Here is a 131,202-nt window from a genome sequence, read left to right on the forward strand (position 1 = left end):
ATTTTTCCAATTCTTCTAGGTCATCCAGTTTGTTGATATATAGTTATTCATATGATCCTTTGTTTTTCTGTGATGTCAGTTGTCATGTCTCCTTTTATTTTTATTTATTTATTTTTAAATATTTATTTATTTGGCTGCTCGGGTCTTAGTTGCGGCATGCGGGATCTTTAGTTGCAGCATGTAGGATCTAGTTCCCCGACCAGGGATCGAACCCAGGTCCCCTGCATTGGGAGCATGGAGCCCTAACCACTGGACCACCAGGGAAGTCCCTAATGTCTCCTTTTACATTGATAATTTTGTTGATTTGCAAAGCAGAATTCCTGATATTTTTCTCTAAATTTATTCCTCATCAAGTCTTGTTACCAAGTTCAAGCTCATACTGCTCATTGCACGACAGGCCAATAAATTAAGAGATGAGCTGTTGGGGCAAGGAATAGCGACTTTATTTGGAAAGCCAGCAGACCAAGAAGATGGTAGACTAATATCCCAAAGAACCATCTTCCCCGAGTTAGAATTCAGGCTTCTTTCACACTAAAAGGGGAGGGAGTAAAGTCCTGGTTCCAGCCAAACTCCGGAGGGGATGTATTAATTTCTTCCTTCATGCAGCCATTCCTGGTAGGACTGGCCAGAGTGTTTCCTGTGAGCTAAACAAAGGTATTTTAGCTTAATGCTCATTATCTGGGAGGCAGGGTTCCTAGAGATGGGCTATTAAGTATAATTTAAGTTCATAGGCAACATCCCTTTAGCGATTAACTTGTAATAGAATACAAAGTTTCTTTCCTGTTATAGTCTCCCACATCTACCCAAATATGCAAGCAGAAATCAGAGTCGTTCTTGTTTTCTCCCTCTTCCTTACCCCAACATCCAAAGCATCAGCCAGCTTTCTTGACTCTTCCTCCGTAATGTGTCTCAAATTGATCCATTTTCTCCATCCTCATTGCTACCACGTTAGTCTATAAGCGACTGTCATCTCTTGCCTTGACTCTTGCAAAAATGTCCAAACTGGTCTCCCTACTTTTTCTCTTGGCTCTCTAAAATCTGTCCTCCACACAGGTGATCTTTTAAAAACCAAAGGTTATTCTCTCTTCTGATAAAAATACTTTGCATTGCTCTTAAAACAAAATCCAAACTTCTTACCATGGTCTACAGCAGACACCATGGTTTTTCTACTGGGCAACTGTTATTTCTCTGGGTGCATATACTTCTTCTGGGTACCAAGTCTCCTGCCAGGACATTGGAGCCCTAGAGGTGCCAAAGCACATATCTCTCTTATTTTTGTGTATGTTTCATCTGGTTGGTTGAGTGCAAGGGAGGGAACTCTATGCCCTAACAGCAAACATCTTTTGAGTTGTGTCCTGTTGTCTAGTTTTGCTTACATCCTCCTCCTTTCTATAGGATTTGGACACAAGTTCACAGAGGAGGGGAGTTTGGGAGACCAGGGGCATGAGGAGGGCAAGAGGTGACTTTTAATAACAGCACTGGGACGCACTAGGAACCATCCGTCTTTCTGATAGCAAAGACCTTGCTCTTTGAGCCAGCTTGCTTTCCCCAAATCGTCCTCCCAAGAGGCTTCTCAGCCTCTCAAGCAAATAGAGCCACCCAAGCCTATGTCTAGATAGATTTAGATATATTTGAACAATTTAGCTTTACACTGTTCGCCACCACAATCACCTGCTTTTCAAAAACTCTGTAATCACTCCAGGCCCTGCCTTTCCCCCCTAAAATATCTGCATACATGCTCGAGGGACCAAAAGAAATACACTGTTCTTTCTGTATGGGGCTTCTTAGTAAATGCACCTAAAAAAATCCTGAAGTTCTATTCTTATTTGAGATGCTTTGTTAAGAGTGAAAACACCTGCTCTCTGGCCTGTGTGATAGCAGCAATTCTCTGAGATTCGGAAGTGAGTTGCTTGCTGGTTAGCTGAGAACCTGAAATTCACATCAATTCATTCAGCCTTATGAAAGAATCTAACAGGAGGTAAAATCAATTAATGCAGATAATTCAAACATTCTACCAGCCCACACGTAATGTTTTGCTAGCTCATTTCTCCCCAGCGCTGCCAGGATCACACCCTATGCAACACAGATAATAAACAAAATCAAATCGTCGCTCTCATATTTGTGGCTTGTTCCTGGATTTGGTCTCATGGTTGTTTATGAGGGAGTTCTAAACTGTGGAAGGAGTATTTTTCACCCTATTTCCAGTAACTGTTCTATTTTTCTCAATCCTAGATAGGATTACTCACAGCATAGACGCTGCTTGGAACTGGTAAATTTCTCCCACGGCCTTTTTAATCTTCATTTTTCTCCTGTGAACAGTAGGAGAACACACATAGCTTTCCCGCAGTGGGGTTGCCCTTGGAGAAGACCTTGCAGGCTCTCCACCCTGGAGCCATGACATACGCAGCTACTTAGATGTTTGCAGGTCGCCAGCCCAGGTGAACAGCTCTCAAGTGGGAGATCAGCATTGTGATCAGTGAGTGCATGGACTTTGGTCATAAAGACCTGGGTTTAACTCTTGGCTTTGGTGTTATGGTTGACATTGGATAAGACACTTAGCCCCCCTAGGTCTCAGTGTTCTCATCATGACAATGGGGCTTTTAATGGCACCTACCTCTTAACGTTGCTGTGAAGAGTAAATGAGCTAATCCATGTTCAAAGTGCTTATTATACAGAGACTGGGACATATAAGTTCTCTGTAAGTGTTGGCTATCATTAGTCACAGGAGCTGTTCCCCCAAGTATACCCGTTCCAGCCTGGAAGCTGTCCGTGCGCAGCCAAGGGCCATCTGATCCACTGTCTATCAGAAAGGTGTTCTTGCGGGGATGGACACCAGCCAGTACGCCCGGTCAGTTTCCATGGTCACCTCTGGGTGCAAAAGGCAGCTGCCTCTGGGCAGAAACTTGTACCTGTCTATGAGCTCTCTGCCTGTCTGGCCAGAAGTGGAGACACCAAGAAAGGGAGAGGGGCCTCTGTACTTTCGGAGTCCCATTGGGGGTTAACTTAGCTTGTCCCCACTCTTTGTCTTGCTCTGAGGATGCCAGGGCTTTAAGGACACTGTGAGAGAGCAGGTCCAGGCAGCCCAGCAATGTCAAAAACTGGACAGAAATAAGACCCGGCTGTCCCAGTCAGTCAAGGAACAACAGTGACAAGAATAAAACATTTTTAAGGATTAAAATCATAGCTGCCATCTCTTGAAGACTTGCTGTGTTAGGACTTGTGTTCAGAACTTTCCAAGCACCGTGCCCTCTTTCCAACAACACTGTAAGGCCGGTACCATGCTTATTTCCATGTCATAAATGAGACCAAGGCACAGAAACATGCTTGTGGTCTCACAGTTAGTAAGTGTCAGAGCCAAAATTTGAACACAGGTTTGTTTGAAGGGGAAAATGCACAGAACATTCTAAATCCTTGGTTTACCTACCCCCCAGCACAGGCAGAGTCGGGTGAACCTCCCTAATGGACAGTGCACCGGGAGCTTCAAGCATCTGGACAAATTTCGCCTTCAAAATGCCCCATGGGCTCTCTCGGCTTCTTTTCATCAGCTCCTGAGCTGCCAGCTCTCTGCCGAGGCAGCGCTTTCACTGGATTATTACAAATGAAAGACCTGATTGTCTGTCCTGCTCTTTTTTTTCCTTCCCCTATTTACTATAATCAGGAAGTCATGTTTTTCATTTAGGGTAAGGCAATTACTTTTCTGCTGACTGAAGACTAGCAGAAAGCAAACTGAGCCTCCTTTCTACATTAATTTTATGGGGACAGGATTGAGAGATGGCCTGACTTTCCAGGGTCTCACCCCCTCTCTTCTAGGTCTATTCCTTATCTGATGAAGGCATCAACCACAACAGCCACCACCGAAATGGCATTGACAGTGTAAATGACTGTGGTCCTTTTCCCCTCACCTGGGAAATGATGAATAAAAGTTGCCATCTGCTGCCCTGAGCTCTGCTGGGGTGTGATCTAACTTTATACTTAGGTCTAGTTAACGGTCTGCCTCGCCTGAAGGAGAAGTGTAATAAATATGAAAATCAATTTGTATTTTTTCACTTGCCTGGGACTCATTTTTATTTGCTCTGCCTGCAGAGGCAAGCAACTCTTTGCAAAGGGAAATGAACAAGACACACCGCCTCTCTTTAGTGATCAGAAGTCCAGGTTAACTGTGATATGATTAAGCAAACAGCAAACAAAAATGGTCTGAAAGTGCTTTCTTTTCTTTCAGAGAAAGAATCTCAATTATCTAGCCTACTCTGTGCTACGTGAACATTTCTGAGAACCTTCAAGAGCCCCAAGAAACAAGTTGCCTCCATTTTCCAGGCCACGGTCAGAGGTGAGGAGAACTTTCTGTTCCACATCTTTGAGCTTTGCCTCAGAAACGCAAGCCCCGGAAGTGCAGAGGATGATATTATTAATTCAGCCAGTACAATGTTAGAAGACATAGATCATGATGACTCTAAAGGCTCTTAAGAATATGTAATGCTATGTGGATATTTTATCAAGACCTTCTCTGGGTTTTCAGAATTCTCTTTGGAAGTAGTACTGTGTGAGTATGCCTTTCTGGATCTATTCTCACCTCTAATTCAGTACCCCTCTTTTCCAACTATCACAATCTACAATTTGAAGTTGTTCTGACAATTAAAAAACTCACCCGTCCACCTCATCATCACCAGATTTTCCTCTCCAGGCCATTTCCAGTAGACTGTGGCTCATATTCCTTTGTGAGAGAACAAATTGGTTATTCCTTACATCTTACTAATGAGCAGTGCTACACAGGAAGGAAGCATAATGAAATCAGAAACTCGGAAATACCCGCAACTGCTTTGTCCCGGGTTTTTATTTGGGGTATGATAAAGTGCCACGGGACATTGATTCAGGCACTGAGACAGATTTTGAAGTTACTGAAAGAACTTGCTGAATTTCTTTAGAATTAACCCAACGGAGCAGACCTCTCTTCTCATGAGAATTATTTGGTTTAAAGATTAGTGGAGGGAGAATTTAGTGTTTCATTTCACATTTAAATTTCATTTCCTATATAAATGTTTTGTGGTATCATATTTAATTACTTTTATTTTCCAAAATTCCCTTTTTCACATTTTCTAACCTCCTCAACCAAGTCAAAAACCCATTTCTCCTTTTGCCATTTTAATAATGATATTTCAGTTTCCCTTTCTTGTTTCCACCGTGGTTGTCACGTTTACCCCATCTGTCTGCATCACCTGAAGTCCAGGTGCATCGTACATTTCCCCCGGGGCATGGAGTCATTCTTCAAAGGCGAGAGATGCATGAATGGGCCCACGTCGACTGGCACTGGCTGACTTTTTTTACCCAGATGCAGAGAATGGCATCAGATTTTGTCGTTTGGGGCGCTAACCTCAAGCTCTTCCTTCACGACAAAAATTACAGTTTGTAGAATAATGAGGACCTGTCAGCTAGCCAAGACTGGGGACTGGGAAGGGTGCTCAGTGGAAGCTGCTTTAATATCCTCCAGAGGGAGGGTAGGGGCTACAGTTCTGGTTTGCTCTGCTGAATCTGGAGCAGTGGAGTCCTTGCTGAGGGCTGGCATTCTGGCCTAAAGAGACTTACCTGGGGTCTGCCCTGGAGGCCAGAACTATTGCTGCTATTGCTCTTCCTCTGTATTACTTTTTTTCACTTGGAAAATTGAAACTTATAAGGCAGTGAATCTATCTTTACTCATTTTCAGATGACTGATCCTGATGGCAGGTTTGGGGTCCTGTGGAGCTTCTGTTCTGAACCCTGACCGCCTCACCCAAGGTCTCCTTTCCCTGGCTCACCAAAGTTTGGGCAGAGCCAAGACCAGTGCTCCAGTTTCCATAGAAATGAGTCAGTGGTGGTGCCCACCACAAGGGGTGTTAAAGTCTCAGATATGTTATTTTGAGAATCCCATCACGTAACAAATACTACTCAGCAATAGTTTTTTTTTTTTTAAGGTGTGTAAGTTTTATTTTGTACTGTCTCCTCCTTAAAAAAAAAAAAAAAAAAAAAAAAGCCTGTACGCCATACAATGTTTTTTGCCACATATTCAGGTATTTTTAAAATTTTAATATATTGACCATTATCTATCTGGCATATCGTGGCTAATACTTATTTTTAAAAAAACTTTCTGTATCACCTGGCATTAGTGAGTATTTCATAAAAGTATGTAGTCCAATATTATTTGTTTGTTAATCCAATCTGAAAAGCCTTCTCTTTAAATGAAGGACTTAAATACATTATTAATTATTATTATATATTTTTCCCATCTTCCTACTATAATCTAAGTCTACATTTATATTTTTAATATTAGCTTGTATCCCTGTTTTATTTTTTTTTAACATCTTTATTGGAGTATAATTGCTTTACAATGGTGTGCTAGTTTCTGCTTTATAACAAAGTGAATCAGTTATACATATACATATATCCCCATATCTCTTCTCTCTTGCGTCTCCCTCCCTCCCACCCTCCCTATCCCACCCTTCTAACTGGTCACAAAGCACCGAGCTGATCTCCCTGTGCTATGCGACAGCTTCCCACTAGCTATCTATTTTACATTTGGTAGTGTATATATGTCCACACCACTCTCTCACTTCGTCCCAGCTTCCCCTTCCCCGTCCCTGTGTCCTCAAGTCCATTCTCTAGTAGGTCTGCATCTTTATTCCTGTCCTGCCCCTAGGTTCTTCATGACAATTATTTTAGATTCCATATATATGTGTTAGCATACGGTATTTGTTTTTCTCTTTCTGACTTACTTCACTCTGTATGACAGACTCTAGGTCCATCTACCTCACTACAAATAACTCAATTTCGTTTCTTTTTATGGCTGAGTAATATTCCATTGTATATATGTGCCACATCTTCTTTATCCATTCATCTGTCAATGGACACTTAGGTTGCTTCCAAGTCCTGGCTATTGTAAATAGAGCTGCAATGAACATTATGGTACATGACTCTTTTTGAATTATGGTTTTTTCAAGGTATATGCCCAGTAGTGGGATTGCTGGGTCGTATGGTAGTTCTATTTTTAGTTTTTTAAGGAACCTCCATACTGTTCTCCATAGTGGCTGTATCAATTTACATTCTCACCAACAGTGTATGAGGGTTCCCTTTTCTCCACACCCTCTCCAGCATTTATTGTTTGTAGATTTTTTGATGATGGCCATTCTGACAGATGTGAGATACTGCATTCAGCCATAGTTTTGAAAGGCATAATCGACTTCATTGCTCTGGATGACTTTGGCTAAGGCTTTCCAAAGTTGCAACCATCCCCACTTTAAAATAATTCATTCTTTTGTTTGTTTTTCAGCTTGATGGAAAAAGATGCCTAATCCATGCCAGTCGAGTTCTAGATTCTGAACAGATGGTTTAACACAATTTATTACACTTTATATATTACATTTAATTTATTACACTTATTCTGAAAGTTTGGGGAGAAAATTCAGTACCAGCTAGAGAGTCGTAATTAAAGGAGCACAGAGCCAAGCAGAGGCTCCAAGCCCCTATTGAAACTTCAGCTCTACCAGAGACAGCACCTTCTTCTGTGACTCTGGGTGATTCCACAAACCTCTCTGAGCTATGATTTCCTAGTTGGTAAAATCGAAGGACTGGATCAGCTGATCTCTAGGTTTTTCTGGGTTCAAAATTTCTCTGAATTTATGGCACTACATAATAGCCAGAAGAGATTCCATGAAAAAAATAGACTGTTCCTCTGCGATAATGATTTGGTAGGGATGGTGGTAAGAAATTTTGTTTTCAGGAAGGTTGATAGTAGTAACATCATAAAGGGAAGGAAGGAAAAGAAAAAAAGGCTACCATTTACCAAACTTTTGCTGTGTGCTAAGCGAATTCACAGACATTATCTCATGTGAAAACACATAATTTCGGAGATTTCCTCTGTAAGGGAGAGAGATGCCATTGTTTCTCCTTTCCCCCAAAGTGCAGTGATAGGTAACAATGATGAGTGCTTTCTATGTGCCAGGCACTCTTCCAAGCCTTTACACCTACTCACACAATTCATTATCCCCATTTACAGATGAGAAAACTGAGGCATAGGTGATAGTAACTTGTCCAAGGCTATCCAGTTGGTTAAGTGGCAGCGTCAAGCTCCACACTCAGACAGTTGGGCTCTAGAATCTATATTCTTAACTACATCCCCATACTGCCTCTTGTCATTCATTCATTAAGCAAATATTTGATGAGCATTGACTACATGAAGGCATTGAATTAATCTTTCTTAAGGATTCCAAGCTAAATGAGACAATATCCTTGTCCTTGAGAAGCTTAAAATATACATGGTAGATGTTCAGAAATGTGTGTGCAATCAGTGACCACACTTAATCCGAGAACTTTACAACTATCTCCTGTTTTCTGGAAGTGTTTGCAATTCCATTCACATCAGTGGACAGTACCTGGCAAGAGGGAGCCCTGCTCCAGGCCCCTGTTCTAGAGGCCCTACTCTGGTTTTCTCTAGGGGCCAGGAATCCAGGGGCCATGGGCTGCATCCACCTGGAGTCTGGGCCTCAGCTCCTTCTAACCTCCCTTCTGGGTATCCGGGACCTTGCAATTCCCTGCCCCAAAGGCCCTGACCCTACTTCCAGAGCCTGCATTGGAAGCAAGCCCCTTGAGGGCACATTGCATCCCCCAGCCACAGACTCGTGGCCAAAGGCAGCGATTTGTAGGAGGAGAGCGTAGATGGAACGTGGACTTGTGGGTTTACAGCGACGTGTGTCCACAAGGACTCTTGCAGAGCAGGACTGACTTGGGGGCAGGGAGAGGAGTCACAGACTGGGTCAGCTTGGCCTGCTCTGCCATGTTCAGCGCAGAACTTCAAAGACTCCGAAAATTCTACTTTAGAACCTGGCCTTTCAGGTCGTTATGAAGATAACTTGTCGAGATAAGAGGATAGAACATATTTTTCCTAAGTGTGCTAACTTGGTTGATAAACCTTTAAAAAGTAGGTATGTGGTATGAGGGTTTCCATTTATACTTTTACTCGGGCCCCTTAGCCTGTCCACAGGTTTTGAATGGGCAGTTGTCTGATCTCAGCACTTTTTAGGGGTCCTTCTGCATGGGGTTTCAAAGTCTTGCTGCTGCTGTCTCTACCGTCAACCCCCTCTTCTCCCAACCGGCTACCTAAGGGCCCTACAGTAGAAGCTTCTTGGCCGCCGTGGAGCCTCACCTCGTCCTCCTCCCCCATCAGCTCCCTCCCACACAGTGGGTTCCACGTGCCACTATTTCAGCCACTTCCTGGTCCCTCTGTCCTTGCACATTACCTCTTCCCAGGCTTGGCTGAACCCTCACTCATCTGGAACTTGCCCCCGGGTAGCTGAACTCTGCTGAGGAATCTCCACAATCAGCAGCCTCAACTGGGCTGAGGACTGCCCCCCAAAACTTACAGCTCAGTCTTCCAGTCTCTGTAATAATGATGAAATCCTTCTCTATTTTTCTCAGTCTCTGAAATCCTCCTCCACCCACTCTCAGTGGCTAACCTTGCTTCTTACTTCACAGAGAAGATAAACCCCATCCCTTTGGAGAACGCTCAACATCCTAGTTCCAAATTTGAAATCCTCCCAGCCCTCCTCCTGCACTCCTGTTACAATAGTGCAGATAGGGGTGCCCTCCTCCCACGGGGGCAATCCCATCGCACTTCTGTGGCTCTCCCCCTCCTACCCCCAGGTTTCAGTATCCTCACCTCCTCCTCTAGCCCTAAACACGCTCTAGTTTCTTCAATTAAAAAAAGAATTCTAATGTGGACTTTCCCTCCAGCTGCTACATTGCTGTCTCGTCCCTCGCCTCTCCTTTACTCTTGAACCCACTTCAATTTGGCCTCCACTGCCAACATTCCACTGAACTTGACCTCCCTGATGTTAGATCCCACGGTCCGCTTCTCGGTCTCTGTGTGATGCAATCTGCCTTTTGTAGATGCACAGTCAGAACTCTCCCCTCTCTCAAGATCGTCGACGTGCCACGCTCCTCTATGATTTCCCCTCTATGGCCTTTGCTGGCTCTTTCCCTCCACTCACCCTCCAAATATTGAACATCCTCCGTGCTCACTACCAGATTTCTCTTCCCATGCTACCTCCCTAGGATCTCACTGACTCCTATGGTCCCAGCCTGGACCTCTCTTCTGGACTCCAGCTTTGTATTTATCTAACTGCCAACTTGACATCTTCCTACACATGTCACCTGGGCAGCTCAAAGTCAACGAGATCACAATTTCACTGCACCTGCTCCCTAATCTGACTCTGATGATCCCCATTCCTGCCTCTTTTCACACTCACCACTCCAGCTTAGCCTCCTCCCAGAGCCTCAGGAAGCTGGGTTGGCAGAGTACCTTCCTGAGGTGTTAATCCACATGGGCACTGAAACATTGCTGGAATCGATTAGAAACATGATGCCGGTTTACGCAGTTTTCCATTCCTGTCTCCGGTCACTGGCAAAATGTCAATTGGCCCTATTCCCAATTGGTACATATGTTAGATACCTTATTTAGAAGCTGAATATGTGACAAGAAAAAATGATTGTTATTTATGATCCTCCACTGCCTGGTAATGGAGGATCTTTCAAAGCTGAGTGTGGACAATATCTTCGTCTTTCAAGTCTTTGATACGCCTGAAGAAAGTGTTAAGTTGTGGTTGAAATATCAAACGAGGAGTCAGATGCTGGGACAGAGGTAAGTTGCTTCTCATAAGAAAGGGAGCAAGACGGGGGACAGGAGAGATTGAGCTGCAAGGGGTTGGGGGCGGGAGGCAGGGGCTGGGGAGGTTGAACACTAGAAAACAAGAACAGGGAAGGCCAAGCTATCTGGGGAGAGAGACATTTCTTCAGGTATATTTCATATGCTGATGCCTCCTAAATTAATTTTCTAGCTGAGACCTCTCTCCTGAGTTCTAGACTTAGAGCCATGTGATAAGGAGAACTAGCGCTTATAAAGCCACTTGTACTATTCTGGCAACTGAGCTAAGTGCTTTATCTATGTGAACTCATGTCTCAGAGGCATTGCAAATTCAACCAAAACAGTATTCCTCATCTACCTGCCATTTCCAGACCTCTCCATGCAGATAACAATACTAGTTTGCCTCTAGGATTCCTCTTCTCAGTAACTGGCAATCCTATCCACCCAACTCCTCGCATCCTCCCACATCATCATCTCTCTCTGCGAGCCTCCTGATGCTCTCCCAGGACCCAGTCTGGCCTCTCTGCCACCTACCTCCACCTACCTCCAGAGTGACAGTTCACTAAAGCAGATCTGATGCTGGCAGTGCGTGGCTTCAAGCTTACCAGTGTTTCCCATTGCTTTTAGGATGAAGTCTGAATCCCTTTCTATAGTCCTTTCCATGCCTGGGCTGGCCCAGACTACTCCTGCAACTCCTCTCATGCTCATCTCGTTTCCTTTGCTCACAATGCTCTGGCAGCTGAAACAAGGTTGAGAAGACCTGCTGGGGCGTCTTAAAAGGAGAAGCAAAGCCTGCAGAGGAATGGCCAGCCTGGGCCCTGGGGTTTGGCAGGCTCTGGGCTCAGCGTGCGGAGGAGGAGCCCCTGATCTTGGCTCAGTGAGTCTTTGCTCACTTCTGCATTATGGATCCTGATTAGTACCTGCCGGAGGGACGTCTAACAGCTCTGTGCTAAACTAGATCTTCTTTAGTCCACATTACTCATTCCTACTATGTGCCAGGAATGCCCTGGACTTAGCCTACCTACTAGATGCTACATATTGAGTGCTATAGACCCTGTAACCTAGTCTACATTCTATCCATTATATAGGATATAATGAATACTATACCTATATTCTGTATACTTTATAAGATATAATAACAGTACACATTACAGTATATATACAATTGGTAATAAACAAAATGTATTAGATGGGTATTATATCTACTAGCAGTGTTTTGCCATAATAGGTATTTAGTAAATATATGTTGAATGAGGGAACATACCTCAACATAATAAAGGCCATATATGACAAACCCACAGCTAGTATCATACTCAGTGGTGAAAAGTTGAAAGCGTTTCCTCTAAGATCAGGAACAAGACAAGGATGCCCATTCTCACCACTTTTATTCAACACAGCAGTGGAAGTCCTAGCCACAGCAATCAGATAAGAAAAAGAAATAAAAGGAATCCAAATTGGAAAGGAAGAAGTAAAATTGTCACTGTTTGCAGATGGTATGATAATATATATAGAAAATCCTAAAGACCCCACCAAAAAACTATTAGAACTAATAAATGAATTCAGTAAAGTTGCAGGATACAAAATTAATATACAGAAATCTGTTGTACTTCTATTCACTAAAAATGAACTTTCAGAAAGAGAAATAAGGAAAATAATCCCATTTACAATTGTATCAAAAAGAACAAAATACTTAGGAATGATTCTAATCAAAGAGGTAAAAGACTTGGAAAACTAGACATTGATGAAAGAAATTGAAGATGACACAAATAAATGGAAAGACATACTGCACTCATGGTTTGGAAGAATTAATGTTGTTAAAATGACCGTACTCTGCAAGGCAATCTACAGATTCAATGCAATCCCTATCAAAATACCAATGGCATTTTTCACAGAGCTAGAACAAATAATTCTAAAATTTGTATGGAAACACAAAAGACCCCAATAGCCAAAACAATCTTGAGAAAGAACAAAGCTGGAAGTATCATGCTCCCTGATTTCAAACTATACTACAAAGCTATAGTAATCAAAACCATATGGTACTGACACAAAGCAGACCCATAGATCAGTGGAACAGACTAGAGAGCCCAGAAATAAACCCATGCTTATATGGTCAATTAATCTATGACAAAGAAGCCAGGAACAGAAAATGGGGAAAAGACAGTTTGTTCAATAAATAGTGTTGGGAAAACTGGACAGCTGGATGCAAAAGAATGAAACTGGACTACTTTCTCAAACCATATACAAAACTAAACTCGAAATGAATTAAAGAATTAAATGTAAGACCTGAAACCATAAAACTCCTAGAAGAAAACATAGACAGTATGCTCTTTGACATTGGTCTTAGCAATATTTTTTTGGATCTGTCTCCTCAGCAAGGGAAAAAAAAGCAAAAATAAACAAATGGGACTACATAAAATTAAAAAGCTTTTGCACAGCAAAGGAAACTACCAACAAAATAAAAAGGCAATCTACTGAACAGGAGAAGATATTTGCAAACAATTCCAATATCCAAGATATGCAGAGGACTCATACAACTTAACATCAAAAAAATTTTAAAAATTTAAAAATGGGCAGAAGATCTGAATAGACATTTTTCCAAAGAAGACGAACAGATGGCCAACAGGTATATGAAAAGATGCGCAACATCACTAATCATCAGGGAAATGCAAATCAAACCCACAATGATACCACCTCATATCTGCCAGAATAGCTATCATCAGAAAGACAACAAATAACAAGTGTTGGTGAGGATGTGGAGAAAAGGGAACCCTCAGGAACTGTTGGTGGGAATGTAAGTTGGTATAGCCACTATGGAAAACAGTATGGAGTTTCCTCAAATTAAAAGTAGAACTACTATATAATCCAGCAATTTTACTTCTGGGTATTTACCAGAAGAAAACAAAACTACTCATTTGAAAAGATATATGCACCCCAGTGTTTGCTGCAGCATTATTTACAATACCCAAGATATGGAAGCAACGTAAGTGTCCATCAACAGATAAATGGATAAAGAAGATGTGGTATATAGACAATGGAATATTACTCAGCCATTAAAAAAGAAATGAAACCTTGCCATTTGCAACAACCTGGATGGATCTAGAGAGTATTGTGGTAAGTGAAATAAGTCAGACAGAGAAAGACAAATACTGTATGATATCACTCACATGTGGAATCTAAAAACCAAACCAAACAAACAAAACAAGCTGAAAACAGACTCATAGGTACAGAGAACAAAAGAATGGTTGCCAGAGGGGAGGAAGGTGGGAAGGTGGGTGAGATAGGTGAAGGGGATTAAGAGGTACAAACTTTCAGTTATATAATAAATAAGCCACAAGGATGTAATATACAGAATAAGGAATATGGTCAATAATATTGTAATAACTTTACGGGGACAGATGTTACTAGAATTATCATGGTGATCATTTCATAATGGATACTAATGTCAAATACTATGTAGTACACCTGAAACTAACACAGTATTGTACATCAAATATATTTCAATTAAAAGTGTATATATAATCTTGAATGAATGAAAACAATACTTACTCAACACTATGGCATTCTGACAGAGCCTCGTCATTGAGGATTTATTCTTTCAACCCTTCTTTCTTAGCTGTCTCTTTAAGGCAGTTTCCTTCTTTTACCACGTGTCCTGGCTCCTTTGGGACAGGCAAATTCTTTGGCTTACCCAAGTCTGAGCTCTAAGTGTGCGCACATGGAGCACGCAGAGCTGAGTGTGCACCTGGAATATCAAGGCCCTCAGTGAATTTGGAGGGAAGCCTGCCACACCACCCAGCCCCATCCAGAGAGTGTTCCGGCTGCCCTGCGATTCCTGAGAACAAAGTTCGAAGTCACAGAACTGGAAAGGGTGTTAGTGACAGAGAGTCCAGCCCAGCTCTCTCAGAAATTATAGGCCCTACTCTCTGCTCCTCAGACCAACTAGGACAGGCAGGGGGTCTGACTGCTCCTTAATTCTTCGTAGCAATAGTTTCTCCCCTGTTTCTGGGCTGTCACCAGCTCCACTGGTTTTGAACAAGTGGCCAGAAAGCTTGGGGTACCTTCCAAAGCCCCCAGGATGGATGAATGGAACGAAGGTGGAAGGAAGAAAGGAAGGAAGGGAGGGAGGGAGGTTGGGAGAGACGGATAAGTAAAGGGGTAACCCTAGCCGGCGAGGCTGAACCCCTCGCGGAATCCACCCACTCCCATACCGTCCTCCTCCTATTCTCAGGCCGCCGCTCTTGCGTCCCACGTCCGGCTGGGGCGCACCGAGGGAGGATGCGGGGAAGCGTTTGACTTGGCACGGGGTTGGGGGTAGGGCAGCAAGGGCGAGGGGAGGTGGGGGAGGAGAGGTGGGGAAGGGGAGGGCCTTGGAGGAGGAGGAGAGGAGGGGCGCGCTGGGAGCCGGCGCGGCGGAGGGGGCGGCTGGCGCCGCGGGAGCTGGGCGCCTGGCTGCGGCGCGGGCGGGCAGGCGGGTCGAGGGACGCGATGCCGCCGCCGCCGCCGCCGCCGCCGCCGCCGCCTCCTCGCCGGCCCGGGCTGCGCCGCCGGGGCTGAGCCGCCCTAGAACCGTGAACCGAGCGGCCGCTGGGCGCGCCAGCAGCGCAGGAGGATGGGCTGCGGCGGGAGCCGGGCGGATGCCATCGAGCCCCGCTACTACGAGAGCTGGACTCGCGAGACGGAGTCCACATGGCTCACCTACACCGACTCGGACGCGTCGCCCAGCAACGCCACCCCGGACAGCGGCCCCGAGGCGGGCGGCCTGCACGCAGGTGAGTGCGCCTGGCTCCCGCAGACCCCCAGCGCTGGGAGGCTGGGCACGGGAGGGGGAAGCGGGAGGGACGCGGGGCGCCGGGGCAGCCCAGTCCCCCAGAGAATTCTGTGTGGAATGGTGTTGGTGGTGTTGGGGCCGGGGGAGGAGCGGGGAGGCGGGAAACAGCACCTGTCTGCTGACAGACCGACCGACCCAGGCCCAGGGAGCAGGGCCAACCAGAGACCCCTACAAAAGGCTGAGCTAATCCGCTGGGCCTCGCGGAAACGCCGCACCTCTTGGCCTCCGCCCGTGCCTGCTCATTGGCCGGGGCCGGGTCGGGTGGGAGGACAGCCCGCGCGGCTTGCACACCTGTCCCGCCGCCCACCCAGGCTTCTCGCCCGCTTGGACTCGCCTCCTCTGGATTTTGGCCCGTTTCCTCCTCTGGCCGCCTGGGCACTCTCTCCCTTGATTTATAGACTGGTCCAGATTACCTGGGTGGTTTCTTCCTCGTGGCTTCCGCCTTTTCTCCCGTGTCTCGGGTTTTGAAAACCAGAATCCTAGTTCAGGGCAAAATAAACAACGGCCGCCCCATCACTAGTTCTGCACTTCAGCTTACTTTTCAGGCAGTTGTTTCATAGCAAGGACTTCCTCTCTACCTCTCTTCCTCACCTCCCACGGTGCCTCGATGCTTTATACGAGGCAGGGCATGAAAGCGGATTACGACTATAAATTAAATACTCTTACCATTCTGGCAGAAATCTGATAGAAGGATATGCAAAGAACTTTCTGGACCTGTCGCAAATCACATTTTGTTTTTTCTTTTAAAGCAGACAGTAATAATTGTAACGTAGAGATGAAAACAGACTGTTGCCACAGACTGACCTTTAATCATAAACTTGTTAGTGACGTTAAACGGAAAAAACCTCACTGCTTATTACATGGATGTTGTCAGAAGCCAGATCAATATTTGTATAAGGATGTTTTAACTATTTCCCTTTATGTGGCTGGCATTTTTTAATATTGAAATCTAAGATAGAAAATGAGGTTAATTTGAAGAATAGCATATATTATGAGGAGGAGGAGAGAAATGTCAACTACTCCTAACACATCAGTAGCCCTAAATTCCTGCCTCCTAAATAAGAGCTGTCACTTTAATCCTGAGACTCTGTCTCCATCTTTTAGGACCAAGCTGGGTCCTTTTTCACATGAACTTTGTGATTTTTTTTTTTTAAGCGAGAACCGTCAGTGAAAATTGTGCAAGGCGTAATACTTCATTTGTCTCTAATTTTTCTGACTCACAGTAGCAATCATAATGGTTATTTCGTATTGCTGACGCTTTCAGTGGGCTTTCAGATGGTGTTGGCTGAATTCAGTGTCAGAATGAGGATAAGACACACGCCTTCAAAATAGACCTGGTAAATGTTAGATGTAACAACATTTCCTGAGGAGGTAAGGTACCTCTCAGGAGACACTCAAAAAGACCAGAGCTGCACTCCAAGGAAATAAGGTTAAAAACATCTAACGTGGAAAAGAACAAAGTACAGCTTCAGGGAATGGTTGCCTTGGTGACTGGAACTATATAGTGTGTGTGTGTGCATGTGTATGAGTGTGAGAGAGTTATTATGGGATGACTAAATATGTACATATTTATTTGTTTCCAATGTTTATTCATTTATTACTCTGCCATCCTGAGTCATGTCCCATCGTGCATCATGAGATCTGGTTCCCGCAACAGGTGGGGTCCGGGACAAGCATGCTCATTCGTGGTACCCTACCAAACATGGGACAGCCCTGACAGGCAAGTGGTGCTGAAGACCTGAATCATTCACAGGAAGGGCTCGGCTCCAGTCTCAGAACAGCGCCCTGAAATTGGCAAGACACTTAGATGGGCAGGATCATTTCAATTCCCTAGAAATTTCCATCAGCCTCAGAGGAGAGGAACATTTCTGAAGATCAAGATGGACTCAAGCTGTCCCTGGAAATCCACTGGCATTCTCTTTAGAGCCTTTAGAAAAAATGCCTTCTTGATTCTTGTGGATTTTCCAGACTAGCAACTTGTCATCTTTGGTCAGAGTGGGTCACTGGAGAAAGCGACAGTTCCCCTGGGTTTCAGCCACCCTGCGAGATTAGCCAGCATCCTTTATTTTTTTCTTCCCTCCTGCTCCCCCAGCCTCACCCACCTGCTGCCAGTGCACCACATGTGAATTCAGTTCCAGTCTTCTGGGGGACACCCACTGGCCCGCAGTGACTGTGTGGTGATGAGAAGCCAGAATGCCACTTTTTCCTGTTTCCATCAACTCTTTTCTGATGGGGGGACAAAAGGAAAAGCTGGATTTAGGGGAATTCAGGTTGTAAAATCATCACTAAGGCCTTCATGACTAGAACTCTAGAGCTGCAGAGGCTCTCTGAAGGTCATCTGTTGAAGGCAGATGGGATTCAGTTAAGTTGCCCCAGTCTGCACTGCACAGCCTCCCAGTCCTTTCACAGTTCTTACCCCCAGCTCCCTCAGTCCTCAAGAGTCCTTTCTTTCTGGGCCCCTGGTCACTCTCCTTTAGTAGCAAATTGAAGCCCCTTTTCTTCTAGCCCTCCCAACCTCAGGAGCTCTGAGGGCAGGGAGTGGACTAATGCATCTTTCTATCTTGTGCTTAGCCAGTTACACTGTGGAGCCCCCAGCTGGGATTTTCTTGAACGAGTAGGCTCTCCGTTTAACCCTCCCCTCCCCTGTCAGCTCTTCCTAGATTCCCCCCCTTTGCTCTGCCTTGCATCCCTTGCTGCTGATGTTTTCCCACTTGAATGAGTTTAACCTAGATTCCTCCAAGTGTCTTTCTGAGCCCACAGCTTTTCTTTAACAAGTGCCCCCAGCTTTGCCCTACCCCATTGAAACCCCTGGCCCAGCTCAAAGATGCCATTTCTTCTGTAGCGCCACCACCCCTCAACCTCAACTCCACACCCATATCTACCAAAAAGCCCTATTTAAGCACATCTGCTTGTAAACCTCATTTCTATTTCTCTTAGTCCAGTCCAGATTGAGGTCACATCACATGACAGGTGTTCAGTATTTGTTGAATGAATTCTGCATTTCACCGCAGGAAGGAGGCATGTTTTTCTGCCAGTTCCACAAAGGAGAGAGTTTCTTTCCTTCTTCTCCTTACTTACAGGATCCTTACATGATCCTGAGCCTTTGATCTCTGTGTTTGGGGATCACCTCCACTTGCCAGCAGAATTCGATTTTTAGATTTAGCTATTATGTAGGCTGGAATTGAAGACCTAACTGAAGCCACAGTATCTGATATCCATTGCTTCTCTGTGTCATCGAAGCCTGTCTCTCTGTCACAGGAGGAAATTAAATTGGTCTGGTGTGATTTAGTTCTCATAAAATCAGTTTACTGGATTGATTTTTACCTCTGTGGTCTGATGGAGGTCTCCTATGGAGAAAGGGCGTCTCTGAGGTTGCTCTGCCCCAGCCTAGCTCAGCCATTCCATACATGAATAACTTCCTAGCTTCACCTCAATTTAATCACGAGTCCCTTAAATTACATCCTTAAAGATCCCCTTTTCTTTCTTTTTTTTTTAAACCTAGTATAGGACATAGACTATTTTAGATAGTCTCTAGATTTTTTCTTTTTGGCTTCATTGGGTTGGGTCTTCGTTGATGCGCGCGGGCTTTCTCTAGTTGCAAGCGGGGGCTACTCTTCGTTGTGGTGCATGGGCTTCTCCTTGCGGTGGCTTCTCTTGTTGTGGAGCACGGGCTCTAGGTGCGTGGGCTTCAGTAGTTGTGGCACGTGGGCTCAGTAGTTGTGGCGTACAGGCTTAGTTGCTCCACGGCATGTGGGATCTTCCCGGACCAGGGATCAAACCTGTGTCCCCTGCATTGGCAGGTCCCTCCCCTTTTCTACTGTTAGTATTTTTCTAATGTCTCTAGAGAATAAAACATTTCAAATTTCTCTAAAATGCTTCTACTTTATAGTTTTAAATTGCTATAATAAGTGCTTTAGTGAATGCAAGATGGAAGATTGCAGAATTAGACTCACAGCAAAATGATTTATCTAAATCAATTGAAATATGTCAGGTGAAATGAAGGGCACTTAATATTACCATGAGCTAACATTTATTGATATCTTACCAAGGGCCAGGCGCTATACTTAGTGGCACTTTATGTAAATCATCTCTCTTAATCCTCACGAGGGGGGAAGAGGTAGAACTATTACCATCCTCCTTTTGCAAGTGAGGGAATGAGGCTTAGAGTGTGCAGTAACTTTTCCCGATCCAAGACTTGAATCCAGCTTTTTCTGAATCCAAAGCCTGCACTCCTAAATCCTGCCCTCCTGATGAATGGGGGGATCAACTATAGAATTCTTGATTTGACAGTGGATGGAACTCAAAGTCTAGTGTGGTCTCTTGGCAGTCTAGTCTGGTCTCAGCACAGTTTTCTTCCGCAGCATCTCTGAGGAAGGGATATCTCTTCCCTAGGGATGGAGGTCTACCCATACCTTTGTGGAGCAGTTTCCCTTGCAAGAAACTCTTCCTGCTGCCTTGTGATTTCCACCTGGTCTCACATAGATCGTTCCTTCAACATTTGAAGATTGCTGTTGTATTTTCTCTCACTGTTGGTCCTCCAGGCCAAACACATGCAATTCCTTCAGTCATTTCTCAGACTTCTGTGGGACTGACCGTATTCCTACAAATGCACCGTTTGGTTTGTCAAAGTCCCTCTTGATACAAGGGACCTATGCTGCTGACGTCAGCTGAAGAGCCCAAGGAAATATGAGGTCTGTTATGATGTGGACACTGACCCTTTCCCGATGCAGGTAAAACCAGGTTAGGATTTGTTTGTTTTCCTGCTGTTGTTGTTGCCATATTACCTTGATGACTCACATGAAGCTTGCAATTAGTTAAAACCCTTAGATCTTTCTTTCTAGTCACATTCAAGTTCTATGACATCAGTGACATTGTCTGGATTTCACTCTACATACCCAGCACCTGGAACAGTGTCTAGAATATAGGTGACACTCAATAAATGTTTGTGGAATGAGTGAATTTTTTTCCCTAATGAATCCTACATTTGTACTATTGATTTCCATATCCCAAATTTGGGATTTTTACATTTCTTCTTGTTAAAACTAATCTTGTTGGTTTCAGTTTCATGTTTAAACTTACTGACCTTGACTCATTTGGGTAGTGCCATGAAGACAGTAGTCTAGGTCTTTGTTGCCCTATGTTGGAAGTCTAAAGATAAAGGACATTTATTTGCTCGTTTGTTTATTCAGTATACCGCTGGCACAAAGATGAGTGAGGTATGTTCCTCGACCTGAAGAACTTAATAGTACAGGGGACACAGGTGGACATACTTCAGGTCAGCATGGTGCACACTGGAACAGCATTAAGGAAGGGTGCTGGGGGAGTGCAGAGGACTGAGTAGTTCATTTTGCCTGGGGAGGGGCCGGTGTGTACAGACCCCTGCAGGAGGCTTCCCTGCAGAAGGAAGCAGGACTGCTCCTGCAGACTTGCACAGCCGGTTACCCTGAGTCCCTCCTTGAGTGAGGGCACCTGTGCAGAACCCACCAGGGGCTTCCTGGTGGATAAGCCTCCCTGCTTCCCCCAGCTCTCTCTATATACCTGTTACCACTTGGTTATATTTTCAAACAATTTTTTAAATTGAAGTATAGTTAATTTATTAATTTACAATGTTGTATTAGTTTTAAGTGTACAGCAAAGTGATTATATGTATATATATATAATTTTTCAGATTCTTTTCCATTATAGGTTATGACAAGATATTCAAACAATTACTGACTAAGGTCTTCCCCCGTGGGAATGACTTGCTCTGTTAGTTAGGTAAGGTGTCTTTCCACTGGCCATTGTAGTCCTGTGCCTAACGCTGGGCCTGGCTATAGTAGGACCTCAAGCGATCTCTCTTCAATGAATACATCTCCTAAAACTTCTCTGTGTCCATTTCGTTCTTCCTGCAGTGCCCAGAGATAATGTTTTCTTTCCTCAAAAGTCCCATCTGCTCGTCCTTTTCAGGTTCTTGTCTACCTGATGGGTTGTATAGTTAGAAAACATCCCCACCTCTCTACACCCCCTTTGCCAAACACAAGCCCCTTTATTATAAGGGTGGTTTTGCAAAAATCACTTCAAGAAACAGGTGGCAGCAAACCCGGGCAGTTCATCAACATCTAGGAAGTCTCACCTCTCATGGCCCTGGTCTCTTGAGCAGTCGCCCGTCCTGCCCCAGGCTCTCCAGGTGCTTTGTCCAGCCCAGTGAGAGCAGCGGTCACACTGCACTGCCGGGCTTGTTCCCGTCTGTGTCTCGGGGTAGCCTGTGAGCTCTGCCAGGTTGCGGACTGCATGATTGGCATTTGCATGCCTGACATCTACCACATGTGTGTTGAATGACTGTAAAAGTACCTAGGTGGATGAATGATCCAGCTAGGCAAGTGAGTTTTGTCTGTCTGTCTTGTACCCTCTTTCCTGAGTCCTATCTTAGATGATTTTGTCTTGGACATTAGTCCAGTGAACCGTGTCTTCATTGGACACTAGATAAAGCTATTCTGGCTCTGATCAGAAATGAATTTAAGGCTCCAGGCTTGGGCCCCAATGCGAGGAAGAGAGTCCCCTCTCAATCAGCAGGGAGTCTTTTCGTGCACTCAGCAATCCCCCAACCCCTGGAGGTCCTGCCTTCACCCTGGGATCTGTGCACCTGTGACCCTCAGCCCCTTCCCGCAGATAAGACCATTCTGTCCTTGAGTGAAGCTGGGAGTCTGAGCCTGTTGTTCCTTACCCATGGTGTCTGGGCTTTCATCCCAGGAGCCCTTCTGTGTCAGGCCCATGGCCTCTAGCCCCTCTCAGAAGACTATTTGACCCTGCCAGGACTCTTACAGAGGCTCTCTGGCTGGTCCCAATGCCACCTTTGCTTCCATCTGTAGAGGAGACTTGGTGGGTGAACCCTGAGCCACATTGTGGTCCAGCCCCTTCCAGCTCAGCCACCAGCAGAGTTCACGTCCTCACGTGCTCCCCTCCCACTCTGCCCCCCGCCCAACTGCCTCCTTCTCTCCGGAGATAAAGCTCTTTCGCATTGTTGCTGTGGGCTGAACTGTGTCCCACCAAGTGTATATGTCGAAGTCCTAACCTCCAGAATGTGATATTTTTTGGTTTTTGTTTTTATTTTATTTTTATTGAATTCAATTTACAATGTTGTATTAGTTTCTGGTATATAGCAAAGTGATTCAGTTATACATATATATGCATATTATTTTTCATATTCTTTTCCATTGTGGTTTATTACAGGATATTGAATATAGTTCCCTGTGCTATACAGTAGGACCTTGTTGTTTATTTTATATATAGTAGTTTGTATCTGCTAATTTCAAACTCCTAATTTATCCTTCTCCCACCCTCTTTCCCCTTTGGTAACCATAAGTTTCTTTTCTATGTCTATGAGTCTGTTTCAGTTTTGTAAATAAGTTCATTTGTGTCACATTTTAGATTCCACATATAAGTGATATCATATGGTATTCTCCTTTCTCCTTCTAACTTACTTCACTTGGTATGATAATCTCTAGGTTCATCCATGTTGCTGCAAGTGGCATTATTTCATTCTTTTTTACGGCTGAGTAGTATTCCACTGTATATATGTGCCACATTTTCTCTCTTTATTCATCTGTTGATGGACATTTAGGTTGTTTCCATGTCTTGGCTATTGTAAATAGTGCTGCTATGAACATGGGGGTGCATGTATCTTTTCAAATTAGAGTTTTCTTTGAATATATGCCCAGGAGTGAGATTGCTGGATCATATGGCGACTCTATTTTTAGTTTTTTAAGGAACCTCCATACTGTTCTCCATAGTGGCTGCACCAATTTACATTCCCACCAACAGTGCAAGAGGGTTCCCTTTTCTCCATAACCCCTCCAGCGTTTGTTATTTGTAGACTTTTTAATGATGGCCGTTCTGACGGGTGTGTGGTGGTACCTTGCTGTGGTTTTGATTTGCATTTCTCTAATAATTAGCGATGATGAGCACCTTTTCACGTGTCTATTGGCCATCTGTATGTCTTCGTTGGAGAAATGTCTATTTAGGTCTTTTGCCCATTTTTTTTATTGGGTTGTTTGCTTTTTTGTCATTGAGTTGTATGAGCTCTTTGTATATTTTGGAAATTACGCCCTTGTCGGTCTCATTGTTTGCAAATATTTTTTCCCAGTCCATAGGTTGTTTTTTCATTTTGTTTATGCAAAACGTTTCATTTTATATAAGCAAAAGCTTATAAGTTTGATAAGGACCGTTTGTTTATTTTTGTTTTTATTTCTATTGCCTTGGGAGACTGACCTGAGAAAGCACTGGTATGATTTATGTCAGAGAACATTTTGCCTATGTTCTTTTCTAGAATGTGACGTTTTTTGGAGATAGGGTACTTACAGAGGTAATCAAGTTAAAATGAGGTCATTACAGTGGGCTCTAATCTAGTGTGACTGGTGTCCATATGAAAAGGGAAATGTGAACACACAGACAGAAACTCAGGGACAATGCCATGTGAAGGTGAACGCAGAGGTTGAACAGCCAAGGAAGGCCAAAGATGGCCAGCCAAGCAGCAGAAGCTACAGGAGAGGCATGAAACAGATTCTCCCTCACAGCCCTCAGAAGGAACCAACCCCACCAGCACCTTGATCTCAGACTTCTAGCCTCTGGAACTGTGAGACGATACATTTCTGTTAAGCCAACTGGTTTGTGGTACTTTGTTACAGCAGCTACAGAAGACTAATAAACATTTATTTATGAGCACAGACACTGAACATTTGGAAATAATAAGAAGATTTCTGTGGTCACTACCTCACACTTCCTTCAGAGATTGGGTCTCTTTCCTTGTCATTTATATTCAAATAGCATTTATTGAGCATCTACTATAGGTGAGAATTTTTCTCTTGGGATGTTACCTTACATAACTCTCTAAAATAACCTCAGAAATCATTGCTATCACCATCTACCAGATGAGGAAACGAGGTTCAGTGAGATTAAGAGATTGAGCGGTTTAAACACAACACTGTAAATCAACGACGAAAAAATTTAAAAAATAACAGTACTAATAATAAAAGAGATTGAGCGGGGGTCACCCATCCAGGAAGTGGAAGCACCCAGCTCAGAATCCAGTTCTCTAGTTTCTAAATGCAGGGCAGTACTAACGACTAAGCACAAATTTAGGGCCCTCCTCCACCCCATCTGGTTTGGCTTTTTTGAAAATATGAGCCACTTGGAGTGTGAGCCTCCTGCCAGCGTTCTCAAGGATGAGGACAGGAGTCTTTGAAGAGACACGTGCAGCTCTGTGACACTAATGCCACCCCCTGCCTGTGCTGAGTGTCCCCAAGCAGGGCTGCCGGGGCTGCTCAGAAAATCACCTGCATCCCACTCACCTGATGGGCTCGTTAAAGGTGGAATAGTCTTTGGGCAGAATAAGATTATTTTCTGGTTTCAATGAAATGGGTGCTCCTCAAGAAAATCTAGAAAGTGCAGAGAAGCACACAGAAGGAAATAACGCCTCTGTAACGTTTAGGTTTTGTCCTTAAGGTCCTGCATCTAGGTGTATATGGTGCACATTGTATCTTCTGTAGGGTTTATGTTTAAAGTTTGAGGGGGCATGGGAAAAATATCCCTCAAATTGCTTGGAAGCTCAAAGGCCAAGAAAAATAACTTTTTTGTTTCTTTGTGTTGAGGAAAATATTTAGAGGTCGTGGCAGCCAAAGTCTAGTTTGAATGGGGGAAGAGCAGGGGCCAAAGACCGTGGATCAGCGAAGGGATTTTTCTCCCTGTTTTCCTTCAGTACTAAGCAAACGTAGTTGAATTCAGGTAAGTTATATACCAGGCTAATGCGTAGTGTGAGTCCACTGTGTGTAACCCCTCCACCTCCCCCTTTCACCTCCCTTCCATCCCCCACAATTGGCTCGGGATGCTGTTTTATATTCTGCCTAGCTGTTTGCTGGGGTTTAGAGTTGCTTTATGGGTGTAGAAACATGGTGTGTGTGTGTGTGTGTGTGTGTGTGTACGTGTACCAGCTCTCTGTCTGAGTCACAAATGCCCGTGAGGTCGTGCAGGTTGGCTGCCCAGCGTTGGGGTTGCTACAACCCCATACACTGCAGCTCTGGGTCTCTGTGTCAGACAGAATAGATATGGAGTGTCTGCCTACATCTTGCCATGTGGCTTCTGTGTAATGAAGCAAAGCCAGAAGCCTGAGTAGATTTTCCTTAACCTAGCTCTATCTGCTTTACGAATAGTGCCAATTTTTCCCAGATTCCAGGATTAGGTTGTCCATTAGTCCTTACTTTGGGTAATGTTGTGAGTCTTGGTCTTTTTCTGTCTTCATAGGCATTTTAATGGGCATTTGGGCAAGAATGAGTCAGAGGCTCCTAACTAGATGCCCTTCAGCCTGGAAGTCCAACCCAGAGCTGCTAGACCTTTTCCTCCAAGCCACTGCACCCACAGCTGTCAAACAGCCACACCTACGGGAGGGACCACTCAGCCAGATCTGATCTCTCTGTTTACAATCTCCTTCTCATGTGACCATGTCCTAACTTTTCTCTTCATCATCATCATCATCATCATCATCAACTTCCTTGTTATTTTGCTTGGAGATAGTATAGTTCAGTGGTTAAGGAATTAGACTTTAACAACAGACATTTACCAGCTGTGTGACCTTGAGCAAGTTTCTTAGCTTCTCTGGGTTTCAGTTTCCACACTGTAAGATGGGAGTCATTGCAGAATTCATGTACTCACAAATATGAAGGGCATAGTGTTTCTTTCTTCTTTTTACACAAAAGGATTTATTAAAGAAACAGTAAGACCCTACTACATCATGACACTGTCACACTGGGCTTTTAACACAAGACTTGCTCTACAATACTGGTGAGGGCGGGGCATAAAACACAAATTGATTCTGAAGCATAGCAATTAAGAAATACAGCAATGAAAGCAAATTTCTTTCCATGAGAACTCAGAATTAAACTCCAGAGGGACCCAACATCATACTTCCAGTTCGGGGACTTGGTACAAAAAATTTAGTTTGAACTGCTATCAGCAGGTGGCAGGGGCCACCTTTAAGTGAATCTTCAATTTGGAAAATACTGCTTCACCACCTGTTGGGGCTAAGTTGCAAATGGAACAACTTAGTATGGTTTGCAGCTGTTTTGATGACCACCTCACCTGGATACTTTCCCATAACCACTGTGCTGGTCCCCACCTCTTGCGCGAGCTCTTCCTGCAAATCCTCCTCTGGATCCCCACTGTTGCTGTCGCTGATGATGTTCCTTCGACATAGCTACTTATATCTCACATTTACTAAGACCAGCATTGCGGTATTTCTTTTCCATTATCTTCTTCACTGGTTCCTCTTCCTTAAAGGTAATAAAGCAGAATAAGGGCATAGAGTTTCAGTGCTGCCCATCCTGGCACCCAGGATCCCCCGCCTCTTCAATCTCGCCCTGGACTCATCTCGCCAGTCTCAAACCCGGGGTCACCCCTCCTCTGTTTCTGAGTTGCTTGGCATTGCTGTTGAAAGTCATGAGTGTTGGCCATTGCATTCAGTAGTGATTCATGCCTAGAACCTCAGTGTCCTTACCAGTTCTTGGCAGTTCTGTTAGTTCCTTATTAATGTGCTGTTTTAGTCCCCATGTAATACTCCCAATGATATTATTCTGTTCTTGCCCTCTGAATGCTAAAAAAATGGAAGACTTTCTGTGAATTCTCCCCTCTCTTCCTCCAATCACCTATTGTATATCCTTCTTGCCACCTCAGCATTTTTAAACATCGTTAGCCATCCTCTCTCCTCAGATCTGCCTGTTTGGATTCTAGGCCCACCGATGAGGTTGTTCCTTGTTGTAACAATAGATGAGGCCATCACAGGTGGTTCCATATTTTTTCTGCACTTACAAAAGGTCTGGAGATTGGTAGCCACGCTGCTCAAGGCCGCTATCAAGGACCCAGGCTCTTTGAGCTTATTGTTTTGCCATCCTTGTTGTGTGGTTTTCATCCTCATAGTTGCAAGTTGCTGTGGCATCTTATTTTAGATAGGAAGAAGGGGGAAAGGTAGAAAGAAGCATTCCACCTAAGTTTTCTTTTTAATCTGTAAAACAATAGCTTTCCCAGAATCCAGTAAACTTTGCTTGCATGTCACACTGGCCAGAACCGTGTTACATGGCTATCACAGGCCTCAAGAGCCTAGGAAATCAAGACTTTTAGCTGCGCTCATGACCCCCTAAAAGTAATGGGTCCTTTTGCAAAGAAAAAACGGGGAGAACAGATATTGGGTAGGCTGCAGGCAGGTGCATGTACCTTTCATCCGAAGACCATGTCAGAGGAGAGAAGAGTAGCAGGAGTCAGGGGAAAGGAGAAAAGGAAGTAGAGAGGTGAGAGGGGTAGGTCTGCCAGAAACCAAGACAACATAATTACTAGTATTAAGATTTTGCTGTAATAATAATATATAATAATAATAATTGTGTGTTTTTAGCTTTCCCATGTGTCAAGCGAATTCATAAAGGTGAATATTTGCTGAAAAAGTTACATGTGCCAATATTGAACTAATCTCAGAAATACTGCAGTAATAGCCCAAACTGAAATCTTTTAAAATGGTCTTTCGACATCAGACTCTGTGCTGTGTACACGCGACGCGTGGTGGACATTTCCTTGTTTTCCGCTTCATTTTCTTGCAAAGTTAATGCCAGCCAGAAACTGATGTGCCAGCTGATCCTCTGTGGTACCTATTTCCAATTAGTGGGAACATTTGTGCAGGTTCACTGTGCAGGGTCGCTCTGATGCCCGGGCTGGGGGCTTCTGCTGGAGAAGCAGCAGACAGCCAATTGTCTAATTTAAAGAGTTACAGTATTTCCTGTGAAAGTTTTAAAAAAATCACCCTGCTATTGTCTCTAGGTCTGGTGGACTTTAGGGCACAGGGAAACCAAAAGGATTTGTAGAAAATAGCAGGGCTGTTTGGGAAACTGGTCGCCATAACAACAGGGCACAGCACAGCAGCAGTTACAAGGGAGGTGGCGATGGCCAGCGCCCTTCACAGGAGGGACGATTCAGGTTTAAACACCTCCATAAACAACAGTTGTGTTTGACAACGAGGCGTCCATAAATTATTACGTCCAAGAGTCACTTTTCAAGGACTGTCTTCATAGCAGTCAGGTTCAGATTTGCTTGCTGGGGAGATAAGTGATGTGTGTGCCAACGCTAAGGAACATAGCCACTGCTTCGTGAGCGTGGCTTCTGTTAACTGAGTGCCCAACACGTGCCAGGACTTGCGTATTCAGTATCTAATTCTGTTACCCCCATTTTACAGATTGGGGGAAGTCAGGGAGGTGAGGTACCTTGCCCATGGGCTGCACATCAGGTTCTCTTGGGGAACCTAAAATAAAGCCTGCACCCCAAACCTGGGGCTTCAAATATGGTAGAGGGGTGGGGCCGGAACTCCTGCATCTTTAACAGCTTCTTTAGGTCAACACTGAGAGGCATTCCCTCTGTCTGTGGTGGAGCCAAGATTCTGCATTTCTAAAAAGCTCTCAAGTGATGCTTGGACCTCTTTTAGAGAAGGGAGGTCCTAGATCAGAGCCTGGCAAACCTTTTCTGTAAAGGCCTGGATGGTAAATATTTCAGGCTACGTGGGCCACTGACCTCTGTTGCAACTACTCAACTTTGCTGTTTTTAGCACCAAAGCAGCCATAGGAAGAGATACATAAATGAGTGGCTGTTTGTTGTTTTGATATTGAGCTGCATGAGTTGCTTGTATGTTTTGGAGATTAATCCTTTGTCAGTTGCTTCATTTGCAAATACTTTCTCCCATTCTGAGGGTTGCCTTTTCATCTTGTTTATGGTTTCCTTTGCTGTGCAAAAGCTTTTAAGTTTCATTGGGTCCTATTTGTTTATTTTTGTTTTGATTTCCATTTCTCTAGGAGGTGGGTCAAAAGGATCTTGCTGTGATTTATGTCATAGAGTGTTCTGCTTATGTTTTCCTCTAAGAGTTTGATGGTGTCTGGCCTTACGTTTAGGTCTTTAATCCATTTTGAGTTTATTTTTGTGTATGGTGTTAGGGAGTGTTCTAATTTCATTCTTTTACATGTAGCTGTCCAGTTTTCCCAGCACCACTTATTGAATAGGCTGTCTTTTCTCCACCGTATGTTCTTGCCTCCTTTATCAAAGATAAGGTGACCATATGTGCGTGGGTTTATCCCTGGGCTTTCTATCCTGTTCCATTGATCTATATTTCTGTTTTTGTGCCAATACCATACTGTCTTGATTACTGTAGCTTTGTAGTATAGTCTGAAGTCAGGGAGCCTGATTCCTCCAGCTCCGTTTTTTGTTCTCAAGATTGCTTTGGCTCTTCAGGGTCTTTTATGTTACCATACAAATTGTGAAATTTTTTGTTCTAGTTCTGTGAAAAATGCCAGTGGTAGTTTGATAGGGATTGCATTGAATCTGTAGATTGCTTTGGGTAGTAGAGTCATTTTCACAATGTTGATTCTTCCAATCCAAGAACATGGTATATCTCTCCATCTATTTGTATCATCTTTAATTTCTTTCATCAGTGTCTTATAATTTTCTGCATACAGGTCTTTTGTCTCCTTAGGTAGGTTTATTCCTAGGTATTTTATTCTTTTTGTTGCAGTGGTAAATGGGAGTGTTTTCTTAATTTCACTTTCAGAATTTTCATCATTAGTGTATACGAATACAAGAGATTTCTGTGCATTAATTTTGTATTCTGCTACTTTACCAAATTCATTGATTAGCTCTAGTAGTTTTCTGGTAGCATTTTTAGGATTCTCTATGTATAGTATCATGTCATCTGCAAACAGTGACAGCTTTACTTCTTCTTTTCCAATTTGGATTCCTTTTATTTCTATTCTTCTCTGACTGCTGTGGCTAAAACTTCCAAAACTATGTTGAATAAGAGTGGTGAGAGTGGGCAACCTTGTCTTGTTCCTGATCTTAGTGGAAATGGTTTCAGTATTTCACCATTGAGGACAATGTTGGCTGTGGGTTTGTCATATATGGCCTTTATATGTTGAGGAAAGTTCCCTCTATGCCTACTTTCTGCAGGGTTTTTGTCATAAATCGGTGTTGAATTTTGTCAAAAGCTTTCTCCGCATCTATTGAGGTGATCATATGGTTTTTCTCCTTCAATTTGTTAATATGGTGTATCACGTTGATTGATTTGCATATATTGAAGAATCCTTGCATTCCTGGGATAAACCCTACTTGATCATAGTGTATAATGCTTTTAATGTGCTGTTGGATTCTGTTTGCTAGTATTTTGTTGAGGATTTTTGCATCTATGTTCATCAGTGATATTGGCCTGTAGTTTTCTCTCTTTGTGACATCGTTGTCTGGTTTTGGTATCAGAGTGATGGTGGTCTCGTAGAATGAGTTTGGGAGTGTTCCTCCCTCTGCTATATTTTGGAAGAGTTTGAGAAGGCTAGGTGTTAGCTCTTCTCTAAATGTTTCATAGAATTTGCCTGTGAAGCCATCTGGTCCTGGGCTTTTGTTTGTTGGAAGATTTTTTTTTTTTTTTGCAGTATGCGGGCCTCTCACTGTTGTGGTCTCTCCCATTGCGGAGCAGAGGCTCTGGATGCGCAGGTTCAGCGGCCATGGCTCACGGGCCTAGCCACCCTGCGGCACGTGGGATCTTCCCGGACCGGGGCACAAACCCATGTCCCCTGCATTGGCAGGTGGACTCTCAACCACTGTGCCACCAGGGAAGCCCTGTTGGAAGATTTTAAATCATCGTTTCAATTTCTGTGCTTGTAATTGGTCTGTTTATATTTCTATTTCTTCCTGGTTCAGTCTTGGAAGGTTGTGCTTTTCTAAGAATCTGTCCATTTCTTCCAGGTTGCCCATTTTATTGGCATATAGTTGCTTGTAATAATCCCTCATGATTCTTTGTATTTCTGCAGTGTCACTTGTTACTTCTCCTTTTTCATTTCTAATTCTGTTGATTTGAGTCTTCTCCCTTTTTTTCTTGATGAGTCTGGCTAGTGGTTTATCAGTTTTTTACCTTCTCAAAGAACCAGCTTTTAGTTTTATTGATCTTTGCTATTGTCTTCTTCATTTCTTTTTCAGTTATTTCTGATCTGATCTTTATGATTTCTTTCCTTCTGCTAACTTTGGTGTATTTTTTTTTGTTCTTCCTTCTCTAATTGCTTTAGGTGTAAAGTTAGGTTGTTTATTTGAGATGTTTCTTGAGGTAGGATTGTATTGCTATAAACTTCCCTCTTAGAACTGCTTTTGCTGTGTCCCATAGGTTTTGGGCCATTGTGTTTTCATTGTCATTTGTCTCTAGGTATATTTTGATTTCCTCTTTGATTTCTTCAGTGATCTCTTGGTTATTTAATAGTGTATTGTTTAGCCTCCATGTGTTTGTATTTTTTAGAGATTTTTTCCTGTAATTGATATCTAGTCTCATAGCATTGTGGTCGGAAAAGATACCTGATATGATTTAAAGTTTCTTAAATTTACCAGGGCTTGATTTGTGACCCAAGATATGATCTGTCCTGGAGAATGTTCCATGAGCACTTGAGAAGAAAGTGTATTCTGTTGTGTTTGGATGGGATGGCCTATAAATATCAATTAGTCCATCTTGTTTAATGTATCATTTAAAGCTTGTGTTTCCTTATTCATTTTCATTCTGGTTGATCTGTCCACTGGTGAAAGTGTGGTGTTAAAGTCCCCTACTATGAATGTGTTACTGTCGATTTCCCCTTTCATGGCTGTTAGCGTTTGCCTTATGTTTTGAGGTGCTCCTATGTTGGGTGCATAAATATTTACAAGTGTTACATCTTCTTCTTGGATTGATCCCTTGAACATTATGTAGTGTCCTTCTTTGTCTCTTGTAACAGTCTTTATTTTAAAGCCTATTTTGTCTGATATGAGTATTGCTTCTCCAGCTTTCTTTTGGTTTCCATTTGCATGGAATATCTTTTTCCATCCCCTCACTTTCAGTCTGTATGTGTCCCTAGGTCTGAAGTGGGTCTCTTGTAGACAGCAAATATATGGGTCTTCTTTTTGTATCCATTCAGCCAGTCTATGTCTTTTGGTGGGAGCATTTAATCCATTTACATTTAAGGTAATTATCTGTATATATCTTCCTATTACCATTTTCTTAATTGTTTTGGATTTGTTTTTGTAGGTCCTTTCCTTCTCTTGTGTTTCCTGCCTAGAGAAATTCCTTTAGCATTTGTTGTAAAGCTGGTTTGGTGGTGCTGAATTCTCTTAACTTTTGCTTGTCTGTAAAGGTTTTAATTTCTCTATTGAATCTGAATGAGATCCTTACTGGGTAAAGTAATCTTGGTTGTAGGTTCTTCCCTTTCATCACTTTAAATATGTCGCGCCACTCCCTTCTGGCTTATAGAGTTTCTGGTGAAAGATCAGCTGTTAACCCTTTGGGGATTCCCTTGTATGTTATTGTTGCTTTTCCCTTGCTGCTTTTGATATTTTTTCTTTGTTTTTAATTTTTGATAGTTTGATTAATATGTGTCTTAATGTGTTTCTCCTTGGATTTATCCTGTATGGGACTCTCTGCGCTTCCTGGACTTGATTGACTATTTCCTTTCCCGTGTTAGGGAAGTTTTCAACTATAATCTCTTCAAATATTTTCTCAGACCCTTTCTTTTTCTCTTCTTCTTCTAGGACCCCTATAATTCGAATGTTGGTGCATTTAATGTTGTCCCAGAGGTCTCTGAGACTGTCCTCAATTCTTTTCATTCTTTTTTCTTTATTCTGCTCTGCATTAGTTATTTCCACTGTTTTACCTTCCAGGTCAGTTACCCATTCTTCTGCCTCAGTTATTCTGCTATTGATTCCCCCTAGAGAATTTTTAATTTCATTTATCGTGTTGTTCATCATTGTTTGTTTGCGCTTTAGTTCTTCTAGGTCCTTGTTAAACGTTTCTTGTATTTTTCTCCATTCTGTTTCCAAGATTTTGGATCATCTTTGCTATCATTACTCTGAATTCTTTCAGGTGAACTGCCTGTTTCCTCTTCATTTGTTTGGTCTGGTGGGTTTTTACCTTGCTCCTTCATCTGCTGCATATCTGTCTGTCTTCCCAGTTTTCTTAACTTACTGTGTTTGGGGTCTCCTTTTCACAGGCTGCAGGTTTGTAGTTCCCTTTGTTTTTGGTGTCTGCTTGTGTAGGCTTCCTGGTGGAGGGGACTGGTGCCTGTGTTCTGGTGGGTGGGGCTGGATCTTGTCCTTCTAGTGGACAGGGCTGTGGCCGGTGGTGTGTTTTGGGGTGTCTGTGAACTTATTATGATTTTAGGCAGCCTCTCTGCTAACAGGTGGGGTTGTGTTCATGTCTTGCTAGTTGTTTGGCATGGAGCTTCCAGCACTGAAGCTTGGTGGCTGTTGGGTGAAGCTGGGTCTTAGTGTTGAGATGGAGATCTCTGGAAGAGCTCTCGCTGATTGATGTTGCCTGGGGCCGGGAGGTCTCTGGTGGTCCAGTGTCCTGAACTCAACTCTCCCACCTCAGAGGCTCAGGCCTGACACCAACCAGAGCACCAAGACCCTGTCAGTCACATGGCTCAGAAGAAAAGGGAGAAAAAAAATTTATAAAATAAAATAATTAAAATTAAAAAATTATTAAAATAAAAAATGTAAAAGAAAAAGAGAGCAACTAAACCAATAAACAAATCCACCAATGATAACAAGCACTAAAAACTATACTAAGATAAACATAAAAATCAGAAACAAGTCAGTCGCAGACAACAAACCCCAAGTTTACAGTTGCTCCCAAAGTCCACCACCTCGATTTTGGGATGATTCGTTGTCTATTCAGATATTCCACAGATGCAGGGTACATCAAGTTGATTGTGGGCATTTAATCCACTGTTCCTAATGCTGCACAGAGAGATTTCCCTTTCTCTTCTCTGTTCGCACAGCTCCTGGGGTTCCGTTTTGGTTTTGGCCCCGCCTCTGCGTGTAGGTTGCCCTCAGGCTTCTGTTCTCGCCCAGACAGACAGGGTGAAAGTAGCGGCTGACTGGGGGGCTGTGGCTCATTTAGGCTGGGGGGAGGGAGGGGTATGGAATGTGGGGGGAGCCTGCGGTGGCAGAGGCCAGTGTGATGGTGCAACAACCTTAGGTGTGCCGTGTGTTCTGTTGGGGGAGTTGTCCCTGGATCATGGGACCCTGGCAGTGGCGGGCTTCACAGGCTCCCAGGATGGGGGCAGGGGGGGCAGTGTGTGGATAAGTGACCTGTGTTTGCACACAGGATTCTTGGTGGCTGCAGCAGCAGTGTTAGCGTTTCATGCCCGTCTCTGGTGTCCGAGCTGATAGCCATGGCTCGCGCCCATCTCTGGAGCTCGTTTAGGCGGTGCTCTGCCTTCTGTGGGCAGACAGGGAAGGAATCCCCTCTCCTCGAGCACCCCGAAGTAATGGTCTCTTGCCTCTTAGGCAGGTCCAGAGCTTTTCCTGTACTCCCTCCTGGCTAGCTGTGGCGCCCTAGTCCCCTTCAGGCTGTGTTCACGCAGCCAACCCCACTCCTCTCCCTGGGATCTGACCTCTGAAACCTGAGCCTCAGCTCCCAGCCCCCAGCTGCCCTGGCAGGTGAGCAGACAAGCCTCTCAGACTGGTGAGTGCTGGTTGGCACCGATCCTCTGTGCGGGAATCTCTCCACTTTGCCCTCTGCACCCCTGTTGTTGTGCTCTCCTCTGTGGCTCCAAAGCTTCCCCCTTCCCCCCCTGCCAATCTCCGCCAGTAAAGGGGCTTCCTAGTGTGTGGAAACTTTTCCTCCTTTACAGCTCCCTCTCAGAGGTGCAGGTCCCGTCCCTATTCTTTTGTCTCTGTTTTTTCTTTTTCTTTTGCCCTACCCAGGTACGTGGGGATTTTCTTTCCTTTTGGGTAGTCTGAGATCTTCTGCCAGTGTTCAGTAGGTGTTCTGTAGGAGTTGTTCCACATGTAGATGTATTTTTGATGTATTTGTGGGGAGGAAGGTGATCGCCACGTCTTACTCCTCTGCCATCTTGAAGGTCTCCCCTCTATTTGATGAGTTTCAATTAATTGCACTTATTATTATTTGTGTGTGCCTAAACTGTTCCATTTTTGACTAATGGGAGCCCCTTGGTTTGATTCCTTTTTACACAACTCCAGTAGTCTTTGATAGTCCTTGCTTTCTGGTATGATGTTTTTTCTAGACTTATATTGTATTTTTCCTGTGCTAGACTTGGAATTAACCATTTCTCTAAGGAGTCCTGGTTCCTTTAATTGAAATATGATATTTAGAGACTACAGCCTGGGCACCTGGGGTGCTCATTGCTATTGGGTTGGTTGTTGTTTATAGACCTTTTCAGAGGACAGAGCTAGGAGTTATTTTCTTTTTTAAAGAGATGATATATTTGTATTGATATTATCAATTCAAAATGTTCAATTGTAGGGCTTTTCTTATTTAATTATTATTTTTTGCGGTACGTGGGCCTCTCACTGCTGTGGCCCCTCCTGCCGCGGAGCACAGGCCCCGGACGTGCAGGCTCAGCAGCCATGGCTCACGGGCCCAGCTGCTCTGCAGCATGTGGGATCTTCCCGGACCGGGGCACGAACCCGTGTCCCCTGCATCGGCAGGTGGATTCTCAACCACTGCACCACCAGGGAAGCCCTTTTCTTATTTTTTTTATTTTTGTATTTGTCCTTTTTTTTTAGGTGCTGAAAATCTTGGTTCCTAACAACATTAGAAGTACTTATTTACTTTTTATATATCTAACATATGTTACTGAAAATATTTTTAGATTTTTATGGGATTTTGTCCTTAAGGTGTAGTACAATAGAAATATACAGTTAGATTGCTATGTTTTACAGTAACTTGAAATAATTTCTTGCTGTATCGTTAAGCTATCAACTTGCCATAGAGATAGGTTATTTGTTTCATTTTGTGGCCAAATTGTTGCTTTTTAAAACTTCAGTTTAATTTTGTTTTATATTTAGGTAAAAAATTTACATGGGTCCAATGACAAATCTACAAAACAAGCTACATTGAAGAAGTCTAACTTTTATTTCTGCCCCATCTACTCTGTTCCCTTTGTCCTCCTCTAGTTTTGGTTATCTTTTCATATATTTATACAATATATACATACACACACACAACACACATACACATACATTCACATGCTCCCTTTTAAAGATAAAAAATAGCATACTCTACCCTCTGTTTTTTCTGTATGTTGGCCTTTTCACTTAGTATATTCCAGAGATCACTTCAGAGCAGTATATAGATAAATTTCTCATTTCTTTTCATAACTACATATTGCTCAATTGTGTGGATATGTCATAGTTCATCGGGGTTGTTTCTAGACTTTTGTCCATGTGTTTTCTCACTTTTGCCAGTGTATCTTTAGGTAGATTCTTAAAGTGGGATGACTAGGCCAAAGGCTGAATGCAGACAGGTACTGCCAAATTCCCCTCCACAGCACTTGTACTATGTTGCATTCCCATCAGCAGTGTCTGAGAGTGCCTGTTGTCCCATAGCCTTGCCAACGGAGTATATTGTCCAATTTAGGGGGTTTTTGTCACTTTAATGGGTAATAAATTGTCACTTAGTTTTAATGTGCATCACTGTGAGTGAGGTCACTGTCTTTTCATATGATTATGGGCAAATTGCCTTTTTCCTAGGTGTATACAGTCTGTTTACATCTCTAGGCCTCTTCTTTTGACCATATTCAGTAGTTGGGAATCTTCATCCTTTGAGGATGACTGAGATATTTTGAAGAGCAAAACGTCCCTAAAGTTATTTGGTGAATGAAATTTTTGGGTTTTTGCTCTCAGGTGGAGCAGCTGGGGCTGGCTGGGCATCTTTCCTTATGAGTACAGTCCCAGGGCTTCTCCATATGGTCTTTCTGCATGAGCTAGTTTAGGCTTCCTCACAGCATGGTGACCTCGGAGCAGTCAGACTGTTTACATAACTACTCCGAGCTCCAGCACATGTCCCAGCTGAAAAGGCAGAAGCTGTATTACCTCTCGTGACCTAGCCTTGGAAGTCACATGGTGTCATTTCTCCTGCCTTCAGTTGCTTACAAGTGAGTCACAAACCTGCCCAGACTCAAAGGGAGGGAATTAGACACCATCCCTTGATGAAAGAACAGCAGGGTTCTAGAAGAGCATGGCAGTGTTAAGAACTGTTAAGGGTCTGAGATTTTACCTGACAAGTTGGCCTGTGACAGTGTCTTGGAAGCTGGTAAGACATGAGACTCCTGGGTCAGAAACAAAGGACTTGATCACTATGGCGCAGCAAGCCTCGTGCGAGTTAGTGTTTTCATCAGTTCCCTTTTTCCCCAAGTCTCACAGGGGTGACGCAGATGGGTCCAGGTTCCTGCACCCACAGTAGATGGCGTTACAGGAGATTTCTGTGCCTACGAATCCACTGAAGCTCTTCTCCCAAAGAGCGATATTGTGAATGCAGAGTCAGCGCTCATTGCCCTTGGCCTCTCTGCAGCTTTCAGCACTGTCTTGATCTGGCTAATCTCCTCTGCCCACACGCTCCTCCCCACTTTGGAAATCAACCTTCTCCCTGAGTTTTCCACCCCCGCCACTGGTGAGTTTCCCTTCTACCTCTGATTGCATCTTCTCTGCCTCATTCTCCCTTTCGGGCTCCTCTTTCCTGGTTTCCCCTCACCCCCCTCCCATGGGTATGTGGCTCTTCATGCCCTGTCCTGGCTCCCTTTCCTCATTCAGCATGCTCACTGCTGGGGAATCATCACATTTCCAACTGCTCGAGTGCCTTAGCTCAGGGCCTCCTTAATGCTCACCTTTGAACAGCCTCCCATCGACCTTCCTGCATGTGGGGCATCCTGATGGTGAGGCAGGCATCCCCCTCCTCTCTCGTTGCCCCATACTTGTCTCTCCCTTAACCACAGGCTCAGCTGAAGTTTTTAGATTTCTCAGCCAGTGAACAACCTTCTTTTCTCCCTTCCTTCCTTCCTTTCCACGAATATTCTTCAGCACCCACTGTGGGCGGTAGGAGGCACTGTTTTAGATGTTGTAGCAGTGAACGAGGCAGACAAGGCTCTGCTTTTGGAGCTTACATTCAGGTTGGGTGTAATGGTGATGGGCAGAGAAGTAAATCACCAAAGTAATTTCAGATATTTGTAAGCACCATGAAAAAAACCAAGGTAATGAAATAGATGGAGCTTGGGATAGGGTGAAGGCTAACAGATTGTGTGGTCGGGGTAGGCCTCTTTGAGGAAGTGGTATGTGAGTTAAACTGTGAGTGAAAAGCAGGGCTGGCCTTGTGAACATTAGGGGCCAGCGTGCTCCTGGACAGCCGCCAGCAAGTGCAAAGGCCCTGAGGCTGGAATGAGCTTGATGTGAGGGAGGCACAGAATGAGGCCACAGTGATTGGAGGGAACTGAGAGAGGGGGATAGTAGGAGAGGATATGTGTAGGGATGGAATATGTAGTAGCACCTTGTGGGTGACGGGCAGGAGTGTGGACTTCGTTCCCGGGGCAGTGGGAAGCAGGGCTGGGATTACCCCCATGGAGCGTCTGAGCCTCTTGTTTACTTCTGACCTTTCCTTTCTTCAGTCATTCCTCACACTCCTGCCAGGATCTTTCTGAAGCATGGATGTGATCCTGTCACTCAGACCCCCAAATGTTTCATGAGCCCTGTTTCCCACTGGACAAATGATGAAAGTTTTCAGCATGGCCTTCTAGGCCCTTGGGCCTCTGGCTTGAACCTTCTAACCCTACCAGCTCCGCACTCTTGACCCTCCCTGCTTCCTAGGCCTGCCCTTTCCTTTCTTCTTTATGTCTTTAGTCTTGCTTGCTCAAATGGAACATTTTACCTTCACATTTGCTCATCGCACAAATCTAACTCCAAAGCCACACTCTCTGCAAAACCTCCTAACCGCCCTAGGTTCTCCCCAGGTAGAACCAATCTCTGTTTCCCTACTTCCCTATTTTTCTTCTAATCATTATTTCCACTGCTCTCTGGTCAGCCTTGGGTGCATGTGCACAGGTCCATCCTTCTGCAGGAATGAGGGCTTCCTGGGGACAGAAATTTTGTCCTGCTCATTGTCTGAGGTATAGGAGCTCCATTAATGTTTTCTGAGATTGACAAGATAGGCAAACACCAGTTTGTTATTCTCTCTTGCATTTGAAGAAGATGTTGGGCTGTTGCTTGGCTGTAACACAGTGGGGTTTCGGGCACGGCTCTACGGGCATTTAGCTGTGTGGTTGCACGGTCACATAACTGTGTGCTGCAGTGACCTCATGACTGCTTTGCTACATGACCACATAACTGCATGATCACATGGCTGTGCAGTTGTTTAGCTGCATGAGTATATGGAAGCATAGCTAGCCGGCCACAATTTGGACAGCTGCATGGCTGGCCAGCCACTTTGCCATATGGCTGTGTGGCTGCATGGCCATGTGGTTCCATTGCTTTGACAGAAGAACTTCCCTTTGCTTTTCTATGAATTGCATCAAGATTTCTACCAACATTCTGAGGTTGGTTGGGTTTTCCATAGGGAAGCCATTGGCATTTGGGGTGGGGCTGCTGCATGCAGTCATAACCATTAAGCATCCCTTGACCCTGCCACCAAATTGCAGTCTGGTTCTCATCATCAAGACAACCCAAAACGTCCCCATGCCTTTCCACACTCCCCATCTCCGCACCTGTTAAGACCGCTAGATCATGAGGACAGGGGAGTAAGGTGAAGGAAAAGTTACAAAGAAATTGTACTCATCAGAAAAAGCTTAGAGCTGAAAGGGATCCACGTAATCAAAGCACAAGTCCTGAAGTCTTTATGAGATAATCAAGACCTGCGAGCTTAAGGGCCTTGCCTGAAGTCCCACAGCTTGTCAGCCACAGGACCCAAACTAGAAAGCATTTTTAAAATCTGTGATCTGTAAAATAGGGATTTACTTTTTTTTGTTTTGGCCGTGCTGTGTGGCTTGCGGGATCTAGTTCCCCAACCAGGGATCGAACCTGGGCTCCCATCAGTGGACGCACAGAGTCCTAACCGCTGGTCTGCCAGGGAAGTCCCTACTTGTTTTTATATAACAAATACTTGTGTATTTTACTTACTTTGGGCCAGATACTGTTCTAACCACATAACAAAACTCACTGAATATTTGTAGCAACTCTATGAGGTCAGATTACACCCACTTTGCAGACGAGGCCACACAGCACTTACTTTCTTTATGCCACTTTAAAAAAATAATACAACGCACCCCCAGAATGTCGTGGGGAGGATCGAGTGGTGTAATATATGTCAAAGACTCAGCCCTCAGTAGTGCTCAGTAAACGCCAGCCATCGTTCATGACGGCTGTGACTTTGTCCCCCTGTGCTCCTCCCCATGCCCTTCCCTCCTCTAGGTTATACAATTTCAACTTCAGAGGTGCTAGATCTAACTGTTGTCCGAGTAGGGCCGCCATTGTTTTTTCCCTGAAACGACACACATTGTGGGTACAGGACACAGATATATCTTGGGAGAGGAGGTCATCTTTTCACAAGTGCCTTTAGGGACCCAGAATTTAAACTTCTGCCACTCCGTGTCATGCTTGGTTCTTAGAATCCACTTGCTTCTGTAATTACAGAAGCACTTGTTTCCACCAGTCTCTGCTCCTGAAACGCTCAGGGCTACCCCGTGGTTGTTTTTGTTCAGAGAGTGAGAGAACAAGAGGCGAGGGAGGCAGATAAAAAAGGAGGTAGAAACTACATATTCATCACTGAAGAGAGAGCCCTGCTTTCCCAGACTGCTTTTTTCAGACCTCAGGAATACTTTCTTTGTTGCCAGGGACCTCCTTGAATCAGGGCTTGAAATGAAGATGTTGTCGCAGGGGAACACCTGAAAACAGATTCCATGTTTTGGAATATGGGCAGGACACTGGCAAGCAGGTTCTCCCATAGCCAGCAGGTTGGGGAGAGGGAGCTAGTGATTTATTGTTATCCAGAAAGATCCAATTTTAGTTTTTAAATCTCCAGAGTGGTTTATTCAGATAAATATATTTGAATGTGTCTCTGGTTTGTTGAATTTGTTCAAACCCAATGAACACATTAACCATTAATGAGGTGCTTGGGCATCTTTGAAAGCCTGGTAATAATCCTCTTAAGAGAAAATCATATCTATTTAATCTCTTTCTCTGTGTGTAATGCTGAATACAGCATCTAAAGTGGATTTATACTCCACAATGCCCAAAGTGACTTAGCTTACTCCAGTCACAGATACATTAGGATGCTTACCTCCAAATGGACTCTGAAAATACATGTCTTACAGGTTAATTCGAATGGTTGGTTCATAAGACAAATTGAGAATCTAGTTCTGGATGAAATGTAATCCTTTTGCCCTTATGAATCCCTTGACTCCACAGTTATGCCTCAAATGATGTCATGAATATTTATTTATTTTGTTACCTAAGTTTTAATTTTCTTTGGTGCAGGTTTTGCTATTGGGATGATATAGAAATAGACATTACTGAAGGGCTTGAGACTAAGGCGAACCAAATATTGACATCCTCCTAGTCATCGAAGTGTCCCTACTTTTTACCCTAAAAAATGAATGAATTAATTTATTCAGCAGTTATTTAGGCAGCCCTGACAAAGTGCAAGACATGGTCCTAAGCACTCAGGATAGATCTATGAAGAGCCCTTGTGGAGTTTACAGTCAGAGCAACTCTGTCCAATAGAACTTCCTGTGATGATGGAAGGTTCTATGTCTGCATTGTCCAATACATTAGCGACAGCTATGGGTCTTTTGGAATGGGGCTAGTGCAGCTGAATTTTTTATATTCTTTAATGTCAATTTAAATTTACATAGCTCATTGTAGCTAGTGGCTGTTGTATTGGAAAACACAGGTAGAAGAAGAGGTAGATTAACTGATTCACACAGCTAATGAATTACAATCATTGTAAGTGCTACAGGAGAAGCCAGGTACTATGGGAAAATAAAACTCAGAAATGTAACCTAATCTAAGGGTCGGCTAAGACTCCTATGAGATATCGATGTTTGTGTTAAAAACTGAAGAGGGGGCTTCCCTGGTGGGGCAGTGGTTGAGAGTCTGCCTGCTAGTGCAGGGGACACGGGTTCGAGCCCTGGTCTGGGAGAATGCCACATGCCGTGGAGCAACTGGGCCCGTGGGCCACAACTACTGAGCCTGCGCGTCTGGAGCCTGTGCTCTGCAACAAGAGAGGCCTCGATAGTGAGGGGCCCGCGCACCGCGATGAAGAGTGGCCCCCGCTTGCCACAACTGGAGAAAGCCCTCGCACAGAAACGAAGACCCAACACAGCAAAAATAAATTAATTAATTAATAAACTCCTACCCCCAACATCTTCTTTAAAAACAAAAACACATACGCCCTTTAAAAAAAAACAAAAACAAAAACTGAAGAGGGCTTGGGATTCACCAGGTTTGGGTTGACATGGGAACATTTTTAGCGAAAGGAACAGCACGTGCAAAGGCCTGGGGCAGGCCTCCAGCCAGTGCAGCGCAGTTGGAGCATCTTCAGAGCAGTGAGTGAGAGGAGTAGGCAGGGCTGGATCACACAGAACCCTGTCCGCCGTAATAAGGATCTGAGATGTCACCCGAACAGCAGTGAGAAGCCTTGGAATTGTTATGACCAGGAGAGTAACTTGATCCAATTACGTTTTAAAATTTAAAAAATATTTTTCAGTTATCCATGCGCATACTTTAGAGTCAATCATTTCTGTAAGGCTTGTTATGAAAATCAACAACCCCCTATTACAACTTCCTAGTTTTTCAATTCCCAAGGGAACATTATTTTCACCTCTTTCAACTGATTCTCTTGGTATTTACTTGTCTCTAAATAATATGCAGATCTTGTCTTGATGTTTCAGTTTAAGGCCTGATCTGTTAATTATCCACATGGAAGGTGAGGATTTCTCTCTTTCACCCCCACCTGCACCACTCCCAATATAGTTGTACATAGTTTGGTTAGATCAGTGTTCACTGTTTCTACTGGTACATTTTGTTAACACTGTTTACAGCTGAACCATGTAATATACTGTGATTACTTTTCCTTTCACAGAATTTTTTTTTTTTTGCTGCACTAAGAATTTTTTTTTTTTTTAATTTGAACTCATCACTAATTCACATTAAACTGTCCTCCAGTTGTGCAAATCTCCTTTCAACATGTTCAAGCACATTAAGAATTCTTTCAGTGTTTTTCTTTTTGAAGAAATTGCCCTTGGAGCTTTCTGACCTGCTGCAGTCCTGGGCTAGCTGCTCTCCAGGCGAGTGGCACAGCTCTTGGTTCAGAATCTGCCTTCACCATTAATCTGAGGATCCCCTTGGCCTCTCTTTTGTGTTGAATTCCTGGATCCTGTGTCTTCTTTCTTGGTTGGTTCTTTTATTTTGGCCCAAAACATCTTCAAGTACCTTCCTATGTGAGAGGTAACTTTTTGTTTTTTAATTAATTGATTTATTTTTATTGAAGTATAGTTGATTTACAGGGAGGTAATGTTTTTTGAGACCTTGCATTTCAAACATCTCTTTATGCCTTCTCTATTTAATTGATAGCTTGGCTGGATATAAAAGTCTAGGATGGAAATCACATTCCTTAGGTTCCGAAGTTGCTGTTGAGAAATCTGATGTCATTCTGATTTGTGATCATTTGTATGAAATTTGGCGTCCTCCCCCATCCCTACGCTCCCCACCCTGCCCACATCCCCCTGCATACTCTTTCCTCCCTCCTGCAAGACTTTAAAAAAAATCTGGAACCTAAGAGCTTTCAATTATGGAAACATTTTCTCAAGTTATTTTTTCTCGTAGACTGGTCCTCTATTTTTCTTATCTTTTCATTCCTAGTTTACATCTCTTTGGGGTTTTTCTGTTTTGTTTTATTTTTCCATTGGGTTTTTAAAATTTCTTATACAATTTTTAAAGGATACAGTCATTTATAGTCATTACAAAATATTGACTAAATTACCCATGTTGCACAATACATCCTTGCAGCCTATCTTACATCCAATAGTTTGTACCTCCCATTCCCCCAACCTGATATTCCACCCCCAGTGGTAACCACTAGTTTGTTCTCTATATCTGTGAGTCTGTTTCTTTTTTGTTATATTTACTAGCTAGTTGTAATTTTTAGATTCCACATATAAGTGATATCATACAATATTTGTCTTTCTCTGTCTGACTTATTTCACTCAGCATGATGCCCTCCAAGTCTATTCCTGTTGCTGCAAATGGCAAAATTTCATTATTTTTTATGGCTGAGTAGCATTCCATTGTATATATATATATACCACAGCTTCTTTATCCATTCATCCGTCGATGGACACTTAGGTTGCTTCCATGTCTTAGCTATTGTAAATAGTGCTGCTATGAAAGTTGGGGTGTATGTATCTTTTTGAATTAGTGTTTTTGTTTTTTTCAGATATATACCCAGGAGTGGAATTGCTGGGTCATATGGTAGTTCTATTTTTAGTTTTTTGAGAAACCTCCATACAGTTTTCCACAGTGGCCGCACCAACTGACATTCCCACCAACAGTGTACGGTGGTTTCCTTTTCCCCAGATCGTTGCCAACATTTGTCATTTGTGTTATTTTTGATAATAGGCATTCTGACAGGTGTAGAAGAGATATCTCATTGTGGTTTTAATTTATATTTCCCTGATGATTAATGATGCTGAGAATCTTTTCATATGCCTGTTTGCCATCACATTTCCTCTTTGGAAAAATGTCCATTCAGGTCTTCTGCCCATTTTTAACCGGCTGTTTTTTATATTGAGCTGTATGAGCTGTTTGTATATTTTGGAAAGTAATCCCTCTCAGTCATATCATATGCAAAAATTTTCTCCCCTTTAGTAGGCTGTCTTTTCTTTTTGTCAGTGGTTTCCTTTGCTGTGCAAAAGCGTTTAAGTTTAATTAGGTCCCGTTTGTTTACTTTTGCTTTTATTTCCTTTACTTTAGGAGACGGACCCCAAAAAATATTGCTGCGATTTATGTCAAAGAATGTTCTGCCTATGTTTTTCTCTAGGAGTTTTATAGTATCCGGTCTTACATTTAGGTCTTTAATCCATTTTGAGTCTATTTTGTTTATGGTGTTAGAGGACAAAAACAGATGCATAGATCAATGGAACCAGGATAGGAAGCCCAGAAATAAACCCACGCACTTATGGTCAATTAATTTATGACAAAGGAGGTAAGAATATACAGTGGAGAAAAGACAGTCTCTTCAATAAGTGGTGCTGGGAAAACTGGACAGCTACATGTAAAAGAATGAAATTATTATAGAACATTCCCTAACACCATATACAAAAACAGTCTCAAAATGGATTAAAGACCTAAATATAAGACCAGAAACCATAAAACTCCTAGAGAAAAACATAGGCAGAACACTGACATAAATCATAGCAATATTTTTCTGGATCTGTCTCCTAAAGCAAAGGAAATAAAAGCAAAATAAACAAATGGGACCTAGTTAACCTTAAAAGCTTTTGCAAAGCAAAGGAAATCATCGACAGAATGAAAAGACAACCTATTGAATGGGAGAAAATATTTGCAAATGATATGACCCATAAGGGGTTAATATCCAAAATATATAAACAGTTTACACAATTCAACATCAAAAAACCAAAATCCTCAACTGAAAAATTAGAAGATTCTCTTTGGTTTTTTCTCTACTTTTTGGGAGACTTCCTCAACGTTATTTTCCTACTTTTCTGTGGAATTTTCATTTTTCCTACCTTACTTTTAATTTCTAAAACCTCTCGGTTTTCTGAATGTTCCTGTTTTGTCGCATCCATTCTCATTTTTTACATGCAGTAGCTTTTTGGTGATGATTTTAATTAGGTTGTTTCCCCTACAGTCTTCGTTTCTTCCTGTTTATTTTTCCCTTGCTTGTTTCTCTGCCTGTTGTTCATTTGGAAGTTTTCAGCCCTTGGCTGTTTGCTCATATATAAGGAGAGACCACTAAGATTTTGGAAGCTCCATGCACGAAGTTGGGGCCTGAAGTCTGTCCTTTTCACTGTGGAGTATCTGGCTGGGTCATTCCACTGAGGAACTCTTGATGTTTGTATTTTTAGGCCTTTTTGAAAGGAGGGGATGATCAGATTCCACTGGGCAGATTCTCCCATTTTCCTGCATGGAGGGTATCTGCCTGTTTGAGTTGGGGAAGAAGTCTGGTGTCTCATGTGCCCTATTTTCAGTTTAATGGCCCTGACCACCATTGTTCTAAGTGATCCTCAGTCCAGAAATTTTCACCAGAAAATAACACTACAACCTCCTTCAGGGTGGAGGAGGGTCAGTCATTCAGATCTACTATGTTGGGGAGAGCACCTGGGATTCTAACTGCTTCTTAACCTGATTTCCCACAAATTCCTTCTCTCCCACTTCCAAAAGTCTCCATTGTCTCTAATTCCTGTCTCTAATTGAAGGATATGAACCATGTTCATGCTTCTCAGCTTTCCCATCTTCTGCTTAGGATTCATCTTTCTTAGATGGCTAAGCCAGTAACCACATGCTCATGTCCTTTCCAGCTTCCAAAATTTTGTATTATGTCGTTCTCTCCTCTTCTCTTCGGCCTTGTGGGTTTATTCCATTAAAAAAATCCCTTACATTTGTTTTAATGGGACTTGGGAGTAGAATAGAGCTAACTGCAATTGCAATTATAAAATTTTCCATTTAAAAATTGGAGTTCAATGAGCCTGCTTAAAAAAAAAAAGAAAACCTTGGTTACAATAGAGAAAAGGGATTTGATGGTTCTGGCGGTTTTGTATCGGATGAGGTAGTGGATAGAATTGTGTCTCCCGGAAAGATATGTTCAAGTCCTAACCGCTGCCCGCCCCCCTCCCCGCCCAGTGACCCTAACCTCTGAATTTGATCTTATGTGGTAATAGAGTCTTTGCAGGTGTCGTCAAGTTAAGAGGATGTTATACTGGATTAAGGTAAACCCTAATCCAATGACTAATGTCTTTATAAGAAGGATATTTGGACACAGACACAAAGAGAACACCATGTGAAGACAGAGGCAGAGGTTGGAGTGGTGCATTTATCAACCAAGGAACACCAAGGATTGCCAGCAGCCACCAGAAGCCGGAGAAGGGCATAGAACAGACTCTCTCTCAGCGCCTCCAGAAAGAACCAACTCTGCCAACATCTTCATTTCAGACTTCCAGCCTCCAGAACTGTGAGAAAATAAATTTCTGTTATTTTAAGCCACCCAGTTTGTGGTACTTTGTTAACGGCAGCCCCCAGAAACTAACACAGATGAATACTGTTATGTAACTTAGTGTTCTTAGAAATGAAATGTGCTTTGAGAAACGGAAGGTGATTTTCCCTGAAACAGGAATTTGTTCTCTACACCATTTGTTATCTGGAAGTTTCATTTAGTACATGTCTTAACTTTTCTTGAACGCTGTAAAATTGTCATTATGTAGCGCCCCAGTTTGGGCTCTGCCTCAACTTTGCTGCAGCTGCTTTATCTTGGAATTGTCACTCCAGGATTCGTTTAAGTGTGAACGACTAGGCTTTCCTTTAAATCCATTTTTGCTGTCCTTACTCTCTCTTTGGACTTCTGCTCTGCTTCTGCCCCTGTTCTAACCCCTGCCCCTGTCCTTGTCTGCTTCTGCATCTGCATGGGACAGTGTATAGCTCCAGCAGACTTTTCTAGACTGCCTTTAAAATAATTGTCTGGGGACTTCCCTGGGGGCGCTGTGGTTAAGAATCCGCCAGCCAATGCAGGGGACACAGGTTCGAGCCCTGGTCTGGGAAGATCCCACATGCCGCGGAGCAACTAAGCCCATGTGGCACAACCACTGAGCCTGTGCTCTAGAGCCCACGAGCCACAACTGTTGAGCCTGTGTGCCACAACTACTGAAGCCCGCACACCTAGAGCCCATGCTCTGCAACAAGAGAAGCCACCACAATGAGAAGCCCGTGCACCGCAACGAAGAGTAGCCCCTGCTCACCACAACTAGAGAAAGCCTGCGTGCAGCAACGAAGACCCAATGCGGCCAAAAATAATAAAAATGAATAAATAAAATTAATTAATTAATTTTTTAAAAATTGAGAAAAATTGCCCCCCCAATTGACAAAAAGCTATTATGAATTCAGTAATGCTTTTAAATGAATTTCCTTTTTTGAGTTCACCTACATTTGGAAAACAGTAGTTAACATGTGAGACATAGCATTTTTTCAGGCTATAGGCAATGCTTAATATGTACTTGAATTTGCAGACTTTACCATAACCCACCTGGGCAGTGGTTCCCAAATATGGCGTATGGACCAGTATCAGTCCTGACCAAGTTATCATTGGCTTGCAGCAAAACGAGAAACAGAGCCAGTTTAGTGAGATCTTCACAGTGTCACTGAAGTGTTAGCCCTACAAGGGTAGGGGCCATGTCTTCTTCATATGGTCACTGCTGTATCCTTAGCCCCTAGTACAGTGTCTGCCACAGAGTAAATGTTCACTGTTTATTGAGCGAATGAGAAAATTAGTCAATTGAAAAGACAGTTCTTTATCCTGATATTTCTTAGTGTGATGGTATATAGTAGTTTGATTTTTTCAAGCTTTATTTAGCAAAATAAAACCCTGTTTTGTTTCCTGTATCAATTAGGCTTAGGTTTAATTGTGAAGAAGAAACCTGAAAAGTAGTGATTTAAAACAAGATGAATGTTTATTTCCCTCCAGGGCCTGTATGGCAGCTCTTAAGTCCTCAGGAACCCAGGCTTCCTCTAGCTCACTGCTCTGCCGTGAGCTTACTGCCTTGCCATGCTCAGGTGGCCTTTAAACTTACGGTCCAGGCATAACATTCACATTCCAGATATCAGGATAGGGGAAGAGAAAGGAGAAGGAACTGCCTCCTTCCTTTAAGGAAACTTCCTGGTAGTATCCTATATCACTTATATCTTATTGGCCAGAACTTAGTCACATGACCACATCTAGCTGCAAGGGAAGCTGGGAAAAGTCTTTTAGCTGAGTGGCAACATGCCAAGCTAAAAACCAAGATTCTGTTACTACGGCAAAAGCAAAGGATTAACATTAGATGGCAGCTAGCGGTCTGGCCATGATTCCCCCAGTTTTTTCAGATCATTTTAAAAATATGGGAACCGCTGCTGAAGGAGGCTTCCCCACTTCCATCTCCATGCATGCAATTATACAGGACAGAGCCAGTCAGAATGTGGCAGACTGTTTTACCCTCTTCAGTTACTCATTTTTCTCATCGTGCAGCACACTGGGGGTCTCATCCCTGTGACCCAGCATTGGGAACCTCTGCCCTGTGTTGTCTCAGCTCCAAAGGAGTTGAGATGGGAGGGACTGGTGAGGATGGTTCAATCTCTGCTTGTGATTGGTTTCCTTCCAGTCTTTTCCAACTGTGGACTTTCAATTCCTAGGCTATGAATTGGCTGGGGTTTTATCTTGCTTAAGTCATGATCCAGGAAGTTTTTCATTATGCCTCAGTGTAAATCAGTATTTCAAAGGAAGAATTGTGGATCAAAAACTTTTGTGTTTGAGGGTGGAGGCTCTGGGACCCTGTCCTCCCTTTCTACTGACTACTGACCCTTTGCTAGGCTTGAATGAGTTTGAGCTGATGAGTACTGGTTTCTTTTCCCCATGTGTTTCCAAGCCTTGTGTGGGAAGAAAGTTTAGACAAAATATTCTTTTACTCATTTTACAAAGGTTTTCCTTTGGGTTTCTGTTGTTCAGATGGATAGTCCTCAAACTCTAGAAATAAGATGGTGGGGATATTTGGATCTGAGAATTTCAGTTTCTTTTGATAGCCACCTATCCCATGCAAAATTCCCCACCTCCTCAACAACCTGTGTTCCTCTGGAACTTGAGTTTCTGGTTTTTACTCTGCGTACAGCTGCCTAATATCCCCACAAAGTGAGTAGGGCAAAGGTGACACTTGGAGTCATGGAGTCCAGAGTTCTAATCCTGACTTTGTCTCTTACTAGATTAAGACTCTGGGAAAGGTACTTGAACTTTCTGAGCCCTGGTTTTCTTATCTGTTGTCCTGGGATAATAAGAGCACTTACCTAGTAGGGTAGTTGTGGGTATTAAATGAGAGAACATACCGTAACTGAAATTTATTGGGAATTTATTATGTGCCACACAATATTCCAAGTGCTTTGTATGTATTAACTTGTTGAATTCTCCATGAACTTTTTGAAATAGGAGCTATTATTGTTCCCATTTTTCAGAAGAAGAAACTGAATCACAGAGAAGAGAAGTAGCTTTCTTATGGTCATTCTGTGTTTCTGGCACATAGAGTGATGGTTTTCATTAGTATACTCAATGGTGGAGAAATTAGGAACCATCTGGTCTACCACTGTCATCAGAGCTCAGCCTGGAGCTGCTACTTAGTAGGGTAATTTTGCAATGGCAAAGGAATATGTCAAAGTGTATTTCTCAAAATGTTAAAACCTTAGTTCTCATACAAATAGTGAGCAGGTGTCACTCTTTAACTCATTAATAAGGGTCACAGCAGGATGATAAAGCCAGGTCAAAAGAGAATATGCAGGTGTGGTTATTAAAAGGGCAACAGGGATCCTTGTGGTGATGAAACTGTTCTGTATCTTGACTGTGGTGATGGCTACATGAACCTACATATGTGTGAAACTGGATGGGACTAAATACAGATGCACAAATGAATACAAGCACAGCTGGGGAGATCTGAGTAAGATGGATGGATTGTACCCATGTCAGCACCCTGGATGGGATCTTGTGTATAGTTCTGTGTGAAACTGGTAAAGGACACACAGAGCTCTCTGCATTATTTCTTACAACTGTATGTGAATTTACACAAATAAAAAGTTTAATTTTAAAAAAAAATATAGCTCAGAAAAAAATATGAGACACTTTTTTTTTTTGTCTTCTTTATGGTACGTGGGCCTCCCACTGTTGTGGCCTCTCCCGTTGTGGAGCACAGGCTCCAGACACGCAGGCTCAGCGGCCATGGCTCACGGGCCCAGCCGCTCTGCGGCACGTGGGATCCTCCCCAGACCGGGGCACAAACCCATGTCCCCTGCATTGGCAGGCGGATTCTCAACCACTGCGCCACCAGGGAAGCCCACTTTTTTTCTTTTTAATAGGCGGTGGAAAGAAGGACGCTGAAGTAAAGTTACTAAATTAAATATAAAACTCGTTATATCCTATAGGGCAAAAAAGAAAAGAAAAACATAGTCTTTGGGGTTATCCTCTCTAGCAAGTGAAAAGACACACATTATCAGTTCCCAGGATTATAAAATATTTGGGTCATGACCAAATGTGCGAACAAAGTTGCATACTCTAGAACAGGGTTTCTCAACCTCAACAATATTGACATTTTGGGCCTGGAAAATTCTTTCTCGTGGGAGGCTGTCCGGTGCATTGTAGGATGTTTAGCAGCATCCCTGACCTCTACCCACTAGATGCCAGTAGCTGCCCCCCAGTTGAGAACCAAAACGTCTCCAGATGTCTTTAGCGGGTAACGTCATCTTGGCTAAGAACCACGGTATTAGACTCCCAGGGTCCATGGAGCCTGAAGACCTTTAGGTGAGCTTGTTAGGAAGTGTTCCTAGCAGAGATGACATTTATCATCTCTTCCAGCTTTTGGGTAATTGTTCTTCACAAATAAAACTACCAATTACAGGGTCACTGTGCTGGACAGAAGCACAATGAGCTCTACCAAGAGTCACAGACTTTTAGCAGAACAGGCACCTCAGACATTCCCTAGATCTGGTCCAACCTCCTCATTTTCCAGCTGTGAGTGGAGATGGCTTCTCTAAAGGCAGACAGCTAGTTCCTGGCAGAGTGCATTCAGTTAAGCTCTCTCTTGTTCCAGAATGGATTTGAGCCAGTCACTGTGGAGTCATTACAACTCTGTGAGCATCAGTTATGGGCTGATGTGCTGGAAATGGTACTGAGGTGGGTGGGGGTAGTCGAGGGTCCTGGTGGCCTTAGGGTCTCAGGGCTTAGGGATGTGTAATGAGGACTAGAATTCACAGTTCCTGATCAAGGAGGGGTGGCTGTACCCACTGCTGGAGCCCTGAGTTGTTGCTCCCGGCCAGAGAGAACGCGAGGCCCAGGCCAGGTCCTGGGATTCCTGGCAGCCCAGGAGAGAATGATAAGAGAGGGGGATGTGGAATTGGGGAGCTGTGAAGAACAAGGGAGAGAAAGGAGCAGATTTATAGCTAAGAGATAAGGCAAAGGTAGGACAGAGTGGGCTAGTGGGAGGAACACAGTTCCAAGATGGAGAACGGAGGACAGTGGAGCCCAAGGCAGAGGAAGCAACTGCACCGTGTTCAGAACCCAGAAGTGCCAGTGGCTCGTTGTTACTAGTCGTCATCGGTCCTTAGGGAGCTGATTGCATGGGAACCTGAATCCGGGTCTTCCAGGCTGCCTGCACCAGGGCTCATGCGCTTGGCCACGGGGAAGATACGGCCTCTGGAACGGGGGTTTGAATGCTAACCTCCAAAAAATCTTGGCAGAATCCAGGCCTGGCTGGCACAGGGTCTGCTTCCAAGATATTTTAGATGCAGGGCGTCAACCTCACCACAGTAGCAGTTCAAGGAAGAGGCTACCAACGTCAGCATCCTTCAAGATCTTCTGTCCTTCCTCGTGACTCACTACAGGGTCCAGAGAGAAGTAAACTAGAAAATAGGGACCAGTGGGAGAGCCACCCTGCCCCAGGTGTCAGGAGGTCCCTGCAGTAGGTGGACCATTTAGGCTTCAGTACAGCTGCCACAGAATCACTAGCAGTGGTCAGTACTTTTCCAACACAGAGCTTGGGGTGAGTATTGCACCTACCAAGCCCCATCACCCCTGCTGCATACTGCCCCACTAACCTAGGTGTATAATTACTCAAGTTGGTCCCAGGCATAGAAGTCATGGTTGTGTCGTTGGAATACCCAAGTTTGCAGAGCACTGTTAGGTACTAACCGAATTCCAATGTGTGGTCCCTGAAAGCAGGAGGGGAAAACTTCCATAATGCCAGGTATATTAGTTTCCTGTTGCTGTTGTAACAAATTACCACAAATGTAGTGGCTTAACCAACACAATTTATTACCTTCCAGTCTGTAGGCTAGAAGCCTGATGCGGTCTCACTGGGCTAAGGTGTCAGCAGGGCTGCTTTCCTTTCTGGATGCTCTAGGGGAGAATTCATTTCCTTGCTCTGTCTGGCTTCTAGAGGCTGCTCACACTTCTTGGTTTATGGCGTCTTCCTCCACAAAGCCAACGAGTGAAATTGCATCTCTCCATGCCTTCCTTTTGTAGCCAGGTCACCCTTTGAGTCTTATTCTTCTGCCTCCCTCTTCTACTTTTAAGGACTCTTGTGATTACACTGGATAATCCAGGATAATCTATTTTAAAGTCAGCTTAAAATAGCAACCTTAATTGGAATTAGCAACCTTAATTACATCTGCAACCTTAATTCCCCTTTGCCATGTAACCTAATACAGGCACAGGTTCTGGGGGTTAGGAGCAGACATTTGTGCTGTGTGTGGAGGGGCATTATTTCTGCCTCCACACCATGTCCCCAGTCAGAGTTGTGCTCGAAACCTTGAGGTCTGCCATTCATTGAGTGTCTTTTGTGTGTCAGACAGTAAAGTAGGTGCTTTATAAAGTATCTCATTTAACCTGTCAACATTCAAGCCCTAATTTACAAGTGAGAAAATGCTGGCTCCCAGAGGTTTAGTCACACAGCTGGTGACTGTGGGATTCAGTCTGTATGTCCTCCAGTCCATGCTGCCTTCTGCTACCCTTTGCTCCTCCCAAACAGGCCCAGAGGCTTCAAAATGTAAGTATATGTGGGATTGATGGACAGAAACACAGCAAGAAGTCACCTCTGAACTTGAAGCCAAGGAGAATCAACTTAACGTAGATGAGAGGGGCAACCAGGAGCGGTGACTCATCCAAAGAGAATTGGTGACTGTTCGACTGCAGATAACAGAAGGCCATGGTGGGGGCAGGCTCGGGAGACCTATCTGGACTAGAGCACAGAGGGCTGTCATTTACTTTGTTGATTTATAACTTGCCTGACGTAGGGCTACCTTTGGAGTCTGATCAGAGCAGGATCTGTGTCATAAGAATGTCTCAGTTTTTTATCCAGCCCTCTGTAAAGGGAGGGCACAAGTGTCATGACAGAGAGTAGAGCAATCTTCCTGTCCTGGGCTTCACCACTCCAAAGGCTGGCTGGAATAGCCTCAAAAGCTTTTCATTCTTTGTGCTCCGTTCTGTACTCACCAAGCAACTTTCTGCCTGATTTGGTCTTTTATAGCTAATTGGCTGTCCTGCAAAACCGTGATTTTAATCCTCAGCCAGGCCCTGATTACTGCAAGTCGACCATTTGACTCAATCTAGATTGGCCTCGTCTCTCATTCCTTTCATTGACCCTCCAAACCTTCACCGCCCTGCAGACCCCCGTTCCCATCACTGGCCCCTTCCTCTCAGGGGAGCATAGTGCCTCCTACTTCTGCTGAGAAATGGACCAAGGAAATTCTTCAAATTTTCTTCTCCCAACTTTTCTATTATTTTCCCTGTTTTCAGCTTCTGGATTGCTGTTGTTTTTCTCCTTTCTGATGTTTTCCCCCCTTCTAGTTTGGAATTTTCTCAATCTCTTTTCTATTCTAGTGGTTATCCTAAAGTTGTAACATGTACACTTAATTTATCAAAATCTGAAGTTTATAAATACCTTTCCTTGTTCCTGTGTGAGCTTAATTCCTTCCTAGGGGAAAAAAAAAAAAAAGACACTGGTGCTTGAGAGTAACACGTGGGGCTCTGTCCTGGGCCTCAAAGTTAAATGATGAAACTTGTGACCAAAGACACCTCAGTGAGTGATCTGGGGAGTCTGTAAACTGGAGTCTGTTGATACCGTGTATCTTTCCTCCCCCAAGCAGGGCCATTCGAGAAAGGATTCAGTCACCTGTCACCAGCTCTGATTTCTGCTAGTCCTGTCTCTTTGATACTAAGTGTGTTAGTTTTCTAGGGCTGCTGCAACCACGTACCACAGATGGGATGGCTTAAAACAACAGGAGTGTATTCTCTCCCTATTCTGGGGGCTAGAAGTCCAAGATCACGGTGTCGGCAGGGTGGTTCCTTCTATGGGCTGTGAGGGGGAACCTGTTCCATGCCTCTCTCAGCCCCTGGTAGTTTGCTGGCAATCTTTAGGGTTCCTTGGCTTGTAGAAGCTTCACTTCTACCTTTATATGGTTTCTCCCTATGTGTGTTTGTGTCCAAATTTCTCCTTTTTATAAGGACATCAGTTATCATGGATTAGGACAATTACCTCATCTTAACTAACTAAGTTAACTAATTACATCTACAACAACCTCCAAATAAGGTCACATTCTGAGGTCCTGGGGATTAGGACTTGAATATATGAATTTTGGGGGGGAACACAATTCAACTCATTGTACTGATAGAGTAAGTATACTAATAAATGTAATAAGTTTAACTATAATAAGTATACTAATCCTTTCTAATGCATTTGTGAAAAAATCCATATCCGAAGGGTACTTTTGAACATAGGGGTTTAACCTCCATGGTACTAATGAAGCATACTTCATTTTTTTCCAGCTTTATTGAGAGATAAGTGACATATAACATAAACTTTACATATAGCATGTAAGTTTAAGGTGTACAACATGATGATTTGATATATGAATATTGCAAAGTGATTACCACAATAAGGTAAGTTAACACATCCATCACCTCATATAGTTACCTTTTTTTTTTGTGGTGAGAACGTTTATTGTCTGCTCTCTTAGCAACTCTCAAGTATATAATCCAGTATTGTTAACTATAGTCATTAAGATGTGTCAATACATTAAATCCCCAGAACTTACTCATCTTAAAATTGGAAGTTTGACCACATTCACTTCCCACGCCTACCCATGACAACTACCCATCTACTCTCTGTTTCTATGAGTTCAGTTTTTTTAAGATTCCACATGTAAATGAGATCATACAGTATTTGTCTTTCTCTGTCTGACTTATTCCCTTTAGCATAATGCCCTCAAGACTCATACGTGTTGTCACAAATGGTAGGAATATTTTCTTTCTATGGCTGGATAATACTCCATTATGGATGTATATGTACGTACTATATTTTCTTTATCCGTTCATCCACCAATGGACATTTAGGCTGTTTCCATATCTTGGCTATTGTGAATAATGCTTCAATGAACAGGGGGTGCAGATATCTCTTCAAGATAGTGATATAATTTCCTTCAAATATACCCATAAGTGGAATTGTTAGATAATATGGAAGTTCTAGTTTTAATTTTTTTGAGGAACCTCCATACTGTTTTCCATAATGGCTGTACCAATTTATATTCCCACCAACAGTGCACATGTGTTCCCTTTTTCTCCATCCTTGTCAACACTTATTTCTCTCTCTTTCTTAAATAATGGCCGTTCTAACAGGTATGAGGTGATATCTCATTGTGGTTTTGATTTGCATTTCCCTGATAATTAGTGACGTTGAGCACCTTTTCATTTACCTGTTGGCCACTTGTATATCTTTTTTGGAAAAATGTCTATTTAGATCTTCTGCCCATTTTCAAATTGGGTTGTTTGTTTTTTCTATTGAGTTATGTGAATTCCTTACATATTTTAGATATTAACCCCTTGTCAGATACATGATTTGCAAATATCTTCTCTCATTCTGTAGGTTGCCTTTTCACTTTGCTGATGGTTTCCTTCACTGTGCAGAAGAATTTTAGCTTGATGTAGTCTCACTTCTTTATTTTTGCTTTGACCACTTGTGCTTTTGCTGTCAAATGCAAAAAATCCTCACTAAGATGCGTGTCAGGGAGCTTTCCTTCTGTATTTTCTTCTAGGAGTTTTACAATTTTAGGTCTTACACTGAAGGCTTTAATCCATTTCGAATTTTTGTGAATGGTATAAGACAGGGGTCCAGTTTCATTATTTTGCATGTGGATATCCAGTTTTCCCAGCATCATTTACTTAAGAGACTATCTTTTCCCCCAATAAAGCATTATACTTTAGTTTATGCCAGGGCTTCTCGACCCAGCTGGCCTGCATTATTGCCTCATACATGGTCTGGGAAAGCAGAAACCAGTGTGCCTTTTACCAAGAGCCAGGTGTGCATCCTTCCAGTGCCCGGACTCTGTTCTTGAAGGTCAGCTGCGTTTCCATGGAGCACATCTTAACTTCCAAGCAATAGCTTGGTATTGCAATTCCAAAGGTACCATATGTGCTTACCTAGAGGTCTATTTTATTAGGTGCACCTGCCTTAAATTTGTGTGTGTTTGTTTCTCCTTCCCAAATACACCTGTGGGAAACAATGTCTTTCTTGGAAATGGTTGAATGGTGGAGCATCTCAGTCGCTGAATTTTGCGGGGCACTAGAACTGGAATGGAAACCCATCCCTCACCTCTGAAGGGAGGAGAGGAGATTGGAGCAGTTTACCGCTCCCTGCTTGCATTGTTCAGTTAGCTAGGAAACACCTTTCTGCAATTCTAAGAACTCTGCAGGTTGTGAGATCAGCTTAACAGCTTTTAAGAGGGGAAAACACTGAGAGGATAAAATATGGCATCAATTTAAAAATATACTCTAATATCAGAAACAAAAATGTGCTGTTTGGAATTCAAGATGTACACTATTTCCTTTTGGTTTTAATTGAAGTATAGTTGATGTACAATATTATATGTTCCAGGTATACAACATAGTGATTCACAACTTTTAAAGGTTACACTCCATTTATAGTTATTATAAAATATTGGCTATATTCCCTGTATTGAACAATATGTCTTTGTAGCTTATTTTATATATAACAGTACCTCTTAATCCCCTATATTTATTACCTCTCCCCACTTTCTTCTCCCCACTGGTAACCGCTAGTTTGTTTTCTTTTTTGTTATATTTACTAGCTTGTTGTATTCTTTAGATTCCACATATAAGTGATATCATATGGTATTTGTCTTTCTCTCTCCTCTGATTTATTTCACTTAGCGTGATGCCCTCCAAGTCCATTCATGTTGCTGCAAATGGCAAGATTTCATTCTTTTTTGTGGCTGAGTAGTATTGCATTGTATATATATACCACATCTTTATCCATTCATCTGTTGATGGACACTTAGGTTGCTTTCATATCTTGGCAGTTGTAAATGCAGCTATGAACATTGGGGTGCATGTATTTTTTCAAATTAGTGTTTTTGTTTTTTTCAGATATACACCCAGGAGTGGAATTGCTGGGTCATATTGTAGTTCTATTTTTAATTTTTTTTGGTGGTTTAAAAAAATTATTTATTTTATTTTTGGCTGCATTGGGTCGTTGTTGCTGCACGTGGGCTTTTCTCTAGTTGCCGCGAGCGGGGGCTGCTCTTCGTTGTGGTGCGCAGGCTTCTCATTGCGGTGGCTTCTCTTGTTGCAGAGCATGGGCTCTAGGCGTGCGGGCTCAGTAGTTGTGACTCACGGGGTTCGTTCCTCCGTGGCATGTGGGATATTCCCAGACCAGGGCTTGAACTCGTGTCCCCTGCATTGGCAGGCGGATTCTTAACCACTGCGCCACCAGGGAAGTCCTATTTTTAGTTTTTTGAGAAACCTCCATACTGTTTTCTACAGTGGCTACACCAATTTACATTCCCACTAGCAGTGTACGATGGTTTCCTTTTCTCCACCTCCTTGCCAGCATTTGTTATTTGTGTTCTTTTTGGTGATAGCCATTCTGACAAGTGTGAAGTGATACCTCTTTGTGGTTTGGATTTGCATTTCCCTGTCGATTAGTGATGTTGACCATCTTTTCATATGCCTGTTGACCATCTGCATTTCCTCTTTGGAAAAATGTCTGTTCAGGTCTTCTGTCCATTTTTCAGTTGAGGACTTTAGTTTTTTGATGTTGAATTGTATAAGCTGTTTATATATTTTGGATATTAACCCCTTATGGGTCATATCATTTGCAAATATTTTCTCCCATTCAATAGGTTGTCTTTTCATTCTGTCGATGATTTCCTTTGCTTTGCAAAAGCTTTTAAGGTTAATAAGGTCCCATTTGTTTATTTTGCTTTTATTTCCTTTGCTTTAGGAGACAGATCCAGAAAAATATTGCTATGATTTATGTCAGTGTTCTGCCTATGTTTTTCTCTAGGAGTTTTATGGTTTCTGGTCTTATATTTAGGTCTTTAATCCATTTTGAGACTGTTTTTGTATATGGTGTTAGGGAATGTTCTATAATAATTTCATTCTTTTACATGTAGCTGTCCAGTTTTCCCAGCACCACTTATTGAAGAGACTGTCTTTTCTCCATTGTATATTCTTGCCTCCTTTGTCAGAGATTGATTGACCATAAGTGTGTGGGTTTATTTCTGGGCCCTCTATCCTGTTCCATTGATCTGTGTGACTGTTTTTGTGCCAGTACCATACTTCTTAAAAAAATTTTTATTGGAGTATAGTTGATTTACAATGTTGTGTTAATTTCTGCTGTACAGCAAAGTGATTCAGTTATATATATATATATATATATATATATATTCTTTTTCATAGTCTTTTCCATTATTTTTTGTCACAGGATATTGAATATAGTTCCCTGTGCTATACAGTAGGACCTTGTTGTTTATCCATCCTATACATATTAGTTTGCATCTATCTGCTAGTCCCAAACTCCCAGTTCTTCCCTTCCCCACCACCCCTCCCCCTTGGCAAGCACAAGTTTGTCCTCTATGTCTTTGAGTCTGTTTCTGTTTCATAGATATGTTCATTTGTGTTGTATTTTAGATTCCACATATAGGTGATATCATATGGTATTTGCCTTTCTCTTTCTGACTTACTTCACTAAGTATGATAATCTCTATGTCCATCCATATTACTGCAAATGGCATTATCTCATTTTTTATGGCTAATGTTCCATTGTGTGTGTGTGTGTGTGTGTGTGTGTGTGTGTGTGTGTGTGTATATATATATATATATATATATATATATATGCATGCCCCTTCTTCTTTTTTTTTTTTCTGGCTGCACTATGTGGCTTGTGGGATCTTAGGTCCCTAACCAGGGATCGAACCCGTGCCCCCTGCAGTGGAAGCGTGGAGCCCTAACCACTGGACCTCCAGGGGATTACCATACTGCATCTTTCTTAGCCATTCATCTGTCAGTGAACATTTAGGTTGTTTCCATGTCTTGGCTATTGTAAATAGTGCTGCTATGAACATAGGGGTGAATGTATCTTTTCAAATTATAGTTTTGTCTGGGTATATGCCCAGGACCAGGATTGCTGGATCATCTGGCAACTCTATTTTTAATTTTTTGAGGAACCTCCATACTGTTTTCCATCATAGATGCACTAATTTACATTCCCACCAAAGTGTAAGAGGCTTCCCTTTTCTCCATACCCTCTCCAACATTTGTTATTTGTAGACTTTTTAATGATGGCCATTCTGACCCACGTGAGGTGGTACCTCATTGTAGTTTTGATTTGCATTTCTCTAATAATTACCAATGATGAGCATATTTTCATGAATTGGCCATCTTTATGTCTTCTTTGGAGAAATGTCTATTTAGGTCTTCTTCCCATTTTTCTTTTCTTTTTTTTCCCCATTATTTATTTATTTATTTTTGGCTGCATTGGGTCTTTGTTGCTGCCCGTGGGCTTTCTCTAGTTGCAGTGAGTGGGGGCTACTCTTTGTTGCGGTGCGCAGGCTTCTCATTGTGGTGGCTTCTCTTGTTGTGGAGCACAGCCTCTAGGCGCATGGGCTCAGTAGTTGTGGCTCGCGGGCTCTAGAGTGCAGGCTCAGTAGTTGTGGCACCTGGGCTTAGTTGCTCCGGGGCATGTGGGATCTTCCCGGACCAAGGGTCAAACCCGTGTCCCCTGCATTGGCAGGCGGATTCTTAACCACTGCACCAAGAGGGAAGCCCCTCTGCCCATTTTTCGATTGGGTTATTTGGGTTCTTTTGTTATTGAGTTGTATGAATTGTTTGTATGTTTTGGAAATTAAGCCCTTGTTGGTCGCATTGTTTGCAAATATTTTCTCCCAGTCCATAGGTTGTCTTTTCCTTTTGTTTTTGGTTTCCTTTGCTGTGCAAAAGCTTATAAGTTTGATTAGGTCCCATTTGGTTTTTTTTTGCTTTTATTTCTACTGCTTTGGGAGACTGACCTAAGAAAACATTGGTATGATTTATGTCAAAGAATGTTTTTTTTAATTTTTTTTAACATCTTTATTGGGGTATAATTGCTTTACAATGGTGTGTTAGTTTCTGCTTTATAACAAAGTGAATCAGTTATACATATACATATGTTCCCATATGTCTTCCCTCTTGCGTCTCCCTCCCTCCCACCCTATCCCACCCCTCCAGCCTGACACAAATCACTGAGCCAATATCCCTGTGCCATGCGGCTGCTTCCCACTAGCTATCTACCTTACTACGTTTGTTAGTGTGTATATGTCCATGACTCTCTCTCGCCCTGTCACAGCTCACCCTTCCCCCTCCCCATATCCTCAAGTCCATTCTCCAGTAGGTCTGCGTCTTTATTCCTGTCTTACCCCTAGGCTCTTCATGACATTTTTTTTTCTTAAATTCCATATATATGTGTTAGCATATGGTATTTGTCTTTTTCTTTCTGACTTACTTCACTCTGTATGACAGACTCTAGGTCTATCCACCTCATTACAAATAGCTCAATTTCGTTTCTTTTTATGGCTGAGTAGTATTCCATTGTATATATGTGCCACATCTTCTTTATCCATTCATCCGATGATGGGCACTTAGGTTGTTTTCATCTCTGGGCTATTGTAAATAGAGCTGCAATGAACATTTTGGTACATGACTCTTTTTGAATTATGGTTTACTCAGGGTATATGCCCAGGAGTGGGATTGCTGGGTCATATGGTAGTTCTATTTGTAGTTTTTTAAGGAACCTCCATACTGTTCTCCATAGTGGCTGAACCAATTCACATTCCCACCAGCAGTGCAAGAGTGTTCCCTTTTCTCCACACCCTCTCCAGCATTCATTGTTTCTAGATTTTTTGATGATGGCCATTCTGACTGGTGTGAGATGATATCTCATTGTAGTTTTGATTTGCATTTCTCTAATGATTAATGATGTTGAGCATTCTTTCTTTGTAGTTTTGATTTGCATTTCTCTAATGATTAATGATGTTGAGCATTCTTTCATGTGTTTGTTGGCAGTCTGTATATCTTCTTTGGAGAAATGTCTGTTTAGGTCTTCTGCCCATTTTTGGATTGGGTTGTTTGTTTTTTTGTTATTGAGCTGCATGAGCTGCTTGTAAATTTTGGAGATTAATCCTTTGTCAGTTGCTACATTTGCAAATATTTTCTCCCATTCTGAGGGTTGCATTTTGGTCTTGTTTATGGTTTCCTTTGCTGTGCAAAAGCTTTGAAGTTTCATTAGGTCCCATTTGTTTATTTTTGTTTTTATTTCCATTACTCTAGGAGGTGGGTCAGAAAGGATCTTGCTGTGATTTATGTCATAGAGTGTTCTGCCTATGTTTTCCTCTAAGAGTTTGATAGTTTCTGGCCTTACATTTACGTCTTTAATCCATTTTGAGTTTATTTTTGTGTATGGTGTTAGGGAGTGATCTAATCTCACACTTTTACATGTACCTGTCCAGTTTTCCCAGCACCACTTATCGAAGAGGCTGTCCTTTCTCCGCTGTACATTCCTGCCACCTTTATCAAAGATAAGGTGTCCATATGTGCGTGGGTTTATCTCTGGGCTTTCTATCCTGTTTCATTGAGCTATCTTTCTGTTTTTGTGCCAATACCATACTGTCTTGATTACTGTAGCTTTGTAGTATAGTCTGAAGTCAGGGAGCCTGATTCCTCCAGCTCCTTTTTTCGTTCTCAAGATTGCTTTGGCTATTCGGGGTCTTTTGTGTTTCCATACAAATTGCGAAATTTTTTGTTCTAGTTCTGTGAAAAATGCCAGTGGTAGTTTGATAGCGATTGCATTGAATCTATAGATTGCTTTGGGTAGTAGAGTCATTTTCACAATGTTGATTCTTCCAATCCAAGAACATGGTATATCTCTCCATCTATTTGTATCATCTTTAATTTCTTTCATCAGTGTCTTATAATTTTCTGCATACAGGTCTTTTGTCTCCTTAGGTATGTTTATTCCTAGATATTTTATTCTTTTTGTTGCAATGGTAAATGGGAGTGTTTTCTTGATTTCACTTTGAGATTTTTCATCATTAGTATATAGGAATGCCAGAGATTTCTGTGCATTAATTTTGTATCCTGCTACTTTACCAAATTCATTGATTAGCTCTAGTAGTTTTCTGGTAACATCTTTAGGATTCTCTATGTATAGTATCATGTCATCTGCAAACAGTGACAGCTTTACTTCTTCTTTTCCAATTTGGATTCCTTTTATTTCCTTTTCTTCTCCGACTGCTGTGGCTAAAACTTCCAAAACTATGTTGAATAAGAGTGGTGAGAGTGGGCAACCTTGTCTTGTTCCTGATCTTAGTGGAAATGCTTTCAGTTTTTCACCATTGAGGATGATGTTTGCTGTGGGCTTGTCATATATAGCCTTTATTTTGTTGAGGAAAGTTCCCTCTATGCCTACTTTCTGGAGGGTTTTTATCATAAATGGGTGTTGAATTTTGTCAAAAGCTTTCTCTGCATCTATTGAGATGATCATATGGTTTTTCTCCTTCAATTTGTTAATATGGTGTATCACATTGATAGATTTGCGTATATTGAAGAATCCTTGCATTCCTGGAATAAACCCCACTTGATCATGGTGTATGATCCTTTTAATGTGCTGTTGGATTCTGTTTGCTAGTATTTTGTTGAGGATTTTTGCAACTATGTTCATCAGTGATATTGGCCTGTAGTTTTCTTTCTTTGTGACATCCTTGTCTGGTTTTGGTATCAAGGTGATGGTGACCTCGTAGAAGGAATTTGGGAGTGTTCCTCCCTCTGCTATATTTTGGAAGAGTTTGAGAAGGCTAGGTGTTAGCTCTTCTCTAAATGTTTGATAGAATTCGCCTGTGAAGCCATCTGGTCCTGGGCTTTTGTTTGTTGGAAGATTTTTAATCACAGTTTCAATTTCAGTGCTTGTGATTGGTCTGTTCATATTTTGTATTTCTTCCTGATTCAGTCTTGGCAGGTTGTGCATTTCTAAGAATTTGTCCATTTCTTCCAGATTGTCCATTTTATTGGCATAGAGTTGCTTGTAGTAATCTCTCATGATCTTTTTTATTTCTGCAGTGTCAGTTGTTACTTCTCCTTTTTCATTTCTAATTCTATTGATTTGAGTCTTCTCCCTTTTTTTCTTGATGAGTCTGGCTAGTGGTTTATCTATTTTGTTTATCTTCTCAAAGAACCAGCTTTTAGTTTTATTGATCTTTGCTATTGTTTCCTTCATTTCTTTTTCATTTATTTCTGATCTGATTTTTATGATTTCTTTCCTTCTGCTAGCTTTGGGGTTTTTTTGTTCTTCTGTCTCTAATTGCTTGAGGTGCAAGGTTAGGTTGTTTATTCAAGATGTTTCCTGCTTCTTAAGGTGGGCTTGTATTGCTATAAACTTCCCCCTTAGAACTGCTTTTGCTGCATCCCATAGGTTTTGGGTCGTTGTGTCTCCATTGTCATTTGTTTTTAGGTATTTTTTTATTTCCTCTTTGATTTCTTCAGTGATCACTTCAATATTAAGTAGTGTATTGTTTAGCCTCCATGTGTTTGTATTTTTTACAGATCTTTTCCTGTAATTGATATCTAGTCTCATGGCGTTGTGGTCAGAAAAGATACTTGATACAATTTCAATTTTCTTAAATTTACCAAGGCTTGATTTGTGACCCAAGATATGATCTATCCTGGAGAATGTTCCATGAGCACTGGAGAAAAATGTGTATTCTGTTGTTTTTGGATGGAGTGTCCTATAAATATCAATTAAGTCCATCTTGTTTAATGTATCATTTAAAGCTTGTGTTTCCTTATTGATTTTCATTTTGGATGATCTGTCCATGGGTGAAAGTGGGGTGTTAAAGTCCCCTACTATGAATGTGTTACTGTCGATTTCCCCTTTTATGGCTGTTAGTATTTGCCTTATGTATTGAGGTGCTCCTATGTTGGGTGCATAAATATTTACAATTGTTATATCTTCTTCTTGGATCGATCCCTTGATCATTATGTAGTGTCCTTCTTTGTCTCTTTTAAAAGTCCTTATTTTAAAGTCTATTTTGTCTGATATGAGAATTACTACTCCAGCTTTCTTTTGGTTTCCATTTGCATGGAATATCTTTTTCCATCCCCTTACTTTCAGTCTGTATGTGTCCCTAGGTCTGAAGTGGGTCTCTTGTAGACAGCATATATAAGGGTCTTGTTTTTGTATCCATTCAGCCAATCTGTGTCTTTTGGTGGGAGCATTTAGTCCATTTACATTTAAGGTAATTATCGATATGTATGTTCCTATTCCCATTTTCTAAATTGTTTTGGGTTCGTTATTATAGGTCTTTTCCTTCTCTTGTGTTTCTTGTCTAGAGAAGTTCCTTTAGCATTTGTTGTAAAGCTGGTTTGGTGGTGCTGAACTCTCTCAGTTTTGCTTGTCTGTAAAGGTTTTAATTTCTCCATCAAATCTGAATGAGATCCTTGCTGGGTAGAGTAGTCTTGGTTGCAGGTTTTTCTCCTTCATCACTTTCAGTATGTCCTGCCTCTCCCTTCTGGCTTGTAGGGTTTCTGCTGAGAGATCAGCTGTTAACCTTATGGGGATTCCCTTGTGTGTTATTTGTTGTTTTTCCCTTGCTGCTTTTAATATGCTTTCTTTGTATTTAATTTTTGACAGTTTGATTAATATGTGTCTTGGCGTATTTCTCCTTGTATTTATCCTGTATGGGACTCTCTGTGCTTCCTGGACTTGATTAACTATTTCCTTTCCCATATTAGGGAAGTTTTCAACTATAATCTCTTCAAATATTTTCTCAGTCCCTTTCTTTTTCTCTTCTTCTGGAACCCCTATAATTCGAATGTTGGTGTGTTTAATGTTGTCCCAGAGGTCTCTGAGAGTGTCCTCAGTTCTTTCCATTGTTTTTCCATTGTTTTTAAACATTCACAGTGAGCTGTAGAAAATGGTTTGTGAAGCTTAATCCTGTCCATTCTGGCTGTGTCCTTTTGAAATTGTTACTGAAAACCTTTTCATCTAGACTGTGGTTACAGTTGATTATCCTAATTAATTTACTATTGTTTTCCTTTTCTGCCCCTTTCTTTCTAAATGTTCAGTTGCACTTGTCAGGTGTGCATTTCGGCAAAAGGCATCTTTCTGAAGTGGCATAATTGCCAGTCACGGCCTTCTGAGAGTGGTTTCCAATTTGGTGACTCCAGCTGGGAAGATAATCACCTTAAAAATGCATTCAGAGGGCTAAGGGAGCCTCCAGAAGGGGGCAGAGCCCCAAAGGCAAGGCTCTCCTTGTTGGACTCCCTGCCTCCAGGCTCAAGCCCTTCAGGTGGATCCTCCACACTGTTCTCAGGCTGCCATTGCCCACAGGACACTGTCCAAACTCCTTGACAAGGTACCTATGACCACCCATGATTTGGCCTCTGCCTCCCTTTGGCCTATTTTTGTACTTTGCCACCAACAGTACCTCTTGGACATCTTTCTTGCCTACATCCTGAATATCTCCACCAAAGGGCAAGGACTGAATCTCTCCCTCCTTCACTGCTGCGTCCCAGCCCTAGAGCAGAGCCTGGCACGTTGGAAAAGTGCACTAAATATTCATGAACCGCTGGTCCATGGCCTGTTTTCTCTGGCTCTGTGCATTTCTCTTCAGCACAACAAAGGCCCATAGCTGGCCACGCACCAAATGATCTGTCCTTCTAAAGAAGGTGAGGCCCAGTGAGGGCTTGTGGATACTGTGTTTTATCTTTTATCCCTGTCACATGTGTCACATATCAGCCCTCTGATAACATATAGTAAAGAGACCCTAATGTACCAGCCAGCTCTGTAATCTGGGGCTCCTGCATTAGCTCAACCTTCTGACCTCTTGATGGGCTCCCTGGGGCCCTGTAGTCTCTGGGTCCTACACCCTTTAGGAGTTGCTGTGCCCTGACTGGTTCTGGGACAAAGTTGTAGAATTACCACAGTTGATCTTTGATAATACTCTTTTTCCCCATCTCTTTTCTCCATTTTCTTTCACCCACCTAGTACCCCCGCATCCCTTTATTCTTAAGAAAAGATCTGATATCAGCTCTTGTTGTGCCTGGGGGTGGGAAGTTGAGAAATCAACCCTGATTGTGTGCCAGGCCCAGAGCCAGGCTCGCCTACCCTTTTTCCCTTTGATCACCAATCTCTGATGCAGATATCATAATTCTCATCCTTTACCCAAGGAAATTGAGGCTTAGTGATGCTAAGTAGTGGGACAATGACAGAGACAGAAGATGGGAACAAGATGTCTTTGGAGTCACACCGATCTGAGTATTGAGTCTTGGTTCCGCCATTGGCAGGCTGTTTGTCTTTGAGCAAGTTTCGTGGCTTCTCCGAGGCAGTGTCCTAGTCTGTAAAGTGGAAATAGTTATAGCAGAGAGTTTGATACTTGGTAGGCCAAAAAAGGAAAAAGAGGTGAATGTTATTATTAAGTCACTTTGGAAAGGTCACACAGCTTGTAAGGGGCAGAGCTGGGATTTGAACCCAGGCCTGCCTGGCTCCAGTGCTGCCCCACTGTAGCACGCGTGTCCTGGACGTACAGCCAGCAGGCCACCAGTGACGCTTGCTGAATGACTATGAACTTAAGTCATTCAGCTCACAGGCACTTAGGGCCCCAAGAAGTTCAGTCTCAAAATGGAGGCAGATTCAGAGATATGGAAGGAAGGGAAAAAAAGCAGTTCAAGTCCTGCTCTATCTTACAAGAAAAGTATCCCAAAAGAAGGAGTTTTTAAAATTTTTTTCAGCTTTGCCGAGGTTTAATTGACAAATAACTCTGTAAGATATTAAAAGTGTACAACATGACTTGATACATGCGTACATTGTGAAAGAATTTTCCCCCATCGAATTAATTAACACATACCCATCACTTAAGTTCTACTCTCAGCAAATTTCAATTATACAATATGGTATTATCACCCACTATAATACTATCACCCACCCATATAATATTATATGGTGATTATAACAGTCACCATGTTATACATTAGATCCTCAGACCTTATTCATCTTATAGCTGAAAGTTTGTACCCTTTTACCAACCTCTCCCTATTTCCCCCATCTTCAGCCCCTGGTAACCACTTTTCTACTCTCTATTTCCATGAGTTTAACTTTTTGTTATTATTGTTAAGATTCCACATGTAAGTGATACCATGCAGTATTTGTCTTTCTCTGTCTGGCTTATTTCACTAAGCAAAATGCCCTCCAGGTTCATCCATGTTGTCACAAATGGCAGGATTTTGGAAGGAGTTTACTTTTGATGCACAACAAAACCTCTTTTTTTTTGGGGGGGGGTATGCGGGCCTCTTACTGTTGTGGCCTCTCCCGTTGTGGAGCACAGGCTCCGGACGCGCAGGCTCAGCGGCCATGGCTCACGGGCCCAGCCACTCCGCCGCCTGCGGGATCTTCTTGGACCGGGGCATGAACCCGTGTCCCCTGCATCGGTAGGCAGACTCTCAACCACTACGCCACCAGGGATGCCCAACAAAACCTCTTTGAAATCCTCTGACTCAGACATTTTTTACAAACCAGGCAGTGGCTCCCTTCTCCGTAAATCTCTCTCCTTCCTCTTTCTGTCCCTGACATGGCTTTTCTGTTTCTTGCTCCTTCTCCACCTAGACCCTAATAAGTACAACTTAATGTCTCCTTGTTCTTTGATGTCCTTTCTACCTGTTGATTACCTGGATTCTTCAACTCAGAAGCAAGCCGTGAGATCATTCTAGCATGCAAGAGTCCTCTCTGCTTTTAAACGATTGGGAGAGGTAGAGAGAGGTGAATTTAAGTTACCATGCTCTCTCTCCTGGAACTAAAATTTAAACCTTAGCACTAATCATAGTATAAAGGATACTGTCCCCTGGGTAAGGAATTTCAAGCATTGGTGGAAAAGAGGGAGCACTTTGGAGGCTGGGGGGTTCTTCTGTACAAAGCTGGTCCTGTAGACCTTCCTGCCTGGACTCAAAAGGCCCAGGGGTCAGGCCCTTGGCACCTTTCCCAGGCCCCACCATCAAAACTCCCCTTCCCAGCAGTGAGGCAGCCATCTGTAGAGAGGGGAAAGGAAGGGCCCGTGTGACTCACCTCTCGCCTGTACCGTCACCAGCCCTCAGGCAGCATTGCCCAGTCTGGTCACCAGCCCTTCCTGTAGGTGGGTGCAGGGTGACCTTACTGGGCTGACGTTGTGGGAGAACTGCTTTTGCCAGAGGGCTGTGACATTCATGATAAGGGGAAGCCATCCCTCCTTCCTGCAGCACGAGCCCCCAAAGGGCAAATGGAATCTGGGGAGACCTACAGTACTGCCTTCGGGTTTGCACACCGCCCCAAATCCTGGAAAGACGGCAGCCTTGGGAGCCCCTGGGAGTCACAGTAACCTGAAGAGGAGTGTGGGGTCTCTCCTGGGGGCTGATGATACTGTTTATGAGAGCTCTCTCCTCTACTCCCTGACACCTCCACAGTCATTGGAACCGCTGGCATGTTGCACGTTTGCACTTGCTTCCTTTGGAATTCCGGCTGTTCGGTACATCAAGGGAGAGAACACTGAATACACAGAGGTCTCTATGGCAGCCTCTTCCTGAGTGACGATACGAGCTCTGGCAACCTGCTCAGTGGTTCACCACTCTTCCAGCAGACGTTTCTCGAATGCCTAATGCATGCCAGACCTGGCCATGAGCAAGGCAGGCATGGCCCTTGGCTTGGTGGAACACCCACACTAGTGGGGCAGGCAGGTCTGGAACAAAAAGTCCCAACTTCAAAGACGTACAGGGTGCTTTGGGAGGGAAACAGGGGAACCCAAGTCAGTGTGAGGGAGGAGTCTGGGAAGGCCCCCCGAGGAGGTGACGCTCAGGTTGAGACAGAATCAGCCAGGCCGAGGGAAGAGCATTGTGAGTAGAAGGGAGAGCGTGTATAGGGGGTGAGGCACCTTCTGCACACAACAGGGCAGGAGCGTAGCAGACATGAACCCGTGAAGCCCAAGGAGGCGGGAGAACCCACCAAGAGGCTTGTGGGCGTGTCGGGATTGGGGTCTTTCGCCTGAAGGCGGTGAGAAGTCAGTGGAGGGGTCGGCCAGGGTTAGATTCGTGGTTCTAAGAGATTGTTCTGGCTGCCTGGGAGGAATGGAGCCCACAGGCCACCAGCCCTTCTCCTCCTCGTTTGGCTGCTACTCTGTCCTCTTGCTTGGATCACCAGATGCCGGAAACCCCCTGGCTTTGTGAGCGTCCCTGGAATTATTTTCCATCCCCAAGCAAGTAGTCATGTTCCCACCTGGAATAGATATTGTCCAAGGCCAACTGGCTGCATCCCTGAAACGGGAGGTGCTGAGTGTAGAAAATGAGTGTTAGGGGATAGACGCTGAATTTTCCAGGGGGGACCAGCGGGCTGAGCACCTGGCGGGAGGACAGTATCAGGGGTCCGACGGGTAGAAAATGCACAAAGGTAGTTTAATTAAATGTACTCATCTCCCGGCTGTCTGTGCTTCAGTGTGACCTTGATGCTGCTGGCAAGTTACTTGGATTCTGAAGTATTCCAAAGACCTGCTCCACCCTGGAGGAGTAAGACCTCTCTGAGCTGTGGATTATCTATAAAACAACAAACCAAAAGCCTTTCATGTATTTCGATGGCGCCATACATCTCCTTGTTATTGCCTAGCCCTGAAAAGGGAGAATATGATTCGTTGTAGATTTTTTTAAATGATGTGAGTAAACACAAATGCATGTGAAAGCAAAGGTTCTAGAGTCTGACTGACATTGGGTAGAAGCCTGGTATTGACCTCAAGCAGGTTACTTAACCTCCTTGAACTTCAGTTTCCTCTTCTGGAAAAAAAAAAGGTTGGGGGGAGGATCATAACACCTCCTCTGAAGCTTGGTGTGATAGTAGAGTTGGGAATCAAATTCCAGACCTATGCTCTTAGCTATCAGTTATTTCAGGAGTCTTTCCATCTTTATATCTTTTTTTTTTTTTTTTCCCCGGTACGTGGGCCTGTCACTGTTGTTGTGGCCTCTCCCGTTGCGGAGCACAGGCTCCAGACGCGCAGGCTCAGCGGCCATGGCTCACGGGCCCAGCCGCTCCGCGGCATGTGGGATCTTCCCGGACCGAGGCACGAACCCATGTCCCCTGCATCGGCAGGCGGACTCCCAACCACTGCGCCACCAGGGAAGCCCTTCTTTATATCTTTAGCTCTGAGCATGGGGCTGGCACTTATCGGGAGCCCACAAATGTGAATTTCGTTTCATTTCTTCTATTACCCTTCATGCCCAAACCGCCCAGTCTTTCCTTTTAAACACTGCTCAAGAATCCTCTCTCCTGTGAGGACTAACCACATCTGAACTCAGTCACATGAGTAATCCCCAGGTTCTTACCAAGAACTATAATTTGCTCTATCCACATTTACTGTTAGGGTGCCTCAGTGAACTGTCTGACTGCCCCACAGAGAGTCAGACATCTCATCCCTTGATTTTATTTTATTTATTTATTTATTTAATTTTTTAAAAAATTTATTTATTTGGCTGCGTCAGGTCTTAGTTGCGGCACGTGGGATCTTTGTTGCTGCTCGCTGGCTTTAGAGCGCGGGCTTAATTGCCCCGCAGCATGTGGGATCCTAGTTCCCCAACCAGGGACTGAACCCGCATCCCCTGCATTAGAAGGTGGATTCTTAAACACTGGACCACCAGGGAAGTCCCTCACCCCTTGATTTTAAAGTGGTTGAACTGCCTTTATAGAATAGGCTAATAGCAATGCAGTAATTCTTGTGTATCATCCTTGTTCTTGGGCATCGTTATATTTGATTACCATTTTTGATAGCATATTTGATGATTAAATGTAATCTAACAACTAAAAATTAAATAGCCAAATATTCTGGGAGTTCCCTGCTGGTCTAGTGGTTAGGATTCGGTGCTTTCACTGCCGTGGCCCAGGTTGAGGCCCTGGTGGGGGAACTGAGATCCTGCAAGCTGAGCAGCACAGCCAATAAATAAACAGATAGCCAAATAGCCAAATATTCTGGGTGGGTCCAAAGCCGTTACCAAGGAGAAAAGACAGAATATGACCTAGCTCTATTTTTTTAAAAATCATTTTTATTTCACAAGTAATATATTTAAAAAGTAGAACTGTAATAGATAAGTCCCCATAACCACCCTCTGATCTTGGTCCCCTGTCTTTTCCCTAGAGACAAATATTGTTATCAGTTTGTTGGGTGTATACACACCACACACACACATGCACATGCACACACACACACACACACATATATATATATATACACACACATATAGATAGATATATTTATACACATCTATATGTGTGTATGTATCATGCAAAAAAATAATAATAACATAGTATGTAATATAGTTTTTTCTTTCCTATGCAAAAGCTGTCATTTGTACATATTTATCCTCTACTTGCTTTATTCCATTCATCATTATATACTGGACTTCTATCTACATAAATCTGTATACTTTTAAATTATTGTATAGAATTCCACCGTATAGATAAAACACAGTTAATTTAGTAATTATCCAACTGATGAATGGCTACGTTGATTCCATTTTTCACTGTTATGGAGGTGTAAAGAACATCCTTGACAGGCCTCTGGTAAGTGGTTTTCTACAGTAGATACTGACGACTGAAATTGCTGAGTCATGATGTGCACACATTTTACACTTGTGTAGATTCTACCAGTTGTCCTCCAACATATATAGTTCTGTTTGCCCTCCCACCAGTAATAAATATATGAGAGAACTCATTCACTGACACCCTTTCAACATTTAATATTATCAGACTTCTTAACTTTTGCCACTCTGATGGATAAGAAATGATACCTTGTTATTTAAAGTTTGCATGGCTCTATTTTCCAGTAATTCTTAAATAAGCTATTACATTTCCAATTAAATTGCAGAAGCAGCAAGGATCCAGGCAGCAAGTCTTTTATATTCCCTAAGGACAGCCCAGTGCTAGTAGGCACAGGGGAGGCACTCAGAGATGCTAGAGGACTGATAGATTTCTTTGGATGATTTTAAATGTTCAAGATTAAAATTTCAATTCAATTGACCTAAATCTCCTAATTCTGATTGACCCAAATATACTTCTTACATCTAAAAAGGCTTTACCACGAAATTTCTAATGTCCACCTAAGAGAACAATTTAGTACCAGCTACAGCTGGCCTGGAAAGAGCCTGCTGAAGAAGCTGGTTGTACTAAACTTAGAAAATGTCAAGGAGTTTAAAACAACAGGAAACCAGCTGCCACTTCCTTAAAGGGCTAACCACCCCAAAAGTGATTGAACCGAGGCAAAAAGAGAATTGCATTGGAAGACGTTTTCCCTGAGGACAAGTTCCACTGACAAAGCAAGAGTCTAGGGCAGGCCATGAAGACTCGCCTGGAGCCAGCCACTTTTGGAGCGGTGTGAGGTGTAAGCCCCCCAGGTGTTTTTAAATCCCTGACTGATTAGATCTGCAGACTTTGTGGAAAGAAGCCAGGCCACAAGCAGGATGCCTGTCTGGACACATAAGGAAATGAGCTAAGAAAAAAGATCAAAGTAAGCCTCCCCATTCAAGCTTACTTACCACGAAATGGAATCACGAGGGGCAGGGCCGTGGCCAAGGACTGCCCCAGCCACCGGAGGAGTGTCCTCCTCCCACCCGAGTCGTGGGACCTTATCCTGAGGCATCGGTGCATCTCCCTGAGAGAGTGTTCCATGGGAAGGACACCGCTTGTCAAGGTGCCTGCGGTTGCTCAGGTGAACCGTTCCTTGGAGAGGCAGTTTCAGCCTGAGTAAGAAGGTGGGCTCCAGACTGGGCCACGTGGATGAGGAAGGCAGATTCAGATACACGATGGGTCTGATTTATTGTCTTCTAAGTGTCCTCTGCCTTGCCTCGCCCTCCATCTCTCACAGAGAATTGTGTCAACACCAGTTCAAATTCTTGTCTTCCTTCTCCCATCAATGAGAATTCAATCTTTCCCTCCATCCTCGGGATCCTTTCTGGTGTGGAACTCGGGGACTTAGAAGAGACCGGGAGAGGCAGGAGGAAAAGGAAGGCGGGTGGGGGGAGGATTGAGCTGAGAGACTGCAGCCCTACTGGACTATCAGTCGCAGGTATAAGCCCAGCACCCAGCATAGCGCCTGGCACATAGTAGGCACTGAATAAATATTTTTCAAATGTTGGGATAATTGAAAGACGGATGATAGAAGAATAAGTGATCTATGAAGAGGAAGAAGCAGATGAAGGAGGGATGAGCCTGAGTAGAAATGGTGTGATAGATAAGGGGGAAAATGGAACAGGCTTAGGGTATAATCTCATTTCTTAAAAACGATGTGTGTCAATGCAGTGAAAAATGTTTGAGGACATAGTAGGGAAAACATCAACTAACAGCTATCCCTGGTTGGTGGGATTATGAATAATTTTCATTTTCTTATATTTTTCTTACCAATATAGTCAAGTCTTCTACATGAAACATCTATTTCTTATATCAGCAAAATAGAAACATTATTTTATAAAAGGAAAAGCAAGGTGTTACAGGCTGAACTGTGTCCCCTCAAAATTGGGATATTGATGTGACAACCAGTACCCTCAGAATGTGATTAGATTTGGAGATAGACCCTTTAAAGAAGTAATTAAGTTAAAATTAGGTCACTTGGGTGGGTCCTAATCCAGTATGACTGGTGTCCTCCTAAGAATAGGTGATTAGGATACAGATAGACAAAGGGGTGACACAGGGAGAAGACAGCCATCTACAAGCCGAGGAGAGAGAGCTAAGAAGAAACCAGCCCTTAAAAAGGAACGAAATTGAGTTATTTGTAGTGAGGTGGATGGACCTAGCGTCTGTCATACGGAGTAAGTCAGAAAGAGAAAAACAAATACCGTATGCTAACACATATATATGGAATCTGAAAAAAAAAAAAAAAAAGGTTCTGAAGAACCTAGGGGCAGGATAGGAATAAAGACGCAGACGTAGAAAATGGAATTGAGGACGTGAGGAGGGGGAAGGGGAAGCTGGGACGAAGTGAGAGAGTGGCATGGACATATATACACTACCAAATGTAAAATAGATAGCTAGTGGGAAGCAGCCGCATAGCACAGGGAGATCAGCTCAGTGCTTTGTGACCACCTAGAGGGGTGGGATAGGGAGGGTGGGAGGCAGACACAAGAGGGAGGGGATATGGGTATATATGTATAGCTGATTCACTTTGTTATAAAGCAGAAACTGACACAACATTGAGAAGCATATACTCCAATAAAGATGTTAAAAAAAAAAAGAAGAAACCAGCCTTGTTGACACCTTGATCTAGGACTTCTAGCCTCCAGAGCTGTGAGAAAATAAATTTCTGTTGTTTAAACCACCCAGCCTGTGGTACTTTGTTGTGGCAGCCCTAGCAAACTAAAACACAAGGTAGACATTTTTAAAGTCTAAGATAATTATTCAATATACCTGTAACTTTTATAATATTGTACTTCAACTATACTTCATTAAAAAATATTTCTTTAATACAAACAAAAATAACCTGTAAACTTATAGCCACCAAAAAAAAAAAAAAAAGAATTATTCAAGGAAAGACAAAGAGGACAGGGAAGGACATCAGAGACGTGTTTTGAGCAATTTGGGAGGAAGGCTTCAGAAAAGCATAAGGCATTGTTATGGACATAGCAGTATTGCCTACCTTAGAAACAAGATCTTTTTTTTTTTTTAACATCTTTATTGGAGTATAATTGCTTTACAATGGTGTGTTAGTTTCTGCTTTATAACAAAGTGAATCAGCTATACATACACGGACCTAGAGTCTGTCATACAGAGTGAAGTAAGAAGAGAAAAGTAATATCTTTGATGGGCGGGAGAGCTGAATTTTCATTACAGAGTTGAGACAGCTGCACGGTAATTAACGCAGAGATATGGCCCTCACCCACCCTGGAGAATCTGCTCTGTAATGATCTCAGAGCAGAGGTGGAAGCCGCAAGGAAGGGAGGTGCCACTGAGGGATCAAAGAGAGAGGGAAGGGTAAGACTGACAGGTTGTAAGGGCATCAGTAGGAAGAAGAAAAGTGAGGTTTTGAGTTTTCCTTTTGGGCTGCCTCCCAGTTCTCTAGCTTGTTTGCTGTCTCCTGGGTGTCTCTTTGGGGAGAGAAGAATTCAGGCCTGATTTCACCAAGGACAGATGGGACTTTCCTTCCTTCTCGTGGTCCTTTCCGTTCCAGCTGTTGCTGTCAGCAGGTGTCTTTCTTGCACGCTGCTGGGTACCACGGTGGCGGAACCATTTCCACCACCAAGCCCCACGGCCAGGGGCAGATGTGACAGGCTGGTGATTCATCTCCAGTGCCCTCCTAGTCAGGACCCCATGACCTTTGGGGACTGTGAGGCTAGTACTGCAGGTGTCTGTATAGACTTGAAATCACTGGTCAATCCCTCTCCCTGACTTTTTTTTTGCGGTATGTGGGCCTCTCATTGTTGTGGCCTCTCCCGTTGTGGAGCACAGGCTCCGGACGCGCAGGCTCAGCGGCCATGGCTCATGGGCCCAGCTGCTCCGCGGCGTGTGGGATCTTCCCGGACCGGGGCACGAACCCGTGTCCCCTGCATCGGCAGGCGGACTCTCAACCACTGCGCCACCAGGGAAGCCCTCTCCCTGACTATTGCTGTTCAAATCCAAATGTGCTTCATTCTCTCTAGACAGTATAACATTCCAAGATGTGTTGCTCACCATTTTTTAAATTACAGCTTCATTGAGCTGTAATTCATATACCATACAATTGACCTATTTCAAGTGTACAATTATGTGGTTTTTTGTATAGTCTCGGAGCTCTGAAACCATCCCCACAATTTTAGGACATTTTCATCACCTTAAAAAGAAATCCTGTGTCTATTAACAGTCACTCCTCATCTCCCCCACCCAACCACCCCAGCTCCAGGCAACCACTAATTTACGTTTCTGTCTATAGTTTTGCCTCTTTCTGAACGTTTCATGTAAATGGAATCATACCATATGTGGCCTTCTGTAACTGGCTTCTTTCACTTAGCATAATGTTTTCAAGGTTTACCAATGTTGCAGCATGTATCAGTATTTCATTTTGTCTGCTGCCAGATAATAGTCTGCTGTAGGTATATACCTAATTTATTTATCCATCCATCAATTGGTGGATATTTAAGGTATTTCAACTTTTTGTCTATTATGAATAATGCTGCTATGAACATTCATGTGCACGTCTTTGCGTGGACGTAGGTTTTCATTTCTCTTGGGTATATACTTAGGAGTGGAATTTCAGGGTCGTATGGTATCTATGTCTAAGGATCTGCCAGGCTGATTTCTAAAGGGACTGCACCATTCTACATTCCCCCCAGCAGTGCATGAGGGTTCCAACTTCTCCACGTCATCGTGAACACTTATTGTCTGTCTTTTTTGTAGCCATTCCAGTGGTTGCGAAGTGATACCTCATTGTGATTTTGATTTGTATCTTCCTGATAGCTAGTGCTGTTGAACATATTTTCATGTGCTTATTAACTATTTGCATATCTTTTTTGGAGAAATGTCTCTTCACCTCCTTTGCCTATGTTTTAATTGGGTTATTTGTCTTTTTATTGTTGAGTTGTATGGGTTTGGGGGAGTAAGAATCCCTTACCAGATACATAATTTCAAAAATTGTCCTGTTCTGTGAACTGTCGCCTCACTTTACTCATGGTGTCCTCTGGAGTACAAAAGTTTAACATTTTGATGATCTGCAATTTATCTACTTTTTGTTCTTGTTGCTTCTGCTTTTGGGATCATTTTTAAGCAACCATTGTCTAATCCAAGGCCGTGAAAATTTATGCCTATGTTTTCTTTTAAGTGTTTGATAGTTTAAGCAATTACATTTGGCAATTCTTTGATCCACTTTGGGTTAACTTTTGTATATATTGCGAGGTGGGGTTCCAATTTCAATCTTTTGCGTGTAGATATTCAGTTATCCTACACACTTGAAAAAAACAGTTCTTTCTCCATTGAATTGCTTTGGCACCCTTGCCCAAAATCAATTGACAGTAAATGTAAGGGTTGCTCACCATTTTTAAGGATTTTCTTACACTAGCCATACAAAAAGTTTCGTATAAGCCTCTTACACATTATGTATGTTCAAAAATTACCCATCAGATTGAAGAAATGACAGGCACCTTCCTATTCTAGTTCATTTTGAAAAATGAGGAAACGGATTCTCGGTAAGTGGCTGGGTAGGTGCAGTTTATTTAATTTATAACTCGGTTCACACAGCATTACCATCACCTATGTGTTCTGAGCCTGAGCCCAGATAGTGTTTGATGAGCCAGAATTTTATCTGATGTGACAGTAGGAGATTCTTCCCGAACAGACTGCTAATGACTTATACTTTGGATTTTGATCATTGAGGGAATGACCTGCAGGTGGTTTCAGTGACTTTGAAATCTGTGATCGCCTTCACTGAGGGCTAAGGAGGAATTGCCCCTTGTCCTGCTCCCCACATGGCTTCTGGCTATCGTCTTTAACTTCTATGCTCTGCCCCTCTCCCAGCTCCATTTCCAAAATAGCAAGAAACTGGCAAGAAGTCCTTGGCTGCAATTTGTCTTCAAGCTTTGGACACAGCTGTTTGCCATCTTTTGGCAAAGTCAGTGATTTGGCTTGTCTTCTGGGTGGAATGAACATTTTGTGAAGGGTGTCCAAAAAAGACATACCCTAGGGGCACACAAATGTCCCTCAATTTACTACCACTGTGGAGAGAAATAGAGATGGACATTTTTCAGGCAACCTTCAAAACCAGTAGGAGGGTTGATCTCTATGTCAGGAGCCTAAAAGTGTAGTCTTTAGAATTCCCTGCTTCAGAATCACTGGAGGTGAGGAAGGATGGAAAGAACTTGTTAAAATGCATGTTCCTGGGCCCCTACTGAATCAGGAGTTCTGGGGATTAGATGTAAGGATCTGTATTTTAAAAGACACTTCAGGTGGCTCTCATGCACACTAAAATTTGAGAACTGCCTGCTTGGGAGTATTTCCTCAAAGGAAATGTGAATACTTACTAAGACCACAAACTTTGGAAATATACGTAACCTGAGTTAAACTTCGGTTTTTCTCTCCTATAAAAAAAGGGTCGCTCCTCCAGGCACTAGGCATGAGAGGGGTGGCGTGGAGTAGAGATGTAGATGGAGATCGGTGTCTAGTACAATGCAACTTTCACAACAATGTCCCCCCAGTCTGGGGCACTTGGCACCCAGTAGAGTTGCCAGATAAAATTCAGGACACCCAATTAAACTTGAATTTCAGAAAAGCAACAACAGTGTTTCAGTATTAAGTGTGGCAGCAATGCTGAGGTGAGTTGCCAGGGTCCAGGGGTTGGTGGGACAAGGTCCACAGAAGGATTTGGGACATTGTTCCTTGATTGATAGCCTCTGTGTCTCAACCTCTAGCCCTTCCAGATGTTCTCTGAGCACCTCAGATCATTCAAATGAGTCACTTTTCTACTTTACTTCACCGGTGTCAACTTTTGTTGCTTGCAGCTACGCACTCTGACTGATACAGCATCTGTACCCCCCTACTCAGCAACTTACCATCTGTGTTCTCTTCCCACCACTCCTCTGAGCTCTCCTTGAAGTCTTCAGGAACCTCCTAATGGCACAACCTCCCTGGATTTTCTTGGTTCTCTGCCCTTTTCTGGTGGAGGAGTGTATAGAGGACACGGTGCACCGGTGGAAACCCTGCCGGGAGGGAGCTACAAAAATAAAGGCCCGACCTCAGAATGCTGCTGAAGAGCCTCCACCTCAGTAGCTAGCGATGCCCATTGGCAAACCCAGCTAGAAGCCAGTGGGCAAGGGAGCCTGTTAATATGGTGCTTTCAAGTCAGTGTTCTGGGACCTGGAGCAGGGTGAAGAGGAGGGGAGGGTGAGTGTGGAGGGGCAGACAGAACGTATCCAGCACGCAGGGTATACATGCTGTCTTAGGTTTGGTTCTCTAGAAGCAGAGCCCGACATGGGGATTTTATGTGAGTGACTCCTAGAGATGCTCCTTGGAGGAGAACCGTGTGAGGGAGGGAACAAGGGAAGCAGGATGGGCCAGGGGCGGGAGCTGGGCAAAGATGCAGTTTCAGGATCAGTCTAGCCCTGGCCTGATCCCCTGAGTTTCTCTGGAGAAAAGTTGCTTTGTAGAAATTGTCCTGCTCAGGGGCAAGGGGGCTGGGCTTTTGTACACACACCTCTCCCCCACCTATCCCACCTACACACTTTTAGACACTTATCGGCCATGGGCTGTACCTGACATAGTCAGCCAAGCCTCTGCCCGTGAGGGGGCCTCCTTTGGCCAAGGACAAGCCTTAGGAGAAGAGGGCAGGCATGAGCTATCAGCCACCAGCATCCACCACAGCCGGGGGATGCGTGCAGGGGTCGGGTGAGTGAACCTTGGCGGGGGCGCCAGTAGCATCTGTCAGAAGGACATCGCCTCCTTGTTATCTCTGCATGGTGAGGTAAAAATTATTTTTCCTTTGTGCGCTTTTGTAGTTTACAGGTTTTCTAATATTGAGTTTATTATTTTTGGAACTAGAAAATACAAGTCAAATTAAATCCATGCAGCAAAACCACCTGATTTATTGCAGGCAGAAGTAACAGTAAATGACCCCATATTCCTGACCCCCTGCAGCGAACCCTTGACCACACTGAGCAGATGAGCCTGCTCGCTGGCAATGCCAGCCCCAAGCCTGGCCCTGTCTCCCTGCTTATGGTCAGAGCTTTCCTGCTTGTGTAGCAGCCTCAGTGGGCCAGTCTTTTAGCACTTCACAGGGCCTGATTGTGTGACTCATAAATCAAGAATGGAACTAATATGGCTAATGGAGCGAGATGCCATGAGGAGACAAGGCAGCTGGTGTTGGACCATAAGTAATAATAAGTACAATGTATGTGCCAAACACGTTAGAACCTTAATATATATTGTCTTGTTTAATCCTTAAAACAGCCCGTGAAGTAGGCATTGTTCTTCCCATTTAATCAATGAGGAAAGTCCCTAGATTGGGGATTAAGAAACCAGAGTTCTTTATTTGCCAAGCAGAAATAGAGACACAGGCGTAGAGGACAAATGTATGGATACCAAGGTGGGGAGGGAGGGTGGGATGAATTGGGAGATGGGGATTGACATATATACACTACTATGTATAAAACAGGTAACTAATGAGAACCTACTGTACAGCACAGGGAACTCTACTCAGTGCTCTGTGGTGACCTAAATGGGAAGGAAGTCCAAAAAAGGGGATATATGTATACGTGTGGTTGATTCACTTTGCTGTACAGCAGAAACTAACACAACATTGTTAAACAGCTATACTCCAATAAAAATTAATATTAAAAACAAAATGAAACAGAGTTCTAACTTTTGTTCAGTTACCAATGAAAACTGAAAACACTAGACCAAATGAGTGACTTTCCAGCGGTGTTTCTAGAAACCCTGGGGCTCAGTAGAGATGCCCAGGGAATAACTGGTCTGCTTAGAGGGAAGGACTGCCTATTTGTACTTCAGCCGCAGCAGCTCTGCCTTGATCTCTTTTAAGTGTTGTCAGGACTGGCTTCGTGGGTGTGCAACCAGTGCAGCCCCACAGGGCCTGCCGGGCTCAGAAGGGGCCTGTGCTTAGGGTTTAATGCTCTGCAGTCGCCATCTTGAAATTCTTAATAATTTTGTCTTTGAATTTGTGTTTTGTATGTGAAATACTATGGAACGATGGCACGTGTGCCAGGGGCTTGGAGCTCTAAATCATGCCTGGTCCCACTTCCTGTCGCCTCTCTGCTTCCCTCGATGTGTTCTCCACTGTCTGCTCTTGGCCCCTGGTGCCCTCAGCCTCCCCTTCCTGCCTTGCCACCTTCCTCCTGGGTCAACAACTGGGTTACCTTGTGGGGGAAGGGGGAAGGGATCTGTGTTCCATGTCCTGTAACCCCCTTAGGGGCCTGGCCATGGGCAAGGGGAGGACCGGGGTCAGGTTTGCATCTTGAAGTGTCTTAGGGTGGGACAAAGTGGGGGTCATCTGGACGCAAGCTGGAAGCACCATGGTGCATTCAGTGGATGGCTCAGGAGGGCCTCTTACCTGCCCTCAACCCAGGTACCAAGTTATGACCCACAGAGAAAATGGTAACATCCATATGGCCCCTTGTGGTAAACAGTCAAGGCAATACTGGCCAATGTTGAATCCCACTCAGCAGCCCCAAGGGCAGGAAGCACCCTACACTTAGGTAAGCAAGGTATCTGCCTTGGTCTTGTGCTTTAGAGACCCCCCTTTCTGCCCACCACCCCCTTCCATACAGGGCAGGTTATCCAGGGGCCAAGGGATCATACCTACAAAAGCCTCCATCCCTCCTTCAGGACCAGTTGCCTTTTTTCCCCCAGTCCATCGCAGACAAATATGTGATCCTATGTGCGTGATTAATACACAGCTCACAGCACTCGTGACTCACCTTGTGAGTTTGACAGCACTGGTACTGGTCTTATACCCTCTTCGATCAGACAAGTTCAATCTTGGGTGTTCCAGCAATGTCAGATTGCCATAGATATTTCCAAATGCTTGTGTTCAGTTTTTATACTTATCCCACAGCAGACCAGTAACAACAGTTTGCCTGGACCAAAATGAGAAGCTCTATTTTATTTATATTTATCTATCTATCTATCTATGCATGCCATGCTGCATGGCTTGCGGGGTCTTAGTTCCCAGAGCAGCGACTGAACCGGGGCCCACAGCAGTGAAAGCGCTGAGTCCTAACCACTGGACCACTAGGGAAGTCCCAAAGCTCTGTTTTAGACTCTTCTGTGGGTGCCAGGACCCTGGAATTACCAGCCCAAATCACACCAAACCTGCTTCCAAGGTCTTCATGGGCCTCTTCACCTGATTCGTTCTCTGGGTTTGCACTCCCCTAGGCCAAGGGACAGCTGCTTGCAGGAGCAGTGGGGATGGAGATTGAGTATGTGTACTGGGGCGTCTATACACATGCATCTGAGGCACTGTTGATACAGGATGGTGGGAGGATGGGAAGAGAAGGGGGGCAGCCTGCCAGCTGGTGGAGGAAGAGGGACACAAAGATTTGGGGTGAGCCCAGCTGAAGGCATCCATTTCTCTGCACGTCTGGAACTTAATCACAGTGCATGCCAGTCAGGAAACTTTGGACCAGGCATCTTCTATTGTGACTTACAATGCTCTGAATTCTGATTTCATTCCCATGGCCATGGTCGAGAGCCTGCACTTTGCAGAGCAGGTGGGTGACACGTGGACATGTGTGTCCTTTGGATCATTACCCCCTCAGCTGCATTGGGACTGCAGCCTCATCAGTTCTGCTCCTTCCTCCCTTAGTATATCAGATACACTGTGCCTGCCTCATGGCAAATAATTTCTCAACACTCTGGGAAAGGATTTTGTTTGTTTTCCTCAAGTTTCATTGAAAGCAAACCTAGGCTATCACCCCAAAAGTAAGACAGGCAAATGACTTGACAATTAAAAAACACATACATTCAATTAGCCAACAGGAACATAAATAATATCTCTAGTAAATAAAGAAATATAAACCAAAGCGATGAGATAATTTATTTTGCCTCTTAAATTGGCGAAGATAAGAAGCAAGAAAACGTTCAGTGTTTGTGAGGGTTTTGGGAACATTGCCATTTCATATACTGTTAGCAGAAGGGCAATAGGGTGATTGGAGAAAGACTTATAGAGATAAATCTGGCAATGAATTGCAAAAGACTTTAAAATGTGTATATCTTTTGAAATCTTGACGACATTGCATAGTTTCCTTACATCTGTTAGCTGCTGATGAAAAGCCTGATGTCAATCTCATTCTTGACTTTTTTCCCTCTTCTGAAACTTTTGTTATCAATGACATTCTGAAATTTCACTAAGATCTCTCTGGGTTGCGTTTTTCTTTTTATTTGTCTTGCCAAGTGCGTGGTAGGCTATTTCATATACATTTTAAAAATTTTATTGAGGTATAGTTGATTTACAATGTTGTGTTAATTTCTGCTGTACAGCAAAATGACTCAGTTATACATATATATTTTTTTTTCATATTCTTTTCCATTATGGCTTATCACAGGATGTTTAATATAGTTCCCTGTGCTATAGAGTAGGACCTTGTTGTTTATCCATTCTATATATACTAGTTTGCATCTGCTAATCCCAAACTCCCAATCCTTCCCTCCCCCACCTCTCCTCCCCTTTGGCAACCACACGACTGTTCTCTATGTCTGTGAGTCGGTTTCTGTTTCATAGATATGTTCACTTGTGGGGTATTTTAGATTCCACATATAAGTGATATCGTACGATATTTGTCTTTCTCTTTCTGACTTCACTAAGTATGATAATCTCTAGGTCCATCCATGTTGCCATTATTTCATTCTTTTTTTATGGCTGAGTGACATCCCACTGTCTATATATATGTCACATCTTCTTTATTCATCTGTCGATGGACGTTTAGGTTGTTTCCATGTCTTGGCTATTATAAATAGTGCCACTGTGAACATAAGAGTGCATGTATCTTTTTGAATTATAGTTTTGTCTGGGTATATGCCCAAGATTGGGATTGCTGGATCACATGGCAACTCTATTTTTAGTTTTTTGAGGAACTGCCATACGATTTTTCATAATGGCCGCACCAATTTACATTCCCTTGGTAGGCTATTTCAATTTGGGCTTTCATGCCTTTTGTCAGTTCTGAGAAATACTTAGTATTATTTCTGTGAGTATTGCTTCTGCTCAATTTTTTTCTGTTCCTTCTTTCTGGAACTCCTCTTAGATTAAGGTTGTAATTTCTGGATTTCTATTCTGTGTCTCTTTCTTTTCTTTTTTTTTTTTTTTTTGAGGTACGCAGGCCTCTCACTGTTGTGGCCTTTCCTGTCGCGGAGCACAGGCTCTGGACGTGCAGGCTCAGAGGCCATGGCTCACGAGCCCAGCCGCTCTGCGGCATGTGGGATCCTCCCAGACCGGGGCACGAACCCGTGTCCCCTGCATCGGCAGGCAGACTCTCAACCACTGTGCCACCAGGGGAGCCCTATTCTGTGTTTCTTAATGTGTTTTTCATACGTTCACTTACCCCTTCCAAGAGAGTTCCTTGGCTTGCTCTTCCAGTTCACCAAATTGCTCTTTAACTGTGCCTGTCCTGCTATTCAGCTTCTCTATTGAGTTTTTAAACTTCATTTCAACAGTTAAAACTATTATTTCAGGGGCTTCCCTGGTGGCGCAGTGGTTAAGAATCCGCCTGCCGATGCAGGGGACACGGGTTCAATCCCTGGTCCAGGAAGATCCCACATGCTGCGGAGCAACTAAGCCCGTGCGCCACAACTACTGAGCCTGTGCTCTAGAGCCCGCGAGCCACAACTACTGAAGCCTGCGTACCTAGAGCCCGTGCTCTGCAACAAGAGAAGCCACCGCAATGAAGCCCACACACCACAATGAAGAGTAGCCCCCACTCCCCGCAGCTAGAGAAAGCCCACGCACAGCAACGAAGACCCAACACAGCCAAAAATAAATAAATTTTTAAAAAGCCGAAACTATTATTCCAAATATTTCTAATTGAACCTTTTTGGTCACTCTTGTCCTCATATTATCTTCCCTTACTTTTCTGAGCAGATTAAATACACTTATTTAAAATTCTGTGCTACATCCTGTATTAATTCCATTTCCTTTGAGGTCTCCATTATAGAGTCTGTTGTCTCTCTTTTTTGGTGTTGACCTTCTCCAACTGTTTGTATATTCTTATTTTTGTACTAATTTCTGTCACTGAAATTTCCTGTTACAACATCAGCTACATCTCTTTAAGAAGCCAGCTTGGAAGGCAAGGATGGAAACAACTATTGGCTTACTCTACTGGTACTGTTTTCAGGTAGCAAGCCTTCTTGGCATGACTTTTCTCTTTCTCTCAGGTGTCACTAGCCCCTGAGAGCACTGCCCTTCTCTCTGAGCCAAGGCCCTCTCTGTGCTGTTTCTACTCAACTATACTTCTGACACCAAATGTGTGGGGTTTTATCCCCCAAATCAACCAATTCTCCAACTCTCCAGACACCAACTGGGTGTCCTACTACTCAATTCAATTCTGACACTAACTGTCTGGGGTTAGCATAGACCCACAGGTTAAGGGCCCAGTCCCCCAAGACTGCCTCTCCCCCACTTCAGACACCAGTTGCAAGTCCCAGGCTGCCACCTGTACTTCTGACCAGCTGGCTATAAATCAGGGTTCTCATACCCCCTCCTCAGGTTCAGTAATATGCTAGAATGACTCACAGAACTCAGGAACACTTTACTTATGTATACCAGATTATTGTAAAAGATATTATAAATGAAACAAATGAACAGCCAGATAAAGAGGTACAAGAACTCCAAAAGAGTTCCAAGTGCAGGAGCTTCTGACAAGCTTCTGACTGTGGAGTTGGCGTGTGCCACCCTCCCAGCACATATATGCTTTCACCAACCTGGAAGCTCCCCCAAACGTTGTCACTTAGGGACTTTTATGGAGGTTTCATCATGAGGCATCATCAATTACTAACTCAATCTCCAGCCCCTCTCCCCTCCCCAGAGGTTAGAAGGTGGGGCTGAAAGTTCCAAGCTCCTAATCAAGGTTAGGTCTTCCTGGCAACCAGCCCCCATCTGAAGCTATCTAGGGGCCACCAGGAGCTGCCTTGTTAATAACAAATAGGTCTCCTCTGTGTCCTATCACTCATGAAATTCCAAGGAATTTGGGAGCTCTGTGTCATGAAGTGCGAGCAAATACCAAATGTTGTAACAAAAGATGCTGCTATCACCCCTGTTAACTCAGGAAATGGCAAGAGTTTTAGGAACTCTATGCCAGGAACTGGGGACAAAGACCAAATATATATTTCTTTTTATATCACAATGTCCTACCCTCACAGACTGCTCCGTCATTGCCATCTGGCCTCAGCTGGTGGAGGAATAGAATGACTGACCTACCTGGCTGCCCTTGGCCTCCCTGTGGCCATGACAGAGCCTCTGCTGGCTTCTCGTCTCCCACTTGGCACTCGCCCTCACGCTCCCTGGACTGCGTTTTATCTTTTCAATCAGATACTCTTTATCCATGAATTTCTCTCTGTAGTCCTCCTCTTGCTTGTTTTTTTTTTTTTTTTGGCCATGTCACGTGGCTTGTGGGATCTCAGTTCCTTGACCAGACCAGGGGTTGAACCCATGCCCTTGGCATTGTAAATGCAGGGTCCTAACCACTGGACTGCCAGGGAATTCCCTCCTCTTGCTTTTCAATTAGGCTATATTTAAACTTCATTCTATCATTGCTTGGCATTTCATGGAAGGAACACATGCTCAGTCCAATACCTTGAGGTGGAATTATGTCAAAAACGATATATAAACTTCAAACCAGTAACCCACTTCTAGGAATTTATCCTAAGGAAGTAATTAAGAATAAAGCTTTAACCCCAAGGAGTTTCGTCATAGTAACATTTGATATGAAAAAGTGAAAACAGATATCCAGTTAGAGGGGTTTAGTTAAATGTGACACATCCATACAATGACAGAGGAAGTATGTGAAAAATAATATGGCAGAGTATTTAAGGGTATAGAAAATGTCATTGATGTATTATTAAGTAGAAATTTCAGGTTACAAAATTATTTTAAAGTCTCATTTTTGTAAAAAAAAAAAACGACACATGTTCTTATAGAAAATGGTAGCTCTGCATGGTGGGATTTCTGCTTGACTTTTTTTTCTTGTTTTTGGCTGTCTTTTTTTCCACACTCTTGGAGATTGTTTTCAGTAACTGCTATGTGCAAGACTCTAGTCGCATCCTCTGCTTCCCTCCCCCAGGTGGGCTGGAAGATGGCATGTCCTCCAACAGTGTGCCCCGATCGACAGCCCCAAGTGGAATATCCAACCCAGAGAAGAAGATGAGCTGTGGGACCCAGTGCCCAAATCCCCAGGGCCTCAGCTCAGGCCCCTTGACCCAGAAACAGAATGGCCTCCGGACCACAGAGGTAGGTCGCAGCCACAGAACAGACTTGGGACCGGAGACAGGGGAAGAAGGTTGCTTCAGGGCAGAGCCAAGCTGAGACAGCACCCAGGGAAGGAGCAGTGACAGCTCACCTTGCCAAAGGAAATTCTCCACCTACCCGTGTGAAAATTGTTGCAAAGAAAATAGCAAGGCTCCCCCTCCCACCCCCTGCCTTGAGGGTTGCTGTGTTTTGTTGAATCAGCGGAAATGGGTCCTTGATATTAGCGCTCTAAAGGAAGTGTGTGTTTGTTTAAATACAGCTTTGTTCAAGGACCTCCTTTGCTGTCGCAGCTCTCAGCATCTTGATAGTGAGGTCTGTACTGGCTACGGGAACTAGTCTCAGGCCAGGCAGTCGGCCATCGCAGGGGCTGGCAGGGAAGAAGACCAGCGTGGTGGGAGACAAGCCTGGTGTTCTACCGCACACCCTCCAACCAGGTGGGCAGTGGGAGGGTCTGCAAGGGGGGTTCTTGTTGCAGAATGTGGTGACAGCATCACCCCACACTGTTGCTGTTGGAGATGAGGCAGGGCTGCGGAGTCCCTGGACCTACCTGGCATCCTGTCTGATTCTTTTCTCTCCTGCTGCCCCGACCGCTCCTTAGCAGACCAGCGCAGCCGTCTGCCATTCCTCCCTCATCTTCCCCATCCCCTCTAGCTCCCACCTTCAAAGTCCACTACTTACCCAATACTCCAAATCCATTTTTCCCCTCTCCCCTGTCAAAACTTACTGGTCCTGTCCCTCAGGCCAGCGCCGTCTGTTTTCTGAGGATCCAACTGGGTTATCTAACGATGGAATTCTTGCCCACATCAGTGAGTTCCCTTTCTAATCTTTGGTCAGAAAACCTGTTGCAAATCCAATTAAGTAAGTAGCTTTGCAGGAATCACTCAGTCTCCCACAGTCTCAGGTTCTTTATCCACACAATGGAAATAGTACCAAGATGAGAGAACAGATGGGCCTGTTCTTTGTGAACTGAGAGGTGCTGTGAGAAAGGCAGTAAGGCACCCAGCACCACAGGCCAATTAAAGGAAACACTGATGGTGGCTCTTCAGACATGTAGAAGGTCATGGGTGGGGGGTAGATCTGAGGGCAGCAGTGGCCTTCCTGGTGTCCTGTATTGCCTGCTTTGTCTGTGTATAAGCTGGCCTTCTAGAGGCCCCAGCATCATCACCATTTCCCAAGGCAGTCTGGGCCCCACAGAACTATGCTCAGAAGCTTGGTCATTGCTCTAGGGCAGGCCCTGACTTTTGTACCCTAACCTCCTCCCCACACTGTGCCCTCACCTTTTGAGCCAAGATGTTCCATGAATGGGAGGAAGTGGCTTTGCCTGTCACATGCTTGCTTTCCAACCTCACTTCCGTCATCCATCACTTTCAAGTTGTGTTCTGCAATTTACAAAGTGCTTTTAGTTCTACTGGCTCATTGAATCCTCCCAAGAGCATGTAAAGTAAGCGTCATCCCATTTCAGAGACAAGGAAACTGAGATGCACTTGATTGATGACATGAATAGGTCATATAAGTGCTAGAGATGGGTGTTGGTAACTTTAAATTGAAACAGGTGACTATTAGAAAAGTGGAGCGTAGAGATCTTAAAGTACTTTTTTGTCAAAGAATAATGTATCAGTCAGCTAATGCCACAATAATGCTGCATGACAAAGCAAATCAACATTCAGTGGCTTAAAACAACCATCTTTTTCTCCTCACAATCAGCCACAATTTGAATGGCTAGGCCTGACTTCAGGCTCCAGGCTCCAGGTCTAGCTCAGTCTGTTCTGTGTATTTTATTCTGTGAATCAGGCTAAAAGAGCAGCAGCTCTCTGAGGTATATTATCATGGCTATGGCAGAAACCCAAGAGGGCAAACGCATTTCATGTCTCTGCTCACACCATACCATCTAACCTCCTATTGGCCAAACCCAACATCAGTAGGACAAGGCAGTGTACTCTGTCCCCCGTAGAGAGACAGCAAAGGATTAGGGGCAATAGTGCAATCTACCACATATAACATATATATAGAAAAATGTACAAGTCTGTCATAAGTGCAATGAATTTTAATAAGGTGACACACCCGTGTAACCATCTTCCATATGGAGACACAGAACAGTATCACTACTCCAAAAATCCCCTGTGTGCCCCTCACCACGGTGACTGGCATATGCCAGTCACTGTCCACACCCCAACAATATAACCACTGTTCTGACATCTAGCATCATAGACCACTTTTGTTTATTTTTGACTTTTATAGATGGCATCATACAGTATTTGCTCTTTTGTGTCCGGCTTCTTTTGTTCAACATTATGCTAGTGAGAATCATCTATGTTGTTGTGAGTTGCAAAAATTTCCTCATTTTCATTGCTATGTATATTTCATTAAATGAATATACCACAATTTAACCCTTCTACTTGAAGGACATTTGGGTTGTTTCCAGTTTGGGGCTATTGTGAACAATATAGCTGTTAACTTTCTTGTACCCTTAGGTGGACATTCACTTCTCTGGGGTATATAGATATACCCAGGAGTAGAATTCCTGGCTCATAGGATGGGGATATATTTGACTTTAATAGATACTGACACAGTTTTCCAAAGTGGTTATACCACTTTACATGCTGACCGGCAGCAGATAAGTTCCAGTTACGGACCATAAGAACTTAAGGCCAGTAAGTCGTGCTTAGTCCTGTCTTTCTTAGGCCCGTGAGAGCAGCCTTCTAGGTGCCGCCTGGGGTGCTGAGCACTTCCTTGTGTTATCTCACTTGATCCTCACAGTGACTCTACAGTGTGATATTGTTGTCTCCAGTTCACAGACAAGAATGGAGACTCAGGCGGCTCAGGAAAGCTCTCCGCACACCACACAGGCGTGCACTCTGGGAGCTTGCGTGGTAGTTAAAATGGGGCCGTGTGGAGCCAGCCCGCCTCGGACTCCAGCCACAGTGAAAACTGTGTCGCAGGGGAGTGAGGACCACGCACCTCACCAACACAGCACCAGGGGGCAGATGCCACACACTGATAAGCTGGTCACAAAACCAAATGTGAGATTTTGTTGTCACGATTCAGTGAACAATGCTGTGTTGTAAGTATTTCCAAAATAAGATCAGGGAGCAGATAGCTTCAGTTTTAAGCATTCAGACAATTGCTGAAATGCATCAGGGGTCTTCCTGTCCTGAGACCTCACCAGCCACCAGGCATCCTGACTTCCTCAAAGGCAAAGGTTTCTATTTAAGGTGTCAGCTTACAAGACAAGTCAACCTCTGATTGAAGCTTCTGTCAGCAGAGCTATCTCGTACCAACACAGATCTCAGCTGCCTAGAATCTGCCTAAGGAAAATAATTTTCTTCCTATTCCGTCCAGGGCCTTTGACATACTGTCTCTTCCTAGCTTGTTTCATACTCCAGGCTAGAGGTTCCTGCGTTTTCTGTGCCTGGCTCAGGCAGTGTCTGGCTCACCTCTTCTGGTCCGCCTTTGCTCCCCCCAGGATGAACTATTCGCACCTCACCGCGTTCCCCTGGACGTTATCGGGCCACCGGCTGATGGTTCTTGGGCACTTTTTTAAAAGCTTTCCTTCTCCAGAAGAACCCGTTCATAAAGCATGCATCCTCATGCACGTGTCTACACAGTGTTCCCGTTCCGATTTTTTTTTTTTTTTTTTTGCTGTATGCGGGCCTCTCACCGTTGTGGCCTCTCCCGTTGCGGAGCACAGGCTCCGGACGCGCAGGCTCAGCGGCCATGGCTCGCAGGCTCAGCGGCCATGGCTCACGGGCCCAGCCGGTCCGCGGCATGTGGGATCCTCCCGGACCGGGTCACAAACCCGTGTCCCCTGCATCGGCAGGCAGACTCTCAACCACTGCGCCACCAGGGAAGCCCCCGTTCAGATTTATAGACCAAGTTTGTCCAGTCACTGGGCATGGAAGATTTCCTCATCAGGTCCTATAAGCACTCTTCGGATTCCTTCATCTAATGTTCGTCCACTGAGTGCCATCTGGGTGCCAGGCACTGTTCTGACGCCAAGGATCCAAGAGGGGAACAGGCACACATGCCCTTTGCTCTGAAGCAGTTGCCAATTTCTTTTTTCTTTTTTGATGTTCTAGAAAGGCACGATTTAATAAAATAGAGTCCTTGGTCTCAAGGAGTTCACAGTCTAGTAGAAGAGACATAGCAGTGAATACACTATTATAACACAGTGTGGTAAGTGCTATTATACAGGGGGTCATGTGATGCTGAGGGAACCCCCAGGAGGGGCACCTCTTGTGTGCTCAGTACAGCGCCTGGCACTTAGCAGGGGAGCAACAAAAGCCTGTCAAGGGATTGAATGAATAAACCCAACCTGGATGTCAGAGAAAGCTTTCTGGGGGAAGAGAAGCCATATCTGAGAGCAGGAGAAGGAAGGGGGAGGGCTAGCCAGGTGAAAGTGGTGGACTAGGGTTGGGACGAAGGGGCACGTGATATAGCAGCGGAATGTGCCTTGAACTCTCCCAGGTTCTGGAACATGTGCCCAGCTCAGGATATTGTGCATAGTAGGTGCTCAGTGAAACCACGGGGACCCTGTAGGGTCTTCTATTCAGGCCTCTGTTGTGCCACTTCAGGAAGCAGCTTCTACCACTCCCTTGCACTGTGTGCACAGGGCAGTCACAGCCTGCAATGCAGGTGCTGCCTTTGGAGTTGAGCAATGTGGTGCTACTTCCTCGGAATCCAGATGTCTCTGTCTGTCCTTTTTGATGCTGTCTGTCATCTGCTTAGTGCTTAGTCTCCCTGTTTTCTGCAGTCTTCTCAGTACACACCCTTTGCTCCTGCAAAGCCAGCAGCTGCCCATTTTAATGGCGCTGAGCCTGGGGAGGCAGATAATACAGAATAAATGAAGACAGATTTGAAATGGTGCTGCGAAGGAAAGAGAAGGCCCTTGGAAGGGGAGAGCAACTACTCGATTTAACATAGATGTGGTCCACAGTTCAGAGCACTTTCCAAAGGGCCACGAGGGGCGGCTGGCTTTGCTGATGCCTGGGAGCAGCTGGGAGCAGCAGCGTTCGGAGCCCTTCTCCACTCTCTGTCTCATTAAACAAACCACATCTTCTTTCAATTCCCTCTGGCCCCTGTCTCATGCCCAGCGTTAATAGGTGCTAACTGGCAGAAAGATTGTGGCAAAAATGATGTCTCACAAATTGGAACTGTCTCAGTGGGGCGCTCTTTCTCTAGTAAACCTTGATTTGCTCCAGTCACTTGGGACCTTTCTGACTGTGCAGCATCTGATAAATCATCGACTGTCTCCTCCCCCGGCCTTCCCTGAGCTCAACAAACAAGCAAGGGGAAGCTCTGTAGCTGCTTGTTCTCTGCTGCTAATTAATTACTCAGGAACTCTGGGCTGCCTCCAGACATTTACTCTCCAACGTGAATGTGCCGTTTCTTCAGGCTTAGGACTCTTGTATTTCTCCTCCAGAGGTATAGCCTCAAGTATTCAGCTAAGGTAGAAAAGTGGATGGTGGATGTAGCTCGGGGCAGACGAAGCTCTGAGTCTGTGGCTGGCCTCCCAGTGAGCCTTCACATCTTCAGAAGTTGCATCTCTTTTAGTTGCTTTATTATTCTTGGCAAAGTGGCCGGACCTTGCCAAAGAAATTAGCTGATGCCTGGACTGATTCTCAGCTAAGTAGCCTCATCCTTCTGCGCTTCCTGCCCACCCCTCCTCCGCCCCCCCTCCAGTGTCTGACTGTCAGCAAGGCTTGGTGCGGTCCAGGAAAGGTAGGTGAAGCCTCAGAGAGGTGGATGTGACCAAAGAGGGAGGCCTAATCCAGAAAGGAGGATGGGACCAGCCCAGAATTTCTCCTGGTTGGTGGTAATACGAGATCGGTGAGGGGAGTTTGGAAAGTAAATATGAGTCTCTCCTAGAGAAACAAAAACATGACATTAAAAGGTGAGCGAAAAAAAGAAACCATTGAGGACAACCAGAGAGGGAAACCTCTTAGAAGGACACTTTGGTGCATATTCTAGTTTAAGCCTGGGAAAAGGAAGCAATGTAGCAGCATAGGGATGTGTGTGTGCGTGTGTGTGTGGGGGGGGGTGATTTCCACAATGCATCTATATATCAGCTGTTACCTTATGTAGACGAAGAATTGCAAAACTCAGTATTCACCTGAGGGTCTGCAGAAAAACCAATTCGATTAGAAGACTCTCAGGGCAGAGACCTTCTTCTTTGTATTCTTCCCTTGCCCCCTGAGCCTGCTTTAGGGGTATGTACCTAGTATGTACTCACTGATTGTTGCTTGAATGAGGTCGGCCTAGGACTTCATTAAGATTAGAAAAATTGGGACTTCCCTGGTGGTCCAGTGGTTAAGAATCTACCTGCGGGTTCGATCCCTGGTCAGGGAACTAAGATCCCACATGCCCCGGGGCAACTAAGCCCGCACGCCACAACTACTGAGCTCGCACCTCAACTAGAGTGCCTGAGTGCCACAAACTATTGAGCCCACGCACCCTGGAGCCCGGGCGCCACAACTAGAGAGAAGCCCGCGCGCTGCAGCGAAGAGTCCATGTGTCGCAGCAAAAGATCCTACAGGCCTCAACGAAGATTCCTGCGTGCCACAACTAAGACTGGACGCAGCCAAAAAAAAAGGATTAGAAAAATTTCCCACGGCTCCACTCCCCACTCACCCCCTTCCCACGTCCAGCCTCCCACCATCTTTAGTTCAACTCAGTACCTCTGTTGACATTGGCCTCAAGCAAATTGCTTTAGCCTGAGTGACTTCAGTTGCCTCCTCGGGAAAAGTGAACACAGCTACATTCCTGGCCATGTCTCAGGGATGGTGCAAGGAACAATCAATCACGAGCATGATTGAAATCCTAGGAAAGTTCCAGAATGTTTAGGCAGGGCAATGCAGACAGGTTCTGTTCCCCAGGATTTTTTTTCTCTTTCTTTCTGAAGATGAATCTTCACACACATGTTTTTCATCAAATTATTTGTCAGAGGTCTATTATGTGATGAGCACTAAGTTAGTTGCTGAGAACACTGTGGTGAACGCAACAGACTGGGTCCCTCCCTCCTTGAAGTTTTAACCTGATGAAGATGTAGAAATAAGCAAGTAAACAAGCAAATAAATATATAATCCAAAGTCTGGTTAAAGGCCAAGAAGAAAGTACAGAATACTGGGAGAGAGAATAAGGCGGCCCCATACTGTGTCTGCTTAGAAAATCCCTGCAACGCTCCCTAGGAAATGACCGGCCGTGATTACCTCTGGTGAAAACACAGCATGGCCAGAGCATGGGAACAAGTGTTACTTCTCACCGTGCTTTTTCTCTACTCTTTGGATTTCTTTTACCATAATTATGTATCATTTCTATAATTAAAAAATACTAGTTATGCAGAAAATTGGTGTCTGATAAATCATGAACTCAGTAAGCCTTTTTTCTTCATTGTCTAAAAGGAACTGTGAAAAGGTTGGTGCAGCCCTGTGTTAGGTGTATTTGTGCAGTCAAATGAAAGCAGAGAACATCGCTCTTTCCATTTGGGAGAAAATGAGAAAAGGTGAGCTGACTTAGCTGCCCTCTTGGGTCCGGCCCTCCTTCCACGAGAATGAACTGGGTCGTTGACTTCTAAACCCGAAGAGAAACACGTCCATCTGCCAGGAAGTTATCACAGTCAATCTGGTTACCTTTGAGAAATGGCAGCTAATAAATGACTTTTAATTAAAAGAGGCAGTATCAAGAGGACTAAAATCTATGATTCTAAACCTGCGGAAGTTAAAATGAGGCAAGGGAAGAATAGAAAAGCTGTAAAACCAGGTGAGAAACAAGAGTGTGGCCCATTAACAAAAATCAATGGTGAGAAAACAAAACAAGAATTTTAGAAGTGACATTAGCAGACAGCTGCAAAAAGAAAAGGTACCAGATAGGCTTCTCTCAGCATTGGGTTGGGAAGTATAAGATTTTTTTTTAAGCCAGTAATTGCAATAGGGACACGTTTTCTTTTCCTGTCATTGAATAAAGAGGGTTGGCTGTTAAATTAAAAGGTTTGGCTGGCTAAAAACCACATCAGAGGGGAAAATATCTATGTCATACAAAATGTCGTAGTCCCAGAGGTACAAATGGTGTAATTGTTCCGCGTATCTATATAGCTCTTTTCTCAGAGGAGGGCAAAGCAACTTCTTTCTTGGAACTTCTAGAGAAACTATCTGGCATCGTGGTTCTCTTTCTCATTCATCTTTGTCCCTCTCATTTGGGCTTCAAATCTGAGGTTTCCAAGCTGTGACTAGATTTCAGCAACTACCAACCTCCTAGATGATCATGCTGCTTTAAAAAGGGTGGGCGCCTCTCTGAGGTCTCAGACTCGGAAGTTTCTCTTCTATAAAACACTTTCAAGTCAGTGCATTGTTGTTCTGATTGTTTAATTTGCCAAATAAGTACAGTGTAATTATTTGAAAGTGGATTTGTTTATGGCTTGGAACCTTCTGTGCCCATCATTAGAATACAGAACTCCAGTTTGTTCTTTATCCAAATGTGGATCTTGTAGAGTTATTACTATTATTGGTATTTAGAAGTAGTCGTAGCAATAGTCATGGTTTCAGTAGAACAAGCAAGTTTTTGATTTAAATTTGGTATGTTTGACTGACGTTATTTTGTGAACAGAATTAATGTCAAAAGCTATATAATTGGGGCAACTAACTGTCCTGGTTTGCAGGGGCCTGAGGTGGTTCCTGGAATGTGGGACTTCCCGTTTGAAAACGGGACAGTCTTGGGCAAGCCAGAAGAAGTTGATCACCCTATTAATGCTAAGTGACATGCTTAATTTTCTCCCCCCCTCCCACAAAAACAAACAAACAAAAAAACCCACTAAGAAGTAGGCATTATCCCCGCTTTTGGATAAGGAAACTGAGATTCAGAGGTTAAAGCAATGTCTCGTGCAGCTAACTAATGGCAAAGCCTCGTGCCAAATCCGGGTCTGCCTGGCCCCGAAGCTTGTCCTCTGAACATCTCCATTGTCAGGCTTTTGCTACACAGATTTAAGAGATTGCCCCACTATACTTGAGATGCAAACCATACATATTCTGTGGCTGTTCTGGGAATGACTGTTTTGTAGCCTTTGATTCTTAAACAGGCTGAAAAATTAAGAATCATCCAACTATTGAATGTTTGCTTGAATTCTTAAGCTTATGAAGGCAGACTGAAACTTAGAGCAGAGCACTTTCTGTGTAGAATCTTTAATAACTTTTTGTGAAATCTTGCCAATAACTCTAAAGAAAAGCAGTTATGCAGTTCAGAAAGTTTACATTTCCATTCTGGAAAGCTCTCTTACTGCCCACTGGTTTGAGGGGAATGCTGCCCTCAACTTGGCTCATTTCAAATAAGGCCTCTGTGTCTCTATTCCATGTCCCAGTCCTCAAAGCTTTTATGCAATAACGCCCGAAATGGAAATCAGGTGGAATTAGCCTCATAATTGCCACCGTTTTCTTTCGGAAACAAAATTGGTTGTGGGACTTTGTGAGTTCTCTGCTTTTAGGAGGAAATAAACCCATAAAAGTCACTGCTAGGCCCTAGTGCCGGTTCAGGCCTGGAGGAGCTGAGCGTTAAGACTAAGTCCTTAGACAGCATTGACTTCTGATTTTTTTTTTTTTTTCAGTACGCGGGCCTCTCACTGTTGTGGCCTCTCCCGTTGCGGAGCACAGGCTCCGGACGCGCAGGGTCAGCGGCCATGGCTTACAGGCCCAGCCGCTCCGCGGCATGTGGGATCTTCCCAGACCAGGGCACGAACCCATGTCCCCTGCATCGGCAGGCGGACTCTCAACCACTGCGCCACCAGGGAAGCCCTGGTTTTGTTTTTAGTGGCTTCACTACCTTCCATCTGGTCATCTTTAATATTTAATATTTTGTCCCTTTTTCTAGCCAATCAGCTATATTAAGTCAAATACTAGAAACTGTATTTCCCTAAATCTTTTTGCACCTAGAAAAGGGCTTCTGCCTCAAATGTAATGATACAGATAATAACTAATGTCCTTTGATATGCAAAGCCAACTTTATACCTAATTGTGCATCATGGGCTGCTCAGGACTATATGTCATTTTCTAAAATGGACTTAAAACAAATGGGGTAAGTATGTGTTGTAGGGTGATAAGTGGAGGAAAATATGGAATTAAATTTTAGAGAAACTGGAATTAAAGAAATATCACTGTTTCTGCTGTTCAGTAGAAAAGATTTTATAGAGGAGGTGGGCTTTCGGAAGCAATGGAATGTAAAATTTTTGAGAGATTTGGTGTTCCAGACATGGTATGTGGACTGGGAAACAGGATAGTTTAAAACAATAGGCCTTGTGTGTTTTCACTGGAAGGTAGAGGCAGATTTACCATGAAGCTAATGACGCTCAAGCCTCAGAGCTCCATTTAATTTTACATTTGAAATCTGACCTTCTCTTAAAAAGAGTCCCTAGGGCTTCCCTGGTGGCGCAGCGGTTGGGGGTCCACCTGCTGATGCAGGGGACGCGGGTTCATGCCCCGGTCAGGGAAGATCCCGCATGCTGCGGAGCGGCTGGGCCCATGAGCCATGGCCGCCGAGCCTGCGCGTCCGGAGCCTGTGCTCTGCAACGGGAGAGGCCACAACAGTGAGAGGCCCGCGTACCGCAAAAAAAAAAAAAAAGAAAAAAGGAAATGCATGATGTTTATTCGTTCATTCACCCATTTATTCAACCAAAGTTAAATGGAGGGCCTCTTAGGTCTCAGACTGTGCTAGGCACTGGGAACTTGAAGAGGAAAGCAATGAAATCCTATCTCATGAAATCAATGGATAAGGCTAAAGTTGCATATAGTCAAAATGATCCTTAAACATCCCTCAAATGACCCATAGAGTATTATCTTAGGTCAGGGTCCCTGGAAGCAGAGCCTGAGATGAGGATTCTTGTGCAAGTAAGTGAGTGAAAGCATAGTCTCAGGTGAAAGAAACCCTTAAGGTAGTGGGAAACAGGGTAGGGCAGAGTTCAGCAAATATGTGAGCTCAACTGAACAGCTGTAGTGTAGCCTCAGCCTGATCCCAAAGGGAACTCCAGAGCACGAATGGCATCATAGATTTATACCCCCTTGAGGCCAAAGGACCAGCTTTTATATTCCCAATAGTCAGGCATTGGCTTTAGGCTGTCTCTGGAAATTAGGGTATAACCTCTTTGGTATTTCTGGATGAGGTGACTCTGATCAGATGAGGGCAAGTCTCAAAAGAAGGGTGCAGCTCTGAGTGATTAGCGGCCAAAACATAAAGCAGCTGAGGGTTGGATGCACCAGCCAAGTAAACGGAATCTCAAAGGGGCATCAGCAGCGGCTACTACACAGGATACATGTGCCCTGTTATCATTTGCTAATAAATACAACAGCGCAATTTATTTATTTTTCTCCAGTGGTGTGATAGACCACCATTTCTTGGGATGCACTGCAGATGAAGTATCGATACTTGGCTTATGTGCAGGGACCATGTTGTATGAAAAATCTGCATCTATCAGCACTAGACTCATATCCAGAATGGGGAGATGCTCACGCTGTGGGAGATGCTCCCACAGATCTGAGACTGACTGCTTTCCAGGAGGCTGACTCTGAGATGTCATTATATGAGATGTTCTTTGGGAAGTGCCCTGTCAACACTGCGGGAGGGAGGGCCGGAAGCAGGAGCGGGCAGAGGGAGAAGGGGAGCCACAATGCAGGCCCGCCCACAGCCGTGGCTGACCCCACCCCACGGGAAGCTCTGAAACTAAATGGCAGGTCAGAGCTGTCCTGCTTTGGGTCAGACGGCCAGGCGTTTATACCCCTGCATTGGGCCACCTAGGAAGGGAAGGCCCTGGGTGAGGGGTTTTTCTGCAGCTGAGACCGCCCTGAAGGGACAGCTGGAGGCTATTTGCCGGCTGCACCCCCTGCAGCTGGGCAGAGGGCCTTCCTGGAGTGGGGTTGGGGGCACACATCTCTGTCCATCCCCAACGGAGACAACTCGTGAGGCCAGTCTCGGGCTCACTCGGAGCACATATCACTGAATGGAACGGGCACAGGATGACCCCCCAGTGGTCCAGCTGTCTTCTCTTGAGGGGGAATGGGAGGATTGGCACATATGCTTGAAGAACCTGCAATTTAGTCAATGCTTTAGTATTTAATATAGATTCTGGACTCTCCTCACTTATAAGTGGATAATCTACAGATTTAGAGAACAAACTAGCGGTTACCAGTGGGGAGAGGTAAGGAGGGAGGGGCACTATAAGGTTGGGGGAAAAAAGGGTTATTATGGGATTACATGAAATCATGTACGTGAAACTTCTGAAAATTGCAAGGCACCATGGAATTTAAAGAATCTTTCATTCAATAAAAAAATTGAAAAAAAGAAATGGATAATATATCCTACTTTTTAACTTATTATACTTGTCAAGTCTTTTTTTCCCCTCATTTTTAGTTAATGACAGACATTGTGCTAAGTACCTTACATTCATTACCTTAGGTAATCCTTATAATAACATGATGCGTTAGGTACTATTATTATCCTCCATCTTATGGATGAGGAAACTCATCTAAGGGTTAGAGAGGTTAGAAAAAACTTGCTCACGGTGAAATTATATAGTCAGTGTTCAAACCAAAGTCTGTCTGACTCCAAAGCTCAAACCCTTAGCTGCTCTACCAAAGCCAGCTGTGAAACCTCTCACATTGCCCTTTTTTTAATAGATTTTTATTGGAGTATAATTGCTTCACAATACTGTGTTAGTTTCTGTTGCACAACAAAGCGAACCAACCGTATGCGTACACATGTCCCCATATCCCCTCCTTCTTGAGCCTCCCTCCCACCCTCCCTCTCCCACTCCTCTAGGTGGTCACAAAGCACCGAGCTGATCTCCCTGTGCTATGCTGCTACTTCCCACTAGCTAGCTATTTTACATTCCATAGTGTATATATGTCGATGCTACTCTCACTTCACCCCAGCTTCGCCCTCCCACCCCATGTCCTCAAGTCCATTTTCTATGTCTACCTCTTTATTCCTGATAAAGAAGATGTGGCACATATATACAATAGAATATTACTCAGCCATAAAAAGAAACGAAATTGAGTTATTTGTAGTGAGGTGGGTGGACCTAGAGTCTGTCATACAGAGTTAAGTACATCAGAAAGAGAAAAACAAATACCGTATGCTGACTCACATATATGGAATCACATTGCCCTTTGATGGACCTTTGCCAATTCATTCATCCATTCATTCAACGGTGCTTTACCGAGCATTTCTATGCCAAGCTCCGCTCTAGGTTGGTATTAGAGATTCAACAGAGCAGCCTATGAAAAGGAGTATATGTGCATGTGTCCTTGTGGGTCGTTCTTCCTGCATCTGTGTGTGTGTATGTGTGTGTGTGTGTGTGTGTGTGTGTGTGTGTGTAACAACTTCAAGAGATTAATGCAAATGTAAGGACCTTTGGATATTTCCTAGTAACTGAATTCACTGTGTTTAAACTTTTTAACAGGCTAAAAGAGACACTAAGCGGACGTCTGGAAAAGAAGTCACCATTAACGTCGCAGACAGCATCCGACAGGTGGACAGAAGTCGAAGAATCACAAAGAACTGCGTCAACTAGCAGAGTGTTCAGCCAGTTGAAGGGCAGAGGGACTTCTTTGGTGCCCTTCACATCCTGGACCCCATCACGGAACCTTGAAGACGTGGGTAGCCCTTGCTGTGTGGGAACGCTGCTGAGTGCCTTGGGAGACTGTCTTAGCCTGTTGGGACGTTCTCAGCCTCTATTTATCACGTAAATGTATTGGCAGAGTACTCCCATAGGGTAATACACTGCAAATGTATGTTCAGTTTGCCCCTTGCAACTGCTGCAGTGTGGTCTGATGGAAAAGTGGCGAGCAAAAGCACGGGCCAGTTTAGGAAACAGAAAAGTAGAAGGGGTAGGTTCCTGGCTGAAAGAGGCACAGTCGGTTCTGAGCTCTCCTGGCCATGGTCGTGCGCACTGTTTCAGGCAAGCTTATTCTTTCATTCTTCCTTTTTGAAATACCACCATCTTAAAGCTTACCGTGTTCACTTAAACGTTGGCTTTCACCCAACTCTAAACCCACGTGTATGAGGAATCAAGAAACAGGAAAACTCTCTGTTACCCTTGTTTCCTTAGCTCAGGATGAGGTGGATTCAGATCCAATTTTACACAAACTAACCCCACCAACATCCATGGTATGTCCCCAGGGAGGGCCTCTGTGATACAGTCACACCCATTTCTCTCTCATCTGCTTTCAGCATCCCTCCGGGCCAGGGTCCACGTCAGCCTCTGAACCATAGTATCACGGTAGTGGTCACCTCGGAGCCCTCAGGGTTCAGCAGACATTGCATTTTTCCAGCTTTCCACTTCCCTTTGCTTGTGTTCTTGAGTGTTTTTTCTCTCCAATAAGGCCATTTGCAGTTGTTAATCAAAGACCAGGCTCACAAGAGGGAGAAAATCTGGAACATGTTGGCTTCCCTTTGGCCTCTCTGCACAGCCCGGGACTGTGTCATTTGGTATCTGCAAAGGAATTGCTTTAAAATGTCAGTAACTAGTTGGTATGCGTTCACATGGACATTAGATCCACATGCACTGTGTTAGAAATCTGTAGCTGAGGCAGTAAAAAAAACAAAATTGGTAGGAATAAAATTTTCTAGCATTTCTTTAAACATGTTAAGGTGGAAGTATTTTCCTCCGAAGTAATGGAGCGTGATTTTTAAAGGACTGTCAACAAGCCTGGAATTAGGAAAGGTAGGACTAAAGTTGTACCGAATGATACCAATAAACTCCATGTTTAGCAGAAATAGGTAGTCTGATGGTGTGTATTTATCTGTCATAGTCCGGAGAAGGTTAAAAATTCAGATACTTGGCCTCTTTACCTGCCAACTCTGTTATTCCTCAAACACAAGTGGGCAATGTCCGACCCTTCCTTCCTTCCTTCCTTCCTTCCTTCCTTCCTTCCTTCCTTCCATGGATTGTATATTTATTCAGTAAACATTAAATGCCAACCCTGTGTCAGGCACCGTGCAGATGCTGAGAGATCTGGAGTCTGGCCAGTCACGGTTGTATATCCTGAATTTGACAGTGAACTTAATAACTAGGGGCCTGGCTTAGACGCTGGGGTATAGTGTATGGTGTGAATTGCTCTGCAGTGTAATCTTAATTTTATAGCCAGCATAGGTTTCTGTCCTAAACTCCAGATATGGGCATTCTCCTAATCACTGTCCAGGCCTTTACTGTGCACAAAACTACACTGTCCCAAACCTTTGTCATTTTGTGATTCTTTGAGAAAGGGCTTTTAGGGAACTTCATGTTCCGAAACTTTTAAATATAATAATAAAGCAAAACCTGTGACTTCCATGACCCCTCTGGTATGATTCAGCAGCAGCCACCCACTGCCAAAGTTTGGCATTGATCCTGCAAGTTCAAGGGCTTGCTGTCCCAGGGCACCTGCACTGTGTTTTTGTGCAGTGTTTCTTCACCCGTCACTAGCTAACCTCGTTCCTCTTTGCAACTTTGTTTTTGCATCACTTAACTGCAGCTCCTTGTTTGGAATTTATCAACTTGAGAGGGTGTCTCTGTCTTATATAGAAACAGTTTCTCACTTCTGGAGGAGAGGAGAATGAAGGGCATATATGATCTTCCCCTCTCCAGAACAATCTGGATTTCACCAAGACCAGAAGTTAAACCATGTTACTGGAAATTCATCTGGCAACTTCTTCATGTGTGTATGATACAGGAACCGATTCTTACCGTCCTATTAGCATAACACTTTCTATTGCAAAGTTTGTGTCAGTAAAGTCATCCATTTCAAACACATGGACAGTTACAGAGAATCTTTACTGGAATGTTAAATTTGTGTGTAGAGCTGGTTAGATTTTTTGTTTCTTTCAAACAAAGGGCTTTTAAGTTAAGTGATACCTGTGAATCCTCCAAAAAGCCTTGTGAAATAGGTAAGGGGAACACAATTAGCCCCCATTTACAGTTTAAAAAGTATTTATGGTCCACGGATCCAGAAAGGGCGGAGCAGGGATTCAAGTGAGGGAAGTTTGCTGGCACATCCAGTGCTTTTTCTACTGTATAATGAGGCCTTTCCCAGCAGGAAGGTCTGGCGTGGCTGGGAGATTCATTTGGAGGGGAATTGCCACGGAGGTGAGATTAAGCTGGGCACAAATCTAAGAGGGTGACAACAGTGACAAGAGAGGGCTGGTGAGCTCCTGGGGCATTTGGGTTTGGCCAGGCTCCCTTCTCCCTCCAGAGAGGGTGACCCTGACCTAGTGTGAGAGGCATCTTCGGTGAAGGTCAGAAAGAGGAGAGACTTTAGGATTCAGAGGAGATTGAAATTGCCCCCCTCAGAAGAGCTGCTAAGAGACGGAAGCCAGGGCAGCCACTTCTGCCAACACCCGAGCCCTCTCTGGGTGCCCAGGTGAAGGGCTGGACCTCCTCATCCTTTCCCGGCTGTCACCCCCACCCCAGTGATCCCACCCGACCCCCACCTCCCAGGCCACCTGAACACGCTGCTGCTTCCACTCCCTGTCTAAGCCCTGCTGTTTACGACCCTCACCAGCCCTGCTCACTGGCTGCCCCACATGCCACAGAAATGTATCCCATCCTTATTTGCTCCCCTAAGTAGGGTTCACAAAACTGTCAGCTCTGCTGAACCAGATGGCAGGCGTGCTTTGTTTGGCTGTTATGGTGTTAAAGCTTGAGAATGTCACAGAAAAGTCAGCTCTGGCAGAGACGCCTGGTTTAGAACTCCAGTATCCATTCTCCTCTTCCTCCTGCCCATTTAGAATAAAGATTATACTTTCTAGCTTCCTTTAAAGTTAGGAGTAGCTACATTATTAAGTTCTGGCCAATGAAATGAGTGATGCTTGGAAGATTCCAGGAAGTCTCCTTATAAAAGAATGATCAGGCCCTTTCTTCCCCTTTTTCCCTCCTGCTTCCTGGAATGAGGAGGTAATGGCTGGAGTCACAGCAGTCCCCAGGATCATGAGGTAACCTTGGAAATGGAAGACATGCCATGCTGAGCAACAAGTTAGAAGAAGCCCGGATCCCTGATTCCACTGAGTCTCCATGAGCCCAGGACCATACACCCCAGACCTCTTTTTGTGAGAGAGAAATATACTTCTACCTCATTTAAGCTGCTTTTTCAGGTCATTACTCACAGCCAAACCTAATTCGAATTAATATACAAACTTTATCTTCTTTTGAAAACTTGGAAGATCTTTCATCCTTGGGCCCTTGTCGTCACTCGCATACAGTAAGCCAGAGCTGATAAGGTTGTGTTAGCTGAAGTTGGGGGTCTCCAGCTCATGAGGGCCCCCACCACTCACTGTGGCCGGCACACGGCAGCCTTCCCATTTGTTACCTGCTGGAGCCCTGAGACATTTGTGTTTGCAACCCCTGCTCCAAACTGTGTTCCCAATATATTGTTTTCATGTTCTTTTTAGGAGTCATCAAAATATAGAAGGTCCTTTTACCCCATTCCACATTCTGGAAAGTCAATCTCAGGAGAATTTTATGTGCAGGCAAACTACAAACATGATTTAATGGTTAACATTCTATATTCACTTCCCCTTTCACTTACTCCATACGTATTTACCAAGAAGTTTAATGTGTCAGAACGTGGGATATGGTGAGGAATAAAATAGACTTGTACCCTGCCCTCGTGGAGCTGGTGTTCTAGTGGAGAAAACAGACAATAACGACATAAGGAAAGAAATTATTACGATAATTTAAGGTGGTGATGAATGCTGAAAAATAATGTTAACAGGAGAATGGATTGGAGGGAGGCAGGAATGGAAGCAGGGACCATTTAGGAGGCCACTGCAGCAGCCCTGGGGGGAGATATATAAAGAACAGAATAATGGTTGTGAAGATGGGTAGAAGTGGATGGATGCTGAGTACATTTTGGAAATAGAAACATTAAGATTTGCTCATGGTTGTAGGAAATGAAGAGAAGGGACAAACCAATGTGATTCCTAAGTTTTTTTTTTTTTTTGATCATCAGGGTTCTTGGTAAGATAGTATAAGACGAAGTGAAAAAACTTGTTCAGGTTTTTTGACAGGGCGGGTGGCTCTCTCAGCTGGGCCATGTTTACCAGCCTGCCTTGCTGTAAGTTCCTAAACTACTTCAGCAATATTTAATTTTCCTTAAATTACTTCAAATTGTTCCTTAAAACCATCCCTGTTGGAAGACCATAAAAGCCAGCATCAGAAGGGATGTATACTTAATTCTCTTGGGAATATGGAACAGTGAAACGGTCCTGACACTATCAGACAATGGATCACCCAGATTGCAACCCAGCAGAGAGCTAAGTCTGGGCACGTATTGCCAGAGCGAGCGTCGCAGTTTTAATTTCTTAACTAGACCTTCTCCAGGTAGGACTTCATGTTAAAAGGAAAAGGGGTAAATAATATTGCCCTTTCTGATCCAAATAGCCGTTTTCATAACATCGCCGTGTGCCAGGGAGCTGGCTGAATCTGTTCGCTTTTTAAATTTTATTATCCAGAGAAAGTCTCCCTCTGTTCTAATAGATAAATCAACCATGGGATGGCCTCTGAAACAAGGGGCTGCAGCCAGCCAGCCAGGAAAAGCAGAGAAGACAGGCTTCAGGTGCAGGAGACAAATCCTAACCTGGCATCCAACACCTTTGTGCCCTGGGGCAAATGGTGGAGCCTCTCAGGGGAAATAATCGCATCTTTCTGAGAGTGTGTTGTGAGGATTAAGTGAGATAACACATGTAGATAACATACTGTGCCACATAATAATCACCGCCCTGTGCCAGGTACTGTGCTTGGTGTGTCACACGACTTGTAATCAATAAAGCTGTCCCGCCACATGAGCCTTGTTAGCTCCCCTTTACAGATAAAAGGAATGGAGACTAGAAGGTCAAAGGCTATGCAGCTACTAAACAGCAGAGCTGGGATGTGAACCTATGTCTGCCTGTCTGGGAAAACCCCTGCTCTGGCCACTGCACCATGAGTAAGTACCTAGAATGTGTTAATCTTCTTCCTGTCATGATGGATGGCAAGTGACTTCACAGCTCTTTTTATAGCATTGGTGTCTCAGCACCACCAAGTTGTCCTTGTTAATGCCAGGATCAATGACAGCACCCTGGATACAAATCTGTGAAATTTCATCATTGTTTCTTTTAAACTTTTTTCTTAACAGCAGCAAAGGCAGTAGCCATCTTTTGGTTGTGCTACAATATTAAAATTCCTCTGAAGGTAATACTAGTAAATTTGGGGGTCTTTCTAAAACGTATTGCAAACCTAAGTATTATAGATCTATCATAGTAATCACTCCTTCCTCTTTGTTCTAGAATAGGAAGATGAAGCCCTGGGCTAGCTGGGTCCCCCAGGAGAAAGGGCAGCACTGTGTCTTATAGAAAGGGATGAAATGGAATAGAATTAGTTTCTAGTGGGAAAAAAATTTAGCAGGTGGAAAGAATGATGATTGCTTAGCACTGACGGTTTGCAATACGGCTGCACATTGGAATCACCTGGGAAGCTTTAACGACTATTCAGGCCTGTTCCCTCCCCCCAGAGATTCTGATTTAATTGGTCTAGGGTGCAACCTGTATATTAAGACGTTTCAAAACTCCCAAGAGGGTTCAAATGCGCATTTAGGATTTAGAACCAGTGCCTTAGCAGATCACAGACAGAATTAGTGTCTCCAAAACTCTCTGAGAGGGTCTTAAATCAGACTCCCCGGTTTGGATCCTGGTTTCACCGCTGACTAGGTTTATGACCTTGGGTAAGTCATTTAAGCTCTTCATGTTCCTGTTTGCCTGTTTATAAAATGAAGCTAAGAGTATCTCATGGTGTTACTGACCAGGGTTCTTGGCCTCCTTAAACAATAGAAATTGATAAGAGACCAGACAAGAAATTCAGGCAAGGCTTTACTGCTTCAGCAGGGTGGAGCCAGAACAAGTAACAGGTTCCCCTGCTTCCTCCCTGAAGTGGGGGGGGGGGGGGGGCGGGTAGCTGGTCTCTTAAATGGGGTGAGGATGGGGGCTGGTTGGTTGGTCGGCAGGAGGGGCAGCTTAGGTGGTCTGCCCACCCCCTCCTTGGTGGTGCTGTGTGCAGGGTGCATACACAGTCCCCTGCTTTTGCTCCCAGCTCCTCAGAAGTGGTAGTCAAGTCTTTGGTCTTTTTGTATCTTGTTGTTCATAATTTGTCCCAACTGAGCATGCACACAGTTATTTTTAGTCCTTTATAGTTTCTCTGTATTTTGTTGCTCCAGCAGATGTTTGTTCAGGTGCAAGCACTGCAGCAAATGGTCCCAGGTCCCAGCCTGTCTCAGTGATAGCAGGAGGATTTAGTAAGGATGTATTGATACATGTAAAGCTCTTAGCACAGTGCCCAGCATATGAGGATAAACACAAGGTTGTTTATTATTGTTGAACTGTTATCCAGCCCTGAAAATTCCAGGACATGGGCAAGGCCTGACATATAAAATTCAGCTCTTAAAGGTAAATGTACCAGAGAGCTGGCTCCTTACTTAAGTACTTTGTTTCTTCTCATGCACCATAAATGTACCTTTTTCCCAAGTAAATACTTCTTTTTTATTTTTTTTATTTTTGGCTGTGTTGGGTCTTCGTTTCTGTGCGGGGGCTTTCTCTAGTTGTGGCAAGCGGGGGCCACTCTTCATGATGCGCGGTGCACGGGCCTCTCACTGTCGTGGCCTCTCGTTGCGGAGCACAGGCTCCAGACGCGCAGGCTCAGTAGTTGTGGCTCACGGACCTAGTTGCGCCGCGGCATGTGGGATCTTCCCCGACCAGGGCTCGAACCCGTGTCCCCTGCACTGGCAGGCAGATTCTCAACCACTGCGCCACCAGGGAAGCCCAAGATAAGTACTTCTTATCCAATACAAAATGTACCTTGGGCATCATGAGATGAAGACAGCAACCGTCTTCAAGAAATCTTTCCAAGGAGCCTGTGCTTTACTCTGGGCAGAAGAACTGACCCAGGATAATGCAGAGGAAGAAAGCTTGCTTAGTTTTGGGTTCTGGAAACTTTATGCTGTCCCTTTAAACTTGTCTGAGCTTTCATTGGTAAGTTCTCCGGAGGGTAGTCGTCCCCAGATTGGTAACTAGCAAGTGAGACATGATTTTAGATGTAAAGGAATACCGTGTGAGGAGTGGTACAGCCATGGATTTGGGGTTTCCACAGTTTTCCTTGGCACTAATAATGTCCAGCCACTGGCATCAAATATGCGATGCTGTTCTCTAGGAAGACAGAATGCCCCATTCCAGCATATTGGAAAAGCTGGCAACACCCCTGCAGATCCTGTGCAGACCTGTTTGGTTCTGTCCTTAAGACATCCCAGCTTTCTCCCTGGCTGTCACAACCAGGAAAGATTCAACTAAATATGTATATTCAAATATATCACTTGAACGAGCACAGAAAATTAATCCTTTAAAAGAAAAGATCCTTCTAAAACAGCTTTGAGAACTCTAAAAGAAGAATAGGGACAGTTCACCTACTACTTCTTGAGCAAAATCAAGGCTAACTTTTTTTTTTTGGAATTTTATTTTTTTATACAGCAGGTTCTTATTAGTTATCGATTTTATACGTATTAGCGAATATATGTCAATCCCAATCTCCCAGTTCATCACACCACCACCACCACCACCACCACCACTGCTTTTCCCCCTTGGTGTCCATACATTTGTTCTCTACATCTGGGTCTCTATTTCTGCCCTGCAAACCGGTTCATCTGTACCATTTTTCTAGATTCCACATATATGCGTTAATATACATAGTTGTTTTTCTCTTTCTGACTTACTTCACTCTGTATGACAGTCTCTAGGTCCATCCACGTCTCTACAAATGACCCAATTTCGTTCCTTTTTATGGCTAATATTCCATTCTATATATGTACCAAATCTTTTTTATACATTTGTCTGTCGATGGGCATTTAGGTTGCTTCCACAACCTGGCTATTGTAAATAGTGCTGCAATTAATATTGGGGTGCATGTGTCTTTTGGAATTATGGTTTTCTTTGGGTATATGCCCAGTAGTGGGATTGCTGGGTCATATGGTAATTCTATTTTTAGTTTTTTAAGGAACCTCCACACTGTTCTCCATAGCAGCTGTATCAATTTACATTCCCACCAACAGTGCAAGAGGGTTCCCTTTTCTCTACGCCCTCTCCAGCATTTATTGTTTGTAGATTTTCTGATGATGCCCATTCTAACCAGTGTGAGGTGATACTTCACTGCAGTTTTGATTTGATTTTCTCTAATAATTAGTGATGTTGAGAAGCTTTTCATGTGCCTCTTGGCCATCTGTGTGTCGTCTTTGCAGAAATGTCTATTTAGATCTGCCCATTTTTGGATTGGGTTGTTTGTTTTTTTAATATTGAGCTACATGGGCTGTTTATATATTTTGGAGATTAATCCTTTGTCCATTGATTCGTTTGCAAATATTTTCTCCCATTCTGAGGGTTGTCTTTTCGTCTGGTTTATGGTTTCCTTTGCCGTGCAAAGGCTTTTAAGTTTCATTAGTTCCCATTTGTTTATTTTTGTTTTTATTTCCATTACTCTAGGAGGTGGGTCAAAAAAGATCTTGCTGTGGTTTATGTCAAATAGTGTTCTTCCTATGTTTTCCTCAAAGAGTTTTATAGTGTTTGGCGTTACATTTAGGTCTTTAATCCATTTTGAGTTTATTTTTGTGTATGGTGTTAGGGAGTGTTCTAATTTCATTCTTTTACATGTAGCTGTCCAGTTTTCCCAGCACCACTTATTGAAGAGACTGTCTTTTCTCCATTGTATATCCTTGCCTCCTTTGTCATAGATTAGTTGACCATAGGTGCGTGGGTTTATCTCTGGGCTTTCTATCTTATTCCATTGATCTATGTTTCTGTTTTTTGTGCCAGTATCATATTGTCTTGATTACTGTAGCTTTGTAGTATAGTCTGAAGTCAGGGAGTCTGATTCCTCCAGCTCCATTGTTTTCCCTCAAGATTGCTTTGGCTATTCGGGGTCTTTTGTGTCTCCATACAAATTTTAAGACATTTTGTTCTAGTTCTGTAAAAAATGCCATTGGTAATTTGATAGGGATTGCACTGGATCTGTAGATTGCTTTGGGTAGTATACTCATTTTCACAATATTGATTCTTCCAAACCAACAACATGGTATATCTCTCAATCTGTTTGTGTCAGCTTTGATTTCTTTCATCAGTGTCTTATAGTTTTCTGAATACAGGTCTTTTACCTCCTTTGGTTGGTTTATTCCTAGGTATTCTTTTTGTTCCAGTGGTGAATGGGATTGTTTCCTTAATATCTCTTTCTGATCTTTTGTTGTTAGTGTATAGGAATGCAAGAGATTTCTGTACATTAATTTTGTATCCTGTAGCTTTACCAGATTCACTGCTTAGCTTTAGTAGTTTTCTGGTACTATTTTTAGGATTATCTATTGTATAGTATCATGTCATCTGCAATCAGTGACAGTATTACTTCTTCTTTTCCAATTTGTATTCCTTTTATTTCTTTTTCTTGTCTGATCGCTGTGGCTAGGACTTCCAAAACTATGTTGAATAATAGTGGCAAGAGTGGACATCCTTGTTTCATTGCTGATCTTAGAGGAAATGGTTTCAGTTTTTCACCATTGAGAATGATGTTTTCTGTGGGTTTGTCATATATGGCCTGTATTATGTTGAGGTAGGTTCCCTCTATGCCCACTTTCTGGAGAGTCTTTATCATAACTGGGTGTTGGATTTTGTCAAAAGCTTTTTCTGCATCTATTGAGACGATTATATGGTTTTTATTCTTCAGTTAATATGGTGTATCCCGTTGATTGATTTACATATACTGAAGAATCCTTGCATCCCTGGGATAAATCCCACTTGATCATGGTGTATGATCCTTTTAATGTGTTGTTGGATTCTGCTTGCTAGTATTTTGTTGAGGATTTTTGCATCTATATTCATCAGTGATATTGGTCTGTAATTTTCTATTTTTGTAGTATCTTTGTCTGGTTTTGGTATCAGGGTGATGGTAGCCTCGTAGAATGTGTTTGGGAGTGTTCCTTCCTCTGCAGTTATTTTGGAAGAGTTTGAGAAGGATGGGTGTTAGTTCTTCTCTAAATCTTTGATAGCATTCACCTGTGAAGCCATCTGGTCCCGGACTTTTGTTTGTTGGAAGATTTTTAATCACAGTTTCAATTTCATTCCTTGTGATTGCTCTGTTCATGTTTTCTATTTCTTCCTGGTTCAGTCTTGGAAGGTTATACCTTTGTAAGAATTTTTCCATTTCTTCCAGGTTGTACATTTTGTTGGCATAGAGCTGCTTGTAGTAGTCTCTTATGATGCTTTGTATGTCTGCAGTGTCCATTGTAACTTCTCCTTTTTCATTTCTAATTTTATTGACTTGAGTCCTCTCCCTCTTTTTCTTGATGAGTCTGGCTAAAGGTTTATAAATTTTGTTTATCTTCTCAAAGAACCCGCTTTTAGTTTTATCGATCTTTGCTATTATTTTCTTTGTTTCTATTTCATTTATTTCTGCTCTGATCGTTACGATTTCTTTCCTTCTACTAACTTTAGGTTTTGTTTGTTCTTCTTTCTCAAGTTCCTTTAGGTGTAAGGTTAGATTGTTTATTTGAGATTTTTCTTGTTTCTTGAGGTAGGATTGTATTGCTATAAACTTCCCTCTGAGAACTGTTTTGCTGCAACCCATAGGTTTTGGATCATCGTATTTTCATTGTCATTTGTCTCTAGGTATGTTTTTATTTCCTCTTTGATTTCTTCAGTGATCTCTTGGTTATTCAGTAACGTATTGTTTAGCCTCCACGTGTTTGTGTTTTTTACGTTTTTTTCCCTGTAATTCATTTCTAATCTCATAGCACTGTGGTCAGAAAAGATGCTTGATATGATTTCAGTTTTCTTAAATCTACTGAGGATTGATTTGTGACCCAAGATTTCCAGGATGTGATCTATCCTGGAAAATGTTCCATGTGCACTCGGGAAGAAAGTGTAATCTGCTGTTTTCGGATGGAATGTCCTATAAATATCAATTAACTCTATCTGGTCTATTGGGTCATTTGAGCTTATATTTCCTTATTAATTTTCTGTCTGGATAATCTGTCCATTGGTGTATGTGGGGAGTTAAAGTCCCCCACTATTACTGTGTTACTGTCGATTTCCTCTTTTATACCTGTTAGCATTTGCCTTATGTATTGAGGTGCTCCTATGTTGCATGCGTATATATTTATAATTGTTATGTCTTCTTCTTGGATTGATCCCTTGATCATTATGTAGTGTCCTTCCTTGTGTCTTGTAACATTCTTTATTTTAAAGTCTATTTTATCTGAAATGAGTATTGCTACTCCAGGTTTCTTTTGATTTCCATTTGCATGGAATATCTTTCTCCATCCCCTCACTTTCAGTCTGTATGTGTCCCTAGGTCTGAAGTGGGTCTCTTGTAGACAGCATATATACGGGTCTTATTTTTGTATCCGTTCAGTGAGCCTGTGTCTTTTGGTTGGAGCATTTAATCCATTAACATTTAAGGTGATTATTGATATGTATGTTCCTATTACCATTTTCTTAATTGTTTGGGGTTTGCTTTTGTAGGTCCTTTTCTTCTCTTGTGTTTCCCACTTAGAGAAGTTCCTTTAGCATTTGTTGTAGAGCTGGTTTGGTGATGCTGAATTCCCTTAGATTTTGTTTGTCTGTAAAGCTTTTGATTTCTCCATCGAATCTGAATGAGATCCTTTCTGGGTTGAGTAATCTTGGTTGTAGGTTCTTCCCTTTCATCACTTTAAATATATCGTGCCACTCCCTTCTGGCTTGTAGAGTTTCTGCTGAGAAATCAGCAGAAATCTGCTGTTAACCTTATGGGAGTTCCCTTGTATGTTATTTGTCATTTTTTCCTTGTTGCTTTTAATCATTTGTCTTTGTCTTTAATTATTGTCAATTTGATTACTATGTGTCTTGGCATGTTTATCCTTGGGTTTGTCCTGCCCGAACTCTCTGCACTTCCTGGACTTGGGTGGCTATTTCCTTTCGCATGTTAGGGAAGTTTTCAGCTCTAGTCTCTTCAAATATTTTCTCCGGTCCTTTCTCTCTCTCTTCTCCTTCTGGGACTCCTGTAATGCGAATTTTGGTGTGTTTAATGTTTAACCCAGAGGTCTCTTAGGCTGTCTTCATTTCTTCTCATTCTTTTTTCTTTAGTCTGTTCTGTGGCAGTGAATTCCACCATTCTGTCTTCCAGCTCACTTATCCGTTCTTCTGCCTCAGTTATTCTGCTATTGATTCCTTCTAGTGTATTTTTCATTTCAGTTATTGTATTGTTCATCTCTGTTTGTTCTTTAATTCTTCTAGGTGTTTGTTCTTTAATTCTTCTAGGTCTTTATTAAACATTTCTTGCATCTTCTCGATCTTTGCCTCCATTCTTTTTCTGAGGTCCTGGATCATCTTCACTCCCATTATTCTGAATTCTTTTTATGGAAGGTTGCCTATCTCCACTTCATTTAGTTGTTTTTCTGGGATTTTTATCTTGTTCCTTCACCGGGTACATAGTCCTCTGCCTTTCATTTTGTCTCAAGGTTAAAACATGGGAATGCCTCTGGACAAAGCAGATAGAGTGGGTGAAACTCTGGTAACCCTACATTTACTATTCAAGCCTTGATCACATTTAACAGCCTCAGGTCAAGGGCCTGGGAGACAGACAGACCCAGGCTGAGCTCCAGGCTGGGCTGCTTGTCGTTGTAAGCAGCACAGTGGGTAGCACAGCTCCTGGGACATGATTACAATATGGCGTTCCTTTAAAATGTATCCTAAATGGGAAGGTTTTCTCCTGCCACTTCCAGCAGTCCTAAGACTTTTGTGAGCACTCTTAGGTAAGAGAAAAGCCTATAGTCACTGAAGATTGTAAAGTTGGTCTCAATTCAGAAATCAGAATGGCAAGTCCTACAAAGGTATCAACAAGTCAGTCTGCACTCAGAGATTTCTCCTCACCTTCCCCCTTGCTAGGGCCTGCAGGAAGTGGCCAACCTGCTGTAGGGGAGGGGTTCTGATCAGCTCACATCACTTCCCTGCTCACTCCCCTATTTCAGAATTTGCCAAATAATAAGGGGAAAGGAATCGAGAGTTCTTGACAGTTAAAAGCTTGCTTTAGTTGTCAGGGTCTTCTGACACTGTAAATTCTTATTTGTTTCCTTGTTGTTGTTCTTGCCTGAAAACTTTTCTCTGTCCTCATAAACTCCCTTGCTGGGCCTCTCTAACTGCCACTCCTGTGCTGGGGGCTGTGTGGCTGCTGTTCCCCACTCTGCCTCTGGTTCCAGGGGTCCACTCCATAGACTCCCTCTGTTGCAGCCCATCACCCTCCCAAGCTGTCCTCTTGAGCAGGAGTCCAAAGGGCTCCAGGCCAGCTCTCGCTCCCCAGGCAGAATCTGTCCCGGTACAGGATGTGTGGTCAGAGCGGGCCTCTCTACTGACGGAACGTTTGAGCTGATATCAGAGTGACAAGAGGGAGCCAGCTGCATGGAGATCAGGGCAGAGAGGAGTCCAGGCAAAGTCAAGGACACGTGCAAAGGCTCTGAGTGTGGTTGAGGATTGGGAAAGGCCAGGGTGGCTTGAGCTGAGGGAGGGAGGTGAGATGGGACAGCAAGGCCGAGGCTGGGTTGGCAAAGCCTCCTGGGCTGTAGCAAGGAATTGGTGGGGTGTGTGTGTGTTATTTTTTAAAGGTCCCTCTGATTACTGATTTGAGAAGTAGATGGATTTGGATACACTTTAGAGGTTAAGCCCTCAAATTTTGATTTTGGGCCTAGAATTGGGCCAGAGAACAAGTGAGGAAATCAAAGATGATTCTTAGATTTGGGGTTAGAGCAATTGACTGGTTGATGGTATCATTTATTGAGAAAGAGAAGATAGAGGGAAGAACAGGCTTGGGAGAGAAATGAAGAGTTTGTTTGGGGACTGAAGTGTTCAGTGCTCATTAGACATCGAGTTGATATTGTCAGAAAGGCAGCTGGATGTTCAAGTCTGTGGCTTGAGGGTAGGAGAGCATGGTCAGGCCTGGAGATACAAATTTTGGAGTAATCGGCTCCAACGTGTGGGGTTTTTTTTCACACCACCAAACAGTTCTCCCATGCCAGCTGGGTGTCCTACAATTCAACTCAATTCTGACACTATCTACTTGGAGATAGTGTCTTCACCACTTCAGAGGCCAACCGGAAGTCCAGGTTGTCACCTGTGCTTCTAACAGATCTGCTGTAGATCAGAGGTTACACCCCCTCCTTGGGTTCAATTAATTTGCTAGAACAGCTCACAGAACTCAGAGAAACATTTTACTTACTGGATTACTGGTTTATTATAAAAGGATATAATTCAGGAACAGCCAGATTGAAGAGATGCATAGGGCAAGGTAAGGGGAAAGGGTTTGGAGTTTCCACGCCCTCTACAAGCTTGCTGCTCCCCCCAAACCTCCATGTGTTCACCTACCCAGAAGCTCTCTGTAACCCCATCCTTTGGGTTTTTATGGAAGCTTCATCACACAGGCATGATTGATTAAAATCATTGGCCATTGGTGATTGAACTCAATCTCCAGCCCCTCTCTCTTCACAGTAGATCTAGGGGTGAGACTGAAAGCCCCTCCCTCTAATCACATGGTTGTTTCCTCTGGCAACCAGCTCCCATCCTTAGGAGTGGTCCATGTCATCTCATTATCATAAAAAAAGACAGCTTCATTGCTCTCATCACTTAGGAAATTTTGAGGGTTTTATGGAGCTCTGGGCCAGGAATGGGGATGAAGATCAAATATGTATTTATTGTTATAGATCACAATATTGTGTTGGCAATACGTGGCATTTAAACTGGATAAGCTCACCTTGGGAGATAATCTGCAAAGATAAGCCCTTCCCCTTATTTTTTTTTTTTTATATTTATTCACTTAACCAAAGTGACAGTAAACGATTTCAAAGGCAAGTGCAGAAAGTCACTGGTAAAGAAACTTCACAATCTGTTATTAAAAGCAAATTAACATTTCAAAGAAAACTTAGAGAAAAAATCAGATTCTAGTTTTATACCTTTTCACACTTAATATTAAAATTCACTTATTTAATCAAATTCAATCTAATCTGACAGTCTTTTTTTTCTTTTTTTTTTGGCTGCATTGGTTCTTCGTTTCGTGCTGGCTTTCTCTAGTTGTGGTGAGCGGGGGATACTCTTCATTGCTGTGTGTGGGCTTCTCATTGCAGTGGCTTCTCGTTGCAGAGCACGGACTTCAGTAGTTGTGGCATGCGGGCTCAGTAGTTGTGGCTCGCAGGCTCTAGAGCACAGGCTCAGTAGTTGTGGTGCACGGCCTTAGTTGCTCTGCAGGATGTGGGATCTTCCCAGACCAAGGATTGAACCTGTGTCCCCTGCATTGGCAGGCGGATTCTTAACCACTGCGCCACCAGGGAAGTCCCTTCCCCTCATTTTAGTTTCATAGAAAACTATGCTCAGCAAAGCTTTGTTCCAAATTTTCACAGCTAATCAACAACAGAATCAGGATTAGAATCCAAGTGTAATTCCTGGATTGGGTGACACTGAAGGATTCCAGGATGTGGGACTTTCAATGCTAGAACCATGATAGTCCCAGGCAGCCCAGGACAAGTTGATCACCTTATTCCTAGACCAATGATCTTCTAGACATTTTCTTCTTTGGTGACAGGAGCTGAGGGAAGTGATTACAGTCGGTGATTTGTTTATTATTGTCTTCAAAGGAAGATTGTTTTCATCCTGCTCAATTTTTTTTATGTTAATGAAGTATTATGTTCATTTTGAAGGAGATTTAGCTTCTCCTGAGAGGAAATTAGGGAGCAGGAATGATCAGAGCAGGAAAGAGAATCTTTCTGATGGTACCACCTGATAAACCCTCCAGACAATGTTGAAATCTAAGCTGGTGAGAGAGGGCAGGAGAGAATAAAGTTCGCCAAGCAGAGCTCAGCCTCTCCCCCAACTAAGTTTCTCCTCCCGACCAGCTACTCCTTTTGACTCTTCTGCTTATATTGCTGTCACATCTTTCCTCTCCCATCCTTTTGTCTTTTTTTTTTTTTTTTTTTTTTGATCTGAGAGTCAAACATGGGTGATTCTGGGTCAGATCTTTTTCCTCTCAGCACCGAAGAATGAGGAGCCAGCCTAGCACAGGGGATGACTCATCGTTGCATTGCTTTCCCTCCCCCTTTTTAAAGGATATAGTCATTAGATACTACGATGAAGAAAAATCACGTAGATGAAGGGAACATGGGTTATTTAGTCCAGACTGTGTCTCTCAGAGGAGCAATGTTCATTTCATGAGAAATAAATCCCTGATTTGTATTTTTTAAGACAAAGAGGTTAAAATTGTCTTATGAAAGCTCTGCACATAAAAGTATATATTTTATGTCATAGAGTACGGTCTAAGGGCTTGGGCTCAGGAGGAGGACGGATGTCTATTCAAATCCCAGCTCCCCAGTTACCAGTTATGTTGCTATCATGCTAAGCCTGTTTCTGCCTCCATGGGATGAGAATAATAATAGTGCAAATCCACATCATACATTTGATGTGAAGATGAAATGCTGGTGCTGGAAACTCCAAGTGAGCCATTGATGTTAAAAATATGAGAAAAATTGCATATTTAGAATTGATGACATATGATCTGCAAAGCACTTAGAATAGTGTCTGGCACATAATAGGTGCTGATTAAGCCTCAGCTATGATCAATGTCATCACCCGCTTCCTCCTCATCACCATACTAGCCTGAATTTCATTACCTATGACAATGTTTAGCCCCAAGTTAAGCTATTTTTGTAATACTTTTCTTTCTTTTCCCTCTAATTGCCAATGAATTTCTCCTAATATGTACTATATTTATCCCAATATTTCCCCAAATGGCTCAAAAAAGTGTTAATCAGTTCCCCATGACCATGAGACAATATTGGATTCATGGTAAATGCTCAATACGTATTTGTTAGTTAATATTTCAAAATATTATCTCTATACACAGTTACTTTATTTTGTGACCCAAAAGTCAGGATTCATCATTATATCCATGGTCTGACAATGGGACAGAACATTTAGAACTGAGACGTCCCCAAATCATCCTGACTACGTACTGTGCTATAGATATTTATTGGACTTGACCAAGCTTTGTCATCAAAATTGCTTCCTAATCAAATTCTGACCTAGGAACCCCATAGCGTGCCTCTATTTAAAGATGGATGGGTCTCCTCTCAAGGAGAGTCCTGGTAGGTTCCTTGTTTGTACAATAGAATGCCAGCTTTCCTCCTGCTTGTCTAGTTCCTAGAGTACCTGCTCTCAGACAGCATCTCTACCTGCCAGTATTCCAGAGCCTTATAAGAAGAGATAGTGTCAGTCTGATCTTTTGCTTCTAATTAAGCCCCACTGAGAAAAGAGATGGTCCCTGGTCACTGGCTGAAGAATGTGTTCTTCAGTCTTCTCAGAACTCTAATTGCTAGAGTTGTATCACACTGAATCCAAAGCTATATATGAGTATTAATAACTGATGTTTTTTGAGCACTAACTAGTTCCAGGCACTATGTAAGCACTCTATACTCATTATCTCACTTAATTCTCAAAATAATTCTTTCAGGGAGAGTCTCTTATTATTTCCCTATGGCTGACCCTGTGGAATGGCTACTCAAAAGTAATTTACATCCCTTTCCTCTTTCGTGACTGAAATGCTGGTTTGAGAATGAGGGTACAGCAGCCATTTTGCAACCATGAGGCAATAGGCATGAAGACAGAGGTCTTCATGCTAAGGATGTCAAAGCAGAAAGACAGAGTGAACCTGGAGCAAGACAACATTCATTAATAGCTTCATTGGCTCTTGGATGGACCAGTCCTAGACTTTTTATATCAGAAAAATAAATCCCCAGTAACTCTGACAGATTTTTTTGTTCCTATAGCCAAACATATCTCTAATTAATACACTTCATTTTATAAATGGGAAACTAAAACTCAGTGAGTTTGGGTAACTTTTTCAAAGTCATGCAACCAGTAGGTGTCAGAGACAGGATCTGTACCCAAATCTACCCAACGCCAATGCACATGCTCTTAATCACAAAAGCAGCTGCCCTACCCTCGCATCATTGTATTTCTATCAGTTTACCATGGCTCATCCTTTCCAAACTATGTGTCACAGAACTTGGCGATTATTCTTAGGTGAATCTCAGAAGAAAAGCTTCCGTGGTAAAATAAGAGCCACTGCACTGTGTAGTCCTTTTTTTTTTTTTTTTTTGAGAACCACAATGCACATCTACACCTCAAAGCTTGTGAGAAATCCTGCAACAAAGAAATCTGCTTGACTTCGATTAACTCAGTGGTTCCTAAACTTATTTGAGCGTGGAACACATTTTTTTTTAAGTTACACTCATACTGATATTCTCAGAACATTGTTCCCTAGAATATCAATTTGAGAGGTCATTCACAGAATTTTAACTGTTATTTTCTCAGCTTTGTTTTAAAGTAAAACAAAATGAGTCACAATTTGCTACTTTGTGAATATTGTTGAGGATTTTGTCCACCATGCAACTTGGGGCCCCTTATAAAGTCCCAGAAGATAAATTTCTCAGGGCTTCCCTGGTGGCGCGGTGGTTAAGAATCCACCTGCCGATGCAGGGGACACGGGTTAGAGCCCTGGTCCGGGAAGATCCCACATGCCGCAGAGCAACTAAGCCCGTGCGCCACAACTACTGAGCCTGCGCTCTAGAGCCCTCAAGCCACAACTACTGAAGCCCGCATGCCACAACTACTGAAGCCTGAATGCCTAGAGCCTGTGCTCCGCAACAAGAGAAGCCACCAAAATGAGAAGCCTTCGTGCTGCAATGAAGAGTAACCCCTGCTCGCCACAACTAGAGAAAGCCCGCGCGCAGCAATGAAGACCCAGTGCAGTCAATAAATAAATAAATAAATAAATAAATAAATTTCTCTGAGAATTTGGTTCCAGGACAAAATATGCGCCTCGTGAGGAAGTTGTCTACTTCCTTTTCTCTAATAATGAGAATTATGTGACTTACTGTGCCTTCTCTTTTGCTTTGGCTTTCCGGAAGCTCAAAGACAAATGGGACAATTGCTGGCTCAGATTCCTGGGTTTTATGTGTTTAAGTTTTCTTTGTTCTGATCTTGATTTTCCTTGGTCCCGATTCTGTATTTGAATTTTATTGGTAGTATTGTGTATGCTCTTGTGAGTGGTGTCATATTCTTTGTGGAATGGGGTGGAGTATAAAATAATTAAACAAAAATCAAGACTGTCCTGAAAAAATGTCACACGGCCTCCTTGTCTACATGGTCGTGCTGCTGGTGCATGATCAAAGAATCAAGTTAATTCATGTAAATTGATACTGTAAAACTTGAAGTTAGGTCGTATAAATATCTAAAAAAGGAAGGGGAGTAGACCTTCAAAGGGGGAGTATAATCTTGGAGATGAAACATAAATATCTTTACTTTTATTTTACTATGTTCTAATACAAACTGAATATTTATTGGAATTAATTCTATTTCTCTAGATTCTAGAGCTATATCAACATCCATTCCATCAACTTAGGTAACCAAATTCATCACAACCTTGCAGAAAAATAAAATTAAGAATGATAGACATGCCCTGTGATACATATCTATTTCAGGAAACTGAATTTAGTTAACCATGGTTGAATAACCATTAGTTCCTTAAGAAGGAATAGAATATTTGCTGCATTCGTCAACACAGAGGAGCTGCAGTTATTCATGAGGTTGGTGATCTGTGCCACTCATCGAAGGGGCAAACTGACAAGCCCCAGATCAACTGTTAGAGTTAGTTAAGCTGCATGAAACAGAAAACAGAAAAATAAAAACAAAAATGGAAAAGGCATAAATATAGTAAATATAGAAGTGTATTTCTTTCTTATGAAAACAGTCTGGTAGTGTAAAGCTGGTATTGTCATCAGATCCTCAGACTTTCTCTATATTTCAGTTCCCTCCTAGTCCTTGTTCCTTGCAGTTGCAAGATTACCTCCTGGTACAAGATGGTTGCTAGAGCTCCAACCATTATATCCACATCTGAAGAAATAGGAACTAGCGAAAGGCAAAGAGTATCCCTTCCCATTGAGTCAACTCACTTACATGGCCATTTTAGAAGTCCCACACAACACTTAGACTTACATTTCATTTGCCATAATTTAGTCACATGGCCATGCTTAGCTGCAAGGGAGCCTAGAAAATATAATCTTTTGTAGGGCACAAAACTGATCTAAATAAAATCAATACTGTGTTAGGGAAGTAGAAAGGGAGAATGAATATAACGTTGCGAATAGCAATCTCTGCCACATTCCTGAAGAACTCAGGGTGTAAAGTTGAAACCATAAGTATCGAGAATAGGGTTATACAAGAGCAAATTTTCTCACCCCAGATGAGATAAGCATCCTTTGGACTGGGTGATGAGGGGAGGAACAGCCGAGAGAGGCCCACAGGCCTGAAGATGCTTTGAGATTGAGATGAGAGGGATGCAGGGTGAACTTCCTGGACCAACCACCAGAGACCACATGGAGAAGCCAGATGTCCTAGAAATTTCCTGCAGGAATGAGGTACATCTCTATAGATGCCGGCAGGGACAGATGCCTCCCCCTCCTTCAACACTGTGGCTCTGTGAATGCTCCCCGTAATTTATACCTAATCCAGAGAATGGGGGGCGGGGTGGGGAAAACCATGAAGTGACTGCAAAAAAACCACCTGCTTTGAATGAGAAAACTCTGATTTGACGAAGTTTTCTTCAGAAAGGCGAGGATTACAGTCTGCCATCAGGCAGAATGGGGACCTGAGATGAAAATTAAGCTCAGTTATAGGAAAAGGAATGTATATAGCTGAGTGTATGACTTGAGAAAACTTATCTGCAACACACATGTTCTCAGTTTGTCAGATCTCACCCTCGGAAGTCATGCAGCTCAGAATTCTGACATCTTCTTTCTTCAATTGTGTCTGAAAAGGAGTGACAAATGAACGTTTTGCTGTTTCAACTGAAGTTATTTTGAGAGAGCAGAATTTCGCTGTCACGTTGCTTCAGTAATATTGTGCCTCATATCTATGACTCACAAACACCCTCCCCATTCCCTGCCTACAGGCGGCTCCATAGATGGCCTAAGATGTAGTTCCCAAATCTGAGCTGCATCTGAGGTGACCAGTTTGTCCTGGCTTGCCCAGGGCTCTTCAAGTTTTAGCAATACAAGTCCTGTGTCCCAAAAATCCTTTCAGTAGTCCCAGGGAAACCAGGACAGTGGGTCACCCTTGCATCAGAATCACCTGGAGGACTTATTAAGCAAGACTCTTGGGCTACCCCAGAGCTTCTAACTCAGTAGGGATGGGGGTGGAGGCCCAAGATTTTGCATTTGTGGCAAGCTCCCAGGGATCTGGTGCTACAGGTCTATGGACCATGTTGTACTACCTAAGAGATAGGTCAGTTTTTTCCCCAACGTTACCATAATAAAGCAATGATGTTGATCCATATATTTAATCAATGACAAATTCATGGGAAAAGCTTTGACCAAGAGCTTAACTTTTTCTCCTCTTGCTTTACAGCAATTCCTTGGCCAAGTCAGCTCTGAACTAGAGCTCATCCCTGGGGGGCTTAGCCTAGACCCTGCCCCTCCAGCCCTTCCAGAAGTTCTATAAGAACCTAATTTTTTATGGTAGATCCCTTTCTGCTAAAACCAGTGAAAGAGTGTTCTGTTATCTGTAACTAAATCCTGACTGATAAATCCCAGGACATTGGATCACAGGGCTTAAGAAATGGTAAAGGAAGGGGGAAAGGAGTTTGTGCACAACTCAGGGACCAGGAGAGAAAGAAAAGCAGAGATTTCCCATGGGTGCAAAGGCCTGTCTAGGCAAAGATGCCCTTGTACACCTCTGCCATTTACAAGCAAAACACTTATAAATTCAGCTATAGAAAACCATATCAATACATTCCTGAACAATTACTGCAGTCAGCAGAGAAATGACATCCTCCTCCTCTCAGAACAATAAGCCTGGCTCTAACTCTATATACAACAAAAGCAAAATCTGATTCTCTAACAGATGGAAATAAACAGGCTTTAAACTCATGGTGATCTTTCTGTGGTCTAACTAGTCTCCCCCAGTACTATATCTCACCGTAAAAGATTACAAATCGAAACACTAGACACAGTACGATCACCTGAGCCTTGTGAAGATTGCTAGAACCAGAGACCCAGGTCCTGCTGTACTAAGAGGTTTAAACACAATCTAGAAGAAAGCAGTCTTCAAATTCTCACATATCTTCAAAGAAATCAACTTCAAAACCATTCCTTTTGAACTTTTATTTAAGCCTTAAAAAATTAATTCACTATGTAAGGTAGAAAAGAGATGGCAGACATACTCTCAATTCTAAGGTCACTAATTTGCTAAATCAAGCATGGAGGGAGGAAAGTAAGCCATGAAATCTCAATGTAGTCAGTCCTTGATTTTAACTCAGATATGCCCATTAAATTCTTTAAATTGGATTATGCATGTGTAAGGAACCAGTGTTAGATATTAAAGTTAATATTTCTCCTGATGAAGCAGCACTTCTGCTAAGACTCAGCAAGTTGGTCAGCACCCCGATAGCCCCATCCATCAGCGGTGGCATTGACACACTTGGGGAAGTACCACACTTTTTTCTTTTCTTTTTATTATATTATTTATTTATCTATTTAAAAAATTTATTTTATTTTCCAGCTTTATTGAGATATAATTGACATATAACATTGTGTAAATTTAAGGTGTACAACAGTGATAATTTGATACACGTATATATATTGCAAAATGATTACCACAATAAGGTTAGTTAACACCTCCATCACTTCACATAATTACCATTTTGTGTGGGTGTGGTGAAAACATTTAAGATCTATCCTCATAGCAGCTTTCAAGTATATAATACAATATTGTCAACCATAGGCACCATGCTATACATTAGATCCCGGAAGTACTGTACATTTCACTAGACTGATTCTCATGCCATTGTAGGCACCTTATACGGCCAGCTTTGACTCATTTAAAAAATTCTTTTCTGGGGCTTCCCTGGAGGCGCAGTGGTTGGGAGTCCACCTGCCGATGCAGGGGATGCGGGTTCATGCCCCGGTCAGGGAAGATCCCACATGCCGCGGAGCGGCTGGGCCCGTGAGCCATGGCCGCTGGGCCTATGCGTCCGGAGCCTGTGCTCCGCAATAGGAGAGGCCACAAAGGGGAGAGGCCCGCGTACCACTAAAAAAAAAAATTCTTTTCTGACTTGCAGAAGAAGTGCAATTGACTCTCTTTATGTAAACCTGATTACTATTCTGTAAGGTCCCATTCTTAGGAGACCAAAGAATCAGCATCATCCTTTTTTTACCCTCTCAAAACGTGACTTCTTATCTCAATAGAAACTTTTCACCCACAAGGCTGTATACAAGGTATAAAACAATCATATGTTGCAGTTGCTACATTTTTACTTCTGCTTTTCTCTCCTGCTGCACTTGCAATAAACTTCCCATAATAAATTTATACATTCATTGGAAAGCACTTTATGTACAACAATTCGTCAAGTTATGGGGGAAGAGCAAAAGGGTGGCTGGATATGTAATGACTTGTTTCTACCCTTGCACATCTCTGATCCTTCCTCAACACAGCAGCAGGGGCTTTGCAAAATTTAAAACTGACTGTATCTCTCCCACTTAAAATCTCTCAGTGATTCCCCATTGCACTCAAAATAAAAACAAACTCCTTTCCATGGCCCATAATAGCAGACCTCCTGTCTACAGTTTTTTGTAAGTTCATAAATGTAAAACTCTTGGAACTGTGCTGGCACATAGCAAGTGCCCAGTAAATCTCAGCTATCCTTCCCTTCCCTCCTCACCCTCTTGTTCCTCACTCTTACATGACAAGGCTTTCCTGCTTCTGTCCCTGGCCTCACTCTTCACTCTCAGCCATCTCCTCCCTCCTTCATATGCTGCATCCACACTGCTCATCTTTCAGATACTTGAGCATGTCAAGCTTTTTCCCATTTCAGAACCTTCCCCCAGAATTCTCCCTCCCTTTCTTCCAGGTGGTTCCTCCTAGTCTTTTAGGCTTCACTGGCTCCTGCTCAGAAAAGCTTCTTTGTCTGCTTGATCTCAGTTGGCCTCTGTGCTCTTCTCCCAGGGCACCAGGTTCTTTTCTCTCAGCATCCTAATCACAATTTGTAATTGACACTTGTTTTACATCTTTAGTGTCCCTCTTTCCCATTAGCCTTTAAACTCTGTTGGGAAAGGGGACATCTGCTTTGTTCACCACTTATACTTGGCATATAATACCTGGGACATAGAGAAAACTCAATATTGAAGGAGAAAAAGAAAAATAGTGTAAAACAACTTGAAATATTTATTAAACCTCTGCTACTTGGCTAGGCGTTCTGAACACTTGGCATGTGCTAGCTCATCTCATCTTTCGAATGTCCATGAGGTAGATAATTACCTCCATTTTACATTTGTAGAAAGTGAGACTCAAAGAGTTTATAAAAACCACATAAGGACTAAGTTTCAGAGTTAGGAATTGAACCGAGGTCTGTCTGGCTCCAAATTGCTTTGAGTAACAAGGCGGAGAGGGTGTGTAAGATTACGCAACATGATAAACAGCTGGTTCTACCTCATTTATGGCACCGTAAAGTCTTCCTGAGTGAGCCGTTTAGTTCTCCTGGAATTTGTAACACCAGTGAGACAATTTGCTGAACTGTGATGAGCTTTGCCTTGAGTATGTGCTTTATACTTAAATCAATAAATACTCAGCAATACTCCAGATCTTGGGTATGCACTATGTATTAATTGTGTGACTTCAAAGTACTGAACAGATAGTGCTCCCCTGAGGGCTGTGTTTTCTCTCAGGTGCCTTTAGGCTCTTGGCTTGTTATCGTGTGAAAGGGAAAATGGTCCATTTCCAAAACAATCAGAGGCATCCTCTGCAAAACATGCTCACTGGGAAGAAAGCAACTGAATATTAAAGGGACAAGGGAAAATAATGGGGGAAAATCTGTTGATTCCAAATCAGCAACTGTCAGTCTTAAAGTCAGTAACATCTTGTTATAGATTGAATGTTTGTATCAGCCCCAAATTCATATGTTGAAGCCCTAACCCCCAATGGGATGGTATTTGGAGATGTGGCCTTTGGGAAGTAAATAAGGTTAAGTGAGTTCACGAGGGCGGGGCCTTCATGATGAGATTAGTGCCCTTGTGACTTATAAAAGGAAACCTGAGAGAGCTCCCTCTCCCTCTCCCTCTCCCCCTCCCTCTCCCCTCCCTCTCCCCCTCCCCCTCCCCCTCCCCCTCCCTCTCCCTCTCCCTCTCCCTCTCCCTCTCCCTCTCCCTCTCCCTCTCCAAGCACATGGACTGAGAAAAGGCCATGTGAACACACAGTGAGAAGGTGGCTGTCTGCAAGCCGGGAAGACAGTTCTAACAAGAAGCTGAATCAGCCAGCACCTTGATATTGGACTTCCCAGCCTCCAGACTGTGAGATGTGAACTTTTGTTGTTTAAGCCACCTAGTCTATGGTATTTAGTTATGGCAGCCTGAGATAATACACATCTTAAGTTATGAGTGATTACCCATAGGCTAAAGGCTCTTTGGCTCCTGTTTTATTTCCTATTTTTTCCCAAATAGTGGCATATCCTTAAATATTGAGTTTTAACCTTTCTAAGTATTTCCTTGAAATTTTCTAAGTGAAGCTAATGTTAATTGCAATTCATGCGTCACTGGATTTATGACATATTAAGCCTGAGCTAGTCAAGCTGGGAAGGGCAACAGTGGGCCCCAGGAGGAGGCATGAGGAATGGGAAAGAAGGAGAGGAAGAGAACTACTGTCTCTTCACCCACAAAGTAATATTTGTTTGGTCCACATCATATGGCTGTTGCAAGAATCAGAGGATCTACATTTCAGCAAGTGCTTTGTATTCACAGTACACCATATAAGTGAAAGGAATCATTACTGTTTAATAAGCCAGGGAAACAGTTCACTAAATTATTAGTGGTCTGAGTTACTGTTCAGTTCTCATGTATAGGATCATGCCTAAATGTTCCAAAGAAAATTTTGATCTTTAAAAGATTGGTGTGTATCATAAATATAAACTAATAATAGAGTCATTAACTGGCATAAATTGTCCTGCTACTGTGACTTAATGACATGTCAACAAAAATCTAAAGTACGTAATAAAATTTTCTCAATACGTTGACATAATTTGAGACAGAATTGAGACAAGGATATAAAAGCACTTTGTTAACTGGAAAATGCCAAAGAGGTGCAAATTATTATTATCAGTTGAATTAAAGTTTTATTTATCTTCCTTTTTTTTTTAAGTTCATGTTGAAATATATCAACCAATTTCCAATTCAGTCCCATGACAGTATTTATTGGTGCCATCTGCTGGAAGTTCCTGAAAAATTGATGATGTTAAGATGAACCAAATGATAAACAGCACAGTACATAGCGTTTTAAGTACATGCATTCCTCACATATTAAAATTCATGTAGGTAAAATTCCTGGCATTCATTTCTTGTATTAAAAATTTGCTATGCAAAACATTTTGATGTTGAATAGATGAATATATTTCATAAATTGTAACATTCAGTCATTGCTTCATTCATTCAACCATTATTTTGAACTCTGGCTGTCTGCCAGGCCTTGTGATGAAAACTAGGGATGCAGGGAGGTGTAAGTAACTGTCTCTGCTCACAAGGGGTCAGGTCCTCCGTTTAGTGGGGGGATGACAGTTCCACAAGCAACTAAATGTAACGCATTGGGCTAAGCAAAGACTTCATGGGGGGAACTGAGGAGGGAACCTCTCCAATACAGGAGGCGATGGCCTTTTTCACAAAATATGGAAATCCACTATCTTTGCACAGGTGGAGGAGAGAAGGAAGAATTACAGAAGAAAAATTAAACTTGAGAAAGTGAAGCCATCAGACAAGCAGAGGTAGGAATAAAAAAAAACAAGCTTCCTCCAATTCTGTGAAACATCACAGGTGTCAAATGGTCTCCATGAACTTGAGTTCTATTTAAATTAATCTAGCCTTTTGTCTATTAAATGCACCATGGATTTCAGTATAGAGTGTATATATTCTGAAGACATATATTTATCATAAAACCCCAGCATAATTTGCCCTGCAGTGAATTCAGACAAAGCACAACTCTATGGGCTTTCATTCTCCTCAAAAAACCCATGCCAATCAGTTCATTAATCCCACAATAATGCAACCCTGCAATTTAAATGACTGAAATTTTTGGACCCCACTTATGGAACTCTAGGAGGATTTACAGGTATGGATAATAAAAGTTGTCTTTAGACCAGTGGTAATCAAACTTCAGTGTGTAGCAAAATTACCTGGAGGGCTTCTGAAAACACAGATCTACTGGGCTCCACCCTCAGAACTTCTCATTCAGGAGGTCCTGAGTGGATCTGATCATTTGAGTTTCTAAGGAGTTACCCAGTGATGCTGATGCTGCTGGTCATTCTGACCAGTACGCAGTAGTACCTCATTGTAGTTCTGATTTGCATTTCTCTAATAACTGAGGCTTAACTATTGTTGCCAGAACTACTGACACATCACTGAGGCCCAGTGCTGCCACAGCTGCCACCCACTGACCAGCAGCAGCTGTGGGCCACTAAAACTGCCTAATGGCACTGGAGTTTGTAGCCATTCTCCCCTTCTCCCACCTCCCATCAGTGTCTTCCATTGGCACTGGGAGTTTATTGAAAGGAAATGTAGTTTTCAGGATCTAGAATTCAGCACTGTCCAGTAGAACTTTCTACAGTGATGGAAATGTTCTATCATCTTTGCTGTCTGATACAATAACCACTAGCCACTTGGGGACTATTGAGTGCTTGAAATGTGGCTGCTATGACTGAGGAACTGAATTTTAAATTGTGTTTAATTTTAAATTAATGTAACTTGAAGAATCACATGTGGCTAGTGGTTTCTGTATTGGACAGTGCAGATTTAGCATCCTGCAATGCAGAGCAGATCATGGAAGGGCTAGATTGGAGCTGAGAGCAAACAGGCAAATGACTGGTAGAGGGTCAAAGGTCAGAGAGACCTGGGTTCCATCTTGCTCTCTACTTACTAGTGTGTAACCCTGGGCAAGTTACCTGTTCTCTAGAAGCCATCTGTAAAAATGGCAATGATAATAGTACTTACCTCCTAGGATTAGAGAGTTATTAGTAGAACCAAACAAGATGACGCAACTATTCAGCAAATGCCTGACTCATGTTAAGTACCAAATAAATGTTCATTATAATTATCATCTAAAATAAATATTTCCAAAATTTCTATTGGGAGGGAGAGGGTAAGATACAGGAAGTCTTTAGAGAGATGGTAGTCTAATTCGTTTCCCAGTGTTTCTTTTAGCTATAATTCTATGCATATATTTGCTGAACATTTTCCTTTCCTATGTTATCCTTTGTCTCTTTGTCTAGCAAGAGATTTTAGTCTTTCTGTCCTTCTTATAATATATATAGACTGTTTGGTTGTTTTTTGTTTTAACTTGACTGATAATTACCATACTATTAAAGCCATACTATTATGGAAAACTGACTTAATTATCATACGTTATAGAAGCTCACAATTATGCCAAAATAACCTTTGTTGGACTTGACACAGTGAGAGAAGTTTTCTTGCTTTTTACTGTTTTGTTCCCAGGGGTGATTTCTCTGGCACCACTATGACATGCTATGAGGCTTTAGTCACACTTTATTACACTGTATGTTTATGTTTACCTTTTCCTTATCATATTCTGAAAGATTTGTAAATGTTTTATAATAGTTCTAATATGATACTTAATTTATTACCAAATATATTATTTTGTGCTCAAACTAGCTATCTTTCCCACAATCTTTTCTGCTTTTTTGATGGTTTGGACAAACAGACTA

The 131,202-nt window shown here is 43.2% G+C and overlaps 1 protein-coding gene and 1 long non-coding RNA gene across 3 annotated transcripts; one reads left to right on the forward strand and one right to left on the reverse strand.

Moving 5' to 3' along the window:
• Positions 1–461: 461 nt before the first annotated feature.
• Positions 462–14,612, reverse strand: LOC132440267 (uncharacterized). Its single transcript, XR_009522549.1, has 3 exons — positions 14,213–14,612; positions 4,646–4,711; positions 462–644 (listed from the first exon to the last, which is right to left on the reverse strand). It is a non-coding gene; the product is annotated as an uncharacterized lncRNA (long non-coding RNA).
• Positions 14,613–15,174: 562 nt separating this feature from the next.
• On the forward strand, positions 15,175–103,662 carry BAALC (BAALC binder of MAP3K1 and KLF4). Of its 2 annotated transcripts, XM_060035225.1 has the most exons (3): positions 15,175–15,435; positions 88,186–88,352; positions 101,803–103,662. In XM_060035225.1, exons 1-3 carry the CDS (start codon positions 15,276–15,278, stop codon positions 101,911–101,913), a joined length of 438 nt encoding a protein of 145 aa, XP_059891208.1. In that variant the 5' UTR covers positions 15,175–15,275; the 3' UTR covers positions 101,914–103,662. The 2 variants fall into 2 exon arrangements, with proteins under 2 accessions (XP_059891208.1, XP_059891209.1); XM_060035226.1 differs by lacking the exon at positions 88,186–88,352 and having other exon boundaries at positions 101,803–101,928.
• The last annotated feature ends 27,540 nt before the right edge of the window (positions 103,663–131,202 follow it).

This window comes from Delphinus delphis, chromosome 17 (assembly GCF_949987515.2).
Source record: "Delphinus delphis chromosome 17, mDelDel1.2, whole genome shotgun sequence".
Taxonomy (NCBI): Eukaryota; Metazoa; Chordata; class Mammalia; order Artiodactyla; family Delphinidae; genus Delphinus; species Delphinus delphis.

What these genes read in the sequence shown, in the direction of transcription:
- BAALC (XM_060035225.1), top strand. Translation starts at nt 15,276, where the DNA reads ATGGGCTGCGGCGGGAGCCGGGCGGATGCCATCGAGCCCCGCTACTAC. An exon ending in GGCGGGCGGCCTGCACGCAG is followed by an intron (nt 15,436 to 88,185) that starts GTGAGTGCGCCT and finishes TCCCTCCCCCAG; the next exon opens with GTGGGCTGGAAGATGGCATG. An exon ending in ATGGCCTCCGGACCACAGAG is followed by an intron (nt 88,353 to 101,802) that starts GTAGGTCGCAGC and finishes ACTTTTTAACAG; the next exon opens with GCTAAAAGAGACACTAAGCG.